This window comes from Oreochromis aureus, linkage group 6, assembly GCF_013358895.1.
Source record: "Oreochromis aureus strain Israel breed Guangdong linkage group 6, ZZ_aureus, whole genome shotgun sequence".
Classification (NCBI taxonomy): Eukaryota; Metazoa; Chordata; class Actinopteri; order Cichliformes; family Cichlidae; genus Oreochromis; species Oreochromis aureus.
Window position 1 is genome coordinate 29,103,191 of NC_052947.1, and position 144,179 is coordinate 29,247,369.

Here is a 144,179-nt window from a genome sequence, read left to right on the forward strand (position 1 = left end):
AGACACTTTTGGCATGATTCTGGCTGAATATTTGACCACTCTCACTAAGAGGACTGCTGATATTAGATCGGCTAAGTGAGGAGTATATGAGGAGTATGCTGTATGTGTGTGTATGGATTGGGGGGGTCCCAGTCCTTTGTGGGTCTTAAAGTCTGGCTGTGTGAGTGGCTGTTTGAATGGGGAGGGGGCACAGTCCATTTATCAGTCTCACAGCTTGTGCAAAGAACCCTTCCAGCATCCTGCTGGTTCTGCAGCTGATGCTCATGTACCTCTTGCCAGATGGCAGGAGAGAGAACAGGCCATGGGAGGGGTGGGTAGATTCCCTGATGATGTTGACATCAGCATCCGATGTGAGAGCAGAGTCAAATTAGCCGAATGTTCCTGATAGAAGATTTAGCAAATGTGGCAAGGGGACCATTACCCCAGGCTCAAATCGGTCAGGGAACAAAAAAGAGTTTATGTTTTTTCTTCATTAAGTTGGAGAAAGCTGTCAGTCATCCAACTTTTAATGGAGTCAAAGCACCTATGCAGCTTAGAAACATCTTGGGGCGTAAAAGAGATATATAACTAAATATCATCTGCATAGCAGTGATAGCAAATGTCCTCATAGCTCAATATTTTTCATGTCTGACCATTAAATCTTTTCTCTAGAAGTCTTGGCTCGTCAGTGTAGGTAACTGCATATTTCGGTCAAGCTTGAAGGTGTAAATTTTGGAGCTTTTGGTTCTTATTTCTTGGACACCTTAGTCCATGGCAATGTAAAACTCATTTCAATGTGGACAGTAATGCTGTGGACAGTAATGCTGTGGACAGTAATGCAGGTCACTATCATTAATATCTGGGTTTTTCCTGAATAATAACCAATTTTATCTTATCTGAGAAAGCAGTTTAGGTGTTGTCTGTGAAGGTTCTCAGTCATACAGGGCATTGCAGTCTAAGCAGCTTGGAAAGAAAAGCTTCTGCATCTAAGGGACTAAGGACACTCTTTTGAGGATGCCAATGTTTACATTTTGGACAGAGAAGACAGATGGTTTGAAAGAGGAGTGAAAGAAGCCATCTATGTCCACTGTGAACAATCATCTTTGAACAAAGGTGGCGGTGGTTTACGACCCTTCCCAGACGCCTTAACACCCACTCAAGTTCTGGGTCATTTGACCTCAGTAAATCACATGATAGGGTGGTGCTAGGTTTCACAATGGGTCCACCCGGTACCTTGGCTGATTGTAACCCACACTCGTTTACACACCTTGGCTTGTGTGATTAGGCAGAGGATCAGTAGGGGGTCCATGACCCTCTAGGGGACATTCCCATAGGGCTTAAAACCTGGGACTCTCCACCAATTGCTCTTAGAACTGAGGAAGCTTCACGGATGAGAGGTGAAATGTCTTCAAGAAATCTAAAGAAGTCCACACACTTTTCTTTCTAAGCTCCTTAGACAGTTTAGATGTTCTTCCAGATCTTGGCAAAGTGATGACACATGCAAATAACTTATACTTTCATACACTTGTATGAAATGATGATCTTGAAGTATGCAGTTATTTAGAAATGTCTCCAGGAGGCCTTCCCAACTACACCAAGACCTTTACACTGTTTTTTATTGGTAAATGGTAAATGAACTGGTTCTTATATAGCAGTGGTCCCCAACCTTTTTTGCGCCTGGACCGGTTTATGTCCAACAATATTTTCACTGACCGGCCTTTAAGGTGTCATGGATAAATACAACAAAATAAAACCAGTACCGGTACCAAAAAAAAAAAAAAATTATTCATAACACACAGGAAAAGACCCAGGGAAACCGAGTAAAAAAAAATAATGATAAAAACTGATGAAAACCTTGAAAACCATAAATTTCACACCCGAGCCTCAACTCTCATGGCCTGGTACCAAACGACTCACGGACCGGTACTGGTCCATGTCCCGGGGGTTGGGGACCGCTGTTATATAGCACTTTTCTAGTCTATCTGACCACTCAAAACACTTTACACAACTTACCTCAGTAACCTATTCACACCCATTCGCACAAGCACTTTTTTCTATGCTCTTTTTTTTGTAAGTGCTTTCTTTCTAACACCGAAGATGGATGCATCAGAGAGCATCTTGGGGTTAGTATCTTGCACAAGCAGACTAGAGCAGACGGGCATCAAACTACAAACCTTCTGATTAGTAGGTGACCTGCTCTGCCACCTGAGCTAATAAATGTTGCCAATTTAAAAGACACTGTAAAACCTTCAGCATCACTTATTAAAATATTTAAGTGATTTTAAGAACATATATTTGAGCCTGCAGGTATACTTTAGACGTTCATTGTGCAGCCAGTTCTTGTTGTTATAGAGTCATTAGAGATGCTGTATCATCATTTCCTCCTGGCAAAAGAACACTTCAGATAAAGCAATAAAGACCCCCAAATTACCATGACATTCATGCCCATGTTCAGTGTATGTAAACTTCTGATCACAGCTGTAGGTGTGTAGTTAAGATCAAAATAAATGAAGAGTTTAAAGAAGGCTGTGGTGTGTGTTGAGTACTCACAAGCAGCTAGTTTGATCCCATTTCAATATAACTTCTAGTTTGATCTAATATTAAATTCTGTCAAGTTTTTTTCTCTTTTCCCCGTTTACATTTCTTTCACTTTACTTGCTGGCATCTACAGCCTAATTTCTCAGTGAAACGTCTTGCTAATAAATTATTGGGAGAAAAACAAACAAAGGAAATGACTCAAGCAATTCCTCTTTCACTTTGCATTGAACCCAAGATGCGAATACCATTTACCCAGTAGAATTAAAGAACCACCACCTCATTTAGCATGGCATTGGAAGACATCTATTAGGATTGGCTGAATAAACTCCAGTGATAAATGAGAGGTTTATAAACATTCAGTTCTGCTTGGTTTAAGTCATTAAGCTTAAAAGGCCATTAGTTGAGCACCCCCGTGTGCACTGGCCAGGCCTCAACGTGATACACATGAGTTAGCATTAAGTTTGGCTTGCTGAGTTGTAAAAAGCCATAAGGGATTTTTTTAAACAAACTTCACAAAGCTTTATGAAATAATGTTTAAAGAGTAACTAAATTTTTAGTATTTTAATTTCTGTGTTGTTTTCAAAATCAGGACAATTGTTATGACTGATGTTTTTTATTTACCAGTTAGGTCTGTATAGCATACGGTGAACACAAAAGATACACAAAATCTACAAAATCTATATTTGCAATGGCCATTCTTTTTATCCACTTGCACTTATATTATAAGTATATTAGAATAGGCATTTAAGAAAATATGCCAGTGTCCTTCTGTAGATTTATACATTAACATATCCTATGACATCACAGAAATGCCCTATGATTTATTGACACTCTATTTGTGCATCCAGGGAAGCAGCACCAAGCCTTTGCCAGCTAAAATTTACTACTTTTTTATTAAAAAGTAAAAAGGTTGTTGTTCTTGCAGTTTCTCTCTAAATGCTATTCCTTTCAGGAAATTGTAAGGTGGAAGTTTGCTGATTTGTTCTAATTATAACTTTCCCCTGCTTTGCAATTAGTTTTTATTTAGATCTTGAGTGAGATGCCTAAGCCCAGTGTTGTTGAGAAGGTTATAGGAGTCAAAGAATTTATAAAGTTAAGACTGTCATCAGCTCTGTGATTTTGCTTGCTGACGTTTGCACTCAAGCTGGGGACATTTTAAATATGCATTTGTAATTAGCATAATGATTTCATTTGCTGTCTTCTGCACCACTGGTTCAGAATACAAAAACACAATAGGGCCTCAAAGCATTCACTGCTTGTGTTGAAAGAGTTTGTCTCGTGGTATGCGGTAATTTTGTCTGCGTTACTGGGAATGGTGTCAGCTGAGAACACAAGGTAAATTTAGTTATAGGTATTACAGTAAGTGGATTAGGAAACCGTTGAAAAGAAAGCATGTGCTTCTGTCTGCTTTTATTTTGATTTGCAGAAGACTGCATAAAAAGTTTGATTACACTGAAATACGCAAACTGAAAATTTTCACATAATAATTAAAGTGTAATTTGGTCATTGAGGCACACTCTGGTTTGATTATGCATATTACAAAGGAAATCTTAGACTAGGTCAGCTCCCTCAGCAAGGACATTTAGTGGACTAGGTTGTCTTACGCAGAAGTATTTAATGAAGTTTGGCCATATAAAACAGCCTTATGCACAGACAGCCTCCACCTTGATAGCAGAGCACATTTAACCAAAAACGGGCTATTCATGCATATTGCACATTCTTCTCCAAGCTCACTGTATGCAAAACATTATGTATGCGGCAGATCTTGAAAAGAAGACAAGGCCTACCAACTATTCCAAGTCTTTGCTCTGAAGTTAGAAAAGATAGAAAGTCCTTGGTACCACAGACAGGCCAATGTTGAGTCATTTCATTATTACTGGTAGGTGACCTCTGGAAAACCTTTGCTCAAAACAGTTCCTTGTGACACATTCTAAAATTTGTATTTCTTCCACACAAAAAACCCCGTGTTTTATAATCTTTTAATCTAAATTAGAATATTACTCAAACATATATTTACTACATTTACTTCAGAAGAAAGCAGCAGGCCTTCATTGGATTATTTATAAAACAAATTGTTATTTTTCACTGTAGCAATTAAAGTTGCCACATTATTGTTTTAATACAACATCAAACCTTTATGTTTTAATTTCAAATTAAAAGTCATCCAGTGTGAGATAGCCTTCATTTTGTAACATGGGCTCTTGTAAAATGTAAAAGGTGTATAACTTTTGAAGGGAAACCATATGGAAAAACACCTGGTGTCATGATCCTGGGTCCTTTTGACCCAGCGTTTTGTGTTTTCTATTATGGTACTATGGTTTCTGTTCCTCCTCGGGTTGTGTTCATGCTTTTCTGCCGTGCATTCCTGTGGTTAGTCCGTGTCTTTACATGTATGTGTTCCTGTTTTATTTTGAAGGTCTTTGTCTTTTGTCAGTGTCCTGTTTACGTTCCCCCACCTCGTCAGCTGTTATGTCTCCCAGGTGTGTTCCCTCCTGTTTCCCATCCCCTTGATTACTGGTGTGTATTTATTGTGTGTGTTCACTCGTCCTCGTTGCTGGTTCGTCTGTGTTGCTCCCCGTCATGTTCTGGTGTATTCTCCCTGCATCTACGTTTCTCACCTCAAGGTTTGAGGTTAGTTTTTGTGTAGCTTTTCCCAGTTTAGTTTATTCTTAGGGTTTGGTTTCCTTCCTCCTCGTCCTTGTTGGTTTTCCCTTTTGTTAATAAAGCTCGCTCACAACTGAAGCAATAAGTTCGGACTTATTGGCCAACTTGTTTGAAGCCCGGGAGGCGGTGCGAGCTCGGGAAATATCGGACTTTGTCCAGCAGCAACAGCCAACAGCCACCCCGGAGCAGCCGCGTCAGCCTCACCTGCCGGATGCGAGTTTACCCGGCCTGTCGGAGCCGGCTGCGGGGAAGAAACGTCGATCGCGCCGCCGGCGTGCCACCCCACAGCTGGACGTTCGGACTTCGAAATCGCCGGCTGTGGTGAGTGAGGACTCTTTTTCCGTTGTGGATTGTGGAACTGTTTGTTCCGGGGCAGTGTTTTGTGCGGCAGATAACAATGTAAACAGCTTATCGCCTGCTCAGCCATTCTTAGCTCAGTTAGCTGCCCAGCTGCCACTCTCAGCTCAGTTAGCTGCTACGCAGCCACTCTCCACTCAGTCTCCAGTGTCAGTCGCTCACTCACCGTCAGCTCAGTCTCCGGTGCCACACTCTGCTCAGTCTCCGGTGCCACACTCTGCTCAGTCTCCGGTGCCTCCAGTGTCACCTGTAGTTCAGTCTCCAGTGCCTCCAGTGTCACCTGTAGTTCAGTCTCCAGTGCCCCCAGTGTCACCTGTAGTTCAGTCTCCAGTGCCCCCAGTGTCACCTGTAGTTCAGTCTCCAGTGCCCCCAGTGTCACCTGTAGATCAGTCTCCAGTGCCCCCAGTGTCACCTGTAGATCAGTCTCCAGTGCCCCCAGTGTCACCTGTAGATCAGTCTCCAGTGCCCCCAGTGTCACCTGTAGATCAGTCTCCAGTGTCACCTGTAGATCAGTCTCCAGTGCCACCTGTAGATCAGTCTCCAGTGCCACCTGTAGATCAGTCTCCAGTGCCACCTGTAGATCAGTCTCCAGTGCCACCTGTAGATCAGTCTCCAGTGCCACCTGTAGATCAGTCTCCAGTGCCACCTGTAGATCAGTCTCCAGTGCCACCTGTAGATCAGTCTCCAGTGCCACCTGTAGATCAGTCTCCAGTGCCACCTGTAGATCAGTCTCCAGTGCCACCTGTAGATCAGTCTCCAGTGCCACCTGTAGATCAGTCTCCAGTGCCACCTGTAGATCAGTCTCCAGTGCCACCTGTAGATCAGTCTCCAGTGCCCCCAGTGTCACCTGTAGATCAGTCTCCAGTGCTCCCAGCTTCACCCTCAGTGCAGTCTCCAGTGCTCCCAGCTTCACCCTCAGTGCAGTCTCCAGTGCTCCCAGCTTCACCCTCAGTGCAGTCTCTAGAGCTCCCAGCTTCACCCTCAGTGCAGTCTCTAGAGCTCCCAGCTTCACCCTCAGTGCAGTCTCTAGAGCTCCCAGCTTCACCCTCAGTGCAGTCTCTAGAGCTCCCAGCTTCACCCTCAGTGCAGTCTCTAGAGCTCCCAGCTTCACCCTCAGTGCAGTCTCTAGAGCTCCCAGCTTCACCCTCAGTGCAGTCTCTAGAGCTCCCAGCTTCACCCTCAGTGCAGGCCCCAGTGCCGCCTGTAGTCCAGGCCCCAGTGCCGCCTGTAGTCCAGGCCCCAGTGCCTCCAGCGTCACTAGAAGGTCAGGCTCCACTGTCACCAGTGTCTCCAGTGCCTCCAGTGTCACCGTTACTTGCAGTTCAGGTTCCAGTATTACCTAATTCACCTGTTCACTCCATGCAGGGAGAAGGCCTTATGTCTACGCAGTGTACTTTTCAGGGTTTAGCCGCCGTTGGCACAGTTAGCCACTCCAGGGCTTCCCCAGAGGCTGGGTCTCGGTCCCCAGCCGATTCTGGACCCCTGCAGTTTCAGCAGCCCCCTGAGAACCACATCCTGTCAGCGTTGCCTGGGCAGAGCCAGTGCTCAGTGCAGTGCCAGTTGCTTTCGTGTTTGCTAGTGGCCTTCATGGCTGCTGGCTTAGTGATGGCTTCTGCTGGAGGGTCCGTGGGACCGCTCCGGCCTTCGTCTCGTGTCTCCGCTGGAGGGTCCGTGGGACCGCTCCGGCCTTCGTCTCGTGTCTCCGCTGGAGGGTCAGAGGGACCGCTCCGGCCTTCGTCTTGTGTCTCCGCTGGAGGGTCCGTGGGACCGCTCCGGCCTTCGTCTTGTGTCTCCGCTGGAGGGTCCGAGGGACCGCTCCGGCCTTCGTCTCTAGTCTCCGCTGGAGGGTCCGAGGGACCGCTCTGGCCTTCGTCGTCAGTCTTCGCTGGAGGATCCAAGGGACCCGTCCAGCCTGCAGCGCCTCTGGCTTCCACGCCGCCGCCAGCTGCAGCGCCTGCGTCTCCGGCTTCCACGCCGCCGCCAGCTGCAGCCTCTCCATCCACGCCAGCTGCAGCCTCACCATCTATGCCGCCGCCTGCAGCGCCTCCGTCTCCGGCTTCCACGCCGCCGCCTGCAGCGCCTCCGTCTCCGGCTTCCATGCCAGCTGCAGTCTCTTCGTCCACGCCAGCTGCAGTCTCTTCGTCCACGCCAGCTGCAGTCTCTTCGTCCACGCCAGCTGCAGTCTCTTCGTCCACGCCAGCTGCAGTCTCTTCGTCTTCAGCCTCGCCTGGCCCAGCCTCCGAGTCTTCAGCCCCGTCTGGCCCAGCCTCCGAGTCTTCAGCCCCGTCTGGCCCAGCCTCCGAGTCTTCAGCCCCGTCTGGCCCAGCCTCCGAGTCTTCAGCCCCGTCTGGCCCAGCCTCCGAGTCTTCAGCCCGTCTGGCCCAGCCTCCGAGTCTTCAGCCCCGTCTGGCCCAGCCTCCGAGTCTTCAGCCCGTCTGGCCCAGCCTCCGAGTCTTCAGCCCGTCTGGCCCAGCCTCCGAGTCTTCAGCCCCGTCTGGCCCAGCCTCCGTGTCTTCAGCCCCGTCTGGCCCAGCCTCCGTGTCTTCAGCCCCGTCTGGCCCAGCCTCCGTGTCTTCAGCCCCGTCTGGCCCAGCCTCCGTGTCTTCAGCCCCGTCTGGCCCAGCCTCCGTGTCTTCAGCCCCGTCTGGCCCAGCCTCCGTGTCTTCAGCCCCGTCTGGCCCAGCCTCCGTGTCTTCAGCCCCGTCTGGCCCAGCCTCCGTGTCTTCAGCCCCGTCTGGTCCAGCCTCCGTGTCTTCGCCTTCAGCTAACCGGCCACTTTCCAGGCCACTGGCCAGGCGCCATCACCGTCGTGGGCGGCCCCCAGACTCCCTTCGCCTGAGTCGCCACCGTTGCCTTCCGCACGGTTGGCCTCCGGACCAGCTCCATCACCTCGTTCGCCAACGACGACGCCATGGCCGTCCTCACGGTCGGCCCCCTGAACTGCTTCCACGTGGCCGCCGCTGCCCTCCGCACGGCCGGCCTCCTGAACTGTTTGGGCTCCGGTGCTGTCGGCCCCCTGGCCGACCCCCTGAACTGTTTCCACGTCGCCGCCGTTGCCTTCCGCACAGCCGGCCCCCTGAACTGTGTGGGCTCCGGTGCTGTCGGCCCCCTGAACTGTGTCCACGTTGCCGTCCTCACGGCCGGCCCCCTGAGGTGTTCTGTTTTGGACTTTGTTTTCTTGGGCTCTGGTGTGTTCCTTTTCTTTTGGTTTTGGGACTCGTGTTTTGTTTATTGCTGTCTGGTGCACCTGTTTTGTTTTGCTCCGAGCCCTCCGTCCTGGACCCCCACCGCCCGCCCTGGTCGGGTTGTTTTCTGTTTTTCTGGCTGTTTTGTTTTCTTGTTGGGCTGTCTGGGGCCAGCCTTTGACGGGGGGGTACTGTCATGATCCTGGGTCCTTTTGACCCAGCGTTTTGTGTTTTCTATTATGGTACTATGGTTTCTGTTCCTCCTTGGGTTGTGTTCATGCTTTTCTGCCGTGCATTCCTGTGGTTAGTCCGTGTCTTTACATGTATGTGTTCCTGTTTTATTTTGAAGGTCTTTGTCTTTTGTCAGAGTGTCCTGTTTACGTTCCCCCACCTCGTCAGCTGTTATGTCTCCCAGGTGTGTTCCCTCCTGTTTCCCATCCCCTTGATTACTGGTGTGTATTTATTGTGTGTGTTCACTCGTCCTCGTTGCTGGTTCGTCTGTGTTGCTCCCCGTCATGTTCTGGTGTATTCTCCCTGCATCTACGTTTCTCACCTCAAGGTTTCAGGTTAGTTTTTGTGTAGCTTTTCCCAGTTTAGTTTATTCTTAGGGTTTGGTTTCCTTCCTCCTCGTCCTTGTTGGTTTTCCCTTTTGTTAATAAAGCTCGCTCACAACTGAAGCAGTCTGCATTTTGGGTCCATTTATATTCACACACGGCCTGCCTCGGCACCCGGTGACACCTGGATTGAATATTGAAGTTATCAAAATAGTGCTACAAATGCCCACTATGCTTAACTTTCCTGCGCATTATATGATACAGGCCTGTGTTTTATGTGTTTTTGTTTGTGATGATTATACCCTATGAACTGATTAAAGAATTGGCTTTTATACGATAATATAAATTTATAGTCCAACCAAAATTACATTTAACGCACCTTTAATGCCTTTTCTCGATGTCGATGGAGGTAAAAGCCAGTGTCAATGTGTGTTGTGTCACACAATATGTCAGTAGAATAGAGCTTGGATGTCATAGCAGAGGCCTACGTGCAGTTGATAACATTGGAAACCATTGGTTTCCATGAGTTGAGTTATTTCTAGAGTTCTTGATTTATGCAGTCTGGTTCACTGTCATGTCTGGGACATTTAATGGCACTGAGTCATTGTGATAAAAAAATTGCCTCACCTATCCTTTTTGACGAAGGAAAAGTCAAAATTGTGAGATGAAAAACATTTACTAAAGATTAAGGGCCACAAAATGTGTTATTTAAACACCAACGGCATTTAAAAAAAAATTAATTGCACAATCTAAACAATAAATATACTAACAATACACAAATATATCTATATCTTGTTTTAAAATGTTTACAAGACAGCTATAACAACAACGACAGGGGCTGCTGGTGCTTTATAACAAAGGTATATTTTAACGTAAATACATTTTATTATTCATCCACAGCCATTATACTTAACATAAGAACACTGTCCTTACGGCTCTACTTTTCTACTGTAATCACAAATTAATCGAACATGAATGTCTTTGAGGAAGCTGGAGAACCCAGAGGAAACACACGCAGGCACTAACCCCTGCTTCACAGTGCCACTCAATAACATTACGCACCCACCATGGACACACCAAAATTGTGGAGTTGATGCATACCTCGTGAGGTCATATAGATAAGATATAAGATTAGATGAAGGTTACTATTTCACATAATACACATATGCCTGATAAGGAAAAAGACAGGAAAACACACACATACCAACTAAAGGGAATAGGGAGTATTTGGACATTAATACTTGCATTATTGCACTGCACTGCAGTATATTAATGCAAGTACTAATGTCCATCTTCTGACATCCCAATGATTATGGCACAGTGTGTTAGAACCATCCATGCACAGTGTATTCATCAACACTTAATGAGCCCTAACAAGCTTTAAAGATTCTTAACGATTCAAGAAACCCTTGAAAAGAGGTTGATTATCAGGATGGCAGGCCAGTGTAAGTAGTTGTTTATTACTGGCCTTTGGCTATTTATGTGAAAGACAGGTAGAGAGACAGTGTGTCCTAGTGTCCTAGAAAGTTTGGAAAAGAGTAAAGTAAATTTTTATGCGTAAGTATTTTCTTTCTTTCTTTCTTTCCTTCTTTCCTTCTTTCTTTCCTTCTTTCTTTCTTTCCTTCTTTCTTTCTTTCTTTCTTTCTTTCTTTCTTTCTTTCTTTCTTTCTTTCTTTCTTTCTTTCTTTCTTTCTTTCTTTCTTTCTTTCTTTCTTTCTTTCTTTCTTTCTTTCTTTCTTTCTTTCTTTCTTTCTTTCTTTCTTTCTTTCTTTCTTTCTTTCCTTTTCTTGACAGGCATTTCTGTGCGTGGCTTGTGAACAAGTGTGAGCGAGCGCGTGTATAGGAGCCTTCGGGGAGTTGAAGACTCTTGGGTTAAAATGTATTTCCAATCCACCAGGCTTAGAGCAGGAAACAAAAGGGGAATTGCAGTCACCCATGAAACAAAACAGACACTTTCTTTCTCTCTCTCCATTTCCCCACCTTGCTGCTATTTGTTAGAGTGAGCCATTGCCTAGCCTGAGATTAGAGTGCATTGGTTCAGTAAATGTAAATGGTTCTACCGGTCAATTCAACAAATGCTGAAAGAATCAGTCACTGAGAGATGATTTGAATTTTTGACACTTTAGAAGGACATCCCATTCATATGACACATTTAAAATTGTATTCCAAATATTGTAATTTATATAAGTTTGACTTGTGCCTGGAAAAAGTAATGTGACATATTACACAGAACCATTTGAAAAAACAAACAAACCCTAAAACATTTGTCTATGTGTCTACCACAAGTTAAGAGCTAGCTGGGCAAGCACTCTGAAGAGCTTTAAACAGTACAAGAAATCGGTATAGCTAGAAATGTAGTTAGCATATTAAACTACTCTTGACTCTCTGACAAAAAGTATGTGTAACAATCCCGCACAAGTTATTAAACTTTGTAAATAGTAAAAAATACAGTTGTGCATCCATAAATGGGTGGATTTGGATGGCTATTTGATATTAATGTAATTAATGTTAATACACATTGCTCTTAAAGAAAGTATAAGAAGAGATTGGGCAGTGGTGTTGGTATAAATCAAAAGACTGTACAAAGCCAGGGAAAAAATTATTTGAACCACTTCAACGACTAACAAAGAAATGATCAGTCTATAATTTCAATGGTAGGTTTATTTGAACAGTGAGAGACAGAAAAATAACAAGCAAATCCAGAAAAATGTCTTTCAAAAAAGTTATAAATTGATTCACAATTCTCATGAAGGAAATAAGTATTTGATCCCTTTGCAAAACCTGTTTTAGTGCTTGATGGCAAAACCTTTGTGTGCAATCACAGCAGTCAGCCATGTCTGGTAGTTAGCTACAAGTTTTGAACACATATCAGGGGGGATTTTGTCCCACTCCTCTTTGTAGATCCTCTCCAAGTCATAAAAATTTCGTGGCTGATGTTTGGCAACTCAAACCTTCAGCTCCCTCCACAGATTTTCTATGGGATTAAGGTCTGGACACTGACTAGTCCACTCTAAGACCTTATATGCTTCTTTTTGAGCCAATCCTTGGTTGCCTTGGCTGTGTGTTTTGGATCATTGTCAAGCTGGAATACCCACCCATGACCCATTTTCTTGGGTCACCCAAGATTTGATGGTTCATGGCCCCATCCATCCTCCCTTTGATGCAGTGCAGTTGTCCTGTCCCTTTGGCAGAAAAACACCCCCAAAGCATAATATTTCCACCTAACTGTTTGACGGTGAGGACAATATTCTTGGAGTTATAGGCAGCATTCCTCCTCCTCCAAACACGATGAATTGAGTTGATGCTAAAATAGCTTGATTTTGGTCTTATTTGACCACAACGCTTCTACCCAGTCCTCCTCTGAATCATTGAGATGTTCAGGGGCAAACTGGGCCTGTACATGTGCTTTCTTGAGCAGGGGGACCTTGCGGGCCCTTGGGATTTCAGTCCTTCATGGTGTAGTGTGTTACCAACTGTTTTCTTGGTGACTATGGTCCCAGCTGCCTTGAGATCATTGACAAGTTCCTCCTGAGTAGTTCTGGGCTAGTTCCACATTGTTCTCATTATCATCGAAACTCCATGAGGTGAAATCTTGCATGGAGCTCTGGAACGAGGGAGATTGGCAGTTTATGGTTCTTCCGTTTGTGAATAATCACACCAACTATTGTCACCTTCCCCCCCAGGTGCTTGGCTATGGTCTTGTAGCCCATTCCAACATTTGTTGACAACTGCATCAGTAAGATGTTTAGTTTAGTTGGTCACCAGGTGCACACATCTCAGGAAAAATTTCTGTCCACTTTACAGAAACTCTTTAAACTCTTTACATTTTTTGACTGTCTCTTGGCAGCTTCAGCTCCCTCCACAGATTTTCTATGGGACTGACATCTGGAGACTGTCTAGGCCACTCCATGACCTCAATGTGCCTCTTCTTTAGCCTTTGTTGGTTTGTTGGTATGTGTTGGGTCATCATGCTGAAGACCTATCCATGACCTATCTTCCGTTTCCTGTTCACCAGGTACGTGATCTCCTGGTTTTCACACATCTAATGACTGATTCTCTTTGGAGCATTTCACTTTCTCCAAACATGGTGGTTCGAGTTGACGCATATGACCACAGTACTTTCTCCCAAGCCTTCTCTAAACAATTTTGATGTTCAGTAGATACATTTGGTTGCATACAAACAGGACAAGAGTGGAGTGTACCACAAAAAAGAAAAACAACAATGAACAATAAACAGTGAATAGAACTTTCCTCTCCATGGTATAGGCTAAGCTAAATAGCCAATAACAGTGCAAACAGGAACAAAAATTGTTACCTTCACTGTTTTATATTTTTTCTAAGTGACAGTACACAGCTGTGGCACATAGACATGGGTCTGCAAAGCACCTAGCAGTGATTGCCAACACACTACCATCTCATACCAGGACCTTTATTAATGAGAGAAAGAAAACAGTTTTCATTGCTGAAGCGGGTGCATTTAGCAATATCTAAGCTCAAACAGAGTTGTGTTTTAGAAGTAGTTTTCATTTTGTGGCATGACTTGTTAAGTCCAAAAAAGTTCATTCTGTTCATCTGGACGTAGTGTTTTCGGTGAGAGAAACGTTTTGTCACTCACTCAAGTGACTTCTTCAGTCTCAACTGACTGCAGATTTTCTCAACCTTATAAACAGTATATTTGCATAATGACTGAAACTAGCCCACTGAATGAAGAATGGGCTGTGAGGTCAGTTCATATTAAGAATTAAGTCTTTCATTGACTCTTTCCTATTAATTTCATTTTATAGTGCAGCCAATGAAAGAACTCAAAAATCTCTTCAAAGTGCCATCTAACTCCTTCAAGACAATATTGTTGTCTTTTTTATTTCCTTTCAAAGGTGTAATAACTATTTCAGCCTCTACTGTCATCTAAACAGGGATATTATTCTGGTGTCTTTTATCTTGATGCCTTTCTCTGTCATCTTGCTGTCTGCATTGCAGATGCTTTACTTATTTTATGAGTGTGAGTCATTAACGTCAATAATTTGTTGCACATTCTCCTGACTTGAATAAAGCTGACAATCTATATTGATGAAGCTGGTCGCCGAGATAAACTTTTTTTCCCCTTGAGATAAGGTATGAGTTAATTTGAGGTACAAATACCTCATTAAAAACTCTTTAGAAAAAAAAAGGAAGTCATGGAAACACAACAACAAGGAGGCTGGGAACTATATCACTGCACTGTTTTTATGAGACTTGCCATCTACAAGAAGTTTTGTTGCACAGCATATTAAGAAAGATGGATTGTTGCCAGAAAATAATATGCTTATTATGCACTGATGGTAATAGTATACCTACCCTATGGCACAACATTTTTTAAACCTCAGACAGGATTACCTACCACTCACTCAGTTAAGCAAAAAAACAAAAGCAAAAACACAAAACAAAAGTGAAAGTGAAACCATATTTTCTTTTGTTTTCTCAGTCGGTTAAACTTCGGTGCATTCTTCTTCACTGAGAAACACAAACTGTTGTTCTTTGCTGCTGCTTTATTCTATTTATTTATATATCGATTTATATTCCATTCTATTTATTTCATCAAAACCCTGTTTGTCCATGTATTTTGAGATGCCCTCTTGAGCATTATTATAGCACAAAGTTGTTATTTTAGTCTTATAAGCCACCGTTTCACTTACAAGTCTCTCTTCTCTTAGTCGTCGGTGCAGCCATAAGTACTGCTTCCTTGCCGATACCGTGTGTTTTGGGTTTCCTCATTAAGCTCCAGAGATTGTTGTCAGATCTGAGATGCTGAAAACGGTTTTGTGTGCCCACAATGATCCCAGAGGTAATAAACCTGCTTAGTGTTTAAGGATGATACACTGTTTTTTAAAGCATTCCCAGGCAGCGAATGCTTGTGAAGGTAAACAAGTGACATCACAGACAGTGAATGCTTGTGGAGGAAAATAAGTGACAGATTGGAAAGAGAAGGCTACACATGGACGTAGACATATTATTGGCCCAATAAAGGCCTGAGGCAATACACTGTCAGAATGAAGAGCGCAAATGGGACGCTAGGAGAAATCATGACAGTCACAATACAAATCAGCTTTTCCACCAAGATGAACTAATTCATATTTTTGCATTTACACACATGCATACACACAAACAAACACAAAGTAAGCTCTAACATGGCAGGGTAATAAATGGTCATTCACTGAGATGACTATCATAAGAACAATCTTGACTCACCTCCTGTAAATATAAACACAATGGATAAGAGCTAAAATGACCTGACATTCTCACTACGAGCTGGCAGCAGTGGTTGCCACAGAGGTGATTGGGAGATCTGTGCTCCATATTTTTGAACGTGACAGCCGGCATGTGTAATGTGTGTCTGTGCAGGCGTGCGTGTATGTGTGTGTGTATGTGTGTGCGTGAGAGAGGCTGGGTGTTTTTGCATGCAGGACTGTGCCTAAACAATTGATGCCTACTAGTTTCAGAAACTAGGAGCAGGAAAGTTACAGACAGCGAAACAAGATGTATAAAAGTTATTAAGTTTCATTTGGCCATCCCCTCCTCTTCTCTTCTTCCCTCATTTTATCTTTTGCTTTTAGCTGTAAGATTGTTCTCTTCGTCTCCTCCCCCTCCATCTTCCCACTTCAGAAAATAAATGAAAGAAAACAAGCACATTTAGTGGTTATTGTCTTTCTCACTCCCCAGTTATGGCAATTCAGAGGTCTAGCAACACACACACGCGCACACACACACACACACACACACACACACACACACACACACACACAGCAAAGCTAAGATACTCTGTCACACTTCAGTACATACATTTTCGCTTACACACATCCTTTCATACACATTCACACACACAGGCTCACACACAATCTGCAACTTGGATGGCACTGTAAACACATTGATAAAACCATTTCTATAATAAGCAGTGTTTGTCAAAATGTCATCCCTCAGCCCCACAGCCATTATCACAGCTTCAACATTTATAGTGGCTCTTTAAATAAACGGCCCAGGCCTTCACGGCCTACAGTGATACCCATCTAAACGCCCACGTACACACACAGATGCAGACACACTTATTGTCTCTTCCCACTCCATGTCTGACCATTACATTGCAGACTTAATAGGAATCTACTCTTTCCTCTAAATGAGGATTGGCTTTTTTCCCCCCACTTAGTTTTTCAACTGAAAAATATAATTGACTGTCACTGTCAAAATCGGCATCATCAAAACATGAAGAAAAAGCAGGATGTGGTACAGCTAACAATGGAAGGTGTGATTGTTCTTTTCATTTTTAAAAAAAAACACATTTTGTTTGTGGACATTGCAGGTAACAATGCTTCTCCTTTGTAGAAGGCTGCACTACACAATTTAAAATGTTGCAAAAGAAAAAGATTTAGATATAATATTTTACCATCTCCAAAAGTTGAATCTGTTCATCTGGACGTAGCGTTTTTGTGATTATGCAAATGTACTGATTATAAGATTGGGGAAACCTGCAGTCAGCTGAGACTGAAGAAGTCACTTGGATGAGTGACGAAACGTTTCTCCCACAAAAACGCTACCTCCAGATGAACAGATTCAACTTTTGGAGATTTACTTTCCTGGATGATTGAGAATGCATCAAGAAATATTTTACCATCTTGTAGGCTGTTTCGCCATTATAGCCCACAACTTAGCACACTTAATTGTAGCTTTAATAAGGTTGGAGCAGATTCCATGCAGCCTATTTTTTCAGTGTGGCCATTTTTTTGCTCCAGAGCTTTGAAAAAACGTGCCTTCTGTAAAGAAACTACCTGGTTCTGCCCTTCCCCCCAGCATTGTCTCTTTTGTTAGGGTTACTTTTCTCTCTATTTAGTTGAAATGCAAAGATTATCAAATATTGATCAAAAATTCTTACTGCAATTTTAGTAGGTGTGTGCCGTTCATGTCTTCTCCTTAATAGTAGACCTGCAGTTTAGCTCTTCCAAAGCATCTCTTCTCTCATTTGCTGATTGCCCTACAAAGAGCTCAAACTTTCCCAGTCACAAAAGATGAAAGTCACATGGAGAATTTTGCAAGACAATATATTCTTGTAAAAAATGGAATACTTTTGCATTTCTAAGGTTTTTACCAGGACTTCCTAAAAATTCTTCTGGTCCTTATCAGGTTCTACAACTAGTCTTGACTCAAGCTCAATCACCCAGGTAAGGAAATCAAAGTTGATTGACTTCACTGTCTCTCACATTTTTGTGAAGGAATTTTGGCCCACTCTTCTTTGAAGCTTTGTTTCAGTTCATTGAGGTTTGCAGGTATTTGTTCATGCACAGCCCTCTTAACATCACAGTATTTCTACCGGGTTGAGGTCTGGACTTTGGGCTCTTGCACCTTAATTTTATTTTATTTTTTCAGCCTTTCTATTAGAGATGGTGTGCTTGAGATCATTGTCCTTATTGCATGACCCACTTTCAGCCAAACTTTAGCTGTTAGACGAACTCATGTCTGACTCTAGAGTACTTTGGTTAACAACTAAGTTCATGATCGACTCAGTGACTGCCAGGTGTCCAGGTCCTGTAGCTTCAAAATTGTAACCTAAGCTCTGTAGCCTATCGTGTACTTCAACACACGAGGCCTGTAGAGTCTGAAATGCAGCTCTTGGATATTTTGTAGCTTCTTGTTTTTTGCTGGAATAGCAACTGTGAAGATTTCCAACTGTCTTGGATGTTTCACTGTAGATTGATGGCCTTCAGAGTCTTTAGAAATGACCTTATAACCGTTCACAGATTTCTGGATAATCAGTCTCTTTTCTAAGATCATTGCTGATGTATTTCCTCTTTGCCATTTTGTTAACACGGTCCTGAACGCTCCAGAGCAGCAAACTGCCAAAACATCTGCTGAGTAATGATCAGTTGATCAGGTACCTTTGATTAACAACACCTGGCTGCTGCTTACTCTCCTAATTAAGCAGTAATGATTTACTTTTTTATACACTGCATCTGTAGCTTGGGTTAATTTTCTTAAATAAATGATGGCACAGTGTAATATCTTACATTTTGTTGTTAATCTCAGGATTTTGTTAAATACTTTTAAAACCTGCAAGGAATGAGATGATTTTTTATTATGTCCTGATATGGAAAACCTTTTAACTGAAAGAGCGTGTACTTTGTTTTTCACAATTGTATAACCACAGCAAATACAGACACAGTGTGATATTCAAGTGCCTAAATGTTACCTGTAACAGTACTTATGAATTGTAATAAATATAAAGCGCTAGAATAACTTATAGTGCCTTTTGTATGTTTAAATAACAATAAAAACAAATGAAGCTTATGCATGAGTTCAGTATGGAAGATCTGTGTTCAGTCCCAGCAGTGCTGGGTGTTTGAGCCTGGTGGTCTATCATTTTTGGCAGTTCTGTTTTCCCACACTGTCAAACTGATTCCCATCGTCATCACATGGTTCAATAATTTGCTTACATGGCTTCTCTGACCTAATTAGCCTCTGTTCCCTGTGTTTCAGATTTCAGTGCTCTTCTGCCAGTTTGCCTTACTTGTGCACCCCTCCTCCTCTCCACCTCTACCTCATCCTGGTACTCAGATGTCCTAATCATCTCCAACACTACCAGTGTCTAGACTCTGGGGCTTCTGTCTTACTTCCTGCTATTGTTGCACGTCCACGCTGCTATGTGGATTAATTAGAGTTTAATAATTATTAATCATATTCTTTACTTTAATTAATTTTTCGTTTTTTTCAAATGATCTCGACCTATCAAACCACATTTAGTAACACATAAGTTCATTCAAAACAGACATAATTAAATAAGGCAAATCTATTTAAGCCACAATTTACTTGTTTAATTATACTGAGTCTGATCTATGCCAGAGGGGTATTAAAAGAGTGCCTGCAGTTTATAGAAAATAGTTCAACTTCTGGAGTAGTGTGTCCCCCTACTATCAGGATTATAATTTGTACAGCTGTTTTCAATTACACACAAAGGTCTCCCTTATACATGAGGATGGTAGATGAACCTGCTCCTGACAGTTCCTGGAAGTTTTCTGTGCTGACTACAAATTTTTATGAATTGCCATTAATCTGTACTTCTACTTTAATTCACAGTGCTACTTACGGACCACTTTTCATGCAGTGTATTATATGCTTACACAGTATGTTCAGAGAGAAAAGCAAACACTTTCCAGTTAGTATTTGTATGCAGGAACGAGGTCTTGAGGAGAGCAATAACAACAGAATCTCGGAGAGAAACATTCATCTTGTTTGAAGTCATTGTTTTTCAGTCCTCGTGCAGGCCTACCACAACAGCAAGAAAGCACTCATAGATAACAGTCCAGCTTTCCTTAAATTTATCTGCTGCAATAGTCTTTGCATTATTGTGCAATAAATTCTTTCAAATGGCAGTAACCACACTGCATTTATTTTGAAAAGCTTCCTTTAGTGCTTTTGATGTTAAGGAGATTCGTTATATTCATTCACACTCACAGGCTCAAGTGGTCGGAGGTGCGTTATTGAAATATGCAGCATGTATTAGTAAACATGTCTTATTTGTATTTTATTCACTGTATTTTTTTGTGGTTTTTGCCTGTCCTAATATTTTTTTTTCTTCTGGCCTTATTTTACAACTTTATGAAGGAATTATTGCAAGCTTCCAGTAAAAATGAAATCTTTTCAGAGGCTTGCCCTGAGGTCAGACCTGATGGGATCCTCAGAATATTAACAAAGGGAAACCTCAATGAGAGGCCACAGGGCTGGACGAGAGGTGAGGAAGACCAAACGAAAGAAAAAATTAATACTTGAGAATGTTTGAGAAAGGAATAGAGAGTTGACAAAAAATTGACACTTCAAAAGAAAAAGGAATTATGTTATTGTGTTGGCTCAGTCAAATTGAGACACACACACACCTAAAAACCTAAGTGCAAACCCAGAAAATACAATTTCATCATGAAAGCAAGTATTGCGGCTTTTTACTGATATCTTTATTACATTGTTTCATGACTACATTACACTTTTATAATTGTGTATAATTTAAAAGGGCCTTCTTTAGAAGAGTGAAAGTCAATAACTCAGAGTCAGTCATTACACAAGTAATAACTCATAAAAATCGTTGTGGAACTAATTTGTTTGAAGTAGGTAATTAGACTTCGTTAACTAGATGTTGTTTCCATAACCTTATGTCTTAGAAATACATAATATTTTTACAAGTGCTAGATTTAATTTGGAACATATTATATAATACAGTGCAAAAGCCTTGATCCACCTTTTATTTCTTTATACTTTGTTTGTACAATTCCTACAGGTTTGAAAGTGAATATTTGGCATGACAACTTTATTCTCTAACACAGCCTGAACTCTTTCTTAGGCAATCTTTCTTGTAAATTAGTAGTAGTCTTCAGGAACAGTGCTCTAGACTTCTTGGAGGACATTCAAAACTCTTGGGTGTCAGCTCCCTTTTGTTTTGTTTGCTGTCAAGATGATCCTACACTGCTTCAATAACGTTGTGATCAGGCTCTGTGGGGAGCAGGGGAATCCATGACTGGTAATATATAATTGTGTAATTTTAAAAAAAAAATCCAGGTAGTGTATTTGAGATCATTGTCATGCAGAAAAGTGAAGCCGCTCACAATCAGATGCTTTCCAGATGGCATGGTGCATCAGATTCTGTGTTTGTGATCTCTAAGACCATTGGATGCAGCCTCCACCATGTTTTACCAATGGCCGTAGACCAGTGGTTCTTAACCTGGGTTCGATCGAACCCCAGGGGTTCGGTGAGTCGGTCTCAGGGGTTCGGCAGAGCCTCCACCGCGGAGGTCACAGAGGTCCAGACACACCCGAATTATATGTAAATTGGTAATGACACGCCCCCTTCTGGCCATCACTGGCTGCAGACTGTCACACTACACTGCTTGGCCAATCAGGGCTGTGGGGAATGTAGCGCGCGCAGTAGTCAACATGTGAATGTCGTGGTAGTACTTCGTGTGATTTATTTTAACATTTTAATCCATACTAACTATGTCGGGCAAAAAAAGAAAGTGGTCGGACGAATATGTACAGTATGGATTCACATGTATCACGGAACGTGATGGGAGTGAGCGTCCTATCTGCATCCTATCTGCATGATTTGCAATGCCAAGTTGAGCAACTCTAGTCTCGCACCGGCAAAACTAAAGGAACACTTCTTGAAGCTGCATGGAGACGGGGAATACAAGAACACAACACTTGCTGAATTCAAGGTGAAGAGAGCCAGATTCGATGAAAGGCCCACTCTGCCTGCTCTTGGATTTGTACCCGTTAACAAACCGATCCTCACAGCATCGTACGAAGTTGCTTACCTGATCGCAAAGCAGGGCAAGCCACACACCATTGGTGAAACACTCGTGAAACCAGCTGCGTTAAAGATGGCAAATCTGATACTCGGAACAGCGGCCGAAGGTAAATTATCCCAAATTCCTCTTTCAAATGACACCGTCAGCGACAGAATAGAAGACATGAGTAAAGACATCTTGGCTCAAGTAGTCGCTGATCTGATTTCAAGCCCGGCAAAATTCAGCCTTCAGCTCGATGAGAGCACAGACGTTGCTAATCTAAGCCAGCTTACTGTTTTTGTGCGCTATATGAAAGATGACATGATAAAAGAAGATTTTTTATTTTGTAAGCCTCTTACAACAACAACTAAGGCAGCCGATGTGAAGAAGCTTGTGGATGACTTCTTCAGAGACAACAATCTTTCATGGGACATGGTTTCTGCAGTTTGTACGGACGGAGCTCCAGTCATGCTGGGAAGAAACTCTGGCTTTGGTGCGCTAGTAAAAGCCGATGCACCACACATCATTGTGACTCATTGTATTTTGCACAGGCATGCATTGGCAACAAAAACCTTGCCTCCAAAAATGGCAGAAGTATTAAAAACTGTGGTGGAATGTGTGAACTATGTGCGAAATAGTGCTCTGAGGCACCGCATCTTCAGTGAGCTGTGTAAAGAAATGGGCTCTGAATTCGAGGTACTTCTGTACCATTCTAATGTTCGGTGGTTATCCCGGGGACAGGTGCTGAATCGTGTTTTTGCCATGCGTGTGGAATTAGCCCTGTTTTTGCAAGAGCACCAACACCGTCATGCAGATTGCTTCAAAAATCCTGAGTTCCTTCTCATTTTAGCGTACATGGCTGATATATTCGCAGCTCTCAATCATCTCAATCAGCAGATGCAGGGTGGTGGAGTCAATATCATAGAACCGGAAGAACACCTGAAGGCTTTTCAAAAAAAGCTAACGTTATGGAAACGACGAACAGAGAACAACAACTTCGCAAACTTCCCCCTTCTAGACAACTGTGTAAGTAAGGTCGAAGATGTGTCTGGAATCGGAGATATTTCTGTATCCATGGAACTGAAGCAATCAATTGCAACGCACTTAGATGAGCTTGTAAAGTCTCTCGACAGATATTTCCCTACAAGAGAGTCATATCCAGCATGGGTGAGACAGCCGTTCACGTTTGCTGTTGATACAGCAGATGTCAATGATGAATACCTTGCCGAAATCATTGAAATTCAGCAGAGCCAGGTTCAACAGCAAGTCTTCAGAACAACAACGCTCTCAACGTTTTGGTGTCGACAAATGGACAAGTATCCAGTTATTGCTAAGAAAGCCCTGGATTTTTTTATACCATTTGTTACAACATATCTTTGCGAGCAATCCTTTTCGACGATGCTGGACATAAAAACGAAGAAAAGGAACAGACTTTGCTGTGAAAATGACATGAGACTGGCACTTGCCAAGGTGAAGCCACGCATATCTGAACTGGTCTCTCAAAGGCAACAGCAGAAGTCACACTGATTTGCAGGTATGTAATTTGTTGTAAGTTCATGCATTGTGTTGGTTTTGTTCTTTGAACAAGGTGATGTTCATGCACGGCTCATTTTGTGCACCAGTAAAAAACATATCTATGTCTTGAATTTGAAAAAAAAAAAAAAAATTACTTTTCATTAAAGAGGGGTTCGGTGAATGCGCATATGAAACTGGTGGGGTTCGGTACCTCCAACAAGGTTAAGAACCACTGCCGTAGACATTCACTGTTTACCTCTACTGACCTGCTCTGTAAACACTGGTCACATTTTGAACCAACGATTTAAAATTTGGATCGATCACTCCTTAAAACCTGTTTCCACTGATTTCTAGTTCTTGTGTAAATTAGAATATCTCCGCCTATTCTTCTTGTTTCCCTTCCTTAAGCAAGAGTGGAGACACAACGCTAGTTCAACCCTTAAGTCAGCAGCCTTTTTTATGCTTGAGTAATTCATATGTCAGTGTTAAGTGGCATAATAATTTAAAAAAGAGAAAAGAAAAATATCCTCTAAAAATGTTCAGGTATAAGGACTGGACTGAAAAAGCAACCAATGCAAAAAAAATTAAAAGAACTTCAGAAAGTCTGAGGAACTATTGCTCAGAACCACTTCCCCTGCAAAAATTACAAGACAGTCTGGCTCCTTTGGAAGCAAATTGTAAAGAAATAAGGGGACTTCGTCACTCATCCAAGTGACTTCTTCAGTCCCAGCTGACTGCAGGTTTTCATAACCTTATAAACAGTACATCTGTATAATGACTGAAACTAGCACCACTAGCATCTATGTGTCACGAGTATCGGAACAGCTGAGACGCATTTTCTCTAAACGCCACGTCTCTGTGGCTTTTAAAACTCACGCTGTACCTAAAATTGATTCACCCCAAGGATCCAGTTCCCCGGCACAAACAGAAAAATATACTGTACAAGGTTACATCTTGGAAACCAAATAACCTCTAGCTAAGTAGATGCCACAATACAGAAGAGCTAACTCATCAGGCCAGGACTCCACAGTCTATTTACACCTACAGGCCAGTGCCCACTCTGTCAATGATGAGGATGTACACATCCTGGACAGAGAGGAACGCTGGTTTAGAATAGAATAGAATAGAATAGAATAGAATAGAATTCAACTTTATTGTCATTGCACATGTCACAGGTACAGGGCAACGAAATGCAGTTTGCATCCATCCAGAAGTGCTTTAGTCGTGATATAGATATATTACAATATATATTAGCAATAATATAGATGTGTAAGTATATTACAGAAATGGGTCTATTATGGTATGTTATAATGTACATGGTGTGAAGTATGTTATGAATATTCTATATCTATAAGTATGTACAGGCTGTAGTGAGTACAAGCTATGTACAGGCTATGAACAGGATATAAATATGAAATAAAAACTATACAGAAATCTGAGATATACAGTTATACAGAAATGTGAACTATGCAAGTTATAAACAGTTGTAGGATTAAAAATTATCGTATGTACAGAATGATATTTACACAGAACTATACAGTAGTGGTAAAGTGCTAGTGGTTGTGGGTGTGTGTATGTTCAGTCCATGTGTTTAACGTGGGTCAGATGTCAGGAGGCAGAGTTCAGGAGTCTGACAGCTGTGGGGAAGAAGCTGTTCTGGTACCTGGTGGTCTTAGTCCGGAGGCTCCTGTAGCGCCTCCCAGAGGGCAGGAGGGTGAAGAGTCCATGTGATGGGTGACTGGGGTCTCTGATGATTTTCCCAGCCCTTTTCAGACACCGCTTCCTGTAGATGTCCTTTATGGCAGGAAGTGGTGCTCCGGCGATGCGCTGGGCAGTTTTCACGACCCTCTGCAACGCCTTCCGGTCCGAGGCAGAGCAGTTCCCGTACCAGACTGTTATACAGTTGGTCAGGATGCTCTCGATGGTGCAGCGATAGAAGTTCACCAGGATGTCTGAGTTTGAGCGGGGAGTCAAAGAGTCGATTATGTGAAAAGGGAACAACCATCTTTGAACCGAGGAGGGGGCCTGAGGGTACATCTTATACCATCCTACATTGCTGTAAGTGCAGTCATTCCCCAACTCTCTGTGAATGGTACAGCTGACCGTTGATCAATGGTCACGACAATTTGCATATCAATGATCATGAAACTAACCTCATGGCCCATTGTTAGTCAGTGGTGCTAGTTTCAGTCATTGTGCAAATGTACTGTTTATAAGGTTGGGGACACCTGCAGTCAGCTGGGACTGAAGAAGTCACTTGGATGAGTGATGAAACGTTTCTCTCACTGAAAATGCTAAGTCCAGATGAACAGAATCAACTTTTTGGGTTTCCTTATCTGGATGATTGAGCATGCATCAAGACTAAATAAGGGTGGGCTCAACTTTTGTACATGAACTGTATCTGAACCATATGTTCCTCAAATAACCCTGCCATTCTATCCCCTTTCTTTCATTCTACTCCATTTCTTTTTCTTTAACTGCTTATCTAATTCAAGGCCACAGGGACACTGAAGCCTATCCCAGCTGCCAGTGGGCGAGGTGAGAGGCAGCTGCATCCTGAACAGGTTGCCAGTCTGTTTCACAGGTCTGAAACAGTCAAATTCACACCATGGCCAATTTAGAATTTCGAAATGAACTTATCAAGCATGTCTTTGGACTGTGGGAGGAAACCAAAGAGCCAAGCGAGAGCCCATGCAGAAAAAAGAAGAACATGTAAATTTGACAAAAAGGACCTATAGCCAGTCTGCAGGTTAGAACCCAGGACTTTTCAGTACCATCCAGAAACGGCATTCTGTGGCAGTTTGTTATCCCATTCATTTATCCTACAAAAGTCATAAAGCTTGCCTTTAGTTGAGAGCCCTAAGCTCGGTCATATCCAGATGCCAGTAAATGATACAACCAGGCCATTTCATTCGATTAATTTTGCCTCTGGCTCCTTCTGCTTTTCTGAAAATGAAAATAACCATTTAGTGGTAGAAGAAGTTTAAGCCGTGCATGAGTTCCATTCTGCTGTTGAAGGCAGATTAAGTGAAGGTGTGGAAACCTTTAATCTTGGTCCTAAATTAACATTATTAGCACATGTACATCAGAGAGAATACCCACTAAACCTGATTATACCAGAAAATCCCATTAGTCATTCAAATGCAAGTGACAGTGTCGCTTTCTTCAGGCCTCCAAACATATAAGAAAATTCATCACAGCTTCAGAGATTTTTTTTTTTATTTAAGCTTAAATATATTATGAAAATTACTATTTTAAGAAAGTTAATGAGACCCACTGTGTCATAATTAGGTACAGTTTTCCATGTAGCAATCTCTCCAACTGACTACCTAGAAAACTCAACGGCGTGTCATCATAAGTATGCTGAAAATAAATATGCATAATCTGTATAAATTCTCTGGTATCCTTGCACTCTGTTATGGGTTAGACTTTATTAGTTGAAAGGTTTGTACACTAAGTAATTAGACAAAAAGAGAATGGATTTGTATTTACATTGCTTGTAATTATACAGCTGACATTACATTTCTTTTCCCAGCATGACCTTGCTCCTTAACTAAACTGTTATTGAGTTTTACTGATTTCCCTCCAAGCATTTAAAAAATAGCACCATAAGTATAAAGTTACTGTTGAAATGGTGGTATTGTTGTCAGTGCAGACCTTTGCTATATTAAAAGCTATTGTGTGAATGATTTTGCTTCATCCTACTGACTTTATTAATCTGAAGGACATTCAGTATGAAGTTGGGTATAAGAGGTAAAAAAAGAAACTCAGAATAACAGAATCAACCTGCGTGACAAAAATACCAAAATAGTCACAATGCTGTTGTTGCTAATTAGTAATGCCTAATTTAGAATTAATGGAAGAATCCGATTTTCCTCTTTGTGTCTCCTTGACAGTCAGAAAGCACACGCTCTGTGTAACCCTTATCCTTATCTAAATTATAAATTTATCTCCCAAAGAAATCTCCCAGAAGACCCCTGAAGTCAGTTCCAATTGTGGTAATGATGTACAAACTCAGACTGACTGAGTGATTGTAGCTGTGACTATGGTGCAGAGTGTTGCATCTTGACATATAATTCTGTTGTTTGTCCCAGTTTGAGGCTTTTTCACTTGGAGAAATGCTTGTAAAATATGTCAAGGTAATATAACAAATTGTTGCTCCTCAACGTATAATCATACTGCATTATTTCCAAGGCAAAAGTCTGAGACTGTAGACAAAGTAACATTTATATCTTCAATTAGAATTTTTTTTTTTTTTTTACGGACAGGTGTGCATACTACTTTTAGCGAATCAACAAGTCTTCTCAGGCATTTTTGCCTAAGAATAAAGCTGCCAGCAGATGCTAAATCACCTGTTTGGGCTATTTTCTCCCCCTCATCTTCTCTCTCAAGGCCCCTTCACCCTTTACTTTCTATTCTCATTCTCAGTTCCCTCCCATCTGACATTCGCCTCCTTGCTCAATCCTCCATTACCATTCAGTTCAGTGATCTGATATTTGAACTAATGAGAACAATATAAAGTCAGAAGATGAAGTGGTATTCACTCTGTAATGAGCCTGCATGTACACTATACTGCACATGTCAGTGTGTATAATATCTGCATGTGAGAAATCCTTGCGTATTTATTTATTTATTAGATATCTTTTATTAGGTTTTAATGGGATGCTGTTGACCTATGTATATGCAGTAAATGTTTGTATGTGGGTGGATGAAATGTGTTAATATAGAACAGTACTGAGGTATCCTTTGTCATTTTTTATTGTTTTGTCATTTTCAGCTGTTTTTGTTACTTTATAGCTTATTTTTTTGTTTACTTTTTGCATCTGCCATCAAAAATAGAGAAATTTGCAGCATGTTCCTATGTGACTCATTATTTATGAACTTTCTCTTTTTTCCCCTCAGCTACACACAGTGTGCTAGTAACATGTACTTAAGTAAAAGTTACAATGAGTCATATAAACACAAATTCCAACAAGCTTTAAACAAAATGTCAAAGGTTGTCTGCTGCAGTCTGGGTTTTTTTCTGTGTGCTTTTTATTTTCTGTTTTTGACTGACAGGTTCTATTTAGTAGATTGTTTGTTATGATGGAGAGAACAGATGACAGGCTGAGCTGCATAAGCAATCAACTTAAAAGTAGCACGCACACAATGAACATGGATATTTTACACCATCATGTAAACACAGAGGCAGGTACAGAAACAACACATTCTTACTCACAGCTCGTGTTTGAGCTGGCCAAGGTTCCTCCTCATCACATTTTAACACACCAAAAACCTGTTAAGCTTCAAATTTCCATGGCGCATTGCTGCTGCAGGATACCATTTGTCCAGAATGTTAACAACCACCCAAAGTCTGCATAAAAAGAGAGACTTTTGGTACGGTGGGTGGCATAATGACGCTATCTGGAAGACAGGATGTGCCCCTAGCTGTGTGTCATACAGAAGGAAGAAACACTTACAAGCAGGTAGTGTTGACATATCATGAAGGCTTATGACAGACCTATCCTAAATTCCCCCTAGTTACTGTTTCTTCATTAGACACCCTCCTGTTTATGTACCAATCGCATGTGGGGGTTAACGATAGACCTACTCCACTGTGTCTACACCCATCTCGATAGGTCAGGGCTGCACTATCAGAACTATGTCCTTTAAATTCTCCAACAGCTTTAACAGTTTAACCTCCCCTGCTGTGGAATAAGATGACTGCCATGCAGGTTGACACGCATTTTGTGTCTTCCGTCATGGAGGACCTTATCAGCTGTTTGCAGCATGTGAGCCTTCAGACAGAGTGGTGAGCAGTACTCCAACAACAGGAGGGACTGTCCTGCTCCTTTTCTCTTAACTCCATACAGTTTGAATTACATGGTATGGCCTCACAGACGATGTTACACTCTTCATAATGATGTCACCAGTTCAGATAGCATTTACTTTTGATGAATCTAACATGCCTGTGGGAGCGTGCACTGCTCTACTTGCTTTCAAATCCCACTCCTCCCTGCAGTGCCTATGCTGTCAATGTGTAATTTGTACAACCTCCTGGAAAAAAAGTGCACTGACAAGGACTTTGAGAGGAGAGCTCAGCAGATTACTGCTACTGAGAACTAAAGGTCCTGCAGCAGTGGACTAACTGAACAAGCTCAGGTTTCAAGATGTCATAGGCAGGGGTGTATAAAAAAAATAGAAAGGCGGTGAGCCAGGTGAGCTGCTAAATATGAGGTCAGCTATTATCGTCCATTTTCTGGCAAACTCACTGGATAGTAAAAGAGTCCTGCTTCTTCTCTTTCTCCCTCTCTCTCTCTTCCTATATATATGTAAAAAAATAAAAGGCACTGGTAGGATTTCTGGACTTCTATCTGCCGGTGGTACATACCGTGCAGGGGCCTATCCTTTCATGATGGTTTTTCAACTTGCTTCTTGTCTTAATCTGGTTTCTGCTGCATAAGGTATTCACTAAGCACATGTCAGTTGTGGCTATCTTCCTAATGTACACGTGGATGTTTGCTTTCTCATCCTGGAGAGTGTTTCTGACACTCACGAATCCTCAGCCTCCCTGCTTTTGCTTAGCGTAAAGTCTCATTGTGCTGGATTTGAGGTGAAACCCTCCATGCATGGTCAGGAGCATCTTTGTTTCGATGTCAGTGAAGGTATCTCCTCCTTTGGCCAGCTTATTATCCCAGCAGGGTACTTGATCACTCGCAGGGCGTAGGTGCTGATTTCCCAGATCTTGTTCTTACCATTCAGCTGACTCCTCAAAAGATGCCTGACCCTCTGCAGGTATTTGGTGGTTGCCTAAAATCCCCTTTGTAGTCCCCATTTGCCCGTGGAATTCCCGAGTAGTTGTAGGTTTCCTTGATATCTGCAATGTTCACCTCTGGTGGTTCAATCCCCTCAGCTCTGACTACCTTCTCTCTCTTTGTTACCATCCGACTACACGTCTTCAGTCCGAATGACATTCCGATGTTGTTGCTTTATATAGTGGTGAGGATGAGTGAAAAGATGTTTGGTTTACTTCTGGCATATCATCCATGTAGAGGAGGTGTTTGACGATTGATCCATTCAGTAGTCAGTATCCTATATATATATGTATATAAATAAATATTTGTGTGTGTGCATGTGTATTACTCTGACTGTTTTGCATATTTTTGTGTACTCTAGTAATACTTATAATACTCTCCTGCGCGAACAACAGTGACTAACAGCAAAATGACAAACAGACTTCGAGTGATGATGGGCAAATTATCTGCAGGTGATGATGGAGATGAAGTGGCTGAGTTAAACTTTCCTCAACTTGGATGCCAGTGACTGAAATGACTACCAGTGAAAGTGAAGGATATCTTTGATTTTAATATGATGGCTTGCAAATAGATTACAGGCTTGCCTGGGCAACCGCTGCCTGGAATTTCTGGCAGGAATAATTCCTCAGCTACAAAGCAACAGAAAACAAATGAATCACCATGTGTGTGGCTGCTCTTTCCATGTCAAGGTTGACACTGTGGTTAGGCAATTAGTGGTTACGGCATAGGTAGGGAAACTATTATCACTGTAAAGTCATTTAAAGTCTTAAAAAAAGATAATTGCTTAAGTGTGTCAATCAACAGAGAGGCTGTGCAGACACTTTGTTCCTCATCAGCTTAAAAAAAAACATATGTGGTATGCAAATTACAAATATGCAAATAAGGTCTCACATTTTACGCAATACTCTCCTGTAACTGTGGTAACCATTTTTAAAAAAATAAGAGCTCGTCACCAACCACACACAGTATTACTTTTGTATTAGCTGTGTATGTGGGCATACAGCATAAACCAGACTTGTCTTTCTCAGCATAATAGCTATTTTTGCTCAGCATCTCTGTATTGTAGATGTACAGCAGCGGTCCCTGCCGTGCCTCTGCAACCACAGCTGTCTTGGTTGCCAGGGCCCTGGGGGTTGTTAAGGAAGCATCTCTGGGGAAACTTAAAACTGGGCTGAGAAGGTGGGAAGACAGGATCCTAAAGAGGTTAGAGATCTTTTAAAAGGAGAACAGACAAGTAGAAGAGCCAGAGAAAACACAAGAGACACGGGAAGGAGGCTATTTTGTTGTAAATAGCTACTGAAGAGCAGGAAAAATATATGTAAGAAGTACTTAAATGTTATAGCTGACAAAAAATGGAAACCAGGTTTATGTGGCCCTAGCATTCAAGGTTTTATTGACCCCTTAGCGCCCTCTTAGACCACTCCCAACACTATCCATTTGCACAGTCCTTTATTATAAGCATACACAGCTTTTTGCCTAGTTACTGTTTCCATTCCAGGCTACTGATTTCTTTTGTTTGTGTTTTGGTGAATAAGTGAATAAAAGCTCTTTGGTCACAATTCTCAAATTTCTTATTTTCCTTAAATGAAGTGTGGCATTTCAAGCAAACAGTATATTATATTTTCATACTGCAAGCCTGGCCCTGTCGTCATGGTAAATTGTTACAAAATTGCATCAGTTTATTTTTGTACATTGGCCAGCGTAGGCCAGTCACTTAAAAGTACCATGTTGTACCACTTTAACATAATTTTATATATTCAAGTTTCACCACAAAATACCACACAAATGTTTTGGGCAGTTTTTGCACCATGTCTATATACGCCCGAGAAATGTACTCAGAAGCAGGATTTCATCTTGTCCAGATAATTTCAGGATTAACACTTGGTTTTCTGCACTATGAAGATGGTTCACTTCTCACAAGAGAATATTGTCTTGGTAACTTGTGCTGTAGACCTAACCTTCTCCAGAACAGGTTAAATCTCAGATTAAAGATCAGCAAATATGAAATCATCACCTTCTGACCAGTGAGTTTTCCAGAACATAGCATCAACATCCCTGAAAGAGCCAGATCTCTGTGGACAGACAGACGGAGAGTCTAAAGTTTTTAATAGCATTTAAAGTCTGTGTTTCCTGCATGAGCATCAGTAATCAAATAAGGTCTCACATTTTATGCATTTTTAGATGTAACTTATTACTTGATATTTTTTTCCTAATGGTATGCTGTTTTGTATTTATTCTTTACTCTGAAACTGTTAAACACAACCGAGGCTGCAGCAGGAATGACACCTAAAACTGTTTTTTAAACATTAATTTAATGAAACATCCATCAGTGTCTTAATGATAGAGTGGTGACAAGTCTGTTAAGTTACACATTCTGCATTTTTGCAGGCTTTTTTTCAAACTTTAAATAGGCTAAACTTTATTAATATAGTAGCTCTTTTCTAGTCTTATTGACCAACTCGCTTAAAGTGTTCATTTAGTGCTTATAATTCTAAACTGTTGCACAGTATTTTTCCCTCATACCACTGTTTTTGTGTGACAGCTGTGTTACTTTCTCTCTGCATCATGTGTTTTGCCTTTTCATAATTTTCCCATTATAAAAAAGCCGCTCTATTATCAATACGCTTATCTATATTTTTGTGATACTACCAATGCTATCCCTTTCATGTGAATGCACAGGGGGAACCCTGGGTTAATTTAACTAGTTGATAGCCGGCTTTGTGTGACTGCTTGTCCTGACTGCTGATGCTGAGATAAGCAAATCCAGATAACAGAAAGTCGCCCTGGGTACATTGAACTTGTTTCGTAGTACAGGACCTTGAAACAGTTACAGTCGTTTCAGCGTCCATAACTAAATCAAGCTGGAAAGACTGCTGAAGCAACAGCAACCATTGGGAGCAGCAGAGCTCATCGAGCAGGCTACAAGGATGAGAGACTCTGTGGTTTCTAACTTTATCTCTGAGTGATCATTTTATTTCTGAATACAACTGAATTCTGAGCTCAGTTGATGTGTTTTGTCAGACTGTATCAGAAAATCTTGTGGTTACAAAATCCAGATTTTCTTCTTGTACATAGTTTGCAAATTACAGCTGGTGAACATATACGTCCAGTGTCATGGAAACACAAATCTGTATGTGTACGCAGACAAGAGATGTCATGTATTTTCCTAACTGCACAACTTTGTAACTAACTCTAGCTTTAATGTCTCATCAAGTCTTTTTTTTGTGATAATAAGATAGATGAGTCAAACCTGGGTCTTTTGTGTGAGCGGGAAAAAGATTTGTGTCACCTTCGACCTTTAAATGTGGATTTTTTTTCATCTTTTGAAAGTAGAAATAATTAATTACATAACACATCACATAAAATAAATGTGAAATCATTTTCAGGAACACAGACACACATACACAAAGGAAAATTAAAGTGCAGACACAAAAATAAATAAATACATTAGAGATTGTAACCATTTCATGAACTTGCACGAAAGAGTGCTTAATATGTACTACAAATATACAAATAAATAATCCTTCAAAAGTAGTTTAATTAATGCTACTGATTCTACATATTTTCAGCTTAGGCAAATGAACAAGAGAGGCCAATACATCTGTGTGTGTGCATGGATGTCACTATCCTTCTTCAACTTGTTAGTGAATCTAGCAAGTGCGGAAGAAGGAGGTGTCAGTGGGTGACAAGAGACACAGTGTTGATATAATTAAAAACTAATTTTGAGGGTTATTACTTTTTCATCTGATTTCATCTAAATCTGGCAGGTTGTTGCCGAGCGAGAGTCTGAAAAATATAGAGACGGGGAAAAAAGAGGTGGAAAGTGAAAATAGAGAGATGACAACAGAGACTGAGAGTCTCCATGTAATAATTAAAACTCCCTTTGAAGGCTATCCTTTGAAGGGTTCTTTTCCTCAACTTCCAGCACTGCACAGCTAAAAAGCTCTTCCCTTTAAAGTTCTAATGTTGATGATGATCTCAGACCCTTCCAGTTGTGGTACGAAATGTGTGTTTTGACAGTTTGTTTGTGAAAGAAAATTAGCTTGTTGCTCCCTGGCAGGATAGCCACTGAATTATCTAATTCCTCCCTTTGAAGTCTTGGAAGAAGGCCTTTGTTTGTGTTGGGGTTGGGGAGGGAGGAATCATAGCTGTCAGCCCCCTGGGAGACCAAGGGTGGGGCTTATTTGGTTCCTGCCTTGGCACTTTAATCAATTTATTAATTATCCACAATTATACTGTTAATTAGGAGGTTATGGTGATTTGATGAGTTGTGATTGTTGTCTTTCTCCATGTCCTTAGATAGGACAGAAAGGGGAAATGGAGAAAAGATTGATAGGCTTTGATAATTTGGTGAGAATGGGTGAGTTAAAGTGAGTTAGAAAGAGTAGTGACAATTACTGTGTATTACATGTTGCTGTAGGACAAGTACACTTCACAGAAAATGAATCAGGAATGTCAAGAGTCAGCCTTGAAACCTAACCGTCCTACTCCAGCTGGGTATCAGCGTGACTGCGTATGTGAGCCTGTATTTCTGGGCAACACAGTGTACCCACTTGAGGTATTAGAACCAACGGCAGGCTGACAGGCCCCAAGGCCGTCACTGTAACAGCGTGTAATTATATGCTGCATGGTACAGAGTGCGTGTGCGAACACAGCTGTGTAGGTGTCTACACGTGTGCGTGTCTCTTTGTATATGTGTGCGTGACAAAGTGCAATTACAGGCTCACTGCCAGATAAAAAAAATCTTCACTAACCCTCTCAAGTCAGTGACTGCAAAGAAAATGATCTTTTAAAAAAAAAAAAAAACACGTAGAGAAATCCTGTTGAAAAAAAAAGTAATTAAAAGCTGTAAAAGTTATATTTAGAAAACATGAGAGGAAAATGCAAATGCAATTTGGGTCTAGCAGCTTGTGTAGCAAGCTTGTTTTTCCCTCTAATTTTCTTGTCTTTCACATACACACGACTTCAATAAATACACACGTACACACTTTTTCTCAATGATATAAGCGTACTTTGTAACTGGGTCTCAGGGCACTGGTTGCTATAGAGATGTGGTGTTGTAGGATGGAGGTTCTGATGACATCTCTTCAGATCGCTGCAAGAGGAAAGTTGCTGTGGAAGTTGACTCGTGTCTCTTGCAGGATCTTTGAGAAGATAGGAAGAGTGTTTTTTAAGGCAACAGTATGGATGAGAAAGGAGTTGTGCGTTCGTTATGTTATGTGCAAGGTGGCCGTGACTCAGTGGGTCGTGGCAGAGTGGGTCATCTCCTATTTGAAAGATTGGTGGCTTGATCCCTGATTTGTTTAACCCACATGCCAAAGTATCCTTGGACAAAATACAGAGCCTCAAGGTGCTCCCAATGCCTCTATTGAAGTGTGTGTGTGTGTGTGTGTGTGTGTGTGTGTGTGTGTGTGTGTGTGTGTGTGTGTGTGTGTGTGTGTGTGTGTGTGTGTGTGTGTGTGAGAGAGAGAGAGAGAATGTGTTCGAAAGTACTTAGATGTAGATAAAAGAACTGTATGAATGAGTGTGTGATTGGGTTAATGAGACTTGTAGTAAGAAAGTGCTTTGAGTGCTCAACTGAATAGAGAGGTACCAGTCCATTTATCATTTATCTCCAGATTTTTCAAACTATATGCAAGTCATGCAGAGTAAAAGATACAAGCTAATAATATAAATGGTGATTTACTCCACAAAGTCCTGCAGATATTCAGTGTAGAGAAAAGAAAGTTACATATGTGTAGCAGGCTTTAGGACCATTCCCAGTAGTTGTGTGTTTTGGACCTGATTTGCTGCAGTTCTTCGTTTCTATTCTATGCAAGTAAGTATGAGCTGGTTCTGGATTGCTGGGGTGGGATCGATGGGTTTGCATTTTCACTGAAATTTGAATACAAAATGAGGCAAAGGTGAAGCATTAAATCTACAGTCTACAAAGATTTTAATCTTTCTGCTCTCTTACATCAACTACAGTCAGCAACACTTGCTAAAGGAATTAAACTCAAACGCCACATATGAACTAAAGAAAGGTAAAGTAAGGCTGATGGAAATGTAGTTTTGCACGGTTTTGGACACAGCCCAAGGAATGGGAAAGTTAATTTAATAGTGAGTTGATGGTGGTGCTAAAAAAGTTAAGCAAAAAAGAGTGAAAGGAACTTTTAAGATTTTTTTTATCGCGACATGTAGGGATTTTCATAAGAAGATAATGAAAGTTTGACAGTATAGATAACATTACATCTACTCTCTTCTTGACTTCACATATATACACCCACACACAAAAGGTTTTTTTAAAAAGATTTTTCCCATAGTGGTTGCGGTTATCAGGTTTTCATCAGAAATATAGATGAAATAGTTCCCCTGCAAGCAAAAGCACACATGTGGTGGATGGTTCGTCTGAACCCTGCATCTCATAAGATATCAACACCAAAACATTATGTTATCTTTAAACGCTTTCTTTTAATACTTTTTTTTTTAAACAGACTGCAGTACTCTGTCCCTTTCTCTTGTAAGGCTCCTATGATATATCTTTGTGATTATGTTTGAGGCCAAACCCAGGCTTATCTTCATGCAGTGCCAAGTAAATGGTGATATACACTTAATGGCCACTATATTAGGTACAGCTTGTTAACATCGGGTTAGAGGTTTGTTTTTTGTTTTTTTTCAAGGTGCTGAAAATATCCCTCAGGAATTTTGAACAAAATTGACATGATGGCATCACACAGCTGCTGCAGACTTGTCAGCTGTTTGGCCATGATGCCAATCTTCCGTTCCACCACATACCAAAGTTGCTCTACTAGATTGAGATCTGATGATGGTGGAGGGCATTTGAGTTCAGTGAGTACAATTGTCATGTTCAAAAAAGCATCCTGAGATGATGTGAGCTTTGTGACACAGTGTTTTCCTGCTTGCAGCCATCAGAAGGCGAGTAGACGGCGGTTATAAAAAGACAGACATGATCATTTAAATGATGGTCAGTTGGGTAGTAAGTGGCCCAAAGTGTGCCAAGAAAATATCTTGCAGAACATTGCACAACATTAGCCTGAACCTTTGACACAGAATAGACCCAAGATGTCATATTTTTTTTAAGCCAAAATTTCAATCCTATGATCGGAATGTTGCAACAGAAATCCCCTTGTAACGTCACTTTCACGTTCTTAGCTGACATGAGTGGCACCCTGATTTGAGGTTTGATGTGTTGTGTGTTCAGAGATGCTTTTCTGTGTGTTTTGGCTGTAATGTGTAGTTATCTGAGTTGCTGTTGCCTTCCTATCAGCGCAAAAATCCCAGCAAGTCAACAGATTTGGAACTATTCATACCAAACCATATGACACCAACATCCACGCAATCACTTAAATCATCTGTCTTTTACCCTTTTTCATGCTCAGTTTAAACTTTAGCAGGTCATCCTGAGCATGTCTACATGTTGTTTAATGCAAACAGTCGCTGTAGGCGAACGGAAGCTCCCCTCTTCCTGGAGTGTGACTTCGTGTTATTGTGTACATTTGGTTTTTGTTTGGTAGATCTGAACCTTTGATCTGTCACCTGGCTTGAATCTTTGCTTTACCCCTTATCGTCAATTAAAGTTCTCATAACTTTAATCCCAGTACTCTGTGGCCTTTGATCAGATACTTCTGCAAATAAAATTGAGACCTCTTCCACTAACCTGTTTTCCACGTCTTCCATGCAGTCTTCTGTACAAACAACATTTTTGTTGTTGTTGATGGTTCTCTGATGGTTTACCCACTCAGACCCACTCTCTATGTCCACCATATGCTGGGATACTTTAAATACACCAACATAGAATACCAAAAGAAAACAGGACTTGGAGTCATTACTTCAAACAATGCCTAAATACACTGAGTTGCTGCCATGTGTTTGGCTGCTTAAATCCTTGCACTAATGAGCAAATAACAGGTAATAAAATATGAGTGTAAGTGGTTGTTAAAGACTTGTGCATGGAAACATAGAAAGAGTTTGCAGAATTATTGTCAATCCTCCAGTGATTCCTCCTGAAATAGCTTTTCTCACTGATGTGATTAGCGTAAAAGGCAGGAGCAATTAATTAGCCTATCCTAGCTGTCATGGGGAAAGTGGCAGGGTACACCCTGGACAGGTCACCAGTCTATGGCAGGGGCTAACACAGAGAGACAGACAATCATTCATGCTTACATTCACATCTACAGTCAATTTAGAATCACCAGTTAACCTAACAATCATGTTTTTGGATGGTGGGAGTATCTGGAGAGAACCTATGCAGGAACATGGAGAACTTGTAGCCCAACAGTACTAACCACTGCATCACTACTTCTTTATTTATTTTACAACACAATTTAACTGACAAATAATTTAAACAAGAACTGCCAATTAACATAAAAGATACTTATTTTCTCCTGTGTTTTGTTTCTTTGCTCTTCATATATTGGGTTTAATAGGCTGTTCTACAAAATGAGCAAACAATGGCTTATCAAAGGCAGCCAGTCAACAATGCTACAAAGTGACAGAAGAAAAAAAAAAGGGGAGAGAATACTGTGAAGTACTCAAACTGCTAAATAATTCTTGCGTCAAACTTCTCTCAGTCTATCACAGCTGTTTCCCCATAAATCAAATATGCCTTAGCTAATAAATTCAACAATACAAAACATGCATGTACTCGTAGATACACACACACACACACACACTTTGATACGTTTACACAAACTCAAGAGATACAAGCACACACCACAGACAGTGATGCAACAAAACAGCAACAACTACAGCAGGTCTCTGATGATAATCATTACAGCTCTGGGTGCCTGGAGAAAGTGTTTGTGGCCTATGGGAGGAAAGGTTGATCCACAGTGAGGCGGCACCATGCCCTGAACAACAGACAGCAGAAGAGTTTCTTCAAAGTTGGTCGTGGCACAGCAGTAGTTGACATACAGGTCAGATAAGCCAAGAACATCAGACAGCAGAGTCAAATCAGACCTGACAGCAGGTTGCAGCATCATTTCTAAGAAAAAGGCTCCAGTGGCTGTGAGGCTGTTTAAAGTTACAGGTAGTATGAGATTAGAGATATTCAAATGAAAGGTAAAATTGTGTGAAAAAAAAAGCTAAATCTAATTTACACATTTCAGAAAACTGACTTTTTTGAAAAGTTATTTCAGTCCTCATAGTTTATTCATGATTGGCAGTGATGAATAATAACCTTTTTTTAATGACAGATATCAATATCCCCAAAGAGTCCGAAGTAACAGATAAAATAACAGAACCAACCAGCAGCCAACTCTTGAATCCATTAGAGGATGGCAGGGACAGATCATTAGTTCTTTGTATTTCAGACTGTAAATAAAAAAATTTAAAAAGAAGCTGTTCTTCACCAGTTGTTTTATGTGTGCGATACAAAGTGCAGACATGAAAGACAGGCTCCAGAAAAGAATTTATCTGAACTGCTATCTATAGAACCGAACCACCAATAACTCAGAAATGTCAGACCTGCCATCTTCACAAAATGCCACAAAGTGTATTTCTTTGATTTTAATGGTTAACTCGATGCATGGAAATTAATATTAGCAGGTACTAAAGAACTATAATAACCACTTTTTTTTTTTGTTAAAAAAAACAATCATGTAACCCAGCTGGTGTGCTTTTGGACTGGAGAACAACTCGTGCTTTTGAGGCATATTACAGATTTTTCCTAAAATCTATGAATATTTTCTTTTCACAGGGGTAGAGGCACATCCTGGCATAGGCTCAAGCAGCCTGAGTACACTGTTGCTACCTCTAAGCGAAAGAAACTAGAAACCCCACATATTTACTCCGGTTCAGAAATCCACTTGATGGCATCTGATTTATTCATATTTACAAAAATAATGACCTGAGCTGATCTGAGCATTTCAGAAACTGCTGATCTGCTGGGATTTTTTACGCCCAAGCATCTCTAGTGTTTACAGGGAATGGTCTGAAAAGGAGCAAGCATCCAGTGAGCAACAGTTCTCTGGGTGAAAATGCCTTGTTGATGCCAGAGGTAAGAGGAAAATGGCTAGAGTGCTTCAAGTTGATAGTAAGGCAAGATTGATTCAAATAACCACCACTTATAACCAAAGTACGCAATGCACAACAAGTCGAATCTTGAAGCAGATGGATTGCAGCAGCAGATGACTACATTAAGTGCCACTCCTGTCAGCTAAGAAGAAGAAACTTCTATTGTGGATAAGAGAAGATGACAAGTCTCACTTTTCATTATGACATTAGTATTGTAGGGTCAGAATTTAACATAAACAACATGAAAGCACGGATCCGTCCTCCTTTGTGGTGTGGTGACATTTTTTTGGCACACTTTGGGCGCCTTAGTACTGAGCATTGTTTACAAGCCACAGCCTACCTTGGTATTATTGCTGACCATGTACCTCCCTTTATGACCCCAATGTGCCTGTCTTTTGATGACTGCTTCTAGCAGGATAATACCCCGTGTGACAAAGCTCTGATAATCTCAAAATGGCTTACTGAACATCAGAGTGAGTTTACGATACTCAAATGGCCTTCACAGTCACCAGAACTCAGTCCACTATAGCACCTTTGGGATGTGGTGGAAGATTTGCATTATAGATATGTAGCAGCAAATCTGCAGCAACTGTGCGATGCTATCATGTCAGTTTAGACCAAAATCCCCAGGGAATGTTACCGGGACCTTGTTGAATCCATGCTACAAAGAATTAAGGCATTTCTGAAGGAAATGGAGTGTGCAGTCTGGTACCAGCAAGGTAACGACTGAAGTGGCTGGTGACATGGTTTTTCAGTCAGTTTGATATTTGATGAGAATTCTAGATAAATATGATTTTGAAATAAGGGACATATAGCAGCAAGGGTTCACTGCAGAAAATGCAAAACACAGTTACATACAAAATATTCTCCTGTGCATAATCTAAATTGTGTTGATGGTGGATTTTAAAGAGCATTAAAGGTCTGAAATCGGGAAAAAAAATTTGTAAATGTATGGCTGTTGTAAATACTGGCATTAATTTATATGCAGTGCAGTGGCCACAATGTCAAAGTAAATCTAATTTCCGAGATTTAATTTAACCTTGTTTTAATTACCGGGCTGTATTTACTGGAACTGGAGGTGGTCTTCTGATGGATGTTTATAAGGTTTGTAGGACTGAACCTGTTGCCATCTCACATTATCAGTTCTGGGAGTAAAACATTGTATTACATGTGGTATTCATGCTAATTTTAGTGCAATAAAAAGAAAATAAATAAAAAAGAATGTCAAACTGTTGTGCAAAATAGATGAACACATCTGGAAGCTGTGCAAGTTAATGGGGTGTATTTTTAGATTTTGGGTACCTGCACTGAGGATACACATTACAAAGGACTCCATAATTTAATAGCCTAAACGGTCTTTACAGCAGAAAAAGTGTGTTTTGCTGAAAAGCAGTGTAATCTAAACTTGTAATTTGCATACACTAATGTAGCTGTGAAAGATTAGCGTGTAATTTTAGCCTGCCAACTGTGATATGTTTTTTTTTCTAACCAGCAGAAAGATTATTCTTCATGTAATTGTGTATTTTGTTCTACAACTGTCCTCTATCTAATATCCACATTGATTTTGCTCTCTTTGCAAATACTTATCCCCCCTGAAGGTGACATTTGTTCTGCTTTCTTCCGACACACGTAAAGGCCAACAGTTGAGGGAAAACAGATGGGAGATTCTGCTTGCAGTGCTGATGATCAGCATTGTTCTTCACTTTTATTCAAATACGTTGCAGCAAAGGGCCTCTCAGCTTCAGACGGCACTTAAAAACCCTCAAAACATAATGCCTCATTTTTGGCCCAATCAATAAGCTCAATATGGTATAACTTGAGGATGGATATTGCGGTGATTACACTTGGTCTCCAAGGAAGTTAGTATTTTCCTGCAAGCCTTAAGAGGGTGGGCATTTATCGAATTGGGTCACCTTTCATATTGGGTGGCTATTACCATGCTGTTACACATATTTAGTGTATTACACCATGTCCTACCTGTAAAGAGTAAGCCACTCTGTTACCTTTACTTAAGAACGTGTTCTGATGAACTCAAATACTTTACTGTGTATTTTGAAAACCATATTTGAGAAATGGAGAATGGTTCACTGATTTAAAACAGAAATAGACAAGAATGGGAATATTTTTATAACATTTGTCAAACCCAGTCTATCTAAAGTACCATTTCTCTTTCTGCCCACACACAGCAGGTTACATAAATGGATCCATTGCACATCCCACTCACTGTTTTAGTGGGCAGTCCAAAAGTGAAGGAATTAAAAATGTATGTATTCTCTAAATGACCTATGTTTCTCACTTTCTGCAAGAAATGTAACACTACTAGCAACCATTCTTCTGTAAACTCTGTACACGAGCTACCATTTTACATTGGTGATGAGTTCAGTGGCAGTTTAAGGTATGCTTGTTAATGTACTTATTTACTGACTTAATTTTGGGCAGCTGGTTTGCCGTTTGTGTTCTGCAGCACCCTAATCATTTTTGATGTTTATTTTTTTTCTATTAAATTACAATCACAACCTTTCCCTTATTTCACCCAAGTGGTTTCAGCTGCATAACATGAAGTATAATTTAGCTGCCAGATGACAATATAGTATATACCCAGCAGCTGAAAGACACGTAGTCAGCATATTGAATATTTAGAAACAGCAGGAACAGAGACATTTAAATAACGTATTTTCATCTTAGCTTAAGACAATATGTTACAGCTACACAGATGGAATCACATGGTGAAACAAACAAAAGCCAACAAAAGCTCAAAGCCCTAACGCCTCAATTGCAAATGACTAGATTTATTTATTTATCCATGTTAATCCATGTAATGTTACACAGTTATGTATCATTGCCATAAACTTACACTCTGACCATTTTATTAGGCATAACTCTTAACACAAGATGTCTAATCAGCAAATGCATCAACTCAGTGTATTTATGCATGCAGACATGGTCAGGACAAACTGCTAAAGGTCAAACTGAGCGGCAGAATTGGGGAAGAAAGGTGATATGAGTGATTTTAACTGGTGTGACTGTTGGTGTCAGATGGACTGGTCTGGGTATTGCAGAAACTGCTGAACTACAGATTTTCCCACTAAACCATCTCTAGGGTTTGCAGAGAATGGTCCTATTAAGATAAGTTACGGCTTGCTGATGCCAGAGATCAGAGGAGAATGATGTAAATGCTTCAAGCTCATAGGAAGACAAAACAAATTTAAATAAACACTAGTTCCAACAACACATTGACCCCTTGATGCACATGGGCTACAGGAGCAGAAGACCACACCGAGTACCACTCCTGTCAGATAAGAACAGGAAACTAAGGCTACAATTCACACTGACTCATCAACACTGGACAATAGAAGAAAAAAAAAAAGTTGCTTGGTCTGATGACTCCTGATTTCCAATGAGTGTCGAAGCTGTGATGTTCAGATTGTGGGGACAGAATTTGACATGCAACTCCGTCATGCTATTGTTCAATATGGACCCAAATCTCTGATGCATGTTTCATGGACCTTGTTGAGGCTATGTCATAAAGAATTAAGGAAGTTCTGAAGGCAAAACAGAGTCCCAGCCAGTACTAACAAGATGTACTTAATAAAGAGGGTTGATGAGTCTATGTTAAATTTATGTTACTTAGTCCATGTTACTTATAAATACTGAACTGAACTAGAGATTTTTATCCCCACTAACCCACCACAAATCTTTAGTTTCCAGTTTTACTTTTAACAGCATTTCTTTAAAATAAGGATCAATTCATGTTTAAAACAATATGTCACAAATGATTAGACTGCCACTGTCACTGGTCAGTTTATATAACCACACAAAAAAACTTTAGCGCTAAAGAGTCCTGAAAAAACAACAAAGATACATGACATGCAAAATGGTGCCTTTATTGTCCAGTGTATGAAGTGACAACCAATTCTTATTCAGCTTGCAGATTTAATGGTAGTAGTTGATTTAAAACAAACAAACAAACAAACCCCCCAACAACGACACATACACAAATAGAAACCAGACCATGCACTTTAGAGTCAGTAGTGACACTGCCTCCTCTTCAAGTATGTTCTCAACTCCTCTTCTTCTCACCTACCACCTCTTCGACATTTTTTCTGGCTGCCTCTACTGTGTTTGTTCACTTAATAAGGAAGCTGTGAGACAGAGATAGATTACAAGAAGTAGAGAAGGAAAGAGGGTAGAAACAAACAAGGAGAGGGAAAAATAAGAGATATAAATAAAGTATTTCTTCTTCTGTCTCACCTTGTGTTACATTAAAAACATTTTCGTGAAACACAAAGCTAAAAGGAAAAAAGAAAAACACATTTGGAGTATAAACTGTTTCTGGAAGCATGTAAACAAGAAACATTTCTGAAATGGATTTGCATTTATGAAACAGAAATCTAACTGATGAATAGTTGAATTAGCCCTAAACATTTCTGTATGCCACTCAAACATAACATGCACTTAAGAATAAAAACAAAGCCACAATCAGACTTAAGTAACAGGAATTTAAAACTGTACTACTGTATTTTTCATACATAAGGCGCAGCGGATTATAAGGAGCATTAAGCAAAACAAAACAGTCAGATAAGTCAAACTTTACTCAACTCATTCTTCTTGCTTCCTCCACTTCCATACTATTGATTCATTAATGTTGAATTCTCTCGCAGCTGCTCTATTCCCATGTTGTTGCAGTATATTAATGACTAACCTCGTATTGTTGATAGATTATCTCAGTTGTTCTCCTGACTGAAGTTCGGTCCGTTTACAGCATCCTGCCATGCGATTGCATTTGTCCCTAACCATCGGGAACCCTCACGTTAACTTTTATTGAGTGGAAAAAAATTAGCATTCATCCTTCAGCTTCACTGTTTATGTTATGCTAACATAGCTGTGTCGCTAGCGATCACGTAGCACATCATTATATACCAGCTAGTCCAACTTCAGCAACCCTACAAAAGTCACCGCTGTTTAGTTTTCTGTCTTCATTTATGTTGGAAGTGACAGCAGAGTTGTACGTTTTCATTTTTTCACAAATCTCTCAGTCAGAACATGGTATATCATGTTTAGGTGGAAACTAGCGAGCTAACTTCCTGCTAACTTTTAACTCAGTTAAATTTAATAAATTCTGTTTTCATGGATGCCTGGATGTTAAAATTAATTGCTACACCTGGTAAAGTAGCAACGCTGATCATTTTATTAAAGATGAAAGAATTTAGACAGTTTTTAACTTTCAGTGATGCAGCAGTGTTCGTTTGACTTTGGGACCTGAAGCGGCCGGAGTTTTGGACCCAGATTACTCCACAAGGCTCCTGACTACGGTAGCCGACAACCCATCAAGTGGTGCGGCTTCGTAGCTTACCAAAGTCGTACTAAAACATTTTTTGACAGATTTGTGAGGGCTGTGTGACACATAAAATCGGTTCGAGGTCAGTAAGCACAACCAGAATTCATACATAAGGCGCATCGTCGATTTTTGAGAAAATTAAAAGATTTTAAATGCGCCTTATAGTGCAGAAAATACAGTATATACGGCACTGTATGCAAAAACTGCCATAAATAATGCCACTTTAGAGACTTTCTTCATAAAGGTTTCTATCCTTGTAAAATGTTGTAATTTTTATGACATTTTTATATTTTAACTATAAAATATTAACTAATCAGCATATGACAAATCACAATATATCCATCCATATTTTAGCAACTTAAAAATAGACCCTCAGCTAGGCCTTTTCAGTCTGTATTTTAAGTCAAGACCTTGCTACAGTCTTACAAACCACATCACATATATTTCCAACATATGTAAAATATTAAAAATAAGTTATTGAGTAACCAGTGGAGTTCGAGTGCATTTCAAAAAAAGAAAACGTGCAATTCCTTTAAACCCAACATTCAACTAGTACAAAAAAAACGCAACATTGAAAGTGAGAATTTTTAATAATACATGCTAATTCTGATGTATGTCATAATAACAAATAAAACCCTAACAATGAAAACACTCACAGAGATTGTGGAGGCATAATAATATTTCTTTGAATTTGGTGATTGAGGCACTTAATAGCAATGAAAGATTCATCGAACTGGAGGAATCTCAGTATGCAAACGATAGTGCCACAAACCTGATATTGAATGACAGCGCCTTAGCCATGACTATATTAGAAACAGCTCTGTAGTAGAAATAAGTAAATGGGCTCAGGAAAACCATTTCAGTGAATACCATTCATTGTTACATCCATAAATCCAAGGTACAACTACCAAACCACTCTGCCAAATATAAGCAAGATCAGGCAATCTTGCTATCCTCTGTGCATGTAAGATGGGATAGGTTTATCACTTTCATACCACAATAAAGTCTCAAGACAATCGTTATTATATTTGAACTCCATCCCCGAACTAGAAGACTACAATTTGTGTCTTTTTAAAGGAAGAGTTCATAGAAGGGTTCAAGCTTCTATTATTGTAAAGTATCTGCCTTGATGAAGACCCCTTGACATCCTGTCCAAAGGTGAGTTTCAAGAGTTTCAACAGCTAGGGGGTTTGGTTGCTGTAATGTTTTAAAGCTGCTCAAGGATGGATAAATTGAACCCAGACTCTGAAGAGTTGTGGGATATTTTCCGTCAAGCATTAAATCTATTATTGTGGTGACCTTTAGCACACAATGGAATCAAATTGCTGTTGGTTGACTAGAAAATGGGTTTTAATGTAAAAGCGTGCTCACTACATGAGACCCTTTGGAGAAAAAAACCATGAGGGATCTATGACTTCTAACTATTTAATTGAGGAAACTTTTGTGTTATACTTTATATTGAATATACTGCCTCTATGACTGATTCTTTGGCTCTGTGTCTTGTATATTTTGGAGAGAGTGTTTTTGATTGAATAGCTGTCTTTAAATCAAAGCAGTAATTTGAACTGATGGATCTGTTTTGGCTCTGATTTTTGCATCGTGAAAGCAATAACTTTGCAGTGATTTTATGTCAGCTTCAGTGATTTTAAGATTCATTGTTTGCTCGTATATTGCACTTGAATAATTGTTGAGCTGTGGTGGAAGCATCTTTACAGTGGTGTGTGGTTGCTATAGTTACCTGTAGGGGTATCCATGGTACTTGGACCTGAAGATGGAGAGCAGGAAACTAAAGAAAAACACCACCAGGCCAAGGCCAACCAGGCAGATGACTGCAAGAAGACAAAGACAGACTGTTGCTTTACTGTGCATTACTGGTAAGAAGTCTTGTGCTATAATATCATTAACAATATTTCAATACACAGCGACCTCTAGATTTTAAGTTACTATAAGCACATTTGATTCTTACACATTTTCAAATTCATGACACCCTAATATGTTCTTTTATAATAACTAGAAAAAGGCCTGAGATTATTGTTTTTCTTCTTGGTTAAAGGCATTCATTTCAAGCATTCCATGCCCAATATAACCACAGAGGCAACCGTTTCTCTGATCCATTTTCAAATTGAATATGCTTACAGGATTTAGACATAGCACACACTAAAAGAATCCTTTTATCTGCATGTCGGTAGTTTACATGTATAAACACAAATTTATAAGAGCCTAAACACAAAACCATAGAACTCACTGGTAACATAACATGATAATAGAATATTACTAGAAAGGGCATATAAAACACAAACTGCCTTGACGTTATGAAAAAAGTCATAATGTCAAGGTGAAAAGCTTTTTTTCTTTAAAAATAATCCCTTAAGGTATGTGCTACTGTCTCTTTGTCGTGATCAACCCTGCTGGGTTACAGAAAATTATCTTTGAAGCCATTATCATCTTATTTCCTCAGTGGCTATTCTAAAGTGAACTATACATAAGCATGACCTTTATCTGCCGGGGAATTGTCACTGTATGTGCAAGTGTATGCACACCCTCGTGCAGTGGCTAATCCCTAAGAAGTACTGTGTTAAATTAAACTGTCACCACCGACTGATATTGTTAATCAGGGATTAGGATGAGTACCTCTCCTGGAGACTAAATAGCGAGATATGTTCTTGTCCTCACACGAGGTGTGCGTGCGTGTGTGTGCGTAAAGGAGAATTAGAGAATTAGAGTGTTAGAGAACAAGAGGGTGAGTGTGGATGCACAAGAAAGTTGACATCAAAACATTTGGCTGGTAAAATATAAGATGTACTGTATAAGACTACATTTGCTGTTGTGATATTTGAGAGAGCAAGTGATATTACACCCCAAATTCCCCCAAATTTGGGATGCTGTGTAATAAAAATAGAAAGCAATTATTTGCAAATCTTATAAACCCAAATTTTTTCACAGAACATAGAAAACCCATCAAATGGTTAAATTGAGACAATTTATTATAACAAAAATTTGAGCTCATGTTGAATTTTATGGCAGCAACATGTCTCAAAAAAGTTTGGATGGGGCAACAAAAGGCTAGAAAGGTAAATGGCACAAAAAAGAAACATCTGGATTTTCCAGCTAAATAGGTTAACTGGCAACAGGTCAACAACATAATTGGCTATATAAAAAGTTCATCTTAGAGAGTTTCTCATAAGTAAAGATGGGCAGAGTTTCATCAATCTGGGAAAAAAATGCATCTACAAATTGTGCAACAATTTCAGAATATTGTTCCTCAAAGTAAAATTATCATCTATGGCAAATAATGTTATCGAACAGCTCTGAAAATATGCAGAAATCCCTGTGTGCAAGGGACACTGCCTGCAAACCTCTCACTCTCCGGTGGCGCTGAATTAGAAAAGCTATGATTCTGTCACAGAAATCTCTGCATGGGCTCAGAAACATCTATTGCAAACAGGATTACACTACCCTGTTTTTACATTACTCTGGTCACTATGTTTACATTACTCTGGTCATTTTGTTTATTCTACTTGCATTGCTCTGTCAATATATTGCTATGCTAATACGGCACAAAACACTTTAACATTCCATTTGCACAATGTACATTTTCAGTTATTTAATTTAAAATTTCATATTTTTAATTTAAACTTTACTTTACTTAATGTTTCTGTTTTGCACAGTCAAGGAGCCGTTCAGGACACACCACTCTTATGACTATGTATAAGACAAATAAAGAATCTTGAATCTTGAACATCTCCATCGCCTGTGATATCTCCATGATATCCACAAATACAGGTTAACATGACATGCTGCCGAGCTCTCCAGGGCAAAGCTCATTTAAATGAATGGAGACAAATTGGGAAACTGTTCTGTGGTTACATGAATCAAAAATTTGAAATTCATTTTTGAAAACATGGACTGAGCATACTCTGGATTAAAGAGGAGATGGACTATCCACCTTGTTATCAGCACATTGTTTGAATCTCTGATTCTGAGGGGGTGCATACGTGCCTATAGAATCAGCAGCTTGCACATCTGGAAATGCATCACCAATGCTGAAAGGCACATACTGTATGTTGCTTTAAAACTTGTACGTTTCCAAGCATCAAAATGATGTTAAACCCATTACAGCATGTATCACAGCTGAACTGCTGAATTGGCCTACCTGCAGTCCGGACCTGTCACCAGTTGGTGTATTATGAGCCCCCCCACCCAAAAAAAAAAAAACACAAGAAAAAAGTGGCACAACATTCATTTCCTACAATTCCAGCAATTGGTCTCCTCACTTCCCGGATGGTTACAGACCGTTGTTAAAGGTGAGGGGATGTTATGCAGTGGTAAACTTGGCACTGTCCCACCTTTTTGGAGATTTGTTGCTGCCATCAAATTCAAAATGACTACATTTTAAAATTTAAACCTCCAGATTTGACATTTTCCATTGTGAATAAAATATTGGTTGAGATTTCCAAATCAGTGCATTCTCTTTTTATTTACGTGTTATAAAGCGTCCCAACTTTTTTCAAACTGAGAATGCACACTGACGACCTAGTGCATTGACCACATGGTACAAATCACATGCTCACAGCACTGAAGACAGGGGGCATCTGTCACAATGGTAAATGTAAGGTATTTAAAGGTAAACAGAGTTTTTTAACCTTAGTTTAAAAAACTTGACAATGTGTTTCTCATTCACCTATTCACACACAGACTGAGCAGCAACTTGGGAGTCACTGTTTTCCCCAAGAGTAAGGGGAGAGGCTGGGATTGAGCTGCTAAGACTGCGAGTGGTGGAGAATCCCCTCTACCTTATGTTCCTTTTGAGGTCGAATAAGGAATATACTGATGCCCAATTGATGAAAATATTCAAGTACTATATTATAGAAATGTGCAACCAAATGACTTAATTGAGAATAATGTATATTTTACAGTGTCTGTACAGAAAGTGCATGTGTCCTTGTGCTTCCAGGGTGGCAACATCCACATATACAGTGGGAGCATCAGAACGTCTGTGTATCTTCATTAAGCAGAAAGGGATGCATTTCCCTTACCTCATCAATTATGACTGAGAGATCTTAGTATGCATCCACGGATAATGACACACACACACAAGGCATGCAAGTATGCCAAGTGATTTATGACCTTGGCGAAATGACAAGTTGTTTAAGCTGAATGATTTCCCTCAGCGACAAAGGTGGTAATCCCTCTTTTGACTGTATGACTTGGCTCAATTCAAATCACAATATATTGGCATGGTAAAAATAAATTTACATTTCCCAAGCAAGAGGAAGTCAATAAACATATTAAGTTAAGCCTATTTAATTAGGAGGAGAAAATGAATAGATTGTAAAACTAAATGATTCCTCATGTTTTCTGCAGCCAATTGCTAATCAAAGAATAAACTGTGAAGTGACTCCATCAGCAGATACAATCACACACAAGTCATTGACTTTACAACAAACCAAGGCAGATACAATAAAAGCCTGTTCCCCCCCTATTACAAAAATATAATTGTTCACAGTAATTTCTTTTTGTTCACTAATATATTCTTTACTGGGGTAGGCTGGGGACAAACATCTGACGTGGGCCAAGACTAGCATTTCACACCAAATAATGAGAAAAGCCTCTTTATCTATATTACATATGGATAATTCCAAGTTTGACTTAATAGAGTGAAAGCAGGGTGTTGCAAAGAGACAAACGGGAGAGAGATAGAACCACTTCATTCTTCAGATACATGCTACATACACTTATTTGCATTTTTAAGGAGAAGCATTAATGCTGCAGCAGTGTAATGGCCCCAAACAGACCTCGAACAAGCTGAAAACTGAAGAAGAGACAAATAAGTATTTTTCTTTTGGGAACACCTGAAGTCAAGACAAAGCTAATTAACTATTTAAGCTCAAGAAACTACGAAACACTGCAGTACTGATTGGATAAGATACATGATCAGGTTTTGCACAAACTCTTTGCTGTCATTAGACCAAAACAGTGTTGCCCCAGTTTGATAGCATATTATTTTTATATGGCAGATGATCTCCTGTGGTGACCCCTAAAGGTAGCAGCTGAAAAACAAAGGAAAATCAACCCCCCCTTACATTTGAAGAAAACAATATGGTCATTTTGGCGGTGTATACCTTTGATTCAAAGTCGGCATCACCTCATTTCCTGTACTGTGTTCCATTTTTTTCCACCCCCTCCTTGAATAAATCCCAATCTATTAAAATGACTTTGATACACACGTTTTTCTATAAATTACATAGAAAATTTCTTTAAGCACTAAAATTCTTGTGTTTCATTATAATGTAATCCTCATAGTGTGGTTCCTTTAATTTATGTAAATTAGTAGGTAGTATTTCTACAAAAGAGGCTGAATTGAAGTAGTCGATATACTAAAAATAGTGCTGGAAATTTTGGAGTCCTCTGCACTGTGCACATGATATGTCATCATTTTACAGGTGATAATTAAGTGTGCCACCTACGCATGTGTGCGTCTCTATGCATGTAGAGTGGTATGTGTTTGTGTGATATTGGAAAAACAAGTCTTGATGTTGTTAAAAAAACTATTATATATATTTTTAAATGTCAAGCTTTAACATCTAAAGAGGTACTCAGGGTTGATACTCTTTCCCTTAGATATTTAGAGTGATCATTTAATATGGGACCTCACAAAGACAAGTGAAACACTTTTTTGAGTTGGTTTTTCATCACATTAACTCTAATTAAATCCCCTAGTGTGTAACCGTGTCTATGTGTTTGAGGTAATTACCAGCGAGGTCATCTAATATCCATCTCCCGCCATAATCTAAAAATTATCCTCAAACTCTTGTAAAATATTAAGGGCTGTTTAGAGGCTTGCACTAATTTTCTGATATGATACCCAGTTTGAAGCATACAGTCTGGTACAAAAAGCACCAGAGAGGAGAGCTCTATCTGAAAACGTATTTATTTAAAGTAAATATTGCAGGTGTAAATATTATGATAACTGCCAACTATTAGATGAAACCTAGGAGCAAGACATGTAAATTACTTCGATATTATCATCAATTTAATATGCATATATAAGTGAATACACACATTAGAATGAAGTAATAGTGACAATATGTGCATATACTTAATATGGAATTATTATAGTCAAGTGACCACTTTGCATCTGCAATGTGTCACAATCATAAGACTCCCAGACACAACTCATGTGACATCAGGGACCATAATTTCTTCCTAAAAACATGCTCCACTTTTTAGTACCACACCAAACCAAAGGTATGATTCATGGTGATTAAATAAATAGTCAAATGTGTGCACACCAAGCAAAAGTCCCCAAGGGGTGAAAAGTGAAGCACACATTATAATGTATTGCCAAAAATTGCAACTTCTCTAATCGCAACTTGAGGTTGGCTGCAAAAGTGAGTCAATCTTCAGACTTCTGTTTTCACTGCAAATAAAACGGGTTCATAGCCTGGTACAGGCCGGAGGTGTTTCAAGCATTTTAATAAAATTACTAGAATTATATTACAAATAGCATGGATAACTGTGGTTCTTAGCACATCTAAGAAGTATGTGCTTAAATTTTGGTAAGCGAAATTGATAACATCCAAGCCTCTAATCTAAATATAAAACTAGTAGCTTTAAAAAACTAACACGGCTGCAGCCAAAACATCATTTTTTAGTCCAAAACCAATGATTTACCTCCTGGTGCTCGTTTAAAACTAATGGGTTTATTTAAAAACGGCTATATCCATATGTAGACCAGAAACCTAAATCTTGTATAAGGAGTTACAAATTGTTATCCCAGACTCACCTTAAATGTGATCAATGAAGTGCCCTTTACAAATATAATACAAACTTATTTGATCAGCATTTACTATTAGCCTCTACTCTAGCTAACATGAAGTTTTAGATAATTTAATGTATCATTTGACTATATATATGTATATATATATATATATATATATATATATCCAGAATCAGGTATGATATCATTTTTATTTGTTTCATCTCATAGTTTGTGCTTTGTCCTAGTGTCTTTACGCCCTACTTTTTTTTTTTTTTTTTTTTTAACCTCACCACCCAGGTGGTTACAGCAGATGGCTGTCCAACCCTGGGTCTGGTTCTACCTTTGTGTTAAAAGGGACTTCTTCCTTCCCACTGTTACCGAGTACCTGCTTGTAAAAAAGTCTACTTGTTGGGCTTCTCAAACTAATATTGCATTTCTTTACCTTGAAGTGACTGCTGTTTGGAAGTTGCATCATATAAATACAGTTGAACAGAAATTTTATTGATCCTGCTCTGGCATAACCTATGCTCTTAATGGTTGTGTTATATTGCTGGGGAAATATGTATTTTTAATTTATGTGTGTATTTTTAATTTATTCTGAGCGTCACTATGTGACATCTATTTAGCATTTTACGTACATTAATTTAACTTTAATTGAATACCAATAAACGTTTCCCACAACACTACTTTTAACAGTTCTTGAGTTAATACTTTTTAACTTTCAGGTCATAACTGAACTGTGGCATTAAACTTCTTTACTTGCAAATTGCATAGTTGGTGGCTGCATAATTACTTGCTGCTTAGTAAATCAGATGTTAATTCCAGACAGACTGCGAGTGTAAATTCAGTAATTATCAGTATTTTTTTTTTTCCTCACCCATTGTTAATTGCAAAGATCATAGACGGATCCAGCTGGATACCATTAGCATTTCCATTAGTTTCTGTTTATGTGATATTCATGTAGATTAAGAACATCTTTTGCATGAATGAGTTTTTTTTCTAGCCACAGAAAATTAACTTTTCAAGTTTATTAGTGATACCTGAAATACATCCAATATAAGGGACGCATGTATGCCACAGCTCCAATGGATTTAGTTTCAGTTATACAGATACATATATATACACACACACACACACACACATACACACACACTCTTTGTCAACTTACTTCTTCTCTTGCCAACATCTCCCTTGGAGGTGGCAGCTTCATTGAGTAGCACCATCCCCATGGTGATTGCAGCATCTGGGGCAAGGTTGTCAAGGAAACAACAGACTCGTAAACACGAAAGAAGAAAGTTGAAATTTATATTGAGAGAAAGGTTAGTTAAACTATTAATTTTAATGACTTTATTGTTGTGTAGCACAACGAAAACAGAACAGTCTATAGAATAATGAAAAATCTAAAAGTCAATCAAGAAAGTTCATTCTCAGCAAAGACAAAGGATGTTATAACATATATACATATACGTATGTATATATACACACATATGTACATATACATACATATATACCCATATTTACATATATACATATATGTACATATATACATGCAGGAACAAAACTTTTCGGTACACCAAAAAGAAGTTATTTGTCTTGTGGCTGATGTGATCCCACGGAAGATTTTGTGTAGATACACGTTTGTCTAAACCGCTTGTGGTAAGTGAGAGATTATGTAAAAATGTCTATAATTTAATACATTAATTTTGTTTGGACAACAACAAAAAGCTACACTTCAGACAGACAAAATTAAAAAAAACATGTTCAAATATTTCTAAGCCTGTTCTTAAGCTATGTTGACATAAGAATTACGCACCAAAAAACCCCCAAAAAACCATGAACAAGCAAATGCTCAAATATTCATTTCAAATGAACAAGAATTAAAATGTGTTTATCAAATAAAAGAAAATTTAATAACATAGCTATATTTTTGAAAAACAAGTCTTTGTGCTCTTGTAGAATATGCATAAAGTGAAATTAATAATATCACACAACTGCAGAAAGACAAATCAGTTTAATCCTAACTAGAGATGGCACGATACCACTTTTTTATGTCCGATACCGATACCGATATCATAAATTTGGATATCTGCCGATACCGATATTAATCCGATATAGTGTGTTTTTTAATCAATAAAACTGTTTTTTTTTTATATCTTGCTGCATTTTGTATAAGTTCATACTCAAGTTTAAATAAACAACAACACTAAAGCTATTCTGTTATACCTGTATGTAAAAAATACACTGCACCCAAAATATTTCATAGTTCAGCAATACTGATCAATCTAATAAACTTAAACCTACTCCATCCTCCCTATTCTGGTATTTTAAAGAGTACTTAGCAGAAATATTAAGCAACCTAACTAATAGGGTTGCAAACTCCCAGCAAAAAAAAAAAGGGAACCACCCCCCACCCTCCACCTCATGATGCTTAATCAACATAATCAACTTTAATTTGATGCAGTTTGAAAAAAAATGCACAGAAATAAATTATTTTTCAAGAATAATTAAATAGATTCAACATCTTTCTTCTACAAAATTGCAGACTGCACAGATGGTATCTTCCCAAAGGAAAAAGTACTATAGCTTACTGGGGTATATTAGACATTTAACAGTTACTATATACAGTAATGGACTTCTATACATTTTACATCAGATTAAAACTTTGGGTGTAAGATTGAGATAATTATTTATTAAAAGCGAGACATTTTAAATGAGAATAAGAAAGAAAAGTATGTCTTTGTGCCCCCTTTTCCCTGTTCATGCCCTATCGGCCCCCCTGGCAAAACTTTGCTAGATCCGCCCCTGCACAGTAACCAGCCGTCAGCTACGTAGAAAAGGATCCTGGTCTAGAAAGTAATATTACATAAATTCTAACAACAGCTTATCAAGCTTAAACGCGCTGCTGTTGTTCAGCTGCTGTTTTCCTCCTTGTGGTGCAAAGTGGGCCAAAAACAAACAAGAGAGACGGACTCGCGACAGAAAAGCCGATCAGCTGATCGTTAAGGAGTTTCATGAAGTAGCGGCAGGAGAGGGAGAGAGAAGAGGCAGACGCTCCATATATCGGTGGTTAAGCTTAACGCAGGTACGCTTTACAAACATTCAGAGATGAACTTACACACTTGCTTTACTTCTGTCTGGGATAACTTCCTCGGAGATGAATGCTGGATTGCTAGCGAGGCTACAAATACACACAGCCGCTCCATCACGTGATGCACACTGCTCCGACTGCTACGGTTATGAGCCGAGTTACGCCGTGTCGCAAGTTTTGTGAGGTGCTTTTTTGATATTTAATGGATCGGATTACATTTTTTATTTCTCACCGATATCCGATCCAGTAATTTACGTCAGTATCGGACCGATACCGATACCTAATATCGGATCGGTCCATCTCTAATCCTAACTGCAAAAAGTAATTCGCAGTTAGGATTAAACTTTAATAATTGTGAACAACTCATACAATACTCATACAATATTGTGAACACTTATATATTACAGAAGCAAACATTTTTTCATTCAACACCTGAGCTGTTTTGAAATCACTTCAAGCACAGCCTCACATGGCTTAGGGCCTAATTACAGATTCTTCTCTCCAGCATGCTCTGCATACAAATGCACACAACTAGGCAAAGCCTGATGGGGTGCACAAACAAAGACTGCCACATGGGAACATACAGGGGAAAAACTAAGGTATTCTCTTGATGTTGGGGTAAAAGACATGGCATACTGGTGCGACACAAAGGCAAGATCTCAATGTACAGGAAGGTGGCTGTTTGGGTGGCTATATAGAGTGTCACAAAAGTTATTATGATTACAACTACAGACCAATCTGCATTGATATAAAGTTTTCATCATGTCAAAGCAACCACTGCTTTTTCTCTTACAAGAAGCAACTGAACTTGAATAAGACTGTAGCATGGCTGAAACTATAATAAAAAAACTAGTTACTTGGCCTGCAGGCATCCTACACTCTCGTCAGTCTATAGTAACAAACATTATGAATATGTGAACCTTAGATTATGAAATAAAAGCATATTAACTATGCTTTAGTAGCTACCTGTAGGAGAGCTGCTTTAGAAACACAACTAAAACAGGTCTTTGTTAGTTGGATATTTTTACCTTTAAATTCTTTGCTTTGTTTAAAGAATATAAAATGTCATTTTGAACAGTCACACCATGTCTGATAAACAATATAAAGCCCTGGAAACATATAACAATCAAATTTACCACTTGTAACCATCTTGCGATGGGATCAAGATCTATGAGTATGCATTATTTATTAGTTCATTCACACCAATATCAGTTGCAACTTTAATATAACTAATAACCACCAAGATGCTAGACAGTCTACAAATAAATGATACCAGCAAGGAAACATTTAAATTAGTATGGTTGTTTAGCTTAATGTGGTAACTGTTTCTGCATGCATAAATTAAGGATTAAGCAAGATTACATTCTTCTATGATGCTCAAAAAATGTGCTCACTCCACCTGCATTGACAACAAAGGTAGCTGTGTTACCATTTCAGCAGGTGCGTATGTTTCATTTAGGTGTAATCAGATGGGCAGAAAATTTACAAAAAAAAATCCAACCAAAACCCTGTGTGACCATGGACAAATAAATATAGCTTTGCAGCAGGTGTGACCTTGGACCTGTTATTTCCTATGGGGATGAACAGAACAGCTAGGAATGAATGGTATCATTACCCACACACATACAGAAGCCCCACTGCAAGTACACATGGGTATACAAGCAGACAGAAGTAGACAAATACAAACAGAAAAATCTATCCTGCCAAACAAGACCACAAGAAAATACATGCAAAGACACAAAGACACAATCATGAGCAGTTGGAATTTGGAACAAATCAGGCAAGGAGAAAAGTTGAAAAGAGGACAACCCATTGTCTTTGTATTGTGAATTTCTTCAGTCCAACAGAAAGGCCTTAACAGAGAATGCGCAAAGATTTTTGACTTTGTTGGTGGGAAAAAAGTCAAATAAAAACAAAAGGGAACACTCTTTCAAACATAAAAAGTTTTCAAAGGTGCTGTGAGTGAGGAAATGGTGATTTAAAGGAATTAGCTGCCAAGATGAGCTGCTGGACATTTCATGGAGATATATTACTCTAGATGATTAGCATTTTCCAACATGTGACACACAAACACCAACAAGTTAATTAAAGGATACTCAGAAGAAGGATGATGTGAGACTCTGCCACAAACTGTGCCTGACTGCTGCCATGAATATAACTCTGGGGGGGAAGAGAAAGAGAAGAAAACAATGTCAGTTAAGAATTTTCTTTTCAGCTAGTAATTCAGTCACTTACAAACTCAAAAAAACTTCTATAATAAACAAAAGGACACAGTGGGATTGTAGTTCTGGAATTATTTCGTATTACCACACAGTAATGCTACCAGTTCTTTAAAGGGCTAAACTGAATCATCAGATAAAACCACATTCATAGTTTAGCCTGTTTAAAACCAACTTCAGTTGCGTTCCCAGACAGCAGCTGTATACTCTTTCTGCAGCGTCCATGGAGCATTTCCACCAGCTGGCAGTGTATTATAAATGGACTACACAAACAAGCAAATAAACCTTAAAAGTAATTGAGTAAAATCTTTCCCAATGTGACGTTCTGAGGGTGGCATAAAATGGAGCATAGACAGGATGAACAGGATTTTAAGAGACCCGTCACCAGTGTTTTAAATAAATTAATAGAAAGTAGGGATCTGAGTGGGGAAGTAATTGTATTTAATTGTATAAATGTATGTTGCTTGAGTGTGTTTCTAGATCAGAATACGAGTTCATTAATTTGTTTGTTCATATGACTCAAGGCTGAAGAATTATCCGTGTGGTGTGTAGGTGTATAGAAAGGGTACATTTTTCATGCAGTGGGCAGCGAGGTCAACCTAAACCTACAGGGAGTGCAGAATTATTAGGCAAGTTGTATTTTTGAGGAATAATCTTATTATCGAACAACAACCATGTTCTCAATGAACCCAAAGAACTCATTAATATCAAAGCTGAATGTTTTTGGAAGTAGTTTTTAGTTTTAGCTATTTTAGGGGGATATCTGTGTGTGCAGGTGACTATTACTGTGCATAATTATTAGGCAACTTAACAAAAAACAAATATATACCCATTTCAATTCTTTATTTTTACCAGTGAAACCAATATAACATCTCCACATTCACAAATATACATTTCTGACATTCAAAAACAAAAACAAAAAATCAGCGACCAATATAGCCACCTTTCTTTGCAAGGACACTCAAAAGCCTGCCATCCATGGATTCTGTCAGTGTTTTGATCTGTTCACCATCAACATTGCGTGCAGCAGCAACCACAGCCTCCCAGACACTGTTCAGAGAGGTGTACTGTTTTCCCTCCTTGTAAATCTCACATTTGATGATGGACCACAGGTTCTCAATGGGGTTCAGATCAGGTGAACAAGGAGGCCATGTCATTAGTTTTTCTTCTTTTATACCCTTTCTTGCCAGCCACGCTGTGGAGTACTTGGACGCGTGTGATGGAGCATTGTCCTGCATGAAAATCATGTTTTTCTTGAAGGATGCAGACTTCTTCCTGTACCACTGCTTGAAGAAGGTGTCTTCCAGAAACTGGCAGTAGGACTGGGAGTTGAGCTTGACTCCATCCTCAACCCGAAAAGGCCCCACAAGCTCATCTTTGATGATACCAGCCCAAACCAGTACTCCACCTCCACCTTGCTGGCGTCTGAGTCGGACTGGAGCTCTCTGCCCTTTACCAATCCAGCCACGGGCCCATCCATCTGGCCCATCAAGACTCACTCTCATTTCATCAGTCCATAAAACCTTAGAAAAATCAGTCTTGAGATATTTCTTGGCCCAGTCTTGACGTTTCAGCTTGTGTGTCTTGTTCAGTGGTGGTGGTCTTTCAGCCTTTCTTACCTTGGCCATGTCTCTGAGTATTGCACACCTTGTGCTTTTGGGCACTCCAGTGATGTTGCAGCTCTGAAATATGGCCAAACTGGTGGCAAGTGGCATCTTGGCAGCTGCACGCTTGACTTTTCTCAGTTCATGGGCAGTTATTTTGCGCCTTGGTTTTTCCACACGCTTCTTGCGACCCTGTTGACTATTTTGAATTAAACGCTTGATTGTTCGATGATCACGCTTCAGAAGCTTTGCAATTTTAAGACTGCTGCATCCCTCTGCAAGATATCTCACTATTTTTGACTTTTCTGAGCCTGTCAAGTCCTTCTTTTGACCCATTTTGCCAAAGGAAAGGAAGTTGCCTAATAATTATGCACACCTGATATAGGGTGTTGATGTCATTAGACCACACCCCTTCTCATTACAGAGATGCACATCACCTAATATGCTTAACTGGTAGTAGGCTTTCGAGCCTATACAGCTTGGAGTAAGACTATATGCATGAAGAGGATGATGTGGACAAAATACTCATTTGCCTAATAATTCTGCACTCCCTGTACATTACCAATCACACACACATACACATATGATTGCTCTGAATGGGAATTGGTACAAAGTTTTATGCAGTCTGCCAAAGGTAAACTTCCCACTTCAGTACAATCTTCTCTAAATGTTGAATTAATTGTACTTTAAAATCTTTCAGAATGAATCAAATACAATAAAATGAAAAAACAAAACGGAAATAGTACAGGGTCATCAAATCTAACCGTTCCAGAAACACAAATTATAATTATCCTGATTTCTATGCATTTCAGACACTTTATGATCAGAATCATTGACATCTAACAAATTGATCTTTTTTCCACTATAACTTATAGCCATCTAAACCTCATGATATGCTTGGACTAATGTCCCGGCTGAAGCTCATACTTCATTGAGATTCGAAGCAAAATGCTGGGATTCCAGCTCCTGTGCTAAGATGTCAGAGGTCTACTTTGACTAACATCTGTCTGTTAGAGAAAAAGAAGCAGACCAAAAGAGGGTCTGAGGAAAGGAAACAAACAGAAGAAGGGAGAAAGTCTTTCAGAGTGTTTAACACTGTTGAATCCCTGCAGATTATCAGTGTCTAGGCATATCAAGGGTCTGCTTTTCCACTTGACTGGTGCAGTGTTCATTCCTTTTCTATCAGACAAGAATAAGTATGGAAAGATGAATAGAAGATGACAAAAGAGGTGGAGTAGAGGGTGGACAGCTTTTTCTTGCTTCAGTGGAGAGAAGTGAAGAATTTTTGCACTTGAAAGCAGATAAAAACAATGAGGCTTCAGTGCTGAAACAGATCCTTTTGTTTTCGGTATAAACCTGTTATTCTCCATTAGCTAGGATTTTTTAAATTATTTTCGGCATTCTTTTCTTCCTGACTAGAAAAACAAAGCTCATGTACTAGAACAATGGGAAACTGTTTGGAAATTTTCCTTACATTCCTAATCAGTACATTTGAAACTGGAAGGGGAATTTTGGTTCAGCAGTGGTAGCACATTGGGCAACTTCGGACTGCCTGTCTACTTGCAGTGAACGTCTCTGGGGCAGCGGCAAAAATATTTGGTGCATCTGGTCTGTAGTCTCCTCTTCCTAGTGCTCTTATTAGTCCATCCATCAGTGGCAGAGAAGAGAGAAGTTGTAACATACAAAGAGCTGAAGTGAAGCTGAGTGTTAAAAACAACGAAAAGTCTCCACCGCAGCTGTTGTCTGTACTTCTCCCACTCCTAGTTAACTCAACTGTTACTCCCTTCCCTGTTTCGGCCCACTTGTCAACCAATCAGCATTCGACCAATGCACAGCTTTAACCACAGGCAACATGCAGTTGGGACTTTGAAGGACTGTATGGAATCACATTTGCGATGGTTGAAAACTCCACAGGCAAATACCTCCGCAAACGTAGCACTAATGTTTATTTTATGGTACCACAAAATAAACTGTGTGTCAAGAAATCCCTCTTCAAATCAAAAGCAGGAACTCTTACTTCTGATGCTGTTGATATAACAAAATGCAATTTTAACTCATTTTTTAATAGATTGGGTATTTCCTAGTGCACCAGTTACAAAACTCTACCCACAAACACATATTTCATTTCACTTTAATGACAGACAACAGACAGAAAGACTAGCATTATGGTAAAGTGTGTAGTGTTTTGGGGAAAAAAGTAAACAGGACCACAAAGTGCAACCTTAGTGCCACATTTTTATTACCATAGTTTAGCAATGATGTTTTATTTATTTAATTATTTTTTAAAATCAACTCATCAAGCTTGCTGGTGCAGCGGATAATTTAACTCTGAATCTATCAGAAAACCTTTAGCAATTCATAAAATAACTGCACAGTAGTATACGTAAAAATACATATGTTTGTATGTCTTTCAATTCACTCAAGTTTTATCCACAACCATTAAATTCTGCACATGGGGCTAGCTCTTGATAAGTTAGCTGTATTGTTTTTACTAGGCCTGGACTCTCCACTGTGTAGCAAGAGCTAATGAGATCTCAGTTTAATAGTCCATAGTAACTCTGTACCAGAATCTAACTGTGGTTTTAAAGATAGTCAGGAGTCTGTCTGCCTAGGTCCTTGGGCTTTTCAGCTACATGAGGCTCCTCCTTAGACATCTCCACATAGACAACGGAATGGCAGATAGTGGCTTGCACCTTCACCATTCCCTAACTTCCCTGTTTTGTGTCAATAGGAAAAGCAATTTGCATTTGCATTTGGTGGTGATGATACTAACATAATACTCATAGACAAAATGAAAAATAAAATGACAACTATAGAATACACCATTTGTGAACATACTGTAAACTCTTATTATCATGAACCCAGTTTACCTATTAGATGGGCACTGTGCCAGATATATTGACACTTACACTGTGATAAACCCATTTCAGGCGACGGGGGTACTTTAAACCCATGATTTGCCCCCTTTAAAAGGTTAAAGCTTTTGCTTGCTAAGTTGATAATTGACCCATCACATGAGTTTGAACTGATAACCACTGTAAGATATAGTTCAGACCAGAATATGCAAAACAAACAATCTCTAGCTGCCCTTTGTCCTTACACCTACATAAGCTTTTTAAATGAACCTCTGGTGTATTTTTCAGTTAACTGTAGAGCTCTTCATTTTAATACAGACTAAGAAGCCCACTCACATTTTCATGAGACTATTAGTTAAGCTCGTTAAGTACACTATGAACAATAGTATGAAGGGGTTAAAAAAAAAAAAAACTGCCACGATGACAAAACAAATTAAACGGGTCCTAGAAAGTTTGGGGAACCACACACTAAAACTAATAGGAGCATCAGTATCCAAGGTGGATTTCTCTTTCATTACCAGAACTAAAACCTCCAAACAACAAAAAAACATCCATACCATTGTTCCACTTGCTACATGTTACCCTTAAGCACAAAACGAGTCAATGCTTGGTGGATAAAACATTCTTCAATCCATGGTTGGGCACTTCCAATTAATCTGATGGATTAAAATGTAGCTGTTTAATTCATTAATGTGCGGAGCGGAACAGAGTGTGCATGTTTCAGTGTACGTAGCTAAACAGGTGTCCACAAAACACATAAGTAAATGTTTGTAAATTAAACTGTTTAGAGAGAACAGGCTTTTGAGACATTTTGTGCGGCTTTTGTGTGAGTGTGCGTTAATCAGAGGGATTTACCTCCAAGTGATTTGGGGTATAAAAGCAGCAACCTTCAGTCTTCATGATGCTAAGATAACAAAGACATTTAAATGAGCTAATGCAAAAGTCACATCTTATAACTTTTTCTCTCACTTAAAAAACAAAAAACAAACAAAAGCAACCCCCCAAAAAACTAAATCCCATTCTCTGAGGTGAAAGTCCTCTTATTTTTTTTTTTAAACCAGTGATCTCAAAATATGTGTTCTCCACTAAGATACCAACATAAACCAATAAAAACAGTGGTTAATTGATATAATATTTAGAATGCATTTTGATGCTGCTAAATGTTCACTAAAATGGCAAGCATAAGCACCTGAAACCTCTCGCACACCTGAAACTATTGCAGTCATTGAAGATTTAAAATATTTAACAAAATTCGAAGGACTGCAAGAACACACATCCTAAAAACTCATCTAGTTGTAAATGTACTTTGAGAAAGTTGTAAGATATGATGCTACAAGTGCTGAAGAACAAGAACTTGGTGCCATTAACTTAATTTCTCTTATATTGTAAGGTTTGCAATATTATATGGTTCTATTTCAATCAAAATCCCACAAAAAGGTCAAAACATATTAGTCATTTGCTCAGTTTTGCTTTAAGTCTATCTGTTGCTGCTCAGTGCAATACATAGAAACTCTCACCCTGACATACTCCATAATCTGTGGAGTATGCCTAATATACAGAAACCCTTGTTAACATTTTTTGTTTTAAATATTTCTTGTTTTTACTTTTGTTTCATTTTTTTAATACACAAGAAAAAAAACTATTACATGATCGCTGGTGCCATTCTGGTGCACAGCATGCTGACACATACATTTTCTCCATTTTAAATAGGCTCACAATGGCTTGCCTGCATAAATTTAGGCAGGTTCATGCTGGGGAGCGTCTGGTACAACTGCAGTCTAGTACTGCTCCAATTAATCTGATGGATTAGTTTCTTGCTTTTTGGAGGGGTCTTTTTGGTTCTTTTTTAAGACTGCCATGTCTGCAAATTAGGTTGAAACATTGTTTGTCTTGTATTAACAAATGATTCAAGTTAGATAGAGTGCTAAATAAAAGTTTGAAATGCGGCTGAGCTTAAAACTTGGCATTGTCAGTTTGCCCCACTCTGTATAGAGAAGTTACATAAAAAATAAATAACATATTCAATCGATCAATAGCTTGGGGATACATGTGATAACATTCTTCTTCAACAAGAATGAAGATGTGCACAGCAGTATATGCCGACTATGTTCATGGACCCATTTGAAAACACTGACATTAAAATCATCATTATACAAGAATAACCATCTGTAACATTATGACAGAAATTATGTATTTGCACTCATGTAAGTATAAAATATTGATTCACATTTAATACACATTTGTTTAGCCCAGCTTCTGAAATAATAGTTTATATATGAATCAGCCTCCAATTACAGACAGGTTTTCATTCCCAAATAACAGATCTGGTGAATCCTCAAATTAAATTCTGCATGAGTTTGATAATGGCTGAGTGCATACAGTACATACACAACGTTTGGCCCTCATTTACATGCACACACTCCAGAACTGCTGTAAATATTCTGGGTGGTTTTTTTTTGAGTTGGGAAAATCTTTCTTAACCACATGCACAGGAATAATCAAAACCAGTAATGCCACACACTAATTGTGCTAAGATTTTGCAAAATAAAACACAACAGGACCAAGGAAACACACACAAAAAAATAAATTACATAACTAAATCATGCCTCCAACTTCACACTTTGTAACCATTTCAAATGAATACCTCTATTACTTTAGTAAACAGAACGCCCTCAAGTTAAGGAAACATTTGCACGCATATGGTATAGGAACAGAATTATTTATTTTATTTTATTTTATTTTTTAATGAATATATTTATTTTGAGGTAATGGCACAGACAGACTAAAATCAGGTGTATCTCATAAAGCAAGTTTGTGACAATTTCCTCACTATGTTATATTCTAGTTTGCTACATGCAGAAAAATCAAGCACCCATAAATATCAAGTCATGATTGGCTTTCATTGCAAGCTACTTCAACATGAACTTGTCTGCTCTCTTTAAGTGATGATTTTCTTAGCTGGTGAGTTAGTTAGCTGTGTGCCAGATAAGCTTTAAAAGATGAATATATTCATCCTTTTCCTTATAGTACCATGTGTTAGTGTGTTTCTACATGTGTTTTCTTGGGTAAAGGTCAGGAGGCATGCAGACAGGAGAGTGGCAAATGAAAAGTCAACAATTCAGAAAGAATAGTTAGTAAGAAAGAATTCACTAGTACTAGGTTAGAAAAATAGTTTTTTGATGCCTTGCAGCACATAACAACTTAATGTCTTCACAACAAGAACTGAAAGTATTTGGAGGTGATTTATTCACAGCCGCTGTGAGACTGGTTAGGTTCATTGAACCCTTCATTTGAACAAATATGATAGTCTATTTAAGGGATTCAGGTAATGCTTTAAAATCTCATTATCTACTCAGTGTTTATGCAGTTCGGTGTTTACGCACTCTGTGGAGAGTTCAGTTTAATTACCCAAGAGTCAATTAAAGCCATTCAAACCCGTTTTCTTTTTTGAAAACATGTCAATCAGTGAAATGAGGTGACTTTTAACTTCCTAAATATGCAGAATTTTATTTATTTATTATTATTATTATTATTATTATTCTTCAGGGATATATAGAGAAAGACAGCCAAGGTGAGGAACTCATATCACATGACTTGCCTTGAGTCACAGATTTATAACAGACTGTTACTTGTTCTGCATGTGGCTGAGATTAGTAACAGAGTAGAAAATCAATCTGAAGAATGACATAATGGATGCAAAGTGAATTAAGATATACAAGGTAAAATAATTGTAATTATTTTATATAATTATTTTATATGATGACCACTATGATATGAGCCATAGCCTCTTATGGGACTTTTGAATCAAGCTTAATCAAGTTGTTTTTTGTTTATTTTTCTTTTAAATAAAAGTTTCTCATAGCCAAATATCTCTCTTTATGACTAAGAGTTAGTTTATAGCCTACTGATACAAAATGTAAGTAGCTGATCTTCCCACAATAATAGCTATTGTTAGCTCTGTAAATCTCAGTAAGGCAGGAAGTAAAAGTGTGTAGGAATGGAGACTATAAATTTTGTTAACGTGTGTTTTTTTGTGAACTGCATATTTTCAAGGTACACTTCCTTATAAATTATTTTTTAATTTGCCTTGGTGACCACTTTAATTTGACTCACCATGAGCCCTATAAAGCATCCCTCTAATCATCCTGGGACAGAAGCATTAATGGGCCAAGGAGAAATGATGCAGCCCTCCTGAAGGGAAACCACTGCAACACTGTGATGTAAATTTTGTGTTGCACTTCTACATATACTTCAGAGTTTATTTCTTTTATTTTGGGGGCTTATTATTGACTGGGACAATGTGTCAAGTATCAGAAAGATGCAATCTAAGATGCTGGCAGGCGGTAACAATGCAAAACTCTGCTCTTCATGACCAGTGTCTTTATGACACTTTGTAACAGTTTCAACAAACCAGTTGGTCTACATGAAGCCTTTGAATTTGAACATTTCAGCTTGCAGCCTCAGTTAACAAAAAAGAAAAGAAAAAAAGACATGCACTGTTTAATACATCTGAAAAGGAGAGGGGGAGAAATAAACAAAACTAGCCACCTCTTTGTTGAGTTTGCCTTGTGCAAGGTTGTTTGAACTTTTGACTGTTCCAATAAACATAACAAAAACTGAAGTTATATTGTGCATTCTCCATTTGTGTGTGTGTGTGTGTGTGTGTGTGTGTGTGTGTGTGTGTGTGTGTGTGTGTGTGTGTGTGTGTGTGTGTGTGTGTGCAAATGGAACCAAACATTCACTAGCAATGGGTATTGTATATCCATGCAGCCACTGACCAATAGCAAACCTGTCTTGATTGAAGGGCCTGACAGAGTGTCTCGAAGAATCTAATGTAGCCTAAAAGCTGTTGCACTGCTCACTCACTTGCTCTGCATAGTCTATAAAATACCGACAGTTGCAAATGCTACCCCCCTCAACCTCCTTGTAGAATCCTAGGTGACCTTTTTCCTCAAAATATCGTGTTTACAAGATTTTCAGAAAATGTAACCTTGACGTCAACATCACTGATATTCAAGTCCATGATTTTTACTATATTCACCTATGGTATGAATGTGAAAATCCTATGTTGGCTCTGTCCTGAGTTATTGTGTTCACAAAGTTAAGTGTCTCACTTCCACGATATGCGTTTAAAATGGGATATATGCCTCAATTCCATTTTTCTGCTGAAAACAGCAGAAAAATTCACTCACTTTAGTTTAGTGTCAGGGTACGTAAACAGTTGAGTTCAGAGACGTATACGATGCTTAGTGTCTACTGGTCTAAACAAATATTCAGGCTGAAGGTCAACTTATGACACTATGTTGCCAGACAGAGTTCAAAATACTTCATATTCACTCAGAACGTGTAAAGACACAACAGACTGACTAACTCTAACCTAACAATGATGCCCTCTGCAAGCCAAAAGTCAACCATTTGCAGATAGCCAATAAAAATGACAGCAGTGCTTCACTAAAACATGAAAGGTTAGCAGGGATGACAACGGCTGCCAAAAACCATCAACCAAACATGTGAAATCAGCTGGAAATATGGAAATGTCATCAGCCAATAAAGGTGAAAAAAGGAGTTGGTCAAAGTCAAACACATAAGAAAAACACTGGCAAAAAAAAGCACTTTAAAAAACTCAAACCCACAGGAAGAAAATATTCGCGAGGAATTCCTCATTCTTCTTTAACTTTAAGTTGTTGTTTTTTTAAATCTATTTAAAAGACATAATTCTATACTTAGCTTGCCTTTTTTGACAGAGTTTGCCATATCACAGTATGTGTGTAAGTATTTGGTATATGCATGCTTCTTATAATTCATGAGTACATGGATTTGGGTATAGTCTATGTATGAACCTCTGTGTGCATAGGTTTGTTAAAGCTAAACTGTGTTTCTGTCACATTTTGAGGCAGCAGCTTTTTTTTTTTCCGGCTCCATAGTGAGACGCACTACAATTTCATCTGCTTCACTGTACCATTTGTCAGTTGACAAATCCTTTCAATATAGTGTACCTGGTCTCGCTCACTCATCATTTTGAAGGAATTACACTGTCTGGTGAATTTGGGAGATTAGAAAAGGAGGTGAGAAAAGGTAACATGAAAAGGGGTGGGAAGAAACAGAAAGGATAAGATGATACTGATCCTTTCTGAATCATCTTCTCATTCACTGCCATTTACCATCAGGGGATGGAGAGAGCAAGAGAGGAAGGTTAAGGTGTGGTTCAAAAGTGTAAAGAAAAAAAGACAAGCATCATTTGTAGTCAAATATAGCCAAGCCTAGTCCTGCTCCTATGTCAGATAAGTGGGTCCAAAATACAAGACCAAGCAAAAATAATAAAGTAAAAGCACACATTGCATGTTGTTGCAAACTATGTCAGTGGAGTTAATGCTGTTAAAAAATACGTAGTGTATGGCAGGATATTAGGAACACTTTGAAATGTTATTAAGTAAAGGGCACCATTATCACTATAACCTTTTAAGAGCAAAAGTATACTCATTGGACACATTGTCATTGCTATAAAACTTTTTTTTAAGTATATTTGTAGTCTGTCGTAGGCATGCATGGTCAGCATGGTCATTAAAAAAACATGGCAGGAACACAAAGAGTCACATGAAGCTTCATCAGTCAAACTCATGTGGACCCTCATGAACTCATGGACATGGAAAGTATAACTGCAGGGTGACACTGTAAAACAATGGTTAGTAATGTTGCATCAAAGCAAGAATGCTTTGGGTTTCAATCGCCTGCAAGTATGGAGTTTGTATGTTCACCCTGTGCCTGCATAGTCTGCCTAACTCTCACAATCTAAAGGTGTTTTGCTATTTGGTGACTTTAAACTTGCTGTAAGTATGAATACATGGTAGATCAAATGCCAAGTATACAGAAGAAAGTGGTGTACGAATATGTGCGAAAAAGTAAAATATGGCTTTTAGTGTAAAATTCTTTGAGTGGTCAGTAAGACAGCAAAAGTGTTATGTAAAGGTCTTTCTATTAGTGGACACCAAAGTATGGGATCAATCCATCTCATGCCATCCCATCCCATCTCACCTTGCTCCCCTACTCCAGTTCAGGGTTATAACTAGTCTCCCATCAGCTCATCACCTAACTGGCATAATTTAATTTCTACATGCTCAGTAATAAACGTTTTATAAACTCATCATTCCATTTGAATCAGATGCCTAGAGCCATTGCTTCCTAAAAATATTGACTTAGGTTCTGTCTTTATTTAAAATGCTGATTAAGAGTGCTGATAACACTTGATAAGTCAAAGCTTTAATGTTGCCCTCGTCACCCGTTCACAGTTCAAGCTATGGGAAGAAAAAGAGCAGACGAGAGGATAGAAGAGGCAGGCAGGTATGTTTGTTTTAAATTAGCTGACGACAGGCAGAGTGGGAGTGAGTAGGCAGGGCATGGAGGAGAAAGAGAAGCAGAAGGAAGACAAAAATAAGTAATTATTTGAACTGATAAACAGACTGAATAAGGACTTAGTTGGGACAAAAATAAAGAAAAGGAAAAACTGGCAATGTATGTATGTACATAACTTTCATCCAATTATATAACGCAAAAGTACAAAACTGCTCCTTGTCATGTGTGCAATACCATGCATTAGCACAGATGAATTAGGTTTTAAAAAATAAATTATTTCTACACACAAACAATACCATCAACTTCAACTGAAGAAGCTATTTTGGGCATGAATAAAAGTGTTTCAAAATCAAGAGATAGCAAATGAGTGGACTAGAGGGATGTGGAAATGACAGGGAAAAAGAAAGAAGAGCTGAAGGGTACATTAGAGAGCTACATCAGATGAGGGTGTAACCCATTTGTTGTCAAACAGACTGAAAAATTACAGAGAGCACCAACAGTGCCTGAGAAATAGAGTGCCTTTTACACAGAACAAGACAGAGAGACAATACAGCCAGAATTAAAAGACAGGTAGGGGCAAGAGGGGGGTTCCGGTGCTTTGGTAGTCTGTATGCATGCAATACATCCACTTCTTCCTGCTCGGTGTTTGTGTGTTATGTTGATTACTGGCTACTTAGAATATCAATACTTTTTGTGTTGCATGAGTGGATTTTTTTTTTTTTAAACAACAACCTCACTGTTCTACATACATATCTCCATGATAGTGTCCCTGACGGCACCTCATATGTGTGTGCAAGTCCGTGTGTGCATCTTCATGAATTGATTTCACAACAACTGATCAGGTCATGGAGAGAAGTATGTAGAACTATGAGGTGCCGTAAGTTGACATTATTACTGAAATGCTCTAGGCCTGCACAATAAATCGAAAATTTATTGTCATCGCGATATCAGCCTGTGCGATGGGCCCATCGCAAAAGACGGCGCAAACTGCGATAATTGGGTACCTTAAAATGTTTACACACGTGCTTTAAAGAATTTACCAATCAAAGAAACCCCTTTACACATTTGACCAGTCGAATAGAGCCCTTCACAGCATTAACCAATCAAATGGATTAGAGGCCCGCCTCCTACATAGGTGGGGAGCAAACAACGCTGCAGCAACGAGTCAGAGTTGTAATGGCTGAGAGCGAGACGCATGACGAAAACGCTACTGACTATGAACTCGTGGCTAAAATAAATAAATAAATAAAAAAATAAAAAATAAAAATAGTACCTCGCTTATTTGGAGGTACTTTGGATTTGATAAAGATGACGTTCTCCAAACACTCGTGGCAACCACCAGAGGAAACATGACTAATCTCCACCATCATCTTCAATACAACCACAGAGAACTGTTTGAAGAGTTCCAGAAAGATAGGGCTAGCCAAACAAAGGTTGATAATGTTAAGACAGAGCACAGCAGTCCAACAGCTGTCTCTGTATCAGAGTTTTTCAAGTGGAACTCCTTATGAGAAAACGTCGAAGCGGTACAAAGAAATAACAGAGGCCATTACACATTTTTTGGCTAAAGACATGATGCCTATAAATACAGTTAGCAGAGAGGGCTTCACTAGTCTGATACATAAAGTGGACCGGAGATACCGCATCCCCTCACGAAACTACTTTTCCCATGTCGCCATTCCACAAATGTAGGAAACATGCCACAAGACCGTCATGTTTGAACTGAGCCAAGCTGGAAACTACGCAAGCACTACAGACCTATGGTCAAGTCGTACAACGGAACCATATAAGAGTTTCACAGTGCACTTCCTCACCGAAGACTTTGAACTGAAGACATGGTGTCTAGAGACTGTATTTTCCAGACTCTCACACTAGTGAAAATATAGCCCATGTATTACGTGAGGTGCTAGCCAGCTGGGATCTTAAAGAAGACTGACAAGTGTGCATCACCATGGACAATGGTGCCAATGTTGTGAGAGCCACGGAGCTAAACAACTGAGTCAGACATTAGTGTTTTGGACACAGGGAAGGATGTCTTTCAGAATTCAAGCCTCAGAAATTTTTTTATGGGGGCAATGTTTCAATGTTAAAGTGCACTTTGTTGTTACACTGCTAATACAGCAGCTTTCTTTAAATAAAACTGTTGCAGTAAAACGGAAATTATGCATTTGGTTTTTTTTTTGTTTTGCTATTTATTTTATCGCAAGTCATATCGTTATCGCAATATTGATCACAGTTATCGCACATCGCAGGTTTTCCTAATATCGTGCAGCCCTAAAATGCTCTCACACACACTACTGAAATTTTCTCTCTCACACACACACACCACTAAAACGCTCTCTCACACACACTACTGAACTTTTATCTCTCACACACACTACTGAAACACTCTCACACACACTACTGAAATGCACTCACGCACTCCACTGAAAGCCGAGGCATTTCAGCTGAACGGAAAGTTGTTTCCTGACAAAGAAACTGACCGGAAAAGTGGTACATTTCAAACCACTACAAGCAACCTGCTAGTGCAGCGGTCCCCAACCTTTTGTTGCGCCACGGACCATTTACGGCCGACAATATTTTCACGGACCGGCCTTTAAGGTGTCGCGGATAAATACAATAAAATAAAATGCGTACCGGTGCCAAAAAAAAAGAAGATTTAATCATAACACACGGGAAAAGACCCAGGGAAACAGAGTTAACAATATAAACGATATAAAAATAATGATAAAAAACGATAAAAACCCTGAAAACCATAAATTTCAAACCTGAGCCTCAACTCTTGCGGCCCGGTACCAAACGACTCACAGAGCAGTACCAGTCCAGGGCCCGGGGGTTGGGACCGCTGTGCTAGTAGCCTAAGTGAAGCAGCCGGATTATTTAACAATATATTAGCTTCCTTGAACGCGGAACGCGCAACACGGAATTCGGAAGGATGTCCTATTTCCCCTAAGCTTTTTATATCGGTAACTCAACTGTTAACACTATTAAACAAGAATTCTAACGACATACAAGGAATATCAATTTTTAATAAAGACTTCAAAATAAGTCAATTCGCAGATCATACATCTATTTTTTTGAAAGATAAATCAGTGGTAGAGAAAACTCAATTTTCTGTAAAGCTTGTGGTTTATCTCTTAATACCAAAAAATGTGAACTACTCCCGATTCATACAAGCTCTGACTCCTCAATAGCTTCGGTTAGAGTTGAATCTAAAGTTAAATTTCTAGGGCTGATAATATCTAAAAACCTAATTAGAAGAGATTCTAATTTTTCTAACCGTATCATGGAGATGAAGAAATCACTTAGCCACTGGTTAACCAGAGACCCCACTATTTTTGGCAGAAACATCCTATCTAAAGCTGAAGGCATCTCCAAATTGATTTATCCTTGTCACTCTCTATATATCTCCTCTGAAAACATTAATAAGGCTAACACAGTTATTTTCCAATTTTTGTGGAAGAATAAAACCCATTACATTGAAAGATCTCAGCTTGTTAAGGAATACAATAAAGGTGGTATCAAAGCTCCAGAATTTGAATCTATGGTTGGCACCCTTAGAATTAAATGGTTAAAATCTTGTCTGTCACAGCCAGACTCCCACGATCCTTGTTTAATAAAATAGGAGGATTAGACTTTATTTTGAAATGTGATTTTGAGGTAAATAAAATCCCGATCAAGATATTCGAACTTTCCCAAACAGACTTTGCATTTTTGGAAAATGATATTTATCCACAACTTCTCTCCTCATAATTCAACCTTACGGAATAATAGGGTAATAACACTTAATCAAAATCAATTTTCAAGAGCGACTGGTTTAGCAAAAAGATTATATTCATAACAGATTTGTTGGATGATAATGGTGTCATTCTAAGTTACACAGACTTTTCAGAAAAATATTGTCTATTGTCTAAACTGTTCTCAAAGAGAATATAACACATTTTGTAAACTGATCCCACTGCCTCTGCTTCATTTGATTAAAAACTTTATGATATACAATAACTTCTCATCAGTGCTTCCTAATTTATTGCTAGGACAATGTCAGCTGTTTGATAAAAATGCAATAATAAATTTATTAGTAGTTTCTTCAAAGACAAAATATTTCATAGTTATGACAGAATGGTTACATGGCATGGTTCTAATTTAGTTATTTCAGATACACTTGATAAAGCATACTCGAAATTTATGAAATGGCCTATTCTACCTAAAGTTAAAGAAACACACTTTAAAGTCATAAACAAAATTAATCCTGTGGCAGAATTTCTAAAATAGAGATTTGGCTTTGAGGTGGATCAGTGTTCTTTTTGCACTGATGAAAATGAAACTCTAGAACATCTTTTTTTTTTCTATGCCCTATCACACAATGCTTTTGGTGTGACTTAAAAAATTGGATTTCCCTAAAAATTAATGATGTGCCACCATTTGAATAACATCATATAATTTTTTTTATATGGATCATCTAGCATTTGGTGTCTCAGACATTAACATCATCATACTTTTGAGTAAATATCATATCCATTATGCTAAATGGAGGAACGCTAAGCCTTCTCTCCCTGGTTTTATTAATGATTTTAAGATATTTTTTTTCTTCACTAAAAAAGACAAAAAGCAAATATGCCAAAAAAATTAACCAGGATATTGCCCGTCTCCTGCTATTCTATATTTTGACTTATGCTGAAGCTAATATATTGTTAAGTAATGCAGCTGCTTCACTTAGGCTACTAGCAGGTTGTTAAGTAGACATTTGTGTAGTGGTTTGTTTGAAATCTACCACTTTTTCCTTCAGTTTATTTGTCAGGAAACAACTTCCTGTTCAACTGAAATGCCTTTGTTTCAGTGGAGTGTGTGTGAGAGCGTTTCAGTGGAGTGTGTGAGAGCGTTTCAGTGGAGTGTGTGAGAGCGTTTCAGTAATAATGTCCCTTACGGCGCCTCATACACACACGCACTCGCTTGCAGACACAAACATAATTTCTCACATTCCTCCCTTTCTTCTATATGCCCATTTCACTTTCATTGTTCTGATCCTACTCTCCTCCAAGTTCATAGTTTTTTTTTCCCATTTTTCTTCCATATTTTTATTTTAATTTCACACTTCAGTGGAGAAACCTAAATGATGACCTGCAAAACTATATCTGGAAATACTGTGTGAGTAAGTATTTGCACACATATTGATAATAAGTGGCAATTCTCTAAAACACAGCAACTATACGAAAGAAATGATGGTTGAGTCAAATTCCTTGTTTATGTGCACAAACTTTGTCAAATACAGATTACTCTAATTCTGGTTGATAGCTGGGTTAAACAAAAAACATGAAAGGAAGACAGCATGAGAGGAAGAAAGCACAGAAAAACGAGAGAAAACAAGCAAGAAAGAATTAAAGAAAAAGTCTTTTGGCCAACACCTCTCTCTTTCCCATTCTGCTTGGCCCAAGATGACTCTGAGATGCCTCTAGGGTGATATTAACACAAAACGACTTTTCCCAGCTGTCCAGTAACATACGCACACTTGCGCGCGCACACACACACACACACACACACACACACACACACACACACACACACACACACACACACACACACACACACACACACACACACACACACACACACACACACACACACTGCCCCATGTCTGACCTGTTAGCAGGTGGTAATGGCACAGAGTCTATTTTACTTGAGGCCAATAGCCTTACAGATGTTTTTATCACTGATCTATTATATTTTCACTTACAACCTGGTAAAAAAGATTAAACTTATACCTTAAAATACAGCTTTTACCAAAAACATAGCTACTAAGTTTGATCGATTGAAGGACAGAAGACAGTACAAAGCCAAATAGAAACAAAACAACTAAAATAAAACCCTATATACACATTTATATGCACTGGCAGGGAAGAAAGAAATGTAACTCATACCACTTGTCCATTCTGTGGATTTTTGTGGGCATAAGGAGGACCTCTGATGTGATTCCACATCTGACCAGACGTCATTGCAAACACCACACACTAGAGAGAGATAAAATAACAGATGAGAGAGTCAAGCATAGATAACTTTTCCATTACATAAAACATGACATCATATTTTTGTTAAAATGGGGAGAAAACTACACTACTAATCTCATTTCCGACAACGTCCCTGACATGTAAAAGTAGATGAATATGGAAAAACAAATATTTCACTCCAACCTAATGTTGGTGTATATGTATCATACCAGTGCAGCCATGGCCCATCCAGTCTTGTTGTATATGAATTCCAAGTTGTTCCTCCTCAAATACAGCAATCCTCCAACTAGAGATACTAAGAGCGCCAAAGCAATAGTCCCTGAATAATTAGGAGGACGGAAGACCCGAATCTGAAAAGCCAGAAAGAAAGTGAGATGAAAGTGAATAACATGGTAACATGTTTCAGTTGCTGTATGACTTTAATTTTATAGTATTCTGTATGTAAAATTATATTCTATATACTGATGTAAAGCAAAAATTTCCTATGATTTCTTACACATTCAAGATATTAGAAACTCAGTGAGTGGATGAAAGTAACATTATGTATTCAGTGTTTTTTATATTTAACATTTTGTGGGGGTTTTAATGAAGGAGAAGCACATATAAAGCTGATTTAAAATGTCAAATCATTTTCTAAACTAATACTAACGTGAGCAGAAAAGGGTCCTTGAAACTGTCAAATAATTCCATAATTTCAAATAATTTACTTCCAGTACTAAAATATGAATACTACATATAAATTAAAAACTCCTTGTAGTTAATTTTTGTGACAGAGACATAAAAAGAAATTTAAGAGAGCCACAACACAGCAAGCACAATCACTCCATCTAGAACAAAGACCATGAATCTGTTACTGACAGGATACTCTTCATCCACATAATCACACGCTACTTTGTGAATTAAATCTACATTAATTATATAAAATAATTTAATTATTCCAAACTAAATAATTAAACACTTGTGACATTATACTGGGATACATACTCAGTTCCATTAAACTCTGTAATATTTGAGGATGTGATCAACAGTGTCAAGGCCAATAAAATCAGTCTATGAAATTCTCTGCAATATGTTTTTTTCTTCTATTTTCAGTGTCTTTCTTCTTGAGGATATTTCAGTACGACTACAATACCAAAAATTGGTATTCCAACAGATCAAGATGTTCTAAAACATAAATGTGTAACTAGCAACAATTTTATTTGAGGTGATTGGTGTTGTGATTTAGTGTTATATAAATAAAATTGAACTGGCTTGAAATTATTATATTGCAAATGAGAATGTGTTGACACTCTACAGTAGGGATGGGTACCGGTGTCCGGTGCCAAACGGTAGTAACCAGACCGAAAAGCAGCGCACATTTCGGTGCTTTATTTTGGTGCTTTTTTTTTTCCTGAGCCAATTCTAGCCAATCATTTTACGTTTCCGAAGATAGTAGGCGGGGCCAGGTACGTACGTTCTTTTAGAGCAGAGCTACAGATTAAAAATGCCCAAGGCGAAGGGGTCAAAGTCTGGCTGTACTTCACAGCAAAAGATGCAAACTCAGCAGCCTGCAACAAGTGCTTTAAGGTGATACTGTGATACTGTCAAAGGAGGTAACACCTCAAATCTGATGAAGCACCTGGCGACGCATAGCGGGGTTTTTTTAAAGCCGAGAAATGCGCCGTGTTTGATAGCTTGCTGCGAGACCTCACACCGTGCACATCTACTGCGGGTGTGGTGCTTGTTATCGGACCTGGAGTTAGCAACATCCCCCAAAAACCCGAAGAGGAGAGTCCTGGCCCCTAGCCCTGCCAGCGTAGCAGAAATGATGACGGATGATGATGGCAGCAGCAGCCGTTCTCCTCTGCGTGAGTAGCTTCATGTTGTTCGTGTGTAATTAACGTTGAGTAGGCTAACCACATTATTACATTAATGCATGTAAGGTGAACTAGCAAACACGGTCGTAGTTACATGCGGCTGTCTTCTTGTTTGATGGCAGATACTCCCTTCACCCTGGCCAAAAAGGCTAAAATGACCAAAGAAAAAGTGGGAAACAGCTAAACATGAGAGGTTTTTGGACAAAGTTTGTGTTTTTTCCATTGTTTAAGCACTGCTTCCAGCCAAGAGTGATACCATATATGCCCTATAGCTGCAGAAAAGGCTAACATTGTTATCTTTTTACAAAAAAACAGCTAAACATGAGAGGTTTTTGGACAAAGTTTATGTTTTTTCCATTGTTTAAGCACCGGCACCGTTTCAAAAGTACCGGTTTGGCACCGGTATCGGATAAAACCTAAACAATACCCATCCCTACTCTACAGCTATTAAAAGTTTGCCCTATAAATTTGCCATGTATCAGGCTGCAAATGCTTGACTATGTATGTATAAAGAGGTAAAAACATTTTTTTCTGTTTATTTTAACATTGTTCTACTACACCCACACTAGAATCTTGATGAAAGGTTGAAGAAAAAGACTCCAGAGAAAGAAGGAGAAACAGAATAACTTATTGTTGTATTCCATCCATTCAACTTTCATTTCCAGAATACAGTGCACACATGACACGAAATGTCAAAGTCAAAGGACACTGATGTATGAATTATTAAAGCAAAAAAAATGTAGCTATGTCAAGGGAAGAACCAGTCTCGTGTCTACACATAAACAGCTTTGTTACTAGCAGTCGGTCAGAAAAATACATAATTTGTTTCCATGTATTTAGTTGAATCTATAAAAAATGTAAAAGATAAAGTATGGCAGGCATAAAATTTTTGCAACAACAAGGTGATTCCCAAAGCTATTCGCTAAAAACTTGGCATATCTCAGCATGGTGTGCAGTATGTGCTTAAAAAACAAAGCAAAACAAACAAAAAAAAACAAAAACCCAACAGCTGATGAACAGAATCTGAAATTCCTGCCCTTATAAAAAAAAAAAAAGGGAAACCAAACAGCAAAGACATAACACAGGACTTAAGAAATGCATTTGACTGCTAAACAGGAAATAACCTGAATCGAAAGGTGGCCAACAAGAAGCCTTTCTTAAGTAAGGAAGGGAAACAGGGAGAAAAGACTGAGGTATGTCAAATTACAAAAGAAATAAATTGAAAAAAAAATTATTGGCAATAGGTCTTGAATCCAAATATGAAAGTATTGGTTCATTGTCATCAACATGTGTAGAGATCATTGGGGCAGAGGTACAACAGTGAGTGTCTACAGTCACTATAGACAAAACACTGTGGATAATCTGTCATGGTTTGCATGAATCTGAATTTCAGTCAGTTGTGATGGTGACCTTGTCAAAATCGATTTAATTACGAACACGGAAAAGAACCATTAGAGTTTGACCCACCATGTAGATGCATCTGGAAAAGTATCAACTATATTTTTGCTACGTTATAGCAACTGCCTTATTTTTCAGCATGACAATGAGCCAAACATACTGCCAACAAATTTTATTTTATTGGCAGTAAAAGAAAATCATCATCTTGACGGAGAATGGAACAAAAAGCAGCCAACAACAAAAAAAGTGCTTTCGAATGTCCTTCAAGAAGTCTTGATGTATTTCTAAAGAAGTATTTATAAATGGAGAAGGCAGGCATTTATAAAGAGTCCTTAAAGAAATTACAAAAAAGTTTTCCTAAGAGTCCAGGTTGTGTTGAAGAATAGAGATAGTCATACAAAATAATGACTTTCAAGCTCATTAGAATTGCATATTCAATTTTTGCCTTACATAGTGCACCTTCATCTATGTTTGCATATGTTACAATCAAACTCCTATTTCCCATTTTCCTAACAAAATATAAGGAAATGAAAGGAGATTCAAGACTTTTGCACATTAGTGTAGGCTTCTAGAATATCCATCTGCTAGTCAAGGAAACTGTCAAGGAAAAATTATAAGTAACCTGTGCAAGCAGGTTACAAGCATATTTTTTGCTGGAATTGAAAACTGAAGGTTGAATTGAAAACCAAAGAGAGAGAGAGAAAAAACAACCTGGGTCAAAAACACCTCAGCATTACACTGTAATAGCCAATTTGAAGGAAAGCGTTGTCAGGGATGCATCCACTGAAGACAAAACACTTAGTCACATAGAAAAGTGTTGTATGAATTTATGAGTGAATGAGACTTGAAGCAGAAAGTGTTTTGAGTATATAAATACCAGTCCATTTATCAAAAAGGTCAATAAACTGCAATACACGGGATTTCAACAGTTCTAACCATATCTACAAAAAACTATTGCGGGTGTATCTACACAGGTTTCTTCATCATTTCTCACAAACATGTGAATGTTTCTGCAACTGCACAAAACTGAATAAATGTTTTGATTATATAGTACCTGAACATCTGTGCGGTCCGCAATCCACTTGGCAAGCTGTTCTGAGGCAAAGCCAATCCTTTGCAGATCAAATGTATCAGCCCTTTTTGGCTTTCCCTTTGCTGGGAAATGCATAAAGGTTGGGGCACTGTTCATGTTCAACTAAGAGAAAGAGAACACACAATGAAGAAGATATTAAGTTAATGAATCATTAAATACACAAGGGCAAAATATTATCCTAAAATCATAACATATTAGCAGACTGGTGGCATAGGCTTGAATTTGTTTTCATTGCTGGCATTTCCTCCAAATACTTATATTATGTGGGATGATGTTGCATTTTTCACTTCCTCAGCTATAAATGTTGTTATGAAGTTCGGCAAATAAAAACGCATATGTTGTCATTTAAATGTTGACACAGTAGTATTTCCAGCACACACAGTTTCATGAATGAGTCATCACTAAGGTGACACAAACAACAAAACATTAGCCAAAACTTTCAGTGAAGATATCCTTACTGCCAGAGAGCATCAGAGAGCAAAGCTGCACTCACTCTGCTTTTGTATCAGTACCATTTCACAGGAGCCAAGTTCTAAAGTGCTGCTGTCAGGTGAATACTGCATTTAAACTTCAACTTTTTGTTCATGCTGAAATGAAAAAAGGTTTTCCAAATCCTGTCTAGACTTTGCACCCAAGACGTTTGAGACTGTTGTTAAAATTTATGAGAACTGTCAAGGAAAAGGTGTCATCAGTTATGTTTTATTATGTGAAACTTTTCAACTGCCAAAATGATCAAACAAATTTGACTAGCTTTACAGTTATGCTATGTAACTTCAAAGACTTCAAGGAAAGTCCAAAAATCAGGTCAGGACCCTGCACCATGCTAAAACTCAATACTAAACAACAAAATACAAGACAAGGACAGGAGGACAAGAAGGATAAGAAGTAACCATTAAAACAATAAAAGAGAAAGAAAAAAAATATACAGAAATAATAAGCAGAAAAGAACAAAAACAAAAGGAGTAAAAGCAAAAAAATCTTAGCACTTAACATGGTTTTTGCTGGATTACTGTTAATCTAAATCATGATAAAAGAAAGAAAAGAACTAAAAACACACTTTATATCAATATGCACCTATTGAAAGTTCTAAAACTATCTTATAATAACAAAACAAAAAAAAACCCCAAAAACAAAAATGACAACTACTTTTTTGACGCCTCTTTTCTGAGTTTTAAATATCTGGTAAAACAAAAACAAAGAAGGAACCAGTGGAGGAATAGCAAGTACTAACAAACAATCTAGTTCTATCCTCAATCCAACAGATACATGAACACATGTCAAATTATCATTATTTTTAGTGCAACTTTAGGTAGTGAGCTAAAGCTGGGTGGTCAATACCCCCCCCCCCGAAAAAACAAACAAACAAACAAACAAACAAACAAACAAGTATGACAATCTAAAGACTGCAGTGGGTTTAAGCGAAGCAGTTGAAAATGGTTACCTGCTGGAAAACATCAGCTCCCTCATCGTAGTCCACTACCGTGAAGAATAGCTTGTTGGAGAAAGCTGATGAGTACCGCCATGAGTTTGCCAGGACCTGGTACTCCTCATTTGCCTGCCTACAAAATAAACAGGACAGACAGAAGAGATGTAAAATAAATATTTACTATTGTAAAATACAACATTATTACTTTCACAATAAACACAAGCATGTGCAAAAACATTCGCCATCAGTGCTGTGATCAAAAACAATCATTCTTTTGCATACTTAAGTTCCAAAACTTAAAAAGCCTAGTTAAAATGAGTATGTAGTATGAAACTGGGACAGAGCTTAAGAGTGATGTGGGAGTGAGGACTCCAGTGATTAGCCACCTTTTTCACTGCCTGATAGTCCTCTTAAAGCAGACACTCAGGTCACCATCTAACATCCATCTTATACTCTCTCTCTCGGTCTCTTTTTCTAATGATGTCACTAATGTTAATAAGAGAATGCTTGGAGCAAGGAAAGATATAGAGAAAGTGAAGACAAAAGACAAAATGACTGACATTATTAGATACATCTGTTAATTATACAGTATAAGTTTTATGTAGTACTTTATATAGTTTTATATAATAAGTATTGTTTAAGTTCCCTAGTTTGTTATTAGATTAAAAACACATACAAACATAATTTTTGGATTTAGAAGTTATATATTTTGAATGAAAGGACTTTGTATTTGTGGTGTGTATGAAACTGTAAATTGCAGAATCTGGTTGGCACTGATTTATTGAGTTGCTGTCATGCAATTTCAGCAAAGATAATTTTATACGAAGGCCAAAAACAGAAACAATTATTTTTTGTGTTGCGTTACTTTCATACACTGAGTCCATTCACTCTGTCTGCCTGCTGTGTGGTACTGACATGGCTGATGAATAACTTATCTAATCAAGTGACTGATGAAGTAGAACAGTGGCTGATTAGAGAAACCAGCCAGGTCAAGATAGAGAAGGTCAGTGATGATTTCATCAGCTGGCTGGAAGCCCCTTTGGACACAACGATATGGTCAGCTACCTGGTTTTTTTCTACATAGCAAAGTGGAGCTGGCTAGGTTTACCATACAAAATGAAGCAGTTACGGACTAAATTTGTATGTAATTTTTACTACATTTTCATATGAAGTTTGTTATTTGTGTAAGCATTCACTATTTGAGTTCTCAAACTGGAAATTCCTAAAATTTGTAATAGCCACTGTCTTTAATATAAATTAGTATGATTGCAAAAACAAAAATACCAACAAAAACCATCATCACAACCAACCATCACACAAGCAAGAAATAATTAAGTAATATGCAGCAGACTGCAGTATCACACGAAACACTAAAACCACATTTTGGGTTCTCTGACAAGAAGCTTTCATAACCATGGACAGCTCCAGAGCTGTCTCAATTATGAACTCCAGTGCCATGATAAGAACTGTCCATGGTGCTGAAATATAATTTAACACTTGTCAGGCCGTTAAAGTTGTAGATTCACATAAGAACAAATTTTCATTAAAAATAGAATGGGAGAAATAATTATTTCAGCCACTGCTGAATTTTAATTTTTCTCACTTGCAAAGAAATGAACAGTGTCTAATTTTCATGGTAGTTTCATTCGGATGGAGAGAGATAATATCTACCTGCCCCCCAAAACAAAACAAAAAAGCAAAACATATGACATAAAAGTTATAAATAAATTTTTTTTTTTGTTATTGAGTGACATAAGTATTTGATCCAACCCAACTAGAATTCTGGCTCACATAGATTGATTACAATCTGTGTTCCACAGCCAATCAATTACGGATACTCCTGATCTCAACTCATTATGCGTATAAAACATAGCTTTCCACAGAATCAATTTCTTCCATTCCAACCTCTCCACCACCATGGACAAGACAAGAAAAAAAAAAGCTGTTGAAGAACCTCAGATTAGATTAGAGGGACAGTAATCTTAGAGAGAGTAATCTAATTCGTTATACATATTTTGAGGTACTTGACCTTGCTGTGTTGTACCCGATTCTGCTGCAAATGTGATACAGGTTGGATTTTTTTAAGTAGTAATTACATTTTAAGATTGCAATTGGTGTTTTGTTTGTTGTTGTTGTTTTGTTTTTTTAAATCTTCCTGTGCATTTAATGCTTCTAGTATATAAGTGGCTATGGGACTTGTTCTGTGGACAGTATTCATTTCCTTTTGGTAGTACAGATGAAAAGAACAGAAGAAAGAACTTTTTCACTGTAGCCCACTGAGAAAACTCACAGGAGGGCATGACATCTTGGGCAACAGCGGGAAGGACAAAGGAATAGCTGTTACAGTAAGAGCTATGGCACATTGTGTCCTACAGTAGGTGTACTGCGCGTGTACGTGTATATACCTGCAGACAGAACATTGCCTTTGAGGCTGTAGGGCAGTGAACATGACTATGACAGAGTAGTTTCTGGGTGGGGCCTTGACAAAACGACGGAACTTGTCCCCATTCATCCGGATAACCGAACGCCGAGAAGACCACTCCATCATCTGGTCAACTTTCTCTGACAGCAGGTTCTGAACACCCAGAAAAAGAAAGAGGTGGAAATAACAATACATTCCATTAGGATTTTATAGGAAAAAGAAGAACAATGCAATCATAGTTAAGTAACAATTCAGGGAAATAAGACTGTAGTATGTATGATCCTACTTCCTTACATTATTTCTTAAAAAATGGCAATGTTTCTTCCAGCCTTTTCTCCTCATGTGAAACATGAGTCAGAGTCATACTCTGACTCTGAAAGTCCAAGGGTGACTCGGTGGTGGTAGAAGACTTAAATAAAAATAGGTTTGACTACTGGCCTATAAATATTAATAGGGTACAAACAAAGAATGTGGAATGCAACAACAAACCTAGCAATTATTTGAAAAACATAAGACATAACCTGGCAGAAACACCTTAGTTCTTGGTTGTGCTTATGTGTGAATTTTAAAAGTCTGCTCCTGACTAAAGACAGTCTAGCTTAAGTAAGAGGTCACAGTACCAGTGCCGAACACAATGCTATTGGTAAGCAATGTACAGCATAGATCTGTTCACACTGACACCAACTAGTGCCTTTGCAAGCAGAAACATTAATAACAATAAACAAAATTCATGTGGACATGCGACATGAGTGTCCATGTTTGTCTGGCATGTGCATCTGTAAATCTATGCCATCACTGTGTTAGCAAAGGTTTACATGAAAACAGTGCTGAAATCCTACGAGCAAGATTTTCACCAAACTTCAGCAGCTCTGAGCTGATGAGTAATGAAATAGTGAGCTTGCTGATGAAATACTTCTTTTCCAAAACCTGCTGCTCAAACTGTACAGCAAAAAAGAGTTTACAAGATGCACATTTCAGCTCAGTCCAAAATCATTTTTTGGTTTGACTTTTTAACTAGACTGTGCTAAATCTGAGCTAAGGGTTTGTCATGCATTTTTAATTAAAGGCTTTTGTCTGACACCACTTCATCTTTTCCTACTCAACAAAAAGGTAGCATATCTTGTGTGCAGTTTCACATACACAGTGAAGGGTAGTGGGTCTACCATGGTATTCAGCATAATGAGGTTAGTATATTTCTGCTAGTCTCAAGTTGATTGAGCAGTCGGTTGATGCGCCAAAGCTATTAAAAGTGCTTATATCGAGTTTTTAAATATATCGATATATTTTTATACGAGATATGAGATGTGACAATATCGTTTATATCGATATAGTCTATGTTACGTTATAATTATACTTGTGGAGCCGCTAGATTGCCTCTTTTCCATCCACTTTAGTCTCTACGCAACGTTACTCTGCCTTGCCTCTCTACTTCACTGAAAACAACTCCCCCTCCCCCATCGCTTCACCTGCAGGCAACGACACGATTGACACGGCAGCTTTCAAAGAGGAGCTGGTCAGTGAAAAGAAAACATTTGGAGATTACTATTGTAGTGCTGTCAGCGTTACTCTCGTTAAAATGATGTTAACGCCATAACTGCATTAACGCGGCAAATCTCCGTTAACGAGTGACCGCGGATCACCCCGTGCGTGAGGCTGGACGGCGTCAACACATTAACGAGCTAACTGCGCTAACGCGTTGACGACTAAAATCCTTTCATTTTCTCAAAAATCGACAGTGCGCCTTATGTATGAATTCTGGTTGTGCTTACTGACCGCAAACCGATTTTATGTGGTACACGGCGCTCAGCAATCTGTCAAAAAAATGTTTTAGTACGACTTTGGTAAGCTACGAAGCTGCACCGCTTGATGGATTGTCGGAGCGTTATGGCTACCGTAGTCAGGAGCCTCGCGGAGTAATACGTACTGTGCTTGAATGTAATATTATAAGGATCACACCTGTTAAGAGACATGGTTACAAAGCGGATTTCAAACTCAAGGCTGTCAGTCACGCAGTAGAACTTGGGAACAGAGCAGCTGCGAAATCTGTCTTTGTTATTATGCTCAGAGTCTTTTAGTTTACATTTTGACTGCACAATTGTGAGCTTTTTGTTATGCACGAAAACAACATTGTTTTATTTTATTTATGGATCATTATTTTAATAAATGCTGATCATTTATTTCTGAGTAATTTTTTTCATGTACATCTACGCTGTATGTTAATAAAAGTGCCTGTGTGAGATCTGGGACACAGCTTTGACTAAGAACTCTCTTTGTTCTTACTTTATGGCTTTAAAAAAAATATCAAGATATATATCGTATACCGCCATCCAGCTAAAGAATATCGAGATATGAATTTTGGGCTATATTGCCCAGCCCTATTTCACATGATTATTCAATTCAATTTTACTTTTGCCAAATCACAACAACAGTAACTTCAAGGCGCTTTATATGATAAGGTAAAATAATAATAATAGTACAGAGAAAACCCCAATAAACAGATGAACCCCCTATGAGCAAGCACTTGGTGACAGTGGGAAGGAAAAGCTCCCTTTAACAGGGAGATACCAGGCTCAGGGTGGGGCAGCCATCTGTCATGGCCCGCTAAGAGTGAGGGGAAGAAGACAGGACAAAGAGACAATGTGGAAGAGAGCCAGAGTCATTAAAGGCAGAGTGATGCATAAACACACAGTGAGTGAACAAAGGCAAGTGAATAAGAAGCTGTAAATCATGGGAAACACCTAGGAATCTAGGCCCATTGTAGCGTAACTGAGGGATAAATAATTTCTGAATAAAATCTGACTGCAACCTATGCAGATGATCAGTTATCTTTTTTACAACTAATCTTTTGAGAATTCGTAAGATAAAAGTAAGATTAGAGAATGATGCGACACCTGGGTTAATGTTTTTGTTTCACTTTAAATGTATAAATAAATTCTTTAGCCAAATAACCCAGCTGAGCATGCTGATATTCTAAACTGATGTTCACGATAGGGTTGGGCGATATGTAAAAATTTTCCAATCGACAATCGTCAGTCCAATGGGCGATATATTCGGGCATGCGCAGAGTTTTGATGGGTGGGGCAATGTAATCATGCACAGACTGATTTGCGCGTTTACAACACAGTCCAAACATGGACAAACTAATTTCCCCAAAACATTAGGGCTGTCAGCGTTAATACGGCGTTAATGCGGTCATCACAATTAACGCGATTAAAATTTTTTATGCGCTCAACCCATCTGGAGTGCAGAATGAACAAACTTTGGACAAACTGCCCGAAATGCGTTGACAGGGACATTTCAGGGATTTTGACTCAGTCTGCGCTCCAGATGGGTTAATTGTTAATCGCGTTAGTCGTGATGACGGCGCATTGACGATGACGGCACTAAAAAAAAAAAAATATATATATAAAGTTGCCAATGTGGGATTTCTTTGGCTTTAAACCAGATGAAAGAGGTAAACCTAAGGATATAACCAAAGAGGTGTGCTGTTTGCTCGCACTATACGTCTGCACAAAGTACTCAAACATGACTAACTTGCATGAGCATGTACGTGTCCACCATCCGGCTGAGTATGCGGCTATCACCACCTTCTGCAGCTCCATCATCCAGCATTTGGGCGCACTCTGAGGAGGGTGCATTTGCTCGCAGATGAAAGAGGGTGCTGTTAAAACAGCGCTATTATTTATTTATTTATTTTTTTCTGTTGATGCTTCTATTAGCTCCATTGTTATTAGCAAACTTACTCATGGGCAAAAACAATTGACGATGGGCTCAGGCTATCGTCAATAGTCGATATATTCATCCAATTGCCCAACCCTAGTTCACGATCATGCTTTTTAATTCTCACTGTCAGTTTTTAGAAGCCATCATATGCACGCATCTCTGGTATTGGCAGAGGGACATTTAATTCAGGGTTGAAGCATGGCAGAGATCAGTGGCAAGCATTCTGTCATCACATATTACATATGTAGATTAACTTTTCATTTTACTGTCTCCATCCCTCTTTAGAGCCCCAAATTTGGTAGCATTGGATCAAGTAGACAGTAACTAAATAATTTAGCATTGCACTTCACTCCAGCAACTAATTGGGCACAAAATCTCTTTTGCTCACGCTTACGCGCGCACACACACACGCACACACGCACACACGCACACACACGCACACACACACACACACACACACACACACACACACACACACACACACACACACACACACACACACACACACACACACACACACACACACACACACACACACACACACACACACACACACACACACGCGCACACGCACACACGCACACACACCAGGTCATAGACTTGGCTGAAGAAAGCAGAGCTGTTGTCTAAATCTCTCCAGTAAACTGCCTGGGGACAAGATTGACAGAGACAAACAAAAACTAAAAGGAGGAAGAGGAAGAGAGTGAGGCAAAAATAGGCAATACACACAGCAGCTGACATGCGTTTCTGCAGTATTGCTTGTGTGTTTTAGACAACACACACACACACACACACACACACACACACACCTATATATACATGGCCCAGGAGGGCCATGTATAATGAGGAAGGAGATTCCCAAGGGAACACGAAAAGGCAACAATAAGTACTACACAAAAACACAAATGTATACACAATAGTGTGAATGTCCACATGAGGTACAAAGTGGTTTCTATACACCTCTGCTTTTCTGCCTTTGATTCATGTACCTTGTTGCTGCCCGTGTGCATTCACCCCCAAAAGGAGAACTGTCAGTCCTGGATGCCAATCATACTGCAGTAATGATGCACTGTCTAACTTTTGTTGCATGCATGCGCGCACACACACACACACACACACACACACACACACACACACACACACACACACTACTGCTGAAAAGATTCAGAAGTACTATGTGAGAATAGATAAGATTGCACACCATTTTTTTTTTCCAGGACCATTACAGAGCAGCTAGTTTAAAAAAAAAAAAAAAACCCAAAAAACCCCAACAAAAACAAAAAACCCACTTTTACTTGTGCCAGTTTTCAGGTATGAGCTGCTGTATGGAGGCCTAAAATGAGGGGCTGAATCAGCAAGGAAACACAAAAGTTATTGAGACAATATAAAAGCTAGCCACAAAACATACATTTATATTGAAATTTAGATTTTGCACTGTACTACATTATTTTCTGACAACTAATTGGCATGAAACTGCACATTGACACTATCACACCATTTTGAGAGTGAAATTATGGGTTTTATGGCGTGTATGATTAGCCTTACTGAAATTATTTTACAGCTGCACTGCTAACAGTATTAATGTTTTACAGCTCTAATAAACTAGCAATTTAAAGTAGTTTAATTTAGCTTAAAAGCATTTCTCAACTCGTCCAGTCTCACAGTTAAAATTCAATCAAGTAAAATAATTGCGTGGGCAAATAAGAGACTTTTTAAGCTATTTGCAATTAACTGCATTCCAACGTTCCTGGTTATTTTCTTTGTGACTGTGTTTGAAAGTGAAGATTTTTCTTGACAATGCAAAAGACTGTCATTAAATGTCAAATTTAGTCATCGTGTATGACGTGTAAGGTCAGATAGGATGACTCTTCAAAGACAGATGATGACAACAGCATACCACTATGCTGTGGTATGATAATGGGGCAAAGAAATGAAATGTTCCTAATAGCCAAGTGCTGGAGTGATATTTTATGACTGTCATTTGTACTTAGGAACATATAATCAATAATGTTTAGAGGTATATAATCAATTGCATATTGATAGGATGCCTGATCCTTAGTAGACTGCGAAGACTGTGTGCGTTCCAGAGCACTCTGGCATACACACACACACATCCTAAGGTCATGAGAGAGGTCTTACCTTCTCTTTCTGATTTATACTATGGGAGGACACCTACTCTGTATCTGCTTAAGTATAAGAGCCCTTTGTTTAGGTGGACCGCTGGACTCCTGGCACCGGCTTTTTAAGGAGGCGTTCACAGGGCCATATCTTGACACACACACACACACACACACACACACACACACACACACACACGCATACCTACACGTACACATAGACAGTGCTCTTTGTTCACATATATGCCTGTGTAAGATGTCACATGTTAATGAGACTGTGCATATTCATGTGTGTAAGCAATAAGAGCAGCCTGCAGGGGGACGCAAGTTGAAGTGGGTTAGAGACAACTGCTTCCCTCTCGCGAGTGAAAACTTGAGCTCTGTGCGACCTCGTTCCTGAGTGAGTTTCTGTTTATCCAGCAGTATCAGGGGTAAAACTCTGACACCAAGTCAGCCACCTGATCCAAATCCAAAATTAGTGTGCTTTTCACTGACTGAAAGCAAAACTAAAAGGCAAAAATATCCACAAATAACACTATAGGCTGGGCACAAGGGGTTATGTAAAAATTTAAGCCCACAACATTCCAATGAATTCTACCTAAAATGCATATCGCAGGCATACAGTAAACTGAAGACTGTTCTTGAACCGTCTAACATTCATCATTTTGAAATGTAGCATTTTCTTCTACTAGCACTGAATAATTGAACATAGAACAAATAAAAGAGAAAGACTTTAATTTTGGCTTTGCTTTTCCTTCTTTTTCTTTTTTCTTTTTTTTTTTTTTAAAAAGATGCTTTCAGATGACTATAACTGGTACATATCAGGGAACACAAAATGAAATGAAACCATACACACTGCAAAGTAAAAAAATCTCCTAACAATACCAAAGAAATTTAATATTTTACACATCTTTTTTATTGTATGTCTATGCCAAGGATACAGCACTTTGTGAAAAACAAAATAAAAAAAAAATGTTGTTGGGAAACTTCAAAGGACCCTTGGTAACAATAGAAAATGAAGCATAAACAGGTGCACATGAGAGAGTAATAAACAAGTTGAGTGATGCAAAAAAGAAACTTAATGTGAAAAGTAACACATTGTAGTGTTTTCTTTGCTTTTTGAACCTTAACTTTGGGCAATACAAAATGTCAAATATAAAAATCACAAGTGTCACCAAAGCACTAGTTGTTATATAAGAGTCACAACACACACTTTGGCGTGATGTATTTGGTCTATCAAGGCGATAACAAATAATTTATTTTTTCTCACACAGGGGATGGAAATGAATCTTAACCAAGCGTGCATGCCCATATGGAAAAGAAATAGTAAAAACTTATAAAAGACTTGCATAAGATGTGGCCTACTTCATATAGTGAATCATATAAGGCTTATATGATTTACTCATGAAAGTGGCCACTTTCTCATTACTTTCATATATTGTTTTAATAAGTATCTAAAACATACAAGTTTCATTTATATAATTTTTCAAGGGATCTTATATCCGTTTTCACTCTTGTATGCTTTTCATACAAGTTTCACACAAGACAGACACAAACTTTATAAGATTTATATATATATATATATATATATATATATATATATATATATATATATATATATATATATATATATATATATATATATATATATATATATATATATATATATACACACATACACATACATATACACATACACACATATACATACACACATACACACATATACATACACACACACACATATATATACACTACTATATTACTAAATATGAATCCCTTAACCTCTCTGTATCACACACACACGAAAAACTATAGTTCATATATACAAATTGTAAACTATGAACCTTGCAACCTCTATAGTGAATCATATAAGTATCACACTTTCTCACATATATTGTTTTAAAAGTATCTATAACATACAAGTTCATTATATAATTTTTCAAGGGATCTTATATCCGGTATGCTTTTCAACAAGTTTCACAACACACAAACTTTATAAGATTTTTATGAACCTATAATATAAATATTTATATATATATATATATATATATATTATATATATTATATATATATATATACACACATCTATACATATACATACACACATCACACATATCTATTTCTTACACTACTATATTACTAAATATGATCTCCAGTTCATTCTTTGCCCCTGCTTTTCTTATTTCCTCTCTTGTCTCATCAATTGTTTTATCCTTTCTTTGCCCGAACACCTGTTTTACCTTTTGTCACCTCACTGTCATTTCACATTGCTTTCACTGCAAAGCCACTGCAGTGCTAAGAACTGAGTGTCATGACTTGTAAAATAAATACAACAAAAGTTACTTTACAACAAACCCACAAAAATCTTACTAGCAGTGCATCCCAACAGCACAGGGAGATAATTTGAAGAGATGTGACTAGACAGCCAGGAGTATGATGCATGACATGTAAGGCAACTGATTCATCCAGCAATGACCATGTAGAAAGAGGTTAAGTGGGGCATGAAAGAGGCCAGTTAGTTTCTTAGTCATCTAGTTGCACAACCATACACTTACTCTGCCAGCCATAAAACTGTTGATGTTAGAAAATATATCAGTCAGTGAAACAAAGGACCAGTTTGTGAATTAAGAAATCTGGTTATAAATTAATCTGTCAGCTTTGTAGTGTTAAATCAAAAGCTGAAATCTATGGCCAATTTTGCAGCTGATGACACTTTTGCATCACTTTGCTGGACAGAGGTTAAAAGTTCCCACCCAAAATAAAAAGGCAGCAAAGGTTTTTTGTTAAGGAAAAAAACCGAGGAACATTTTAAAGACTGATTTGACTAGTTCAGTCATGGCAGCTATGAGTTTTATTTTTGTATTTTTTTCTTAATAAAAGTCCTTGACCTCTCAGTTGAAAAAATGTAGTTTCTACTTTAGAAAAGCCACAGAGGTCATTTAGTTTAAATCTCTATTGTGCCACTTGAAATTCTCATTTTGATTTTCACTGTTTAAAAGATAAAATGCACATGTGAAACTTTTTTTTTATCATTTCGAGTGCACAGAGAAACAAACTGTCCTGTCTTTATTTTTCTGTCTTCAAAGGCCAACTGAGAAGTTCCTTTGAAAAAATGTAGAGAGTACAGTTTGTAACACTCTTCAATGATGGTGCCATAACAAGGGCACATGTACGGGAAGGGGCGGGGTTGAAATAAATGGTTTTAAATTTTCCTACATATGTTTGTATATATGTGTTTCATATCGGCATTAGTCTTAAAACCTCTATGGAGTATCTTTATATACCTCATTTGCAAACAGCCAGGGGTTTGATCTGTGAATATTCAACATAAAAAGCTAACAGTGTTTGTTTCTCTCAACAATCCCTTGCTCCAGACAGTCTTAACCAAGGCCTATTGTGAGTGAATGGGTTTCTGCTTTGGTCATCAGCCTCCAAACAGTTTGCTTCAGTTCTCCCATTGAAAGGGGGATTACTAGAAATTGACTTCATATAATAAAGGAACAAAGACTCGCTCTTCCTCTCTCATCATCAGAATCATGTTGCTTTTGTAAATCCCAACAAAGACTTATTCTTGGTCAATTTCTTGTAATCATAGTGTCCTTATGATGACCTTTCTTTGTTGTGTCAAAGTAAAGATACATAAAGGATACTCATATACTGATGCACTATAAAAGCTCAGGAGGGCACAGGAATTGAGGAAGGAAGGAAAAAATAATACTCAGTGGTTCTTTTCTTTTTATTTATTTATAATGAATAAGATATAATGAAAAAGATGGGAAGTATGTTAGCAAGAGGTTAAAGAAATCAGGGTGTATAAATTAATTTAGTGGTGGGATAGAAAAAAAAAAGAATCCTGCATATGGCAATGGGTACTAATTAAGGGGATAAAAAAAGGAAAGAACATATTTGAAAAATAAGGTTTAAAAGAGGGAACAAGACAACATAATAGAGAACAATTATTAATATGGACAAGTGAGCACAAAGCCATAATAAGAAACATTTTTCCCCAGAGTAAAAATAATGCAAACATTTGTTTTGCATCAGTTTGTCCATTTTCAAGCAGATCTCACCCTCTCTCTCTCTCTCTCTCCCTCGGTAATCAGAGAAATTCTGTGAACATGTTTTCAAGATTTTTAAAAGGTAAAGAACAGATAAGGTGTTAAGATGCAATCACATATACCATCAGACATATTGGCAGCATATTTGTGCAAGTCAGTTATTGTTCCTCTCTCTCACCTCCACTGAATAAAACAAGCATTCATTTTGCCAACTCCACACTTGTCAGCCCATAATCTGTGCTTCCCAAAAATATCATGACTTGTCACTAGACAGGTTTGGGTAAGGATTTGTCAGCTTATCTGCCTAATAACAATTATTTGAAATAAATGCATTTTTCTGTTCCCTTTGTCAATCCGTCACCCTCCGGTGATTTAATTTTACTTTATATCTTTTCTCCTATTAGTGCCACTGGTTGTCTCTGTCAGCAATGCTTATAGAATATCTAAAGGTTTGCCTATTTTTTTCCTTACAGATTACAGTTTCTTTCTAAACCTCGAAGGCAAATGGTTTGACATTTTAAATCTTCTGTCTTTTTTTCCCCCATAGGGTGCCTGTCTAAGTCTTTTGTGTTTGTTAGTTTAGATTGTCTGCAAAGTTTCAACTGAACTTTTTAACTTTTTTTTGACAGTTTAAATGCCCATTAAGAAGAGATATAGGCCAAATGTGAAGAACATGAAACTAATAAAACAACATGCATTATGCGAATGACTAGACTGAATGCTCAAAGGGTAAATGATTACATTGGTCTTAATGAAGCCATTTCATAGTGTTTAGAGCTCTGGGTAAAACTCTTTACGTAAAACGGTTTATTTCCTATTTGAATTCAATTTGACATCACTTATTTTTCAAACGAGTCACTCTCTGGGCCATATTTACCAAGCACGGCAAATTAGCAAAAGCCACAATCAGAAACGAGTCTGTTTGGAAGTGAAAAGTTCTGAGAGGATCTAATTATCTAATAGGATCTAATAGTGCAAATTTATGAACACAGGGGGAGCCACACTGATTTAATAATAACCAAAGTGATCTTACCAGACAAAAGCAAATCGGCATAGATTCAAAAACAAGTAAGCCTTTTATAGAATATAAGTGTATCAGTGTAAGTAATCTAACCATGCAAACACATCTTGTTTCTTGCAATCTAACAAATATAAGTATAGGCTTTCTGCAAGTGTTTCGCTCAAGGAACAGCTCGCCAGCACAGACCAAAGAGAGACTTGGAAAGTCTGCATTATACCATAAACCAAAGGACTACATTTAATCTCTATGGCTGGTAGGGTTTTTCTCTTTTTTTTGTTTGCTTGTTTTTTTTTTTTAACAAAAATCAGCAATCTTATGAGAATTACTTGTGGAAGAATATTTTAACAAGACATTTCATGGTATTTATTCTAGTTAAATTTATCAGGCAAAGAAAAGAAATAGAAGTCAGAGATTATCTGTTTAGTTTGTACATGTATAAATACAACCTCAGATTAACTACAAAACACAATATCTCACAACGTGTCATTTTTATTTACCAAAAATGAAGAAGCTGTGTTTCAAAAACAGAGTACACCCTTACTACTTCCATAAGAATTAAGAGGGTAAGTAGCAACCAGGTGCTAATGATCAAATGCACTTGATTAACTAATCATCAGCAAATGTGACCATCACCTATAAAAACTGATGTTCTGGAGATTCAGCTGTGTCTCAAACAATGCTAAAGAGGAAATACATCAATATCGATGTTTGAGAAGCAGTTTTTGCTGCTTATTGATCTGGGAAGACTTGTAAGGCCGTGTCCAAACAATTTGAAGAGAATCATTGTGTTGTGAAAAAGATTATTATTTTCCAAATACATTTGAAAAATATTCAAAATAGTTAAAATAATTAACCCCAAGGTTTGACCATGGAATGGTCAAGGAGGAAAAAAACCCCGCTTCTCTCTAAAAAGCACATATCAGGACAGAACAGCTTTACAAGTCACATCTGAAGATCATCTTCTGGAATAATATCTTTTATACAAAAAAAAAAAAAAGACCAAAGTTGAGATGTTTGGCTATGCACTGTGCCATGTTTGGTACAAACCAAACACAACAAATCAGCACAAACACGTCATACCAACAGGGGAACACGGTGGTGAAGGGGTGGGCTTGTTTTGCAACACAGCATCTGGGCATCTTGCATATATACCAAAGTATTCCACAGTGAAATATGAGGCCATTTGTAGAACTGTTTAAGCTTGGCTAAAAATGGATCACGTAACAGGATAATGGTCTCAAGCACAATAGCAAATCTAATGGCTGGGGGAACCCTGATTGAATTGCTGTACAGGATCTTGAGACATCTGTGTCTAAATAAATAAGCACAAATCTCAAATAACTAAAGCAACAGTGTAAAGAAGACTGTCAAAATTCCTCTACAATGATGTGACACTGATAATCACATGCAAAATAATTACTTCTATGTTATTTCTGTGTAGAGTGGTTCTTCAAAGTTTTGAAACATGGTGCGTACTTTGTTTTAAGCACACTGCTTCTTCATTTTGGTTTAATTTCATTAAATAATAACATGGTTTAGTACATCATGTGCGCTGTTTTTAACTAATTTACCCAAGGACTACGCTTGTTTGTTTGTTTGTTTTTTGTTTTTTTTAAATATGTCAAATACATAAAAGATTACGTGACTGTATTTGACCTATATTCATCCTGTCCTCTACCCTTATTTTTCATTTCCCCCACCTTTTCAAATATAATTTCTCTACTGAAAGTAAAGAGCATCAATTGGTTTTATGGAGCAATGGTGCAGTTTGATTTTGTTATAAAGACATTCTAATAAAAAAAATAAAAACTCAGGATGGAGACACAGGGCAAGGGGTGAGTCCAACAATAGTGAGTCAGTGCAAGAATCAAGGAGCATATGGTCACTATACTACTTCCAGCAATAAATCCAGGTGGATGGAAGGAGGATCAGAAAATAAATGAAAAAAAAAACCAGGATGAAAACAAGGTATGAGGGGAAAAATGAAAAAATAAATAAATAACTTGGGCAAGTAACAAGTAACAATGACAGAGGGAGAGAAAGAGAATGTAATAAAGAAAAAGAAACTGAGAAAGAAAAAGTTATGAAGGTCAGACAGTCAGAAAAAAACTAAAACCTTATGTTACTGGGAAAGGGTCTCAAGTCTAATGTGATTTAAAGTCACTTTTAAACCTGAGCAAGGTCAATATTAACTGAAATTATTAAAAGTTAGTGGAATTCCATGATGAAGAAAAGGTAGGTCAATCATACAACTACTCCACAGGACTATTAGAATGAACAAACACTGCTTAGCTTACCTGACTTTATACCATCGAGAAGGACACAAATGTTACTTTGTGTGAGGAGTTAATCATTAAGAGGAACTTTATTATATTGTTAAAGTTGTATTTTGTGGAAGGGACCAAATCTAAATGAATTTCAGTGCGCTGCAAAAAACTGTAGTTCTTTGCAAAAGTCTTGAGACACCCCTCATTTCTTTATAGATTTCTAGGAAAATTGTAAATATGTGCAGCAGTTTATTAAAACAATTGCAAACAACATGAAAATACAGCATATAAGGCAAAACAGAGTTTGCACAATCCTAACAAGTTTGAAGGTCAGTCCTTCTCTCACCCCCACATGGTCACAGAAAATGGCTGGCTCTCCCTGAGCATGGTTCTGCTGGAGGTTTCTTCATGTTGAAAGGGAGTTTTTCTTTTATACTGTGGCTAATTGCTTGCTCAGATAGGGTGATTTGATTGTTTGGGTTTCTCCCCCTTTTTGTAGGGTTTTTACTTTACAATCTAAAGCACCTTGAGGTGACTATTGTGGTGGTCAAAGGAGTTTGCAAAGAAAAGCGTCTGGACTTCTTTAAGTTGCTTGAAGACGTTTCACCTCTCATCCGAGAAGCTTCTTCAGTTCTAAGGTCAAATGGCCGAGAGTCCCAGATTTAAACCCAGTGGGAGTATCCCCCCAAGGAGGGACAAAGGACCCCCTGGTGATCCTCTAATCACATGCGCCCAGGTGTGAAAGCGGGTGTGGGACCTAATCAGCCAGGGTTTCGGGTGAGCCCATTGTGAAACCTGGCCCCACCTTGTCATGTGGATTCCTGAGGTCAGATGGCCCAGGATGTGAGTGGGCGTTAAGGCGTCTGGGGAGGGAACTCAAAACTGGATTATAGATGGCAGACAGTTGGTGTCGTAAACCACCGCCTCTGTTCAAAGATGGTCGTTCACAGTGGACATAGATGGCCTCTTTCACTCCTCTTTCAAACCATCTGTCCTCTCTGTCCAAAATGTGAACATTGGCATCCTCGAAAGAGTCCTCTGGGACTCTCGGCCATTTGACCTTAGAACTGAAGAAGCTTCTCGGATGAGAGGTGAAACGTCTTCAAGCAACTTAAAGAAGTCCAGACGCTTTTCTTTGCAAACTCCTTTGACTACGATGACCTGGATGACTGAGAACCTTCACAGACTATTGTGGTGATTCGGCACTATATGAATAAAACTGAATTGAATTATTTAGTTTGACCACCTTTATTCTTCAATACAGCCTGAACTCTTAGGAAAGATTTCTTCTAATTTCTCTAAATAGTCTCCAGGAATAGTTCTCCAGGCTTCCTGAAGAATGCTGCAAAGCTCTCCTTTGGATCTCGGCACCTTTTGTTCAATTATCCGCCAGCATGATTCCACACAGCTTCAGTAATGTTGAAGTCCCAGCTCCCAGGACTTTACTAAGGTGTTTGAATATGTGTTTTCATTGGTGTTAGGGATCAGTATCATGCTGAAAAATTAAGAAGTTGGTAATCAGATGCTTTCCAGACAGCATTGAATGAATATATAAATAAAAATGAATTGAACTGAATATCTTACTAGACATCACATTATTTTCCTTCACACACATAGTTGATCATATATAAATACAAGGCAGCGTTGTAGGCCAAATTATTTAGGGTTGCACGTGGTAAACTTTTAAATTGTGATATATTACTAGCCAGCAATACATTTTTGGGGGGGGAATGACAAGAAATAATAGTTTGTTCGAGACCACAGACACATTGAAATATCCTCAAAAAGAGAAACCAAGGGGGGAAAAAAACTAACATTGCAAACAATTTCATAAAATTTCATTTTATGACCTTTAACTTTGTAATATTTAAATGTGTTATTACCAGAGTTTATTATAAAACTGACCCTTATAAATCTGATTTTATTATACATAACTCTCTGAAAAGGTTCCGGTATAAGGACTGGACTAAAAATAAGTGACAATTGAGCCAACGTCCAAAGACAACTACTGGAGAACTACTCCTCAAGACTACTGTAAAACATTTACAAGAAAGTCTGGCTCCTTGGAAGGAAAAAATAATAATTCAGGGGTGGCTCAAAACCTTTGCACAGCACTGTATTTCAAAACCATTTCAAAATCATTTTATTTTTAACAAGAAGACCTAAGTGGAGGCCTACAGATGTGTTAGCTGTTCCTTTAAATTTGAATAGAAACAAAGCGAATATAAGATTGGCTTTTTCAATGCCTTAATTTCTCTACTTGAACTGTGCCTCACAATTTGAAGTGAGCAAAAGACAAAACAAACAAACAAAAATGTATGTGTTACACTGTAACTGTGGCAATATGTGCAGCATTCATTTAGTATTTCACACACAATTTGAGAATGTAATCAAAACCTTTAAAAGAGGAACAAAAAAAAGTGTGCTCTGTGATTTTAGAGGCACAATTCAGTTGTGGGTGGTATTGTGGTTTTATTAAGCACAGAAGCAATATGGTGGTACAGCTTGATCTACAACCCCCATCTTTCTTAATCCATCTTACAGGAAAATCAGAGGCAAAATAAGACAGCAGAAGACTCAAGGACTTTAGTCAAATGGTGTCAAAGGCTATTGTGTAAAAATGAGTATGTAAAGATGAAGAATTTAATTGCCATTTGACGGACTAAAACTATACAAGAAATAAAGAGATGAGATCTAGAGAATGACAGGAGCATTTTAGAGAAATGTGTAAATCTGAAGGGTGTGTATGTAGTCAGTCAGTTCTTGAAAATGCCATGCCAATAAAGTACTCTGGACTCAAAATTTAATTAAACATATTTAGGCTGTGAAATTCAAAAGTCAAACTAACTCTGGTTCATGGCCATATGTTTAAAAAAAACATGTTAAAAGAAGGATGTAATCAGAAATGAGTGGAAAACACAACAAAATAGACACTTTTATTTATAAATGCATTCTGCCACAAAATCTCTTCTTAATATGAGAACAGACCATATTCAAGAAATTTACAGCACCATTGACCATTTACTATTACATATTTATGCTGTAGTGCACTACTGAAAAAGTAGCAACTGCACCAAGTCAAGAGAAAAACAAGACAAGGCATCTCAAGCGTCCTAAAGCACAATGTGCAGTTTTACGGTCAAAATCGTTGGCATGACCAAGTATATTTTGGAAGAGCTCTGTGAGCTTCTTCTGGATGGTACACATCAACCTTGAATTGAGGTTCCACCTTACTTGAGATGCTCTTGCAAATTTTATCCAGTAATTTGCTTTGTTTGTGAGAATAAATAAAAACACAGACAATCCTTTCTGGAAAAAAAAAATCTTAGTGTTTAATTTTTGATGGTCCCTAGGATATCACAAGATTAAATGTGTGTGGGGGATAGATTCTTTTATGCAAGCTTGTACTCCATTAAGTAATGCTGCCATCATAGAACAAAGCCTCTAAGTTTTGTAATTACAACTGTCACATTCTAAAGTAGTAAAAATCATGGACAGTTTTTTGTAGCATTCTTGAATTTCAAATATCTGCCCTTAACACCAATTTCAGTAACCTTGTAATTCATTAACCTGCTGTATAACAGGAAAGATAATCACTAAAGCACTTCACCAAAGGGGCTAGCTATAGCCAGAGGTGTAGTGGTACAAGTACTAGAGCACACAGATTATGCGCACAAGCATGGCTGAGCTCTGGCTGCTTTCTATAGTGATATATTCACCGCAGAGGTAAACAAAATGCCCACATGATCATATTTTAAAACTGACTATATGAATAAATCATGAATATTTTAAAAGAATTATTCTGAAAGCCATTTATTTTGTTTCATCCCTTAATTAACATTTCAGTGCGTTCCAACAGCACAAGATCTATGGTTACAAGTAATTCAGTTCAGATACATTTCAGCACACTTCAATTAGGTGAGAAAGAAAAAAGTAAACACATTCCTTGTCCTGTCTAACAACAAAAAATGAAGGTTTTTGGGGGGGGGGTCTCAGTTTAAATTGATACACCTGTCTGAGATATACATCAATAGTTTTTAATAGTCTTAGTCAGGGCCAAGTGCACAACACACATATTTTTAAAAAGTGTGACTGGCCTAGTTTGCTACCTCATTAGCCTTTAAAATCTATTCCTAGTATTAGTACAGACATACTCCTAATAAGCCTCATTCACATTTGTTATACATTCTCGCCTTGGTAAGCAGTTTCACTCATTCTCACAGCTTTCAACAATAATTCTATGAAAAACCTCCAAAGAATATCACAAGTACACCTAGATCAATTAGAAATTTGAACTGTCTTCAAATCTACTGTCTATGCTCTACAATTCAATTTATTTACATTTTGTCTGGTCTGCATACTTTCTTTTTCCATTCTTCTAAAGCAGTTTTTAAACTTCAACATGGATAATATCACTTAGATGACAATTATTTAAAATTTCAATCAAATAACAGGCTACTGAAAGTCACTACATCTCTGCTCAAATGAATCCAAGAGAGACAATTTGTTTTCTTCTCTATTACTAGATTAAAACAAAATACACTGCAAAAGAAACTGTTGTGCATACTGTGGAAAAAAAAAACAATACTAAAAATATTTTCAACTAATAGTTTTCAACATAAATCAGGATTATATAAAGAATCTTCTAATATGATGGGTTACTCAGTGGATTTAGTATTGCTTTTATAAGCAAGCTAAGAGTAAGCAAAGAGACAAGACTGAGCAACATAACAACCTGTGAGCAAACATCTTATCTAATGATGGCAACTTTTTTTTTTTTTATGTTTAACCTTAGTTTAATGAAGCACATAGACCAGAGTGGGGTGGCAAACGGGCTAAAGAGCCCATTTCAGAATGAGCCAGCATAAAGCCAATGCAGAAAAGCTGCTGTTCGGAACCTTTTTATTTTACTGCCTGGAAATAAAACCCATGCATTAAAGCTTAAGCCCTTGTTCAATTGCTCAGAATGCAGAATTTAGAGCAACTGCAGTAATGTTATTTCTCATAGCCCAGCTGTCTTATAGCCAACTGCAAAGTGGTGTCAGTTGGGAAATGGTGAACTAGTGCTAAACAGATAACGGTCTGAGCTCATCAAGCGAGACTAATTGGCTGTTCCATAACAGTATGGATGATACGTGACCACGAGTTCCTCAGCTAAAATAAGGACTGCAATCATCGCAAATCAAGCTCCTTGTTAGACATGATCTGTCAGTCATAGTACAGTTTTTTTTTCTTTTTTTCAGTTAAGAGATTCTTTGTGAAAGTTTTACTGCATTTCAGCATAGGCTTCTGTTAACTTGTTGTTTTTATTAACATAGGAATCAAAAACTATTAAAATAAATAAAAGTGTGACATGACTAGGGATGGGAATTGGGAACCCAGTTCAATTACTTGAAATTGTTAGTCTGCTTGCCTATCAATTCTGCTTATCAGTTCTACTTGCACTTGCGCTGCAATCAGCTGATTTTAGTTTGTGTGCCAGAGGAGGAAAATAGTGGCACAGTGCGCAGCATGGATATGAATATTACTTGTATTTTTTTTTTTTTTTTTGCGCAAAAGTGCAATGGTAAAGTGCAAATTGCATCCATGACAGAAACAGCCGCATTATACTTTTAACAGAACGTCAGCTCTTTGCAAGCATCTGCGCAGATAGCATACTAATGCTAAGCTAGCCAAGAACTCAAAGTGATGTTACAGTTGAGTGAATGCTGACCCCAGCACAGTTCCCTGACCCAGAACTTCAACAGGTAAGAAACAGATGAGCAGGCAGGTTTCAGCCTCTGTTTCTACCTGTTCATGTTTCTAAAATATAATCACTTAAAATATAATCACTATGGCAATCGCTTTCAAATCTCTTTGTGCCGATTTTCAAAGCTGCCTTGTCCAGTCAGCTTTGTCTTCATACCCAAATATTAGGAATAAGATCATTTGTGGGTCCTCATTAGGATAGGGATTTGTGTTGGTCTGTGGGATTTTATCCTATAGGTCTCTTTTGTTAAATGGTAATTATGACAATGCGTTTGGCGTTTCTCTGTAAAATGACCTAAGTAACGTAACAAGTAGTGTAACAAATTGCTTGCTCTGGGGGTAAGTCACTTATGTTACTGGTGACTCCAAAGCTGAGCCAATGAGAAGTCAACGAGAACTGATAAGAATTCAAATAGATAAGTGATATTAGTACTGCAATCAGAATCGCTAAATTCATATCAATTCCCATCCTTAGATGTGACATCACGTATTTGTCACCAGCACTTTCCTGTGTTTTGATCATGTTGTTATTGTATTTAAATGATATACGTTATGCATGATTCTTAGTTTTTATGTACCATGCATGTAACAGTTTTAGGTTTTTACAGCTCAAATAAGACATTGGTGTTATTAGATTCATATGACTTAAATGAAGCAATGTGACTTCACTTTAGTTTTCACAGATAATTGTCTTAAGTAAAAACTCTCAAATTGATGATACTTCATCCTGTCTAGCACTCCAATAGAGTCAAGAGCAAGAGTTTCCAAAATTAGTAAACTCATAGTAGTGAAAGAGAGAAATAGATAGAGGTCTGACAATAAAAGACATTTGGCATTCAGCTTTAATCTAAACTGATTTGGTTCATTGTGTCACAGTTGCCTCCGTAATTATTTGGACAACACCCATGTTGTTTTGCCTATGGATTTAAAATCCATCCAAAATCCATCCACAATGGATTTAAAATTAAACATTCAAGATGTTTCAAGAGCACTTTCAGTTTTAATTAAAAGAGTTAAACAACCATACTGAATTAACTTTTTATAAATCATAATCATTTCTATATACTCATTTCACAGTTCCCCATTCTCACATCCTCAAAAGTTTAAATACTAAGTGTAAAAAACTGTTGCTTCCCTTTCTCAGCTCTTTAGTACAGCCACCTTCTCATGCTGCTTGTTTGTGGGTCTCTCTGACTTCAGTAACTGAAAAGCATGCTCTATTGGGTTGAGACCAGGTTACCAACTTGGGCACTGATGAATATCCAGTTTACTTGCTTGAGATATACTTTGGTTGCTTTTGCAGCATGCTTTGGGTCATTATCCATTTTCAGTGTGAAGCTCCAATTACTTTTGCAGTATTTCGTTGAATCTAAGCAGAGAATATAATCCTGTACACTTCAGAATTAATGGTGCTAATATACCAGTAGTCACATTATCAATAAACACTACTAACCCAATTCCATTGACAGCCATACGTACCCATGCCACCATTTTTGAAAAATGATGCAGTGTGCTTTAAATGAGGAGCTGTTTCTTTCCTTTACCATACTTTTCTCTTCTCAACATTCTGGTACAAGTTAATCTGACAAAAGATTAACTTTCCACAGCTGCTGGGGTCTTTTAGATGTTTCATGGCAAAGGGTAATCTGGCCTTCTTGTTGCTAGGTGAAATCCGTCACAAAGAGGCTGCTGCAACAAAAACCTCCTTGTTGGTGTTTTAGTGACAAGCAGATTGCTGCAGTTCCACGTAGTTAGCATGGAAGATGCCGACTTATCAGCAAAACCTGACCAACTAACCATTGAGCAGTAGTGAAACTTGAAAAAGTATGATGCAAAACAGAAACCAATAATGTTTGCCTTCAGAGTAAAAGTTGCACCTTAAAACGGGAATCAGCACATTCAAAAGGGGCAACTTTTACTCTGAAGGTAAATGTCCTACAGTTCCAATGTGATTTAAACCATTATAGTGTAAATAGTTTAACTACTGCTTGGTGAGGAGTTGGCAAGTGTTTGCAGACAAGTTAATAGATATAGGAATTGAGAACTGGTTCTTTTAGAGGACTGGTTCCAAGTAGTTCAATTCCCGCTTTTCGGTTCAAATTGCACTTGCACTGTGATCAGCTGATTTGTGTGCCAGAGGAGGAAAATAGTGGTACAGTCTGAAGCCTAGATATGGACAATAGGGCTGCAATGATTCATCGAATAATTTGAATAATTCGATAATAAAAAAATTCTCAACACAAATTTATTGCTTTAATGCTTCGTTTAATGCACAACTCCATAATGTGCCAATGTGTTAAACAATGTAAATGTGAGTGCTTCGCCCATATTTGGGGAGATGTATATAAACCTAGCGGGAGTCCTTCGTCAAAGCACCTAATCAGCAAACTCTGATATTAATAAAAGCAAACTTTTTAGCTGCTCCATCCACCGCCGTTTCTTTTACACAGAGAAAAATCTGCAGTAAGCCACCAGAAGTTGTATTAAAATATGAGCAGGAACTGTCAAGCGATACCTGCAGCAAACAGGGGTGAGTCTAAAAGGGGACATGGGGTGTACTAGACTATAATAATTTCAAGGCTTTCATAACATTTTTTCAGTTGAAAAGTGAAATAATATTAAATATTGTATGAATTATATTGCAATAATATTTTAAAAATATAAATATCAAAGCTTTTTTCACAAGCCAACAGCAATGTACATGAGCCATTAAACTCTGAGCCACTAACCTGAGGGTCGACACTGAATTATTATTAATATTTATTAATGTCTGCACCATCATCTGTTTTTCAGCACAAAAAATAGCCTCGTTTTAATGTCTTAGTTTAGATTGCGTATGTATATCTTATTTTATTTGACTGTGGAACGTGACTCCAAATTATTCACAGGAAATGGATTTTTGATGTGCTGTAAGAGTGTTTCACTATGTATCTGTGTGCTTCACATATCTTTGTGTCTCGTTTTTTAATCTAACATGTCTAACAAGTGTTTTAGGATGATACTTAAATGTATATTTGGTGTTTGAACTATTAAAATAGGCAGTTAAAAGTGTTTTTAGACGGGTCTCAAGTATTCGCGGATTTCAGCTATTCCCAGGCGGTTGTGGTCCCTAACCCACACGAATACAGTGGGTCAACTGTAATAAGTATTTCTTTTCCAATTACGCAATTAATCGATGCTGGCTACAGTCCAGGACTCAGACACTGAATGCTTAAAATGTCTTTGCGGTAGTTTTCATCTTTGCTTTGTGCTGTTAGCCTTGTGTTCACGTCTAAATACTAAGAGAAAGCTCATGTGTGTACCTTCATTACGACAAGGATTTGTGTTGGTGTGTGGGATTTAGGGCTGCCACAAACGATTATTTTGATAGTCGACTAGTCATAGATTATTTTTGCGATTAGTCGATTAATCAGATCATGCATCCATTGGACATAAAACATACAGCTTATTGCACCAGCATGCATCTGCTTTTATATAACTATCATTAGCTTACAGCTTGAAGTGTTTATTAAGGTATGTGCTAACTAAAAATAATGACAAGATGATAAACTTAAACTTTTTGCAGATTTGGAGTTTAATAAACTCAGCCATCTGTTCTTTGCTCCCTAAAATATAACAGGACACTGGAGTAAATTCTCTACCATCTCACACTTCTTTTTAATCAGATTTCTGTTTGACGTTTATTCAGCTGTGTGAAAACTATAACTTTAATCTCAGCCAAACTGATTTACTCAGAAACAGATAAAACACTGAAAAAATTCAAACAATAACATTTTTAAGTTATCTAAGTGACTTATATATCATGTTTAACCTGAGTAGAGAAAGACCGCGGGGGGTTTGAAAACGATGTGCCGGGAGTTCGCTGTTCTCGCCGGCTCTAGTGAGCCTTGACCTCCCGGTCAGCTATCGAGCTGGTGGGTAACAGACGTCTCCGAAAACGTCGGAGCACTTTTGCAAATATGTAATGCCTTGATAAATCGAGATTTTTGAAGTTTACACAGCTACATTCTCACCTGAAAATATCTTAAAAGTTTATTTTGTGACCCAGAAAGAGTAATATTAAAACTAAGCAGCTGCCGCCATTGTTGGAAACTGGCTGGGCTGCGCTCTGAATTCTGGGATAGGTTGGGCCACGAAGGATACACCCGACCCATCCTTCAAATCTGGGGAAAAGGAGGACGCATTTGTCAGCCACATTTGGAGGAGTCTTCGAATTTGGACATTTGTCGCGTCAGTGTGATGTAATCGGCCTATAAATGCGGCCTCAAAGGATGCGGCCCCTGAATTTGGACATAGCTACGACACCAGAGACTGCTTCTACTTCTTCTTTGGCATTTAACGGCAGCTGGCATCCTTGTAGATGCATTGCTGCCATCCTCTGTTTCAGTCCATTATTACACTCTTAGATCCTACTACTTATTCCTGCGTCTTTCAGGATCTTCAAACGACACGTTGACGATTAAAATAGTCATCGACGATTTTGATAGTTGACTTAATCGTGACTAGTTGACTAATTGTGGCAGCCCTAGTGGGATTGTAGCCTGAGGTTTATATTGTTAAATGGTAATTATGAGACTATACTTCTGAGGTCATTTTATGCAGAAACGTGAAAGAACAAGTTGTTTAACAAATTATTTTCTCCTGGGGGTAATTAAGTAACATACTGCATTACTTTTAAGAATAGAGTTCTCTGTAATATGTGTAATAATTAGTTTTTTTGTGTAACAACCCCATCACTGAACACAAGAGGGGAAATATCTCCAACATGTTCAAACACCTGACCACACAGCATGCAATTAATCTGAATGTCACTACCATTGCTACTTAACGTGGAGCTTAAAGTGGAGCCAATCAGAACCCAGTCAGAATTGGTAACAGAACTGATACGGAATCAAATCAATAAGTGATATTGATAATGAAATTGGAATCACTAAATTCTTATCAATTCCCATCCCTACACATTAACATCTTTGAGTCAAACTATGGTCAAACTATGGACCACTGCAGCAATTTGCTGGTGACCAAAGTGATCGCAAGGACGGTGACGCTTTCAGCGCAGCAATACCATTTTGTAAAAATTTCATGTAGCACTGGGGGAATATGACCTGCAGTTACCAGGGGGTTGCTGATCAGTCTCTAGGCCTGTGTGACTGGGGCTTAGCAGTCAATTTTGCAGCAACTGACAATAACCAGTCACAACTGGTTGGGGAATACTCATGAAGTATCCTTGGGCAAGATACTGAATCCCAAGCTGCTCTCTGATGCATGCATTGAAGTATGAAAGTGTGTGCCTGTTAGACAGAAAGCACTTGTGAAGTGCTATAAAAAAAATAGTGCATTTACCAATTTTTTAGAAAGCGGTGGTTGAAGGGAGTCGCCAATTGATCTCTAGGACTGTGGAGTCTTAGACAGAGTTGAAATTTCTAGTAAATATATTTAGCTGGAGAAAGATGAGCAGTTTCTAACATTAGTCTCACAGTACTTTTAGGTGTTTTTTTCTGCTATTATAATCACTAAAATCAAACCCCAAACATAATCATCAACACAGCTTCTTCCAGCTGCATGACAGGCCTCCAAGACTATTTGACTGAGCAAATGAGAAGTAGCCAGAAACACGACAGCAATTACCTGACATCCTCTGGACAAATACATTCTTTCAAAAGGCAATGGTAACATAATTTAATAACGCATTACCTGTTAAATTTCTTGGTATAGCATTCCCTAACATGGACTAACACTAAATATTGTGCCCAGGTCAAAAAAAAAAAAAAAAAAAAATCTATCTCCCCTAGCTACCATCTACCCTAACACATCTGTACTTACCCGCTTATGACAAGTGTTTTTAATATGGCAGACTTATGACAATCTCTTTTTCATGCAGAGGAACACAAAAGAACACACACACACACACACACACAGTTTTAGCCCCATTTTAACACTAGTTTTCATCCATTGAAGCAGAAATAAAAATAAGAAAGAATAACAAGTTATCTGTGAAATTTAACATTAATAAATACATACATGTATACATCTAAAGGCATTCAGTATAACAATCAAGTACATAATGAAGACTTTGTGTATACAAATTTATATATATTAGTCCATATAATATGGACTTTAATATGTTTCTGTGTGAGTGCGTACGTGGCCTCTGAACACATCAGTGTCACACAGGTCTGTCTGGGAGGATAACACCGTGACGTCTTATCAGCCCCAAGCCAGACAGACACACAAACACGCTCTGAGACAAACATACACACATAATACACAGTAGAATAATATGGCACCTCATGTCAGCTATGTAGCAAGCCCTGTCACTGTGGTGGTGGGATGATGCAGTGGTGGGGTGTGCAGAAAGGGAGCAGAAGCAGGGAGACAGAAGTTCAGGAATAAAGTTGGGGGTTTTTTTTTTTTTTGGGTTCTAAAGGAAAATGGAATGAGAAGAGAGTTGACAGAAAAAAATAAAGATATAACGAGGAGGGAAAGACAGCATCTACTGCTATGGCAACAATGCATTTTCCATAATGAGTAATGAAGAAATGTAGGGATCAGGGTTCAAAATTGACAGCCAAGCACCAAATGCCGGTAGATTTTCTGTTTAGTAAGTGAATCTCTAAGGTTGTGTTTATACCAAAATAGTAATTTAATTAAACAAAAACATGCAATCTACCACATTTTTGTGTAATTTATGGGCACACTGCAATGTCTTTGTTACAGTTTAACAAACAAAGAAATACTGCATCATGAGGATGCTTTGAGTCTATAAAAACACGGGAGGCAGTAGAAGTGTATCAGAGGCTTTGCAGCTGTCGAAATGGACTAAGTCTAAAGTTTGGTCTTACTTTGGATCTTAAGAGTGCCAAGAAACTTTAGAGAAAATGGTCACCCTGTGTACAGACACATACAAAATCTCTTCATAACCTCCACATTATAGTGAATGCAGGCTAAATAAACTTTTAGTTCAGTGTATGATGTAGAGACTTTCATAGCAGGACAGAAATATCGTAGCTTCTCTATCTAACTTGTGAAAAGCTTGTCAATAATGTAAGAGTTCAGTGATACTTTTCTCATTGTGTGTCTGCAGACTATGTTCACTGACTGCAAATAATCACAGGCTGCAGTCACCCAAACAAATACGGGGTTCCTTAAAAGCCGGCAATACTCAAGTTGATTTAAAAAACAGGTTCAACAGGAAAAGTAGACTCAAATATTGATTATTAATGTTTGTCAGTTTTTGCGTTCATTGCATCATCGTCATCTTGTGACTCCATATTGCAAAGTGGCCTAGGTCATCACGTTTGCTTAAATGCAACCTATACAACGGGAAAGGAATGTCTTTTAGTTAATGTTTTAAATGTTTTTATGTGTCAAAAGACGACCCAAACTTTTGGTTTCCTATGAAAGCAGCACTTTTGCACATTTTATATGCAGTATGAAGAATAATTATAAATCAACACAATGTGTCAGAAAACTGCAATGAGACTTGTGTCATACTGAAGGAAAAAACAAAAACAAAGTCCCCATACACTCCAAAAAAATGCACAGATTTGAGTTTTATTCTTTGATTCAATTTAAAATTGGTGACATTCTTTCATTGTGTGCATCAGTACTTCTTGAACATTTTCCACATATTTTAGTTGCACCATGATTATGATAACTGTGATCATTTTGGTCACAATAATCGTGAAATAAAATTTTCATACCATTTCATCTCTAACAACATAATTATGAAAATGTTACATGGCTGGGCAGAAAAGGGTGGTTACTGAAAAAAAAACACATGGGACGTGACAAGGGAGCAGAAAGAGGGTGGATAATGGGAGGAAGGATGGAAGATCTTTTTCCCACTCAGAAATTAGTTAGATACACATGCTGGAAATTCAAGGGGGGGGGGAAACAGAGATAGAAAGGGAGAAATAACGGGGGAGGAAAATGACGTAGCAGCATGGGCCATCAGTCACTCCGAAAGCAGGCCTGACACCAGTGCATCAATAATTCAGATAACTATGGTTAATGAGCAAGATCCAAACAAAATAACCCTTGAATTAACTGGAAGTACAATGAAACATTTCTATGTGCAAAATGTGGCACCATTATGCCTTTTTGGGTTTGGGTTTTATTGGCAACAGAAGAAAAACTGGCAATTGGATACAAAATTCATTTCTCTTGACCTGTAAAACATAAAAATGCATTTATTTTCACAAGAAAGAAATGACAGAGAGGACCAACTGAAAATGAGCATTCTGTGTATGCATATCTGAACAGAATAGTAAAGAAGGACAAAGTGGAGGAATGGACCATTTTATATTCAATGTAAAAGAAAATAAATTAATTAATGAAAAAAAGAGTGGTCCAATATTTATTAGTATTCCATATTTTTTCCATTTCAAACATTTTAATTGTATTATGGATTGCATTATTGATCACAGGGTTGTATGGAACACAGATTTTATCTATTACAAGATTTATGTCTCCAAGTAGGGGACATGATGGCTACAGCGGACAATGCACGCCTTATCTCTTACCATCCAGGAAGTTCTCATCTATCCAATGAAAACCAGAGCAAGAAACAGTGGACCGGTAATAAATACAAAATGAAATTAAGTAATGCCAGCCCTCCCTCATTCTCTTGCAGAATTGGTCCTTCCTAATTCTATGGGGTTTATAATTCCATATAAAATGGAGAATCACTGAGTCACCCAGTCTTGTAAAATAGTTTTTAGTAAGATAGATGAGGAAGTTCTGACAGAAATAAAGCAACTGTGACAGAAGCATCATCTTTACGGCATACATTCTTCCCAGTAATGAAATTGTTTGTGTCTTCCAGAATTCGATCTTCTTTTATTTATTAATTTATTTTTCACTTAAAAGGCTAAAATTAGACTCAAACACAAAGCTGCACTTCTTAACAATCACAATTCCATGACATGTAGTGTTATTTTTAACAGAAATTGCTTAAGCCCTTTTTGGACAGTCTTTAGTCTGTTTTTCTCTAATTAATCTAGCAATGTGCCAAATAAATAATGTTTCCAGCTAAACTGGGTTAATCAGAGACTAATGCATGATGTCAAAAGCTACTGCAGCCTTTTCAAAAATAAAACCCTATTGACCAGATTCTTAGCGTTTCATGTAAATTTTTAAATATTTTAAGATGATAATGGATGCAAATTCAAGAACATAAATCAGCACAGTGCATTAAACATCAAAATATAACATGATACAACAAAAAGAACCACATATTTTCTCAGTATCTGCTGGTTCTTAGAAATCAATCAGCAAAATGTGTAACTTGTAAGCTAGCATTTCCCATGAACAAGTCAGACAGAAAACCAAAAGTCAATACTGCTTACACAGCTTTATAAGCCCCAGTCTAAGCGGTGGAAGTGGCTTGGGTTATGCCCTGAAGGGCCTACCCAGTAGTTTATTGGGCCTCTGTGTGCAGAGGTAGCAGTCTCTTATTATTCCGATCCACTTATTAGACTGGTCCCTGGGTGTGGTAGCAAGCCCACTAGTTTGCAATCTCTATCTCTCTGAAGATATATAATTCTCTTGATATATAATTTCTTCTTGCCTGCCGCCCTGAACTTTTTTCTCTTTACCTCCCCTGACTCCACATACCTAGGTATAGGAAGTGCTTACACCGGTTCTTTCTTTGTGCTGTGGTCAGCCTTCAGACAGAAACACAACATGCTCTAATATCTAGCAGAGCCGGTGTGATGAACGAGGGCTTACTGAAGGGATATAAATATTCTTTCTGTCGCAATGACCATTTCTTCCTCTAGCTTAGTCACAAAAAGCAGGAATTAAAAACAAGGCAGGCTTCAGCACTGTTGCCATAAGTTATTTGTTTATTTATTTTAATTTGTTTCTTTGTTATCATCAGTCTTGATCAGAAATTTCAAGACTGAAATTTTACATCTTACATTGTGGGAAACATAACTTAGAAATGTATGAAAATACAGTCTAAAGTCACACAATCTTTGCCATCTTTTACATTTTCCAACCTCCAAGTAAGCCAGATTCTTTGCCAGGACTATTCTAGCCCCTGAGCTTTATGTTTGACAACCCCAGTCTAAATACTTCTCCTTTTACCACTAAAGAATAATTTATCAGAGTTACTACAGAATTTATTTTTAATGCTTTTCCTTACACTTTTCCAACACTCATCAGATATTGTCTATGTTGAAATTATTTGTAACATTCAGAAAACAATGATCCATCATTCATTTCCACTTCCCACAGAAGCTAGCCAGCTGTGTGGAGGTGATAAATAAGCCAGACATTGAACTTCTCTTTCTAGCACTCTCTCGCTGTCCTTTATTTTCATCACTTGCTCAAAAATTTTGTGTCACTTTTCATGTGTCACCCCCAGTGCAATACTATTGATCTGACTCTGACGAGATTATCGGACAGCGTGTGCTGTTTTTAAAGGATATTGCATACACCTCATGATAGCTGTCTTTTAACTCTGCAAACCAGTGTGACTGTTTAGATCAACTATAAATACAATTTTGATGTGCTCTGCCAGCACACCTTAAGAATTGGTTTTGAGGAATCAAATCCCAGCCCAAATGTCCACACAGTATACATGCCAACAATAAATGTGCTAGAACAATGTTCAGTTTGTGCAAAATGTACAGTAGGTCACAAAGTTTTTATAGTAGCTACAGATTTAGACCTACTTTTCTGCTTTTTGTTATTTGTCCACTCATAGTGACAAAGGAGATTTACTTCATTCTGCACAGAGGATGCAAACATGTTTCCAAATAGAGGTTCCAATATACTTTTCAAGAATCTCCTAAGCCTTCTGACACACAGGCCAAGAAACTGGGCAATGACCTCCTGGCAATCTCTGGTTGCTAGGATAAAAGTGCATTCCTGACCTGTTGGCAAAGGGCTGCACCAAAAACCTCCTCTTGATTGCTTTGGTTGCTAGCGAATTGATGCTCTCATCCATAGCTTGCATAGTCAGACTTCTCTACAAACACCACTGGCCAAGTGATAGTAAAACTTGAAGTGTAACAGAGACTTTTCTCCTTCAAAGTAAAAGCCGCACCTTATCATGCCAACCAACACATCTTGATGGCCAAATGACCAAAAGGCCACTCTCCAATTCCAGTTTGCAAACCATCCTAACTTGCCTGAACTTCCTCCCTTAAACAGAATATTCAATTACATTATTTAAAAATCAATAAGAGATCCCTTGTATGCAGACTGGACAAAATTTCAAAAATATATTTTAATAAATATGAGCTAAAGCTATGATCTAGTTCCAGTTAAGTGACTAGAGCCAAAAAACAAACAAATATGCAAACCTATGTGTACTTATTTAACGAAACAACATTTAAATATTTAACAGCTTTACCTTTAACATTCAGATCATGTTATCCTTCACTACAGTTTAGAGTTAAATCATACATTGGCCAGAGCCAGAGGAAAGGGCAGTGAGGGAGAGCAGAAATTGGTGAGAGGAATACAAAGTGCTGCTTCACCATTTTGTCCATTTCCAGCTAAATAAGATCTTCCTCCGCCTCCTCCACCTCTCCTGCTATGGCCTCTGGCAGGCAACTGGGAAAATACATTTCTCACATTATAACCCCTCAATATCTCTCCTGTGGCTCATCGAAAGTATGGCTGTCTCTCACTCTGTGCGTGTGTGTGCGCTGTGTGCTTTGTTTGTGTGTGTGCGTGTATGCAAGTGCGACTACCTCCTCTCTTCTATTTGGTACTTTATAAAGGATGGTCCAAAGTTAAATGTTGGCAGACAAAATACTTTAACTCCAAAGTTTTAAAGAGAGGTGGTTCAATGTCAGAGAAGCAAACTAATAATAGCTGGATAAATTTAAGCCGGGTAAGTAATTGAGAAATGCTTTTTCTGCCACTCATTAGGTAATGTAGAGGTGTCCTTGAGCCGGTCAGTGTCTAACAGACTGTGACTATAACAGGCAACTCTCCTGTGCATTTTTGTGAAAGTGAAGCAAGGCATTGCTGCAAATAAGCACTGATGCACTTACTACTCTTGCATGAATAATGTTACAAATAAGAATTTTATAAGAATCTATTTTTTAAATCTATTCATTGTCATTGCCACTTAACAAGACATTAAAAATTTGGTTTAAACCAGCCACAGTTTCCCACAAACTACACAAAACTGATTATTTATATAGTAACACATTTTCATTTTTTAATTTTCATTAAGATACACAAGCCTGAAGTTGTTACTTTATAATTATTGAAAGTCTCCTAGATGCAATATGGCACATTAATTACAGATCCACCTCCCAAGCCATTAAAATTAGTGACAGAAAGGGTTTACAGCAAGCTGCAAGGCAAACTTGCCATTTTCAATTATTCATTCATTTGCTCACTCATTCAAGTACTTTTTCATCAGTGGCTAATCAGTCATTTATTCATCATTTATTACACTCAGTCAGTTCTTTGTTCATTCATTAGGTGACACATTCAATTCATTCATTCAGATGTTCATTCACCTGTCATGTATTTGTCCATGCATTCTTTCTTGTACTCATTCCACAATTAGTCCACTCAATTAATTTTCTATTCATTTTCAAAGTCAACTTAGAAGAAAGGTGTTGATGAGGTGGTCCAACAGGAAAGGCACAACAGCATTCTGACTTGATCCAAGTCCCGTGGTCTATAAAAATATATAACTGCTCAACATACTATAGTCAGCAGGGTTCATCAGACTTTAGGTAAATAACTTCACTACATATAGCTAAAGGAAATGAAAGGGAAGAAAATGATCTTGTGATTTTAATAATGGAAACCATTACAGGATAGAATCACAACACAAGTTACAATCAACTCTGCAGATAAACCAACAAAAACCTATTGAAGTTACCCACATACAAATCCACTGATCATGACTATGTAGACAAACAAAATTCCTACAATGGCAAAGGACTATAACATCCAATCTGGTCTAGAACATCTAGATATCCCAGAGTGCTAATATATCATTTTTATACTTTTGTGGCTATGCTTATTAAATTTGAACCTGCTTATTTAATGCTTCATTCTGCATTCTGTGTTGTCAGGCCAGCATCTAGAGTCACAGGCAAACATCTAATATGCCCTTTGTATTTGTTTTAAAAAAGTACAATACAAAAAAGTTAGCATCTTTTGTTTTTAAATTAGGCCAAAATTTAAAACAAAAAACAAAAAACCTTGCACTTTTGCATTTTCAGTGCCAGTGGCACTATCACTGATTCTAATTGTTGGGTGAAAACTTTAGGAGTGCTAGTTTAAAGATAGAGACCAAAGCCATGAATGTACTGCAAACAGTTCAAAAGCAGAATTAATGTAATTTTAAACACGGCTTGGTCTAAATTCACAGAATGTTAAGGTTTTAAAAATAAAGTGGCCCAGTAAATGTTCCTGTTTCAACTCCCTAGTTGATGCTGGGAGCATCAGGCTTTTACTGTGTTTGCGTGGATTGTAGATTGGTAGCACAAAATGTCTGGCTACATATATTTACAAATATGATGTTCTATCAATAAATAAAATAGGAAAACATATGATGGAAAAAAGAGCCTGATACATGCTGTGCTTTGTAGCTGTTTTCTACACAGTCCGATACTCTTAGCTCCAGTGCTGAATGCTGACGAGTTTACCTAAAACTACTTCTAAATCTGACTAGATGCTGACTCCACTTACTGCACCACCACCCAATATGATAACCATTTTGGCTGACAGTGCAGTCAAGAGCCATTTAGAAGAGGTGCTCAAGATTTTATGACCAAACAAGGATGAGGTTCTACACTTTTATTTTATTAAGAAATTAGTCACTAGGAACATCCCTAGTAGAAAGGCAAGATGAAGTGCTTCGATCAAAAGAAATCTCTTGTGCAATAAGGTTACACACTCACAATTTGATCTGCACACGGGAAACAGTGTTGGAAGGGTGGTTCAGCTAGCTCTCATGTTCCTTGTTTCTCATGAAAACCCCCCCAAAATATCAGTGATCGAGAGGAAGACAAGAGCATGGACAAATTTCAAATTTTATGTCAAGGAAAATAAGATGTTTTGTATGAAGCAACTCTAAGCAGTAAAAACACTAGAAACTTCTTCACTTTATTAGGGCTGCAGCTATCGATTATTTTAGTGTTTGAGTAATCTCGAGTAATTATTCCATCGATTAATCAGATAAGAAATACTTTTTTCTTTTAATGAGCAATGATGAATATTCAAGAGAGAAAAAAACAGATCTTTCAGAATGAACTGCTCATTGGTTTCCATTTTAGAAATTGTAAGTTTAACTGTATACAACATCTGTCAAAAAAAGCACTGTTGCCTCACAGCAAGAAGGTCCTGACATCGACTTCACCAACTGTGTGGAGTTTGCATGTTGTCCCCATGTCTGCATGGGTTCTAGATACTCTGGCTTCCTCCTTCAGTCCAAAGGCATGCAGGGTTAGGTTACTAGTAGTAGGTAATGCTAAACTGTGAATGGCTCTCTGTCTCTGTGTGTTAGCCCTGTGACATACCTGCAACTATGATACTTGCCCTATGACAGCTGGGATAGGCTCCAGGCTCAACCCCCCTTATTAATAATAATTCAGTCTCCAACCTAACAATCCTCAGGTCTTGGCTCAGAGTTTAATGGCCCATGAACGTTGTTATTTGCTTATGAAAAGAACTTTTATTTTTATATTTTTAAATATTAGTGCAATCTAAATAATACAATGTTTTATACGATTTCACTTTTAAACTGAAAATGTTACGAAAGAATTGAAATAAATATTATTGGAGCAGATACAAAGGTTGCATTTCTTCATGTCAGAGTTTGTTGATGAGGTGGTTTGATGAAGGACTCTAGCTGACTTTTGCAGTAAAGATTTGAAAGGTGAGCACAGGAACAACAGTGCTGTTTTGGATGCTAGAAAACATTTTCTTTCACTCAACCTTAGCTCACCATCTCGGTAACGGCTCCACCATTTGCATTGTTGAATTATCAGTGTTTTTTGTTTAAAACTGAAGACTACGTGGGCTTAATGTTTTCAGACTTTTTATTCACACGCTGATCCTAAATACGTTTGTATTGCAGGTCTTTTTTAAGTTGCAAACGTGGGTGAAACACTCACATATACATCGTTTAACACACAGCGTGCTACAAAGTCCTGTGTTAAACGAAACATCTAAGTAAATTTTTTCTAATCGAATTATTCGATGAATCGTTGCAGCCCTACACTTTATATACTTTATTTATTAATCAACTTTAAATTTAGATAACTATAATTGTGTGATATTTAGTCAAAAGACTACGACTAGAACTAAATCAAGAACAAATAATAAAACAATAACAGTGTTGCACATCATCCCAAAATTGCTAAAATATGTGTCATATGCCTGTTGTTGATATAATTAGGGGGCTTATATGGTAACTCAGAACATGTATTACTTACTTTAATGAATCAAATGCAAAGCTGGTGAACAGACCTTATTCATATTGTAAATACATTTGGCTGAGTAAATACAATGACTTTCCCCTCACTATCCTTTTGGATTAAACTGTTCCACTACAACTTCAATAAAATAACCACACCACGCTCTTTTACTGAACAGAACACCGGCAACAGGCGCATCACACAAACCTCAGCACGCTGCTATCAGTTGTGGTTATTCTGGCATCCTCACCAGCATTATAAAACTACTGATAAGTAAACCGTAACACTTCCTATTCTGACAGATTTCAAAATAAAGTCATTACTCGCGACACTGCACCAGTGTTTGAGTAAGCAGTGCCAAAAAGCACCAATAGAAACGGTTTCCAAACAAAACACACTTTGCATACTGCAACTGTTGACAGCCCGCATTAGCTTGCTCTGCTTATTCATGCGTGCCCTTTTGTCATCGTCAGAAACACAGGAGGGCGTAGTGAAGCAGAAAACGTGACAAGCACACCTTTTTATAAGACTTTTCTTTAAAACACATATTGGCACCAATGGAATTTATTGCTACTAAGAAACGGCATGTCAAGAGTTTCTCTCTGCGTTACTTCCTGGGAATTCTGACTAACCCAGACTAGCTTAAAAGACACCGGCAGGTTAAACCTGCACATCCCTTTCAGTGAGTAGTGTGGCCGTTTTACATGAAAAATACATTTTTACGGTTGTAACATTACCTCTTTCTTCTTCTGCCCTCCTCCCGGTGGCAGACACACCATTAGGCAGAAAAAAACAGCCAAAACCTGCAGGTTAACAACGGATTTAGCCCAAACAGACGCCATGACTGAAGGATGCTATGAATGCGAGACACGTCTCGACCAAGCGATTGGATCCTACGTTATCCAATCGGCGGAAAAGGATTTGAATATGGAGACCTCTGGGGTTTGTAGTTTTAACGTTCACAGTACTGTCCTGCTAATACGTTTCTAATTCATGCGTTGGAGGAGGCGTAGCCAAAAAACTGTATTATTTCCATGATTTAGGTTTGCCTCTCATTTATAAGCTATCTATGACCCTGACCTAAGTAGTTAATGAAAAAATCCAGGCTATAGTCACATCATTATTCTGTAGAATTATGATTTCAGAGCAACCAAGTGAAGTTAAAAATATACATATATGAAATATGTACTTATTTGAATACATTAAAAAATACATTAACAAAACTGATCTTGCAATAAATATTACCTTTGTGAAAATCTTAAACATTTAAAGCAACATGCATTTTTATATTATAATTGACTTGTTTATTCATTCTGTGGTTTTAAGCTACAGTCGTTGGCAGTCTGTGGGCAGCTTCAGACCACCCATCTACACAGAGAGTGTTTTCTGATGTGGAAGTATCAAAAAATGTGGTACAACCGGTTTGTGGGTCATGTTTCCTTGTGCTGTTTTTGATCTGTCCGACAACTACAGAGAAGAGCAAAGTTAAAACATATAAAGCTGAGGTTAAACCAAGTGTTAAAAGCAATTAAATGTGTCCATGGCAGCCACTGCCTACTTTTCATAATGTAATTTTTGATCTTTGATGTCTTTTTTTTCTTTGCACGTCTCTCTTTTGTATTAAACTCTGCTGTCACTTCTTTTCCTGACAGGTCCACTTGTCAACCAATCAGCATTTGGCCAATAGCATTATGCATGTTGAGCAATGTGCAGTTTGGATTTTGGGGTATTTCACAGGAGCATGTTTGTCTGTGGGCAAACAGATACAACACGGTAGCATAAATTAAACATTAAGCTGCCCAGTACAACATAGTGTGTTAGGGTGAAGATGCTTTCGTTTCTCGCTGTCAGAAGGAGAATAGAGGTCTATAGAGTGGATTGCACCGGACATGGGTCTTAACTTTTTTGGTCACTTTATGCATTTTAATAGCTTTCACAAACTTAATTTAGCTGCAGTGGCAAACTACAGACATTCTGTAATATTTTTTTGCTTTATTATCTTAATTTTCTGTAGTGCAAGATACACTTAAGATACAGTTACACATTTTTTTTGCAAATTTGTGTCTGTACAGAACCCCAGTGGATTTTAAGTCAAACAATTAAGATGTGATTGAAGAGAACAATTCCGTAAGTATCCGTAAGCTCTGGAAATATGTTTTGTTCTGCTAATTGCTGACAATCCTTTGTGTTGCTTTACCAAACCAGCTACCTTGGAAACTGTTTCTGCTGTCAAGCCAGCTCTGCCTAAAACTGCTTTTTCCTAGCAAGTACTGTGTGAAATAGTTAATCATGTTCCTAAGCGAGTCAATTACACCACTGTGTCATGTGTTGGTCAGCCTGAGAAAGTTGAGTCAGTGTGCCGTGTGTATCAGCCAACAGCCCCAGAGACTGAATATTGTGTTCCTAAGCTTGTTACTCCTGTAACTGTATATTTTGAGACTAGTAATGATGCTTGTGCCTCCTGGTCAGATCCTTCTGAGACTCTTTCCCCCGCTGTGAAAACTGGATTCCCCCAGAGATTGAGGCTCTGCCCAGAGCCTACCCAGAGACTGAGTTTGTGGCCTCAGCCAACTCTGGAACCCCAGTAGTCATTGAACACAGCTTCCTGCGTCTGCTGGGTGCTCAGCCGACCCATTCCAGCTTCCTGCAGATTCCACTCTATCACATGCTTCAGGGACTTAGCCAGAGGGTCCCGTGCCGCCTGAACCTGTGGGTCTACCTGAGTCTGAGGGGTCACCGGAGCCTACTATGTGCCCTGTGCAGCCCCAGCCAGAGCAACCCGAGCCTGCTGTGTGCCCTGCGCAGTCCCAGCCTGCTCCCGCTCCACCCAAGGTCTCCGCTCTGCCTGGTCTCCGTTCCGCCCGAGGTCCTGAAGGGTCATGTCTCCGCTGCCGCTGTCTACTTCCTGTCCTGCTGCCCGAGGGTCCCCGCCTTTGTCGCCGGCCTTCCGCTTGGCCTCCCAAAAACTTTGGGTTTTTTTCATCTTTAATGTAAAATATAAGCAGAAGGCACGGGGTGACCGTGGCTCGGGGGGTTGGGAAGCCGGAAGGTCGCCGGTTCGATCCCTGGGCTCTCTGTCCTGGTCGTTGTGTCCTTGGGCAAGACACTCTACCCTACCACCTACTGGTGTTGGCCAGAGGGGCCGAAGGCCCGATATGGCAGCCTCGCTTCTGTCAGTCTGCCCCAGGGCAGCTGTGGCTACAACTGTAGCTTGCCTCCACCAGTGTGTGAATGTGAGAGTGAATGAGTAGTGGAATTGTAAAGCGCTTTGGGTGCCTTGAAAAGCGCTATATAAATGCAATCCATTATTATTAAGTAAACATTCAGTATAACTCAATCAAAAGTTTGATAAATCAATCAATCTGTCAAGTTAAGATATATTTAATCGAAAATTGAAGCATGTGTTTTTAAAGGACTGTGAGACGTTACTATCTCAGTTCCAGTGGCTGTTGCAGACTGTAATGGCTTTCTGGAGAGAAAAAAACTTCACCCAATGCTTCTCATCTAAACCACTGTTTTTAAGGGGAAAATGAATATATGAGTATGTGAATGAATACGTCTGTGTGTTTTCATGAGTATATGAAAACACACAGACACAAACGCAAACCCGCATGTGTCTGTGTGTGAAATTAAACGCATACTGGACTATTAAAGCCAGTGCACCATGAAACAATCAGTACATGTTACAGTCTTGTTAATTCACAGCTCATTCACTCGATAGTGCTCAGTCATGGAAACATTCCCAGACTTGTTGGCCATGGTTGCAAAACGATTTCCTGGGAATTACCTTACATGGTTATTGTTTAAGTTGTACTGCAGATTGCACCTGGTAAAAGTTTTGATCAGATGACCTCTGGAATATTTCTTTTTTCCTTAAATCTTTATTTCAAGATATAGAAAAACAGCATAGTATTGTGCCAGGAAATGCAATTTTATCTAATCCATTTTTCTTGGATAAGGATAAGGAAGCGCTGCTTTAGTTAAATTAGGATTACTGGAACTCTCTCACTGTTCCATAATTCTTCTCTGGGGCACTGAAGCATTTTCATGTCAATCCTCTATGTTTTTCTCAAAGTATCTAGCACTCAGCAGTTACCTATAAGTTGCTGTCAAACTTTATACTGCGAGGCAGGGAAAAAAAGTGACCCTCCCCTGAGTTTTTGCTCTTTTTGCATCTAGCAAAGCAAACAGCTGCACTTTGCATTTAAGTAGAATAAAACTCCTGTCTGATCTGAAGCTAGAGGAACAGAGGGAGTGCAGAGGGAGAGAGACACAGAGAAGCATGTTAAGTCAGTTGCTGCTACTGCAGAACTCAGTCATGCTTCTTTAGACCAGTGTGACAGGTAAAATTACACACTACATGTTTTAGATGGGGGTTGGTGTACTGACACAAAGCAACAAAGAGGGATACACAGAATCAGAAAGGTTACTGTGGAAGATGAAAAGATGAATTCAATCTCATTTAAGGAAACATTTTGTGCTGTAACTAAGTTTTGATTAAATAAATCAAACTTTTTTTTGCTTATTTTTTGTAAAGTAAAAATTGCATTAGGTACAGTGCTAATCCATTTTCATTTTTATTTGAAAACATCTGGGGCAGTTTTGCACAGAATGCATTTGCTGCACTGAGAGCCCAATTCATAGGGCCACAAAGGCAAGAAAGGAGTCGCCAAAGAGGAAAACTGGCAGTCTGAGTTGCCAAGTGGCCACGAAGAAATTTAAAGGACTTAGAATGTTTTTGTAAAGGGGAGTGGACCAAAATTCCTCCTGAATTGTGTGCAAACCTGGTGACCAACTACAAGAAACATCTTACCATTATGCTTGCCAACAAGGGTTTATCCACCAAATACTAAGTCGTGTTTTTCTTGAGGATTAAATGCTTATATCACTCAGTGACATGTAAATGAATTTATAACTTTCATGTAATGTGGTTTCTTTTCTGTATTTTTGGTTGCAATTTTTACTCTCTCCATTAAAATGAAACTACCATAAAAATGAGACACTGTTCATTTCTTTGTATGTGAGCAAACTTACAAATTCAGCAGGGGATCAAATAATTATTTCCTCCACTGTAAATGAGAGGCAAAGAGAGGAGAGGGGAAAGATGGGTGATGGCATTTCCAGCTAGCACAGTAGTGAGTACCCACAACAAGGGTCAGACTCTCCCATATGAAAAATCACAAGGACTAAGAAAAGTGATTAATTGCTCTGCAACACAAAGTTTACAGGAAAAAAAAACAGAAACAGTGGAGCTAGATGGAGGTGGTTGTGGTCTCTGAGTTGCAGAGCTGCAGGAAAAAGGAAAATAGTGCAGCCAACAGAAAGGTTGAGAGAATGCAACAATAAAAGGGAACGAGAGAATGGAGGAGCGAGAGAGACAGATAGATTGGAATATGAAGGAACTGGAGGCAAAGATAGCAGCAGGGAAGTTAGAGCGAGTCATGTATTGAATGAGCGTACATAAGAAAAGAGTCAAACAAACAGAGAGGGAGGAGCAAAGAGATTGACTGAGGCATTCATTAATATGATGTTCGTTATCTCTGACGGACTCCCTCAACAAATGTTCCTCTGTTCTCTAGTGTGCCATTCAATAAGTCTATAGCTGTGTATGTGTGAGAGACAGAGAAACAGTGAGTGGGAGTTATTGTGTGTTTTCCTATGATTATGTGTTCATCAACTCTCAGTCTGAGCTCTGTACAACAATAAAGTAGTACTTCTAAATATGATATGACTGTGCAAAATGATAAACAAACCTTTCTTGTAACAGTATGGCTATATGTTTGGCTTCACTTGGGAATGCGTTCTGTGACAATATTATGTATCATAACCACGCATCTCTTAGGGTTAGTGATAGACGCTAAAGTCAAATATAGATATTAGCAATACTTTTAAAGCACAGGTCTTGAAGATTTTTAGACTGAATAGTCAGCATTTCTGACATGTCTTCCCAACATACTGTCACCCTATGTTTCCCGTTCACTTCCTGTTCTGTGCAACTTTGTGCTTGACAAGTCTTTATCGTCACCTCTTTTAAATGTCCCTCTCATTCCTTTGTACCCAACTCCATTGCTCTTCTTCCCCGTATTAGTTTGCTTTGCTCTCCTCTGGTCGTCATCTTCTATTCTTTCTTTTCCTCACCTCGTTTTATGATTACACCTTCTTGCAAACATTTTTTAAAAGGTGTTTTACGGATAAGGAAAAGCCCTGGCAGTCAGCAGGCGGTGACAACTTACTATTAAGTAAAGGAATTAGGACAGTTTACACCATAACATAACAAGAAAGAAAGAAATTTTGTCAATCTATAAATATGATCTATTCATTGACTCTTTTACAGTATTTTTCTGTTCCCAGGCAATCACAGTATGATTCGTCTTCTGCAATATCAAAAGACTGATACTGTATCTGACTAATGCTTTTCCATTGCATTTGTACTCACAAACACACTTCAAATGCAGACACGCACAAAACCACACACAAGCTACCCCAGACTTTCTGAAACAACCCTCTTTCAACAGCCTCTGCATTTAAATATCCTTCTTGAGTTCTGTGGCAAGCAGCATTGTCCATTCATCTAATTGATTAGAATGCCCCCCCCCCCAATCCATCTCTCACTCACTAACTCACTCACTCACACACACACACACACACACACACACACACACAAGAAGCAGCTAACATCACACTCTGGGGCGTCAGACACTGAAATTATATACGTCAACATCACTGCCTATTCTCCTCTAGTTTTCCATCTCCTATCTTCAGCATTTCTTCCACCGGGTCTCTCTCTCTGTGTCTCTTTCTCACTCTTTGTCCCCCCCTTCTCTCTCTCTCTCTCTCTCTCTCTCTTTCCCTTTTCTTTCAGGGAGAGCTGATATCTCTGGCGGTTTGCCGCATGGAAGTCGCCCAGGCAAGGCAGAATATCATCTCTCTGAGCCGGACGTCTTCTCTCCATTTGCCCACCTCTGCAAGAGCAGACACAGCACACTCACATTTACCGGGATTCCACGGGATATAACGGCATTTATCCGCTGATCGACTATCAGGAGAGTCTAAATCCCGGCTTCATTCCAGCAGAGGGGCGATATTTCTTACTCAGATGTAACAACACAAAAACACGTAACGGATCACCAAGTGTGCAAAAAGCCGCAGCTTAAAACATTACGCACGGCGAATTCTTTTCTTTTTCTATTTATTTTCAAATTCATCCATCCATTCTCTGCACGGACAAACCGGGGACCGGAGGCGGGGGGTACTTCCATGCTATGGAGTCCTGATTTTACCAAGCGACCCAGAGGGAGGCTTGAAACTGAGAAAATTCGTCGCCGTGCTGGAATATTAATAGCCAAATCCTAACAATAATCAAGGGGATATTGCAGCAGAGTTTGGGACTCTCGAGAGCACCCTAACTTTTTTTTCTTCCTTTTTTGTTTCCGTTTTTAATCTCTTTCCCTCTCATCTTCTCCGCCTGTGGGACTTGTATTTTCGTGACCGATTTGCAGTAAGCTACTTCACTTTCTGTCATGGACCGCTCGACGTCTTTGGATATAGAAGCGCTCAAGGTAAGACAGTCGCAGCAGAGAGACGCGCACTTATTCCTGCAGAGAGAGTTGCAATACCCTTCTGTATGGGTGGATGAGTGGAGACACTGGTGGCGTATTGGGTGACTTGGAATGATGAGTGAATTGTCTTATGGCTGTTATTGGCTGGTTGGATTAATCCGCAAATGACTGACTGGTGCTGAAGGGTAAAGCTGATATCATGAGACGATGCTTGTTAACTGTTGGTTAGTTGGATGGGCGGCCAGTAGGTTGTTTGTTCTTCTTGGGGGGACCAAGTGACTTTTCGATGCTGGGAGGTTAACTGGTATCTGAAAGTCTTGAGGTACAATCATCAAATGGGGTTTAACATTCGGGTTGAGTAAACGGATCTAGTTGCAGCACTATCGAAGAGCTCCTTTCCCTCTCTCTCTGTTTCTGTTAAGTATAAACCCACACTCGTGCATGTTGGTTAGAAGAGGAGTGTGAGGGCGAGCGTGTGTCAGCATTCAGCGTGTAAGGTAAATTTCACTAAGCTTTGCTTGCACAAAGATTTGTTGCAGTGAACTGTTGTGCGGTGTTGGGACATTCGATAGACGGGACGAATGCGCCCGACGTGTAAAGGAATGAGCAAACATTCATAGAAACAGATAGAGAAGGAAGACTACCACCACATTTGTCATTTCTATCCCCTCTCTTGAGTTATTAATCTTACTTTTCATTTCCCTCGGTGTAATACAGGGCTTTTACTGGCTTAAAAGTGAAGTTGGCGATTCCTAAATGTCAAGGGGAAAAAATAAATACCTGTGTGTACTTGTGTTCACAGATTTAGGCTATGTGGCTGTGTATCTATATTTGTGGAGGAAGCTTATATAATTCTTGCTATCCTTTTATTCTAACCTTTGACATTTTTGTCCAATTTCCTAGGCATTTGCATGTCCATGTAGGTCATATTCGGTGTTTTGTGGGATGAATCTTTTTGCACTTCACAATGAGAGCAACATAATGGAAAAAAACAATAATAAGACATTGCTTCTGTCTATGGTTACATTTAACCAGAGGTAAGAATTAATGAAGTACAAATACTTTGTTACTTTACTTGAGTAGACTTTTCAGGTATTTGTACTTTACTGGAATATTTGTTTTTCTGACAATAGTTTACTTTTATTCCTCACGTTTTAACACAGATATCTTTCCTTTCTGCTCCATACCTTTTTACATTTTCAAAACAGGCTCATTACTTTAGGTTTAATGCATTTGAGGGGTGCTGTTATTTCACATCACTGTGGACTTCCCAGTATCAAACTGATTAAAACTGTAGTCGCTATATTCAGGGGTTAAAGTCTGGAACAGTCCATTTTTGGCAGAAGTTTAAAAGATGTGTTCATAATATTATCGAGCGAGCAATTCAGAAGAGAACCAAGCATGCAGCCTCTTTTCATGGTAGTTTCATTTTAATTTAGCAAGACAGAATATTAACCAAAAAATCTACAAAAAGCACATTACATAAATTCGATATCCTGTCATGCATATCACTGAGTGAAGTGAGTTTTTGATTCTCAAGCAAAACATGACTCTGTACTTTGTGGAGAAACCCTTGTTGGCAAGCACAGCAGTAAGGCATTTCTTGAAGTTGGTCACCAGATTTGCACATCACATGAGGAATTTTGGCTCACTCCTCTTTAAATAAACTTTAAATCCTTTAGATTTCTTGGCTGCTGATTGGCAACTCAAAGCTTTGGCTCCCTCCACAGATTTTCTACATATAGTTTTTTTCCCTTGATTTTTGGTTCGCCATTCATGTGAGGTAACTTTACATGGAGATGGAGAAATATGTGAAAAAGACAGGACAGTGGAGATAAGATAAGGTAAGATAACCTTTATTAGTCCCACACGTGGGAAATTTGTTTTGTCACAGCAGGAAGTGGACAGTGCAAAAGTTATGAAGCAAAAATTAGAATAAAATAAAATAAGAATAAATACAGTACACAACTGTACAGAATAGAATAAAATAAAATACTATATACAGTAGAATAAAATAGAATAAAATATACAATAAGATAAAAATAGAATACAAATGCTATATACAACTGAGTAAAAATACAATGATGCCAGAAAAGATTATTGCACATTAGTGTTATTGTATAAGAGATTACTTTTTAACTGTAAGGACTGCTCAGTGATATTTGATTAACTATACATTTAAAGATTACATGGCAATAGCATTTTATAGTTGTTTTAATCATATATTAGATGTAGATGTAGATGTAGAATTATATTATGGTTTTTCATATTGTGAAATGCCCTGTAAAATAAATTGAAAACAAACAGGATAGTAGGGGTGAAGTTTATATTTTTGAGCTATGTGGACTGGTGAAGAGAAGCTGAGGTGTTCATGGTCAATGTTAGGTTACATCAATGGTAAGAGAGATCAAATTAAATTTAAGGTAAAGACTGTGATGCTGATTAGATTCACTCACTGAATTCCACCTTTATACCAGCCTTATAATGTTTAGGTGTCAGAAATCAGCTACACTTGCTCATGTAACATCAGCTTATGTTGAATTCTGTTTGGTAAATCCAGAAAGAGCAGTGAATATTGGAGCAGCAGCTCCAGCACATGGCAGCTGATGCATTAAAAAAATCCACTGCAGCTCAGAATAGAAAATATCGAAAATATTGTCCATATGAATTCTTTTCGCCACCTTACAACACTACACTCGACTATACTCAATTTTCTGTTTTGGTGCAGAAACAAAGTCACCCACACTGTAGGAAACACAAAATGGAGATTAATTCCATTTGCTTTTAATCTGTTTGTGTTCTACATAACACCTGTTCAAGCTGAGTAAATAGTTTAGAATTAGAATTTGGGTTGAAATAAAGTTTGTGTTCCCATGTATTATTATTAATTTTTTTTTACTATATGACATGAAGTTCAGTTTCATTTGAACAAAAATAGCTGGTAGCTGATGTCCTCCAAAGAACTATATTTTACTTTTATACTTTGAGTGAATTTCAGAACTTTTTCCACTTTTACTTGAATAAAGAAGTTGAATCAGTACTTTACTTTTGCCAGATCATTTTTTTTAAACAATGTGTATGTGTAAGTGTCTGTACTTCTACCTAAGTGAAGAATGTTTGTACTTTTGCCACCTCCGTTAATGTCTGCTAGTCATTTATCACTCAACTTTCACTCAGTATTTTGGCTGTTTTTAATGCGGTTCTCTATTTATATATGCTAATTCAATTCATTATACATTTGAATGATATAATGAAAATATATTCGCTCTAACTCTAGAGTAGGTCATTGTTAGCAGTCATGGACATGTATTGAAAGATAAGTAAATAATAGTAGTTAAGAAAGCTCATTGTAGTATACACATTAATGGCCATTAATGGCCACATACATTGTACACCTATTATACCACTGAGTTTTCAATAGGGAATACAATGTAGACACAGACTGTGGGTGGAAATGTCTATTTACTGCGTGCTGCTGCATTTATTGGTGACCAGTAACTAGATAAATTAACAAATCAATAAAATTCCTCCGAGGTTTGACATTTCAAGCAACATTTTATGTGATCAAATTTCTGAGAAGGGGACCTTGATACCGCACTGATGCAGAGCTCCAAATGGACTCAGCTGGCTGGTTGCTGATTTAAAAGATCAAAATTGGCGTTCTGATTTTAAAATGACCTTAACTGTTAGCCAAGGAAACTGACCTGCAGAATTTTGTGAGTACTAATGTTTTTGTCTCTGCTATTTTCTGGTGTCTTTTTGATGTTTGTTCCTTTTAGACATGCACTCATTTCTGTTAATTTGATGAATCACTTACCAACTTATTAATCATAGGCAAAGGTAATTATTAGTAACAAGTTTAAATAAGAACTCTGGGCACTTTGTGTAAAAATATTATGGCAATCTGATAGTTACATTTATATATATGAAGACATATATGTGCATCTCTGTTATGAATTTTTGTAAGTTGCCCAGCTCACCAAAAACAAAACACAACTGTGTTGAATAGACACCTAAACAGCAAAAGCAAATGTGTAGTTCTAAAACTTTAAAAACATTAAAACAGCAATGTGATGCCACTAATGCAACTGAGGTTTTTGAATAAAATTCAGCATCGCATGTATTATTCCCATTCTCTCTGAATGACTAAAGGTAAATAATTAAGTTAAGCTGTCATTGCTGTCATTAGATTATGTTTTGTTAATCTCTATACAGTGGAAGTTACTGAATGTTACTGTGATTGCATGTTAAAAGCTGGTGGCCCTAGTTTTATAGCGCTATATTAAAAGAATAATGACCTTTCTTTTCCTTAAAAAAGTAAATGACCATGCAGGATTTCCAGCTGTTATTCCCTAAAAATAATGATTACCTGTACCTCCCATCTCATGTAAGAGCGCTTGGTAACTAATCAAATCTCACTCCTAGCGGTGTTAGTACATCACACTACATATTGAGTTTAAAGCATTTCCATCTAGTTCCACTACGTCCATCTCTCTATCTAAATGCTTGATGTTTTCTGCAGAGCTGGTGTCATATCCTTGGCAATGGTGACAGTCCCTAAGTTTGAGTGCATTGGGTTTTGGCACTCAGAAGTACTCACACATACACACTCCTGCAGTATGCTCTGTGAAGGTTAGAAGGTATGCACATCTGAGTGAGTTTATATGTAAGAAATCATAATTCATGATTAAATGCTGAAAAGTGTAGGAATCGCAAATGAATATAGTGGCTTTTCTAATACAGCAAAAGTGTCTGTGTGTGTGTGTGTTTGAGAGGGAGAGAGAGAGAGAGAGAGAGAGAGAAACTGCACAGGCTTACTGACCACATAGCCTTCTGGACTAGTGGAGACAAACTTATGCAGTATATACACACAGCAATCCAATCTAATGAAAAACCTGATTTTTTTTTCTTCACTTAGTCAAATGTGTGCGTGTCTAGTGCCTGTGTGTGTGTCTGTGTGTGTTTGAAAAAGCACTCTCAGGAAATGAACAGAGAACAAGGACAACATCGGGACATTGATAAGACACTGCATTATATCAAATCTACAATTGGTATGTGTGTGCGTGTTTGTGTGTGCATGTGAATGTGTGTGTTTTTAACCAGAGACCTATGTGCTCATAAATCAGTGCAGGTTTCAATATCAATAGAGCAGTTTAAGTGGTATTGATCTTCAGTAATAGCTGCACCATAAATTATATACAGTATAATAAGGGCAGTCAGATTGAATTTGACCCTCTAGATCAGAAGCTCCGGACTTGTAACAGGCATAGGAAACCAAAGAGGGGCTTATCTTTCGTAAGTCTACAGATTATAAGTTAACACTGATATAACTATAATTTTACATTATAAATAGTGTCTACAACTTTGCGACTAGTGAAAAAACAAGGAAATGTAATTCTTTTTCTAGCCACCATAGAACACAACTTCTAAATTATGGTTAGTTAATCACAAAGTGGACAGCCAAATGAACCAACTTATGATACAAGCCTGAAACTGAATGAAACAGCATTTGCAATGTGGCTGTTTTCCCACCTTGGTTACACTCTTTCACTTAAATCCATTTGGTAACCACCCAGTGCAGCCACAGTTTTGCATTTCTGGCCACTGAGCAGCTCAATTGGAGCAATTGGGGGTTCAGTGCCTTTTCCAAGGGCACTTCAAAAGTAGCTGCTGAGGGATGGGAGAACATTACTCATTCATTTAAGTGAGCTGGGCTCCAGCTTGCCTCTCTAACCTCCAAGTTAGAGAGTGCAATTCTTCATCTGTGTATCACCAGTTCAGTTCAATTATGTTACAAGTGCAAAAACACACATGAACTGATTACTTAATGTGCTCCAGTGTGAAATACATTATATTGTGGTGACAGTCATGTTTGTTGAGGTTGCCATTGTGACAGCTGCACAATTTGAAAGTGGGGGCCTCACGCTCAGCCACACTGACTTCATTCCTATTGTAGTGGAGACTTCCCAAACATTTGCATGCATCCTCATTTCAGTTTTGAATCCATAACAGATAGGCTGTGATGCATTACGATTCCTGACTGTGGCATCACATTAATAACAAAGCCTTTTCGGGTGGCAAATTATTCCTCTGCAATAGGCAGCTGAATGTGAATTTAACTACTTTGAAGTTTCTTAGCCATTGGAATTGGAACATCACACGGCATTGCATAATGTGCAAATGAATAGAAAACACAAGACCGACATATTAATATTTCTGTTTGTTTTTTTTACTTTTGGTATTTAGACAAAATGAAAACAAAGGTCTAAAAGAAATGTTGGAAAATAAAATAATCAACACTTGCTCAAATCAAGGTAACGTATTAACCTGTAGTATTTTGAACTAAGATAAATTCCTCCCTTGTATCATTCAGTGATAAATTTGACACTGACTTACGTGACATTTGGGGTTAAAGTGATAATCAGTGTTGACTGAGGCAACCTTTAGTAGCTAGCCAGTGTACTTCGGTTCTCATGTATTCACAGTTAAAAATGTATTTCACAGTCCATTGAGTTACCCAAAGCATTGAATTTTTGTGTATTCTCTTGTGGTAAAGATAAACGCTTTACCACATGAAATGTATTTCAGTTGATTAATATCACCATTGCCTCTGTATTAAACAGTCGTCTACTATTTTTTTCTACTTTCTAATACCATGCAACACTGGAGTAACAATGAAAAAATATTGAAAAAGATAGTCAACTATTAGTGGAATTACAACAAAATGGAAGTGATTGGGAATAGCAGGAACTCAAATGCAATGTTTTAAATGTTTTAAAGCATGCTGCCACTGGATTCTCTGGAGTGACGAATAACACTTCTGTGGCTCGCAATCCGGTGGACGAGTCTGGGTTTTGCAGTTGCCAGGAGAACGGTACTTTTCAGACTGCACTGTGTCATGTGTAAAGGAGGGGAGATTATTGTGTGGGGTTGTTTTTCAGGAGCTGGGCTCAGCCCCTTAGTACCAGTGAAAAGAACTCTTAATGCTTCATCATACCAAGACATTTTGGACAATTTCATGCTTCTTACTTGAACAGTTTGAGGATGGTCCCTTTCTGTTGAAACAGAACTGCGCACAAGTGCACAAAGTAAGGTCCATAAAGACATGGATGAGCGAGTTTGGTGTGGAAAAGCTTGACTGGCCTGCACAGAGTCCTGACCTCATCCCAACAGAACACCTTTGGGATGAATTACAGTGGAATTTGTGAGCCAGACCTTCTCGTCCAACATCAGTGTTCGACCCCACAAATGCACTTCTGGAAGAATGGTCGAGTTGAAGCTCTTATAGCTACAAAGGGTGGGCCAACATCATATTAAACCAAATGGATTAAGAATGGGATTTCACTCATGTTCGTACGTGTGTAAAGGCAGACTTGTAAATACTTGGCATTACAGTATATAAATGAGTACAGGTTAAAACTATCCCCATTTACTCTAGGCTTCCTTTTTTAATTTTTTCTTACTCCTACCACAATGTTTTTTAATTTCATTATAAATTCAATAACGCACACATGCACACACATTCACTTACAGATGGCCCGGAGCAGGAGTGTGCTGTATTCAAGGTAAGTTGCAGAGTGAAGTAGTCAGTAACCTTCTTTATCCACATCAGTTCATTTTACAGGTAATTACCCGATTTTGCAGAAAGAATATTTCCATTACACAACATAGTGTGGTTGTGCATGCGTGTGTGTGTGTTACATAAATAGAATTTCACTCGCAATCATGGCTTTTCTGTGTTTACGTTTATTCATGTTTGTGTGCGTGTGGGGGGGTGGGGGTGGGGGTGCGTGTGTGTACTGCTTGGGTAGCAGTGTTTAAAGGTCTAATAGCTATGGGGCTAGAGTTGGGCTTTTAAAGGTTAATTTACAGTGTTTAGACTGTATGAGTGTGTGTGCGTGCATGCATATTGAAGTTTACGAGTTATGTCATGTTTGCTGAGCAGTAAAGTAATTCACAGTATGAGCCCCTCTCCTTCACATTGCTCGTGGGCATGTATGTATTCTGTTCTATGTGTATGTGAACTCTAAACCACCTAACATTATGAATTGTTTGAAGGTGAACTAACACAGCTGTGCAGCGTAATAACTAAGGAAAATACACTTGTATTTTGGAAAGTAATGCTGTTTTCTTTCTTCTTAGACTTAAAATGCAGTTTTTTCTCAGCAAAAATGTTTCTTAAAAAATGTTTCTTGAAACAAGAACTAGAAACAGCTGGTCTAGCACCATCAGAGGCCCCCTAAGAGAACCTTACCAATATGTATTTCCCTCTTTCCTGTAAAAACAAAGTAAATACAAAATACAGTTTTTAAATAATGGTTTCTTTTATTAAGCGAACAAAGTTATCCAAACCTACCTGGGCCTGTGCGAAAAAGCAATTGAGCCCTAAATCTAATAACTGGTTGTGCCACCCTTGGGAGCAAGAACAGCAATCGTCTTTCACATTGGTGTGGAGGAATTTTGGCCCACTCTTCTTTGTTTTACTTCAGCCACATTGATGAGCTTTCAAGCATAAATGCCCCATTTAAGATCATGCCAAAGCATTTCAATTGGATTTCAATTAGGAGTGCCTGATTTGGGCAATCCAAAATCTTCATTTTGTTTTGTTTATTTTATTTTAATTTTTTGGTGGTTGAGTTAGTGTGGTTTGGATCATTTTCCTGTTGCATAACCCAGCTATGCTTGAGTTGGGTTATGCAACTTAATTAATGGCCAAATCCATCAGGATTTTCTGTTACAGAGCAGAATTCATGGTTCCATCAGTTACGGCATCAAGTCATCAAGGTCCCAAAGCAGCAAAACAGCCTTAGACGAACATGTTGGACTGTTGGCACAATGTTCTTTTTAAGAAATGTACACGAAATGCAGAAAATGTAAAGGGGCTCAAACCTTCCAGAAAGTTCAACTTTGGTCCACAGTATATTTTTCAAAAAGTCTTGCAGATCATCAAGATGTTTTTTTTAAATGTGAGATCTTTATGGTCAGCAGTGATTTTCACCTTTTGTTGAATCACTGAGCTTAACTGAGGCAAGTGAGGCCTGCAGAATTTAATTAAGCATCAGGGATATTTTAAGAATGCATGCAGCATACCTAAGTCACATTCGTCGATATACAAGAAATCATGGAATGGGAGTTGTCTGGGCATGCATTACTCAGTAGTAGATACCTGGGGAAAAAAGGCAGAGTGGACTGCAGACGTGTTTTGTTAGTAGAGAGAAAACATGGTGGGGTTGATCTTGGCCCTGGGGAGACTCTAGGGTCTGAATCACTATATGATTTAAACAATTCCTGCACACACTTTTTTTTTGCTTAAATAACACACACAGTCGGTTACTTTACTGATTACTTATTTTCAAAAGTAATCAGACAGAGTCCTGCAGACGACCACTTTTTTTTTGCTTATAATAACCAGTGAGGAAATAGGTGTAAATGTGTGAATGCATTACTATAAAACCCTTTGCATCCACATGCGGATACAAAAATGAATCCATTTGTGTTTGCCTGTGGTGCATTTACTTTTTTCGCTGTAAAAAGTTTCTTCCACGCACAACGGACACTAATGTTTTGTCACTGTCCCCAGATCACCACTCATGGCAGTAATCACTAACATACATACTCACACACACACACACACACACACACACACACACACACACACACAAAAAGTAATCAGATTACAGTAACGCGTTACAAGTAACGCGTTATCCCATCTCTGATAACCAGTGGAGCCTAAAGCTTTGTGTTTGCCTGTGGTGCATTTACGAGCGATCAGTCTTAACAATGACTGATGCCTCACCTCACTACTTGCCACTCAACCTTTCCTGTGAAAGCCTCAGGGGGTGTGTGACAGTGTTGTGCATTTGTTTCTCATTGTGTGACCTTTATACCCTATGTTAGCCAGTTTTGCACAAGGGAATGCTCTGTCCACTTTATGTTCTCTCATTCTCTTGCAACTACTTTGTTCCTTTTCCGCAGCAATCACATCAGCACTTACTGTAGAGTGTGCGAACGAAAGCAAGCAAATTTGGGTTTTTGCTGCGTTAATAATGTGAGTATATATTATAAAGCTATACACATTTTTGCAGCAGCATTACAGCATATGCAATGCCTTCAAAGTTACAGTGGTTTTTAAAAAAAATATTCTTCTTATTCTCCAGTTAGGCTGAAATAAGAGCACTAATAACAGTAAACAATTTTAAAACCTTGTAATGCAGTGGTATGTTTATTATTTCTTTGAAACCGTTTACTAAAATCTTTTATATCAGCTTGATACCTATCTGTCTAAATTCCAAAGTATAACTGAGAAAAGGTGAAATAATAAGAACTGGTGAAAAAACTCAACCTGTCACTTTTGCACACAGCATTAAGCAAGAACAGCAAACAGAGAAAGAGTGGCTCAGCAACACCAGATTCATCATTCTTATTCTTTTTGGTATTTTGAGCTGAGTGGAATTTAGTGAAATCATACAGAATTACCTCAAACAGCAATCACATTCATCTATTGCTTTTTGTAGACATATTTCACGGGTAAACTGAAAATGCTGATCGACTTGTGATGCAAGAGGGAAATCAGGTTATCATCAATGTGATTAAGATTCAGCCCCAGTGGGAGAAAAGGAAATACATTTACAAGCTTTCATATTAAATAATCTAATAGTTGTTGCTGCATTTTTAGTCTTGGCCAGAGTAGTGGCCCATACTAGCAGCATGTACACTGCAATGTCTAAAAGCAAAATATCACTTTGAACACTGTATCAGTGTAAATATCAATATAATTTTTAAATGTTATACTCCAGACACAACAGGTGCCATGATATGTCAGTGCATAAAGGATCCTTCCTCAGTTTAATGAAACATTTTTATGAGGAGCAGTATTATCAGCACTCTACCATGAAATGTGGCATATGAAAAATACATTGCAGTATCAGCATCATGATCAAGGCTCATGGCACAGTTCATCCTGGATATGTCACATAGCTCGAGTACATGGCCTTGATGTTTTCTATATCCCTGATAACTGGCATTGACGTTCAAATGCTTGTTTCAGCTGACCTGTCACTGACATATTGCATGAATTACTTTCAGTATTGCAACACTATTGAAGCTGTGTTGCGAACAGCCACTGTATATATTCAAAACAGTTTCTCCTTAATTCACTGAAAATCAAGGAAATAGCGGGTGTGCATTTGTTCTGCTGACTTTCATTAACTTGTACATTTTTCCTCTGTCCACTGTGACTACTTCAGAGATAGTGGTTTTGAGAGATGTACAAATTTGTCTCTGTCCAAAAGAATGAAATGATGTGGTGCCATTTCATCTGCAGCATAAATGTCACAAGGCTGTTCACTGTTCAATATTAGATTTTAATTTGAGGTGTAGCCCACCATGAAGGGACCTTTACATTTGTCATCATGTGCACTGCTGCAGGCTATGTCCCCCTGTCCAGCAATGACAAGTTAATATGCTGCTTTGCACAGTGGTGCTAAACAGTCTCAGATCTTAGTCATTAAATTCTTCACAAATTGCTATGATCATTTGTAGCTTATTGCAACATGACTCAATTTCTCAACAACAATTTTATTTCAAAATTGAATTATGTTGTAATGACAAGGTAATCATGATCTGGTAATTATGTGATCCAGCTATGACAAGCTAATGATCACCTGTTTTGTCAGGTACACAAATCAGTGGCTCTTTGTTGTGGCTTTAGTGTAAATCTGGCTGAGTTAACATTTTTAACACTGGGTAAGCCTTAGGGGAGTCTTGGAGTCATATTCTGTAATGCACACAGGCCATAAACTAAACTTAACTTAAATGGTAGTGCAGTATTTAGCTTAGCCACTCTTCAGAAAATCTGATTATTTTATACTGAAAACACATTTTTCTCTCATTTTTACCACATGATTGTGCAGGAGGCTATACCTCCAAATGCTATAAGCAGATATGGAGTTTTCACTCCCTGCATCCTCAGCCTCCAACTTGCACATGCGGCATAACCTTTATTCCTTGATAACATTTATTTTGTCATTTCCCTGCAGCAAGCCAGCTATCATGTGCCCCAGCCTTGTTATCATTTACAGAGACTGTGGAACTGACACTGAAATGACAGGGTAATATTCGTCTCCTTATACACCATCTTGTCCTGTCTGTCACGTCCCAAAGCACAGACTTTGATGCCATTATGGCATTAATTTAGCTCAATATTACAGCTGAATTAAATATTAGGGTTAAATGATTTTGACCCAGGATGATAAATTCCGGCCTTTGCACTGTTAACACTCTAAAAAGTTCAGTTGTGTTAATTTTATTAACAAACAGTATAAGTACTGAACAAATCTTATTTAAAGAATTTCACAATACTTCAATCTTGTTAGCAAAATTCTCTGTTAGGGTAAATGGGTTACGTTGGGTTGCTTTTTCAGTGACAAGTTTGAATCCCTAAGATGAGACAAGATAGGACTCAATAAGGCATGTTATACTTTATTCATCCCAGCAGTCGTGGTGTCACAACAGCCAAAACACACAGCCTATATTAAAATAGCTTAATTACCCTCCCTGTTTTGTGAACATTTTATTATGTCCTTATATTGTTAATTTTTCTCCTTTATTTAAATATCAGTTTACTACATTGTGCTTTATCATATTAACTGCGATTTGATATGACACCTGTATAAAAAATCCACTATTAATTATAATTATAACAAAGTAGGAAATGCTAGAAGCTGGTGATGTCCAACCCAAATGCAAAGAGCACTCAGAGAGCGCAACTCCTCTCGAAGGGCACTGGCTATACCAAAAATGTTATGTTTTATGATGTTTTTATTACAACATGATGACTTCAGCCTGTTTTTAATAAATAATATGATGATTTTTGACACTGTAGGGCATTGCCTTGAAAAATTAAAAAGTGTGTTGCGCAGCTCTCTTCGTGCCCTTTCATGTGATATGTTATTTGACATGGTTTCTTGAATTTTTTTTCAAGGTCAACTTTGATCTTGGATGCTAACAATGAAGGTCAAGGTCTACTGCTTATCCAACCCAGGTACTCATGTCCCCCAAGGCTTAATATAGTGTTGTGAAGTTTGAGGACGATCCATAAAAAATTGTGAAAAATATAAAATCATTTACTGATTTCCACATTTGGTGTGACCTTGACCTTGATCTTGACCTCATTTTCACCAAAATTAATTCAGCTCAAGCTGTTATTGATATCTATTGTCATACAAAATTTAAATGTGATATCTAGAAATGTGTTGACGCTAGACTGCTGACAAACAGATAGACAGACAAACAACCGATTACATACTCCGTGTCTTTTTCGGTTATCAACTGCACACAATTTATTGGGAAAGAAGGACAAAAAATGCCCTTCATTTACTTACACTTATGATAGCCACTGCCTGCAATCTGCAAGCTTCAATAAAATGTTTTTTTTTCTATATTAATAGATTAATAGATTTGCCTTGAAATATGATGATGTAATTATGAGGCTATACTGTGCACCCCTAGTTCCAATGCCTATTAGTGGGTCCGATCCATTTATTATCCAAAGTGATTCAGCGCACACAATCACAATCTTTTGACTGACCTCTGCATCAGCTGATAAAGGAATTTGAATAGTTTGTTGATCAGCTGTGACAACAAAATGTAATTACAAATTTTTACTTTAATAGTAAACTAAACAGTAAGTGATTTTGGACTTCTATAGAGATGTTTTAACACAAACAAAACCAAAGCATCACTGTGAAAATGACGGCCACACAATAATTGTTTTATCTCAAAAGGATTGTTTTTTTTTTATAATCGTTGGAAACTAAAATTGTAATTTATTGCTTGCCCAAACCAACCTACTGTGAGACAGTCCTCTCATTCCAAGTACAAAACACTCCCTGATTTTATTTACAACCAGCATACAATAAAATAAATGACACTCTCACAATAGGTTATTAATAAAAGGAATAAATTAAGCAAAAATTGCTTAAGATCCAATATATGCATTTGTGAATTGAAGATTGTTCAGCCTAATTGGATAGTGTTGTGTTAGAACCACATGACCACAGAACGTTCTAACTCTCTAGGCTGGAAAATAAGGTACAGCCAAAAATGCTGAAGGTACGAAGGTGACACCATATGAATCATAATTTGAAACAAACATGACTGCAGGAGCCAGACAACCTGTGCCCCAACTCGCTCTGCATCAATGGTCCTTCAGCTGTACTGTCCCTGCAGTATTGCCTAGCATCTTTACATTATCCCACCAGCAGCAGTGCATTTATCTGTTAGCTGTATCTGCCTTCCTGTCCCTCAGCCCCCTGACAAGTAAATCATCTCTTCTCCTGCTGTGACAGCACAATCCTGATGTCTTTCACTTCTGCAGGCTAGGGTAGGCCACACACATGTTGAACACACACACACACACACATACACACACATTTGTAGCGAAAGGCAGGAACAGGCAAACACATTACACACATGCTGGGATCCATACGCACACACAAACACTTTTTGTCAGAGGGGATTCTCGTCTACTCAAGGACAGAGTGGTGACACCTCATCATGAGCCAAATGAAGCAAGAGCAGCACAGAGAAGAGGAGGGAAAGAGGAGAGATCGAGGGCTGGATGGAGCGGAACGACAGAGTAATATGGAGGAGGTTGAGTTGAGTTATATGCCAGCAAGGCGACCAACACCTGGTGCTAGATTTCAGGGGCATGAAATAAGCTCTGGGAAACGTAGGGGGACAGACAGAAAGTGAGGTGATGGGGGGAATGAAGTGTCCAGTCTAGTCCAGGTACAGACACCTCTAGACACTTCTCTCTCCCTCTCTCTCTCTTCCTTTAACTGCTGTTCTTATTTGTGCCAGCTTTTGCAGTAATTCATTGAAGACTGTGAGGAACTTCGTTTAATTGAGATAGCAAGTGTGACAAAAGGAGAGAGATAACATTAACATGTTTTCCACACCACGCTTCTCCTTCAGTTTGCTTGGATTACATTCACAGCTGAAAAATATGTGCCTTTTCTAAACTCATTAAAATTGGATTTCATTTCCATTTTACAAAATGTAGATGTCACCTACTTTACAATTTTCCCATCATATAGTGAATAAATGTTATTTTTCTTATGCATGTATGAATGTACTGCCTGATTTGGATTAGCAATTTGCTTTAATATAAATACTGATATATATTCTTGAGCTCTGTGCATGTGCTGGGTTTAAATGTGGCCAAATGTACCGTCACATGTCACTAACGATCGCTGAATCTTGAAAGTAATTCTAAAGCATTTATAGTTTGTGATCATGACTGTGATCTTCCATAGCCAATGTTATTTCTAAATAAAAAAATGGGGACCCAAAGGCAGGGGAAGAGAAAATAAATTGAGAGAAACGAAGCAGAATAGGACAAGGTCCTTGTCACTGTCTGTTCTCGTAACTCAGAAGTGGGAGAGTGAAGGACAGAAAGAGATGGAGTGATGGAAAGGAGGACAGAGGACTGTGTTTCACCTCAGAGAGCTACAGATGGATGATAATGCAGCAATAGACAGAGGGCAGAGAGAAGAGCACGCAAAACAGAAGAAGAAAGCAAGATCGAGGCAAGAAGTGTAGAGAAAGGTATATAGAATGCAAAAAAGAAAGTCAGAGCTGAGTGTAAGAAATAAAGGCAGGCAGAAAGTGAAGGTCAGAATGAACATAAAAGAGCCGAAGTTCCAGATACAGAAACAAAGAAAATGGATGCTTCCTAAAATTGTAAAATTGGCTTAAAAATGCAAGCTTTTAACTTCTTGACCCAAACTCCTGTAAAAATATCCTTGGCTGCTGGCCGGGTTTAAGCCTGATTCTATCTGCTAAATTGATTCAGATCCTGAAACTGACAGCTAAGATAACCATGCGTCTTGTGCCATATATCTTATCTAATTGATATCTGTCTCTGAATGCGCTATCAGGGTAATAATCACTTAAATCAATACCTTTTGAATTTGCAGCTCATGCTCGTTAACATATGTACAATTGATATTCTTCATTGCGACTGACAAATAGATTCTGTTTTATCATTCCTAGGAAGGCGTGAGGAGAAAAGACGCACAATTGCCTCACTATAGTTAAGGGAAGAAGTGGTGACTTATGGGAGCAGATCACGCAGGAGTTCTTCAGTGGCTGGCAAACTTCAGAGTGAGGCTTCTACCCAGAAGGCAGGACTCTCACACAAATTAGAACATCAAGTAGTGAACGTGCACACACTCTTGGCTGAGATCTGACCACCCACGGAGGTCTCTGGCATCACATCTTTGATTTTGAATGTCAGAGCCGTGTGTGTCTTTTTTTGAAGTTAAGATAACTACAAATTAATAGCATGTTGCCAGTGAATTAAATTGCTGTATAATATCAAATGGCATTGCATTGGAGGTTTTAAAGGGAGACACTTAATTTCACAAAAACAAAACAAAACAAAAAAAGGGTCAAATAATCACATTGATTAGCTTCTTTCATTTTATTTATATTACTGGTATATCTTTCCATTTCAATTCAATTCGATTTAATTTTATTTATACAGCAACAAATCACAACAACAGTCGCCTCAAGGCACATTATATTGTAGGGTAGACGATATGCTTTATCGTTAGAGCTGGATCAGGTGATCAGTCGAAGAATGCACGTTATGCCACTGTAACTGGTTTAATCAGATGGTCTAGGCCTGTGTAACTGGGGCCTAAATTAATGTCTTTGTGTGTACGCATGTGCTCATAGAGAGAACTATAAGGATTGTTGTTCTCTTCTATCATCAATACAACATCAAGTAAAGCAAAACTACAGCAATATGCTGAACCTCCAGTGTGTTGATCAGAGCCTGATCCATATGTTGTGACTTGAGCTTATTATTTGTTCACTTGTTTGCTCAGAAATAGCTTTACATGTTGTTCATGTCACAAAGGAAGATGGACAGCTTATGCGTCTTTCATTCCTGAATCTAAAAAGTGCATTGTGGGAAAATTACTTATTCCTTTTTGTCATGACATGAAAGAAACTTATTTTTGATATTTTGTTGTGATGTTATTTCTTTTTTCATGCAGGGATTCTCTTGATCTTGTCATTCTACCTGCTTTTGATGCTTTGTGTGCATTTGTCTCTGCAATATTAATGTTTGATGGTATCAGCAATTGTGCTTATTTTTGGGAATGCCAGTATCTGAATAGTTTGATATCAGGTGTTTGTTCTTTTTCTTTTCTTTCTTTTTTTTTTTTGCAAAGGACCCTTTAAAAAAAATCTTTATGCCCTTTCCATCCTTCCCAGCACGCTGCAAATGAATTTGAACAGCAGGCATTCTCAAATTTAAATCTCTACTGTCATTTTTGAGGGTGCACCAGTGTAGTGTAGTACTTTTTCCCAACTTCTATACAAAGAAATCTTCTTAACAAAGTCATCAGCAAAAAAAGCTACCTGGAATATCAAGTCTTAATAAAGAATTGTACTTCGATGTATATTTACAATTTAAATCTTAAAAACCTTTGCACCAATTACTAGTAAAAAAGTATTTGGCATGAAAATGAGGCAAAGCACGATTTCTATACAGACGTGAAACAGAAAAACTTTTTAAACCTTGATTAGATACATAAGACATTATTCATAACATGGTTTCTAAAATCAAAAGACCACACGTGCTTGTGTATTCATATTTACACTGCAATCAAGTAAATGTGTTTTGGTTGGTTAATATTAGACTTAACACTACAGAGAAACAATCTATTAAAGTTTAAAGAGCATCTCTTTCCACTGTAGCTCCTTACCACACCATTCCCCTTTTTATTCTTTTCATTGCTAGTTTCAAACCTTTTCTCTTTATTAGAAGGGAAACAGAGTCAAAAGGAAAAAAGTGTGTTGCGCCTTTGATGTGTAATAGATACTCTGCTATTCCTTGTGAGGGCCAGCTTAGTAGAAAAAAATGATTTTTTTTCTCAAACTTTTTCTTTTAATTTT

The 144,179-nt window shown here is 38.3% G+C and overlaps 2 protein-coding genes across 2 annotated transcripts; one reads left to right on the forward strand and one right to left on the reverse strand.

Moving 5' to 3' along the window:
• Window positions 1-21,381: 21,381 nt before the first annotated feature.
• Window positions 21,382-23,097, forward strand: LOC120440645 (protein ZBED8-like). Its single transcript, XM_039613506.1, has one exon. It carries the CDS (start codon window positions 21,382-21,384, stop codon window positions 23,095-23,097), a length of 1,716 nt encoding a protein of 571 aa, XP_039469440.1.
• A 20,657-nt stretch (window positions 23,098-43,754) lies between these two features.
• tusc3 (tumor suppressor candidate 3) lies at window positions 43,755-119,536 on the reverse strand. The gene is made up of 10 exons (XM_031743853.2): window positions 119,388-119,536; window positions 84,290-84,459; window positions 81,900-82,017; window positions 80,420-80,560; window positions 76,321-76,461; window positions 76,025-76,114; window positions 58,178-58,241; window positions 54,162-54,236; window positions 46,970-47,060; window positions 43,755-44,035 (listed from the first exon to the last, which is right to left on the reverse strand). The coding sequence occupies exons 1-10, from the start codon at window positions 119,490-119,492 to the stop codon at window positions 44,020-44,022; spliced, it is 1,011 nt and encodes a 336-aa protein (XP_031599713.1). The 5' UTR covers window positions 119,493-119,536; the 3' UTR covers window positions 43,755-44,019.
• Window positions 119,537-144,179: the final 24,643 nt, after the last annotated feature.

Excerpts from the sequence above, each read along its gene's own strand:
- LOC120440645 (XM_039613506.1), top strand. The coding sequence starts at position 21,382 with ATGATTTGCAATGCCAAGTTGAGCAACTCTAGTCTCGCACCGGCAAAA.
- tusc3 (XM_031743853.2), bottom strand. The coding sequence starts at position 119,492 with ATGGCGTCTGTTTGGGCTAAATCCGTTGTTAACCTGCAGGTTTTGGCT. Across the intron at positions 76,115-76,320 it reads GATGGGCCATGGCTGCACTG|TGTGTGGTGTTTGCAATGAC; the intron begins GTATGATACATA and ends ATCTCTCTCTAG. Across the intron at positions 58,242-76,024 it reads ATCCACAGAATGGACAAGTG|AGTTATATTCATGGCAGCAG; the intron begins GTATGAGTTACA and ends CTTCCCCCCCAG.